Source organism: Salmo trutta, chromosome 10 (assembly GCF_901001165.1).
Source record: "Salmo trutta chromosome 10, fSalTru1.1, whole genome shotgun sequence".
NCBI lineage: Eukaryota > Metazoa > Chordata > Actinopteri > Salmoniformes > Salmonidae > Salmo > Salmo trutta.
In genome coordinates, this window is record NC_042966.1 from 21,899,275 (window position 1) to 22,043,453 (window position 144,179).

At 43.2% G+C, this 144,179-nt stretch overlaps 6 protein-coding genes across 10 annotated transcripts; 3 read left to right on the top strand and 3 right to left on the bottom strand.

The window, feature by feature from the left end:
- Positions 1 to 16,456: 16,456 nt before the first annotated feature.
- Positions 16,457 to 71,698, bottom strand: rhbdf1b (rhomboid 5 homolog 1b (Drosophila)). Of its 4 annotated transcripts, none has more exons than XM_029764900.1 (17): positions 71,349 to 71,698; positions 41,694 to 41,846; positions 40,721 to 40,860; positions 31,642 to 31,879; positions 30,968 to 31,174; positions 29,435 to 29,557; positions 29,077 to 29,246; positions 28,526 to 28,783; positions 27,857 to 27,968; positions 27,620 to 27,694; positions 25,603 to 25,764; positions 25,393 to 25,493; positions 25,126 to 25,284; positions 20,902 to 21,078; positions 18,659 to 18,812; positions 18,184 to 18,407; positions 16,457 to 17,879 (listed from the first exon to the last, which is right to left on the bottom strand). In XM_029764900.1, the coding sequence occupies exons 2-17, from the start codon at positions 41,808 to 41,810 to the stop codon at positions 17,684 to 17,686; spliced, it is 2,613 nt and encodes an 870-aa protein (XP_029620760.1). In that variant the 5' UTR covers positions 41,811 to 41,846; positions 71,349 to 71,698; the 3' UTR covers positions 16,457 to 17,683. The 4 variants fall into 4 exon arrangements, with proteins under 4 accessions (XP_029620760.1, XP_029620761.1, XP_029620763.1 ...); XM_029764901.1 differs by lacking the exon at positions 71,349 to 71,698 and adding an exon at positions 61,730 to 61,833; XM_029764903.1 differs by lacking the exons at positions 40,721 to 40,860; positions 71,349 to 71,698 and having other exon boundaries at positions 41,694 to 41,802.
- Positions 71,699 to 97,113: 25,415 nt separating this feature from the next.
- On the top strand, positions 97,114 to 98,615 carry hbae4 (hemoglobin alpha embryonic-4). The gene is made up of 3 exons (XM_029764904.1): positions 97,114 to 97,474; positions 97,875 to 98,079; positions 98,375 to 98,615. The coding sequence occupies exons 1-3, from the start codon at positions 97,383 to 97,385 to the stop codon at positions 98,501 to 98,503; spliced, it is 426 nt and encodes a 141-aa protein (XP_029620764.1). The 5' UTR covers positions 97,114 to 97,382; the 3' UTR covers positions 98,504 to 98,615.
- A 2,080-nt stretch (positions 98,616 to 100,695) lies between these two features.
- LOC115201350 (hemoglobin subunit beta-2-like) lies at positions 100,696 to 101,524 on the top strand. The gene is made up of 3 exons (XM_029764905.1): positions 100,696 to 100,852; positions 100,981 to 101,203; positions 101,305 to 101,524. Exons 1-3 carry the CDS (start codon positions 100,761 to 100,763, stop codon positions 101,431 to 101,433), a joined length of 444 nt encoding a protein of 147 aa, XP_029620765.1. The 5' UTR covers positions 100,696 to 100,760; the 3' UTR covers positions 101,434 to 101,524.
- A 2,363-nt stretch (positions 101,525 to 103,887) lies between these two features.
- hbae5 (hemoglobin, alpha embryonic 5) lies at positions 103,888 to 104,921 on the top strand. The gene is made up of 3 exons (XM_029764906.1): positions 103,888 to 104,054; positions 104,337 to 104,544; positions 104,688 to 104,921. The coding sequence occupies exons 1-3, from the start codon at positions 103,960 to 103,962 to the stop codon at positions 104,814 to 104,816; spliced, it is 432 nt and encodes a 143-aa protein (XP_029620766.1). The 5' UTR covers positions 103,888 to 103,959; the 3' UTR covers positions 104,817 to 104,921.
- Positions 104,922 to 107,291: 2,370 nt separating this feature from the next.
- On the bottom strand, positions 107,292 to 113,350 carry aqp8a.2 (aquaporin 8a, tandem duplicate 2). The gene is made up of 5 exons (XM_029764910.1): positions 112,953 to 113,350; positions 112,516 to 112,642; positions 111,995 to 112,209; positions 111,590 to 111,724; positions 107,292 to 107,853 (listed from the first exon to the last, which is right to left on the bottom strand). Exons 1-5 carry the CDS (start codon positions 113,210 to 113,212, stop codon positions 107,811 to 107,813), a joined length of 780 nt encoding a protein of 259 aa, XP_029620770.1. The 5' UTR covers positions 113,213 to 113,350; the 3' UTR covers positions 107,292 to 107,810.
- A 69-nt stretch (positions 113,351 to 113,419) lies between these two features.
- Positions 113,420 to 121,006, bottom strand: aqp8a.1 (aquaporin 8a, tandem duplicate 1). 2 transcript variants are annotated; one of them, XM_029764908.1, is made up of 5 exons: positions 120,619 to 121,006; positions 120,281 to 120,407; positions 117,512 to 117,726; positions 114,413 to 114,547; positions 113,420 to 114,193 (listed from the first exon to the last, which is right to left on the bottom strand). In XM_029764908.1, the coding sequence occupies exons 1-5, from the start codon at positions 120,894 to 120,896 to the stop codon at positions 114,151 to 114,153; spliced, it is 798 nt and encodes a 265-aa protein (XP_029620768.1). In that variant the 5' UTR covers positions 120,897 to 121,006; the 3' UTR covers positions 113,420 to 114,150. The 2 variants fall into 2 exon arrangements, with proteins under 2 accessions (XP_029620768.1, XP_029620767.1); XM_029764907.1 differs by having other exon boundaries at positions 120,281 to 120,422.
- Positions 121,007 to 144,179: the final 23,173 nt, after the last annotated feature.

A 144,179-nucleotide genomic window follows, 5' to 3' on the forward strand; every position in this document is an offset into this window, starting at 1 on the left:
AATGTTCTCCACCAACAAGAAGGGTGTGAACAGACATGGTGCGTACGCGAGCGCAGGATTTTTCCCAATACTGGAAGGGGAGCCAAAATGAAAAATTACCCTTGATCTATAGGACTCGAAAAGGACTTTATTCTGGTTCAGTATCAAACACTCCTGTGCTAGTCCAGTCTTTTTGTCAATCTCACAGTGAGTGTCCCTGAGTTTACGCTGACAAAAAGAAAAAGCAATGTGTGTGTGTGTGTGTGTGTGTGTGTGTGTGTGTGTGTGTGTGTGTGTGTGTGTGTGTGTGTGTGTGTGTGTGTGTGTGTGTGTGTGTGTGTGTGTGTGTGTGTGTGTGTGTGTGTGTGTGTGTGTGTGTGTGTGTGTGTGTGTGTGTGTGTGTGTGTGTGTGTGTGTGTGTGTGTGTGTGTGTGTGTCTCTCGTTCTCTCTTCCTAGTCCCACTCTTGTATCTCTCTGCCATTTGGAACCACACATTCTCCCATTCAGGCGAAGAGAAGAGAAGAGAAGAAAGAGAAAATGAGATCGAAAGAGAGGAGAGACAAGTGTTTTCTCCCTAATGCCAGACCTGGGCCAGACCCTGGCCAACTCTGCTGTCATAGTGAGCTTATTATGCTAGACCACAAACACTGCCAATCAACCCAGGCAAACAGAGGAGAGGAGAGTGGGAGGGAGGAGAGATGAGAGCGGAGGAGGGAGGTTAAGTGCATGTAGTCTGTGGCTATGTGGGGAATCAATGCTACCTTACTGAAGTGTGTGAGAGGATCCTGCTGAGCGGGCATAACTGCGTTTGTGTGTGTGTCCAGTTTGCCCAGTAGAGACAACGAGATACATAGATTTTCAGTGCAGACATGTACTATTGATTTGGTCCCTTTCTGTGTATCAGTGATTTGGTCCAGTGCACATGGGGGTGAGAGGTGTGAATTCATTAGCGGTGGTAATTACAGGATCCCTCTCTACAGTAATAATGTGTCATTAAACCCCCTCAGCCTCCCACATTGCCAATTAAGATCAGAGGGGGAGAGGTTAAATACCAACCCACAACCTACAAACTGTGTGTGTGTATTCGTGCATGTGTGTGGTGTGTGTGCTGTGTGCTGTGTGCCTGCATGTGCGTGCGTGTGGTGTGTGGTGTGTGTGTGTGTTTGTATGTGTTTGTGTCATTGAAGACTCCTCAGAGGAGGAAGGGGAGGACAATCCTCCTCAGGGAATTTCATTTTTTATTTAAATAGTGAAACATAAAAAAGTGATCATAAAACTATACTAAGTATAATCACGTCACCAAATAATTGATTAAAACAAATTGTTTTGCGATGGTCTACAGTAGCCTCAACAGCACTCTGTAGGTTAGCACCATGGTGTAGCTGGAGGACAGCTAGTTTCTGAGTACATTGACTTCAATACAAAACCTAGGAGGCTCGTGGTTCTCACCCCCTTCCATAGAAATCAAATCAAATCCAATCAAATGTTATTTGTCACATACACATGGTTAGCAGATGTTAATGCGAGCGTAGCGAAATGCTTGTGCTTCTAGTTCCGACAGTGCAGTAATATCTAACAAGTAATATAACAATTCCCCAACAACTACCTAATACACACAAATCTAAAGAGGTGAATGAGAATATGCACATGTAAGTATATGGATGAGAGATGGTCGAGCGGTATAGGCAAGGTGCAATAGATGGTATAAAATACAGTATACACAGGTGATATGAGTAATATAAGATATGTAAACATTATTAAAGTGGCATTATTTAGAGTGTATTGTATAAAGTGACTAGTGATCCACTTATTAAAGTGGCCAGTGATTGGGTCTCGATGTTGGCAGCAGCCTCTCTGAGTTAGTGATTGCTGTTTAGCAGTCTGATGGCCTTGAGATAGAAGCTGTTTTTCAGTCTCTCGGTCCCAGCTTTGATGCACCTGTTCTGACCTCGCCTTCTGGATGATAGCGGGGTGAACAGGCAGTGGCTCAGGTGGTTGATGTCCTAGACTTACACAACATCCAGAGGATGTCCTCCAACCTATCAGAGCTCTTGCAGCATGAACTGACATGTTGTCCACCCAATCAGAGAATGAATCCAGTACTGAAAGCATCATCTACAACTAGCCAGCACTGCAGTGCATAAAATATGGGGAGTAGTTGACTCAAAGAGAGAGAAAGACAATAGTTGAACAGTTTTTAACAAATTAATTTGTTCCGAAATGAAGGAGAAGCAAGAGAGAGAGTTATATTTTGCTGCATTTTTATTTAACTAGCGAATGCAGCTAGCTAGTTTAGCAAATGCAGCTAGCTAGTTTAGCCTAGTCAAACACCGGGCTTAAACAGAGAGGGATGCTATGTTAGCTAGCTGACTATGGCTATCCAACACTGGAACTCTTCCAAGTCAAGGTAAGCTTTTGGTTTAATTCATTTATTTCCTCTGGGTCCCGCCGGAGTAACTGCTAAAGTGCTTGCTGCTGACTGTATACTGTACTGCACGATTGTAGCGGGTTTACTAACACATTAGTTCTAGTAGCTATGATGACTATGACGTTAATATGGTGACAACGATGTAGGCTGTGTGTAGTGGCTAGCGGTTATGATATGAAGGTTTGGCTTGGAAAGTTTGTGTTCACCTGGTCACAGAAAGCTGATGAGTTTTGCACTGAAGTCCACATGCAAAGGAAAAGGTGAGAGGAGAGCGCATAGATGCGAGAAGGAATACAACAATCAAAGGGATCATGCTGTTTGTATGTGGCTGCTATGAAAGTGAACTGTGTTTGCATATGATCAGGGGTGTATTAATTCTGTTGAAAAACTTTTCTTAAACGAAAGCAAACGGAACGAAACGGGGATAAACATACCTGAATTTGTGCAATAGAAATGTTAATTTGTAACTGTTGGACTAATGATTACACCCTAGATCAGCTAGATGCAGGCAAGAGTGTGCAAGGCGGTATTGAATGTGTCAATGTCTGTCACCTTGATTACTCAGAATGTCTCTCGACCTGTGCACCTATGTTGTAAACTTTCATTCATAGGCTAGGTTGTAGCAACCTCATGATGGGTACAGGGAAAATTAGAGAAGCCTAAACCTATCGATGATACTTTGAGCTGGGTGACTGGGATATCATCCAATATGCTGTAATAGAAGTAAGACCATGCTCATAAAAAAAATACAAAATCTTCATCCCTCATCTTAAACGGTACCGACCATCACTGGTGTGTGTGTCCCCCAACTAAAATATCCCAAAGTCAGGGCTGAGTTTGAATAGACATTTGATCTCTCATTCGGGGTTATGTCACAATGACAAATGTCAAGCTTTAATTTGATGAAAAGCTGAAATGAAATAGACAATAAACTTTACAAAAATGGTCACATTATGATCCATGAGATGCATACAGTATATGACCTATAGCATTTAAATGATTTATGAGAGGGTAGTGGATACAAAAAGACTACTGGTGTCATCTGGAAATGTTATTGGATCATAAAAGTTCACACTTGTGATTTGCGTTTATATCCATATTTCTATTTTTGACACTGTGCTCTTTATTTTACTTTGGATGAATAAACATAGGATAATGTTAGTGACTGAAAATCCAACATCAAATGATGAATATTCAAAAGGCCTCAGACAAAGGACTTCATTTTCAGAATATGAAGTATATGTTCCTTTTACATAGATTGAAGGACATCTCCCAGTAGCTACCGCTTTGTCTAGCAAACCGAACGGATAGACACAACCTCCTTTTAAATCCACATGATATACACTGAGTGTACAGAACATTGAATTCGTGCCAATACTTGACATTGTTGGACATAAAAGTGTGTGTGTGCTTCTGTGCCTTCATGCGTGTGAGTGATCACTGTGTGTGTGTGTGTGTGTGTGTGTGTGTGTGTGTGTGTGTGTGTGTGTGTGTGTGTGTGTGTGTGTGTGTGTGTGTGTGTGTGTGTGTGTGTGTGTGGTGTGTGTGTGTGTGTGTGTGTGTGACTACCAGTAAAACAAGAAGAGATGCCAAACACACAAGGTGGTCTTCCAAAGACCCTTACAGCCCTGAGAGACAAAGAACAAACAAAGAGAGGGATACAAGAGAGGAGAGAAAAGAAAGACCCTTACAGCCCTGAGAGACAAAGAACAAACAAAGAGAGGGATACAAGAGAGGAGAGAAAAGAAAGACCCTTACAGCCCTGAGAGACAAAGAACAAACAAAGAGAGGGATACAAGAGAGGAGAGAAAAGAAAGACCCTTACAGCCCTGAGAGACAAAGAACAAACAAAGAGAGGGATACAAGAGAGGAGAGAAAAGAAAGACCCTTACAGCCCTGAGAGACAAAGAACAAACAAAGAGAGGGATACAAGAGAGGAGAGAAAAGAAAGACCCTTACAGCCCTGAGAGACAAAGAACAAACAAAGAGAGGGATACAAGAGAGGAGAGAAAAGAAAGACCCTTACAGCCCTGAGAGACAAAGAACAAACAAAGAGAGGGATACAAGAGAGGAGAGAAAAGAAAGACCCTTACAGCCCTGAGAGACAAAGAACAAACAAAGAGAGGGATACAAGAGAGGAGAGAAAAGAAAGACCCTTACAGCCCTGAGAGACAAAGAACAAACAAAGAGAGGGATACAAGAGAGGAGAGAAAAGAAAGACCCTTACAGCCCTGAGAGACAAAGAACAAACAAAGAGAGGGATACAAGAGAGGAGAGAAAAGAAAGACCCTTACAGCCCTGAGAGACAAAGAACAAACAAAGAGAGGGATACAAGAGAGGAGAGAAAAGAAAGACCCTTACAGCCCTGAGAGACAAAGAACAAACAAAGAGAGGGATACAAGAGAGGAGAGAAAAGAAAGACCCTTACAGCCCTGAGAGACAAAGAACAAACAAAGAGAGGGATACAAGAGAGGAGAGAAAAGAAAGACCCTTACAGCCCTGAGAGACAAAGAACAAACAAAGAGAGGGATACAAGAGAGGAGAGAAAAGAAAGACCCTTACAGCCCTGAGAGACAAAGAACAAACAAAGAGAGGGATACAAGAGAGGATAGAAAAGAAAGACCCTTACAGCCCTGAGAGACAAAGAACAAACAAAGAGAGGGATACAAGAGAGGAGAGAAAAGAAAGGCTACAGGGATGAAAAGAGAGAAAGGTCATGTCAGTGAGCCTTGAATCTGACTTCCAGTAAACATGTCAAATCAAATCTAATTGTATTAGTCGCATACACATATTTTTCAGATGTTGTCACAGGTGCAGCGAAATGCTTTTTATTTCTAGCTCCAACAGTGCAATAATGCCTAACAATACAAAACAATGCACACAAATCCCACAAATTTAAAGAAAGAAATTAAGAAATATCAGAACAAAGCAATGTCAGAGTCCACATGTGTGTATATATGTATGTGTGTTGAGGGTTTGGGTTACCAGATGACCCCACAGTGTGTGCCAGAGGAGAGCAGGACACTGGTGATAATGTATTTCTGATTGTGTTGAATTAGTACTGAGAGAAAGGGGGAACCATTGAGAAAAGGAAGAGTCAGTTTCCTCTCTTCCTTCTGTTTACTGTCCTTTTCCCTCCTTCTCACCCTCTCAGTGCTGTGAGTACACACCAGGGGAGAACGACTGCCCCCTCTCATTTAGGCCACGGAAGTTCAAGGCCGACAACAGTACTGCAGGCATTGTTAGCAGAAAAAAGGATCCCTCATGATAGTGAATGGAAAAATGACAGTCTTTGTGTAAATAAAACATTTTTTAGAAGACAATCATGGTACCAATAATTTATTCTAATACACCAGATGTATGTCCTTGAACTGATAAAAACAAATTGCACACAGAAGAAGTTATAAGGATAATTTAGTTGCTAATGGCAGCTTGCAGTACCCAGTTGGCATTCAACTTGAGTTCCTCAATGAGAGGGGGCAGCACTGAGCTAGCCTGCAACATCACTTTCTGGATTAGCTCAAACTGCGCATGTTATGTCTCCATGAGACGCCATCTTAACTGACTTCATTTGGTTTCAATGCAATATTGAGTCTTCGCATAGGAATGAATGGTGTCATGTGATCGATGGCTTTGTCCATTCATACATACAATCATTGGTACACACAGGCCCCTCCCCCACCTTCAACCCCACACACACAAACTTTTACTGATTACCTCACAAAAGTCAAGCTTCTCTGAGTGGTTTAAAGTGGAACTGACAGCATTTTAACTACTTTGCAGACAAAAAGACAATCCTAATATCAATCAAAAATATCAAATCTCCAGTTTATGCTTCAAAACCAACTTCATAAGAGGTTTCAGATTCAGAGATTCAGATTCAGAGATGTAGATTAAGAAAATGTTAAGTCTTGAAACATGACCCGCCAAACCGCGCTTCTTAACACTCGCCCGCTTAACCTGGAAGCCAGCTGCACCAATATGTCTGAGGATACACCATTCACCTGACGACAGAGGTCAGCCTATAGGCGCCCGGCCCACCATAAGGAGTCACTAGAGCGAGATGAGCCAAGAAAAGCCCCTCTGGCCAAACCCTCCACTAACCTGGACGACGCTGGGCCAATTGTGCGTCGCCCTATAGGACTTCCGATCACGGCCAGTTGTGATACAGCCGGGGAACAAACCAGGGTCTGTAGTGATGCCTCTAGCACTGGGATCCAGTGCCTTAGACCGCTGCGCCACTTGGTAGTGCCTGGCTTCGGTGGCTACAGCTAGAGATGCAGTTGTCATTTGGTTACCTAGCAGGAAATGTGAATAGCTGAGGCAACACCATTCACCTGACGACCAAGGTCAGCTTGCAGGCGCCCGGTCTCAACGTCAACAGTGAAGAGGCGACTCCAGGATGCTGGCCTTCTAGGCAGAGTTCAGTGTCTGTGTTCTTTTGTCCATCTTAATCTTTTTTTTATTGGCCAGTCTGAGATATGTATTTTTCTTTGCAACTCTGCCTAGAAGGCCAGCATCCCGGAGTCGCCTCTTCACTGTTGACGTTGAGACTGGTGTTTTGCGGGTACTATTTAATGAAGCTGCTACTTGAGGACTTGTGAGGCGTCCGTTTCTCAAACTAGACACTCTAATGAACTTGTCCTCTTGCTTAGTTGTGCACTGGGGACTCCCACTCCTCTTTCTATTTTGGTTAGAGCCAGTTTGCGCTGTTCTGTGAAGGGAGTAGTACACAGCATGGTACGAGATCTTCAGTTTATTGGCAGTTTCTCACATGAAATAGCATTCATTTCTCAGAACAAGAATAGACTGACGAGTTTCAGAAGATAGTTCTTTGTTTTTAGCCATTTTGAGCTTGTAATCGAACCCACAAATGCTGATGCTCTAGATACTCAACTAGTCTAAAGAAGGCCAGTTTTATTGCTTCTTTAATCAGAACAACAGTTTTCAGCTGTGCTGACATAATTGCAAAAGGGTTTTCTATTGATCAATTAGCCTTTTAAAATTATAAACTTGGATTAGCTAACACAACGTGCCATTGGAACACAGGAGTGATGGTTACTGATAATGGGCCTCTGTATGCCTATGTATTGTATATTCCATAAAAAATCTGCCGTTTCCAGCTACAATAGTCATTTACAACATTAACAATGTTTCTGATCTTATGTTATTTTAATGGACAAAAAATGTGCTTCTCTTTCATAAACAAGGACATTTCTAAGTGACCCCAAACATTTGAACGGTAGTGTATGTCAGATACTTTAAAAAATGCATGATGAAGGTAATTGAGGTGCTATTGGAGTTTGCTATTTTTGAACTATTCCATTGGTTCCATTGCACTGGGCAGAACTAACCAAGCACAGCTTAAGTATCTGAAAGTATTTTTCCGTTATGCATTTGACCCAGGTTTGGTAGATATATAATGACTATTAGGTGGTGTTTGTGTGTTTGGTCTGATAATGCATGACTAGGGAAATATTATCCTAGCTAGCGTTGCCACCATCCTTCAACTCGGACAGGGTTTGTGACATCACCAAGGCAAGCTCAGGCTTGCTCAGCCAGCCCTCCCAAGGTCTGAGGCATGAGGAGACACACACACACACACACACACACACACACACACACACACACACACACACACACACACACACACACACACACACACACACACACACACACACACACACACACACACACACACACACACACACACACACACACCTCTAATCACAGACAGACCCAGTCGGTGCCCTGCGACAAAATTACAACTTGCTTGATTTGGATGGAGTGTGGCTCTTCAGACAAAGCAATCATTTATTGCCTCCATCAGCTACTAAAGAGGCCTAAACTCTCCAACCAGCCTGACTGACCTCCAAAACCCCACCAAGGATTCACTTCTAACCCCTTTGTCTCAACTCCCCCACACAACTCAACATTATACTGTATTCACGTTTCCCATTCATGCCATTAGCACACTGAGTCAGTACACTAGTGGTGAGAGAGAGAGTGAGAGAGAGAGAGTGAGAGAGTGAGTGAGTGAGTGAGTGAGTGAGTGAGTGAGTGAGTGAGTGAGTGAGTGAGTGAGTGAGAGAGAGAGTGAGAGTGAGAGAGAGAGAGAGAGAGAGAGAGAGAGAGAGAGAGAGAGAGAGAGAGAGAGAGAGAGTAGTGTGCATTTCCTTGGTTACGTTAGAATGTGCATTCACTTCAGACAAAGAAATCTGTTGGCAGATTTGTAAAGATAGGAAAGGTTGTCTGAGGCCTGATGCATGGCAGAACTGCATTTCTTCCTACAACAGTCCTAGTTCATTTACTCAGTACTAAAACCAGTTGTTTCCCCAATGGCTATAATACTGAAACTAAGTACCAGAATTGGAAGAACATTGCACCATACATAGCAATTTATTCATCCATTGTCTCTTTCAAATTTAACACTGCACAGTTGCAGTCCAACAGCTTTCCTGTCCATTCAAGAGTGCAATTTCTGCACAGTCAGCACATAAAATCAAAAGCCGCACCATCCTATCCCAATCCGTCCCGGTCCTCCATTTTACATCCACCAGACACAACAAGCGTGGTCTGGATGTTTACTATGGGGCCCTATACATCCGACACAGACATCCACCACCCCTTTACAGCTCACAATGTGTTGGCCCAGTGAATGAAGCTGCCAGGAGCCCACAGCGGCCTGGGCTATAGCTGGGTAGAGGGTCTCCCCAGGCGGCCATTGTGATGGTAAGTGAGGCCTGAATGGAATGGGACGAGCAGGACACATATAAAACAGAGGCAAGATAAAGGGTAAGAGAAGAGCGGGAGAGAGGGAGGTGAGACAACAAACAACCACCTCAGAGATAGATCGGATTGGACGGATAGAACACAGAGTTCCCCTGACCTAATAACAAGGGTTCTGTTCTTGTGGTTTTAGGGGTTAGAGAAGTGATCTTGGTTGGGTGGCAGGTAGCCTAGCAGTTAGAGAGTTGGGCCAGTCATTGAACTGGTTCAAATACCTGAGCTAACAAGGTGAACAATCTGTCCATGTGGCCTTGAGCAAGACCCTGCAAAACAACACATTTCACTGGACCCCATCCGGTGTACGTGACATAAAAAAAACATCTTGAGGTAAATACAGGTTTATTGATTGATTTTATTTGCCAGTTAAAAAAACATGTTTTTAAAATGTATTTACAGTTTTAAAAACATGACAGGTATATCACAAAAATAGTAAGACTTATTTCCATTGTGGTCCCTATTACAATGTTTTGGACGGTTTGTGTAAAAAAAGTGTCAGAAAGAGTGTGCCTGCTCTTTTAGCTGTACTGAAAGGACAAAGACAGTGAGACAAAGACAATAAACACAGAGCTTGTCAAGGTATCAGGAAGTAAAGGGTTAAAACCTGCTCTATAATCCTCAACCGTTAAGGTACCAAACACATGTCCTTTTCTTAACCCATTTCGTGACTAAATAACAGCGTAGGTTTCAAGTATCATGCTAGCTAGTCTTGGACGTTAGCCTGAGAGAAGTTACTGGAGAGACGGTTAGGACGAAAGTAATACAACGTAAACTGCCGATCTTAATCAAATGTAAAATTGTTTAAGCACAGGTCTCTAGTTCATATTGCCTTTATAATGTTAGCTAAATATCAACAAGGGACTGAATGTTTGAAAATAATACATGACATCATTAGAATTATGCCTTAATCAACTGACTTGATGGATCAGCTTCTGACATAAGCTTTTAATCGACAGGTTAGTGGTTAAAAACATACATCTTTATGACAGTGGAGGCTTCTCTGAGGAGGAAGGGGAGGACGATCCTCCTCAGTGAATTTCATACAAATTAAAACATTTAAAAAGTTAGCCTTTTTAGATAAAACTATACTAAATATAATCACGTCACCAAATAGTTTATTATAACACACTATTTTGCAAAGAAGGTCTACAGTAGCCTCAACAGCACTCTGTAGGGTAGCACCATGGTGTAGCCGGAGGACAGCTGGCTTCCGTCCTCTGGGTACGTTGACTTCAATACAAAACTTAGTTCTCACTAGGTTCTCACCATCGTTCTCACCCACTTCCGTAGATTTACACAGTAATTATGACAACTTCCGGAGGACATCCTCCAACCTATCAGAGCTCTTGCAGCATGAACTGACATGTTGTCCACCCAATCAAAGGATCAGAGAATTAATCTAGTACAGAAAGCATAAACTAAACTACAGCTAGCTAGTAATGCAGTGCAGAAAATGTGGTGAGTAGTTGACTCAAAGGGAGAGAAAGAAAATAGTTAAACAGTTTTTAACAAATTAATTTCTTCCTAAATGAAGAAGACATGAAAGAGAAATAGAGAGAGAGATTTTTTTAACATTTTCTTTCACTTTCAGTGATGGGGACTGGCTGATCCTGGCTCTCACACATTCAATATAGTGATGTAGGGTGATTTTCCACAGGTCAAAAGATTTTGAGAGAAATAATAATAATATGAGCATTCATCCAAATCTACAGCAGCTTTCCCGCGTGTGTGCACCCGTTCGTGCGTGTGTCTGCGTGCCTGCATACATTTGAATGCATGCGTTTGTGTGTTTGTTCTGTTCCCAGTGCTGAGTCAGAAGGTGACAATATATTAAGCCTGACCAGAGATACGGACCGCTCCTCAGTCCAGGCAGGTCTCTACTTGCCCGGTTCACTGATGGTTTTACACAGGACACATAATATAACAATTGGCTGCCTGCTTCTTCACAACTATTGACCCATCACACAGTACAGTCAGTGGAACACAGCCCAAGTGGACAAGACGTTCTAGTTCTTTAGAACAGGAGCTCAAGTGGACATTCCATTCTGGAGTGACGGATGGAAATATTTCTACTTCCTCTACCTCTTTCAACAGAGATTTGCTGAATCACCTGTGTGTTTGAAATGATGCGAATATATTAGTACACTAATTCCCTCTCCTCTCCTCGCCTCTGCTCTCATCTTTTGAAAATAAACTATTAGAGACATAAGGTCCACTGTACTCTCTGACCTTACCCATAATGCATCTGTCCTATAAAGGGCACACAAATCCCTCTCTCTGTGTGTGATTAGAAACAGAGGACCAGAGAGGGGCTTAGGGGATCAGGGCCAGGGCCGGGGGGGGGGGGGGGCTGCTGTAGGGCTGCTGGGGGACACAGGGACTTGGCAGGAGGGGTTCTGGAGCTGACAGGTGAGGGGTGAAGGAAAGAAGGGGGACAGCAGGACGTTTTTTGAATGTGCACCCTTTTAAGAGCAGATGCAGATTCTCAGTACACACACTCTCCTCTCCATGTGTCTCCTCTCTGCCAGAGGGAAGGGGGACAGTCAGCCACACAAGAACAACAAACCGAGAAAAGAGAACCAGTGTGGATACGCTTAGCTCAGTGTTGTCTTCGTGCATAAACTCCCTCCTCTCTCTCTTCCAGGGGGAAGTGGGCCAGTCAGTCACAGCCCAGGTGGCAGATAGGCCAAGTGTGATTCAGGCTATTATTATTCACAATAATACTGTGTCATTGGAGGGGGTGGAGGTGGGCTCAGACAGGTGCACTGTGGACCCTTTCCCACCCCCCTCACCTGGGCTAAGAGCCTGGGGGCCTGGTGTGTGTGTGTGTCTCTGTGTGTGTGTGTTGCTCCAGGCACAATGAAGAGAGAGAGCCTGTCAGTGACCACCTGCTGAGCAGCTGTCAGGGTCCAGTTTCAGGGTCGGCTTTCCAGCCAGGGAGGCAGTAGCACACCCACCTACCTGCCTGCCTGCCTGCCTGCCTGCCCATATATCCATCTATCTATTTATTTATCAATCCATCCATTTATCCATCCCTTCATCCATCCATGTCTTTTCACGCCTGCTACGGTAGGTTAGTTTAACCCTAACCTTAAACTGAACCGACAAGGTTCTTATACCATGAAGCAACAAAAATGAAAATATATGTTGTTCTTGAAGAAAAGCTAAACAGTTCAGATCAATTTGTTTCTTCCACCACTAAATGGTGGGCAAATATCATCATGAATCAATCTAATGTTATTTCCAGAATAATGTCACTGCATGTTTAATTCTCAGTTGATCACCTGCATTCTTACAGTATGCCACAAAGATCACATCAGGTAAAGTTCAGTTCGGAACGTTGACATGGTTAAAGGGGGATACTGTTGAAATTCAGTTTTATCTCCTAAATTGTAGCAATTTGACTAAATTATCATGTAGACTTGATTGTTGAATTTTTGTGAAGTAGTCCTGATCGCGTCAATTTCCCAATAACCTTAATTAATCAACAGTATAGCCTTTCTAGTATAACAAGAATTTACTGGGCAGTGAGCACCAGTGGGTGGAGAGACTAGCCGGTGTGACAAACAAGGAAAAACATTTCTGTTTGCAGTAAATGTTGTCCGCAGGTTATTTAACTGATTACTGTTTCTATTCATTCAGCAGGTAAAAGTTCCATTTAGAACATTGACATGGTTAGAAAGAGATACAGTTCAAATTCCCTTTTATAAGAGATAAAATATTTACTTCATTAGTCTATAGGGGACGCAAATGTATTTTCAACCCTCCGATATGCACACACACTTACACACAAACAATACGTTAGAGAGGCTGGAGCAGTTTCAATTGGAGCAATTTAACGAAATTAACTACCCATACAATGGTTCGCTAAGTCCCAACAACTTGAGTCCAAATTGAGTCCAAAGTCCCTAACATTTGAGTCAGTCCTATAGAGTCCCAAGTCCCTCGTGTTTGAGTCAGTCCTATAGAGTCCAAAGTCCCTAACGTTTGAGTCAGTCCTATAGAGTCCCAAATCCCTCATGTTTGAGTCAGAGTCCTATAGAGTCCCAAGTCCCTCATGTTTGAGTCAGAGTCCTATAGAGTCCCAAGTCCCTCGTGTTTGAGTCAGAGTCCTATAGAGTCCCAAGTCCCTCGTGTTTGAGTCAGAGTCCTAGAGTCCCAAGTCCCTCGTGTTTGAGTCAGAGTCCTATAGAGTCCCAAGTCCCTCGTGTTTGAGTCAGAGTCCTATAGAGTCCCAAGTCCCTCGTGTTTGAGTCAGTCCTATAGAGTCCAAAGTCCCTAACGTTTGAGTCAGTCCTATAGAGTCCCAAGTCCCTCGTGTTTGAGTCAGAGTCCTATAGAGTCCCAAGTCCCTAGTGTTTGAGTCAGTCCTATAGAGTCCAAAGTCCCTAACGTTTGAGTCAGTCCTATAGAGTCCCAAGTCCCTCATGTTTGAGTCAGAGTCCTATAGAGTCCCAAGTCCCTCATGTTTGAGTCAGAGTCCTATAGAGTCCCAAGTCCCTCGTGTTTGAGTCAGAGTCCTATAGAGTCCCAAGTCCCTCGTTTTTGAGTCAGAGTCCTATAGAGTCCCAAGTCCCTCGTGCTTGAGTCAGAGTCCTATAGAGTCCCAAGTCCCTCGTGTTTGAGTCAGAGTCCTATAGAGTCCCAAGTCCCTCGTGTTTGAGTCAGAGTCCTATAGAGTCCCAAGTCCCTCGTGTTTGAGTCAGAGTCCTATAGAGTCCCAAGTCCCTCGTGTTTGAGTCAGAGTCCTATAGAGTCCCAAGTCCCTCGTGTTTGAGTCAGAGTCCTATAGAGTCCCAAGTCCCTCGTGTTTGAGTCAGAGTCCTATAGAGTCCCAAGTCCCTCGTGTTTGAGTCAGAGTCCTATAGAGTCCCAAGTCCCTCGTGTTTGAGTCAGAGTCCTATAGAGTCCCAAGTCCCTCATGTTTGAGTCAGAGTCCTATAGAGTCTCAAGTCCCTCGTGTTTGAGTCAGAGTCCTATAGAGTCCCAAGTCCCTCGTGTTTGAGTCAGAGTCCTATAGAGTCCCAAGTCCCTCGTGTTTGAATCAGAGTCCTATAGAGTCCCAAGTCCCTCGTGTTTGAGTCAGAGTCCTATAGAGTCCCAAGTCCCTCATGTTTGAGTCAGAGTCCTATAGAGTCCCAAGTCCCTCATGTTTGAGTCAGAGTCCTATAGAGTCCCAAGTCCCTCATGTTTGAGTCAGAGTCCTATAGAGTCCCAAGTCCCTCGTGTTTGAGTCAGAGTCCTAGAGTCCCAAGTCCCTCGTGTTTGAGTCAGAGTCCTATAGAGTCCCAAGTCCCTCGTGTTTGAGTCAGAGTCCTATAGAGTCCCAAGTCCCTCGTGTTTGAGTCAGAGTCCTATAGAGTCCCAAGTCCTTCGTGTTTGAGTCAGAGTCCTATAGGGTCCCAAGTCCCTCGTGTTTGAGTCAGAGTCCTATAGAGTCCCAAGTCGAGTCGTGAGTCCCTTGATAGGCTAAAAGCTGCAGTCCAGCAATCTTTGAAGTTCCATTTAATAATGTAGAAAGCTAGCTGACTTACGGTGCTGAACATTAGTAGGGCTAGCTAGCTAATACTGTAGCTACTGCAGTGAGTTCAGCAAGGGAGAAAGATTTTGTGACAACATCAGTACTGGTAAAGTCTGAGTTCTGGACTCAAGTACTACAACACTGCATTGTTCTGATGTAAGACAACGGCTTAGGATTGGAAAGACTGACATAACATTTCCACTATGGTTATTCTATGGAAGGCGTGGTTAATAATGTAGGCTGCAGGTAGTCTAGTGGTTATAGTGTTGGACTAGTAACCGAAATGGTTGCAAGATCAAATCCCCGAGCTGACAAGGTACAAATCTGTTGTTCTGCCCCTGAACAAGGCAGTTAACCCACTGTTCCTAGGCCGTCATTGAAAATAATATTTTTTTCTTAATGACTTGCCTAGTTAAATAAAATATAAAAAATTCAAGTGGGTATGTATTGTAAAAGGTGACCAATGTCCAAATAAGACACAGACAGAGAAAATGAATAAAACATTTACTTAACTAGAGTGGATAGAGTGAGAGAGAGAAAGAGGTAAAAAGGCCAGACAGCATGTCCTTCTCTTTGATCCATATGACCCAGTGCAGTTTGCTAATCAGACAGAGGTCATCTAGTCGGCTGATGTGGAGAGGGAAAGGAAGGGGTATTGCCCACTTAAAATCAAATTAGCATCTCCATAGGGCCATGGATGGAGGAGATGGTGGGGAGGATAAGACGGGAAGAGAGATGCTGGGTGAGTTTAACAGCACTGTGTGCCCGCCTCGGCTGTTCAGCTGTCTTAGAGAGGGAACGGGAGAAAAACAGAGAGAGTGAGAGAGACGTTTTGAGGGGGAGAGGTATATGATAGAAAATACATACAGTTGAGAGGAGAAAGTGAGCCTAAACTAGTCCCATCTAAAAAGGCTGGAGGGTTGAAAGTAATATGGCATTCAATCTACAGAGAAGCATCTGTAAGGTGAGATTCATGGAATAGCTCCTAAACATACTACGTAGCTATTATACCTTGGCTGCAAATAAGGGTTTGTCATATTCAGCTTTCCATCGACAGGAGGCTTGAGTGGAGTCGACACACTGATTAACTTTGAATTACAGACTCAGTGTGTGTGTGTGTGTGTGTAAGGGCTGGTGACTCAAGGAGAGGGGGGTGGAAGAGAGAATTAGTAAACGACAAAAGAGAGAGGACTCGAAGTGCACCATAAATTACAGACTGTGTGTGTGTGTGTGTGTGTGTGTGTATGCGTGGGAAGAGGCTGACAAACTCAAGGAGAGGCAGAGAGAATTAGTCAGCGACAAAAGAAATGTCTTGAAGTGCACCATTAAGAGTTGTGTGGGATAAACATATCACATTTAAATCATGAGGCCAGAGCCATGGAACAACATAGGTCTGTAGTCGACATTGGGCTACAAATCCCCTAGCAGAGACAATGTGGATAACACAGAGTACTAGAAATGTTTCTATGCACACAATGTGTGCATTATATATATATATATATATATATATATATATATATATCTCTTACTTTAAGAGCCATTCAGACTACGTTTGTTTAAGGGTATATGACGACATCAGACATGCATCTTGTGTACGTTACATGTTCCTGATGGCAGCCATTTACTCAAAGCAACTCTACCATCTACTGGGGGAAACGTGCATGTGCAACAAGGCATTTTCAGATCCCTCACGCACACACATTCACACAACAGAAATAAACTGGACACACAGACAGAAAGCGTCAGTTTGTGTTGCTGTATTGGCAGGTACAGATAAGCAGGTAGCTAAAACGCTACCCTCCAAACACTCCCCACCACTTAGACAGCAGTATACATGTTAACCTACAAATTTTTTGGCGAGTGTAATATAGGGCACACATGACACACCATTCCCTATATAGTTCACTGTATAGAGCGGTGGTTCCCCAAGGGGGGGTGAGGGGTCGGCAGCCCCACCCCCCCAAAAAACACTATTTGTAATAGTAGAATGCAAAAGGTGCATTTTCTATATTGTTTAGTGCATCATCAGTTCCTCTTGTCATGTCAGTCATGACATACCTTAGAAAGATATTTATAGCTTGTCAAAATGTCCAGATCAACTAGCCCATGTCAGCTAATGTTTTTTAGCTAGGTTTTTTAGCCCATACATTTTGTTGTAATGTTTGAGTCACTCAAATATCACATGAATACACATTAGGCTTGGCAAAATGTCTAGAATTGCAGGAAATAAGCTTTAAACGTCTCTGCCAACAAGAGGGGTGTGAACAGTTTGTGTCATAAACAATGCTTGTGCCATTGTGAGATGTTCTCCAACGCTGGAAGGCGGCCTGAGTGAAATTGTTTGGGAACCTCTGGTATAGAGAATAGTGTGCCATTTGAGACAGACCTAGATATGGCAGTAATAACCAAGGCACCAAAGGCAGTCATCCTACAGTACTACAGTAATCCCTTTTCTTCCCTGTGAGATAGTTCCCTGTCTGAGGTCATCCAATAAACCAATAAAACTTTTAGTCAGCTTTATGACGTGTGTAGAAAAATACAAAACAAAATCCCTCCACAGCTGTATGTGGTCTGACAGCCACAAAGTGGCGCTGTTGTGTCTGTTTTTAATAAGAGCAGCGGCAAGGCAACAGTCACATTTAACCCCCTTCTCCCCCCCTTTCTCTCTTTAAGTCTTTATGCTTTGAAAGTGACAGGTCACTCGCTAGCAATGTCCATATAAACAAAACCGAATGGAGACAGATCAACAGTTATTAAGATCAACAGTTATTTTTCCAAGATTGGCAATCTTCACGTCCAATATCCTGAATGTTACACCAAACATGGCCGCCGGTCTGGTCCATGCCGTGAAGTTGCTTAGAGTCTTGTTCACCAGCCGACCCTTTTGTCCTGCTATCCTGGCGCGTGAGGCTATAGTTCTTTGAGATTGTCCATTCTAGTCATTGCAATTGTGCAGTCAAAGGCCTGGTCAGTGGAGGTGGGCGTTGAGGTCGTACTTGTCACAGAACTTGTCAGTGAGGGGAATACAGGTGAGGTACTCACACCACTCACACTTGACCGGGTGGATGTAGAACAGTACAGCCAGCCCTGAGAAGAGACCCAGGAACACCAACAGGAAAACACAGATCTGGACACGCTTACGGTACATGTCCGAACGGCCAAAACTGGAAATAATATGGAGAATAAGATCATAAAATCAATATTAGTGTTTTACGTATTAAAGGGTATAGCATAACCTTGAGGCCATATTTAATTTCAATGTAATAATAAAATATATACAAATATTACCCAAAGTAACTTAAAGTTACAGTAAAATCTAATATATTCAGGTATGAGGCCTCAAACCCAGAACCAACTGAGCCATTTAGATCTGAGACACATTATTATTATTTTTTAAGTAGTTCAAAGCGCTTTACATTACATGCACAAAAAATCCCCCAAATATTACTAAATCAAACCAGCTCTCACCTGATGTATGGCAGAAAGGCGAAGGAGAGGAAGAGTCCAGAGATGAATCCGGAGATGTGGGCGAAGTTGTCTATCCAGGGCAGCAGGCCAAAGGAGAAGAGAAAGACGACGACACACAGCAGCTTGGTGAAAGCCCTCCACGGACGCTCCAGGATCTGCCAGCTCTGGAACAGCTCAACAAACAGACAGGCCAGGATACCAAACTGAGAGCCAGCTGGACCCACCTGGGGAGGAAGGGAGAGAGGGAGCAGGAGAACAGAACGAGAGAGACACACACATTGTGTCATATTGGTAGGTAAATACTTGGCCTCCTGCCACCTAAGGGACAGCCAGTGGAATGACAATAAAACAAAATCAATTACATTTGAGGTTCTTGTTGATTATGGCTGCATAGAATCATAAACAAACAAATATCCCATAATTATACCAGTGATATCACTAGACCTATATGATCAGTGTATCTACAGTACTGTACCTCTGCTCTGTAGGGTAGGAAGATGGCGCTGGCCAGGTTGCCAGTGATGCCAGAGACGATGTAGATGATAGAGATCCTCAGCCAGCCGGCCAGCTTCTCTAAGTCCCTCAGGATGGTCATCTGGAAGAGCACCGACACCAGGCAGTGCAGGATCCTACAGGGATACATATGAGCAAATAAACAAAGATATGGAGTCTCAGCAGGTTACAAACTACATTATTTTCTGGCTCCAGCAGATACATTTTCACACCACAGACACTGAGACATACAACATGAGACAGGATGTTGGTGCCAGAGAGGATGGTGCGTTACCGCCACCAACAGCACGGGTGGTGAAATTACATTTAAATTCCATGTACCAGCTACCTAGCCTAGCTAGTCTGTACTAACTAGCTGCACAAGCAACAGTGGTTAACAGAGCTAGTTCGTCGACTGGTATGTGTGAAGTACACTAACGCCCTGGAACAAAGCTGACTCGCGAAACACAAGACAAACAAACGTCTACAGGTTGCGCATTCACATAACATTTGAGATGCAAAAATACGATTTTCTGCCCAAATATAGTAGCTTCCTAATTTATTCATGATGTTTGACACATCATGCAGGACATTGTGCAGGACAAAGTTGAAACATATTGAACACAACTTGTCTAATACCAATTCATATTTTACATATATACAGTACCAGTCAAAAGTTTGGACACACCTATTCATTCAAGGGTTTTTCTTTATTTTTACTATTTTCTACATTGTAGAATAATAGTGAAGACATCAAAGCTATGAAATAACACACATGGAATCATGAAGTAACCAAACAAGTGTTAAACAAATCAATATATACTTTATATTTGAGATTCTTCAAAGTAGCCACCCTTTGCCTTGATGACAGCTTTGCACACTCTTGCAATTCTCTCAACCAGCTTCACCTGGAATGCTTTTCCAACAGTCTTGAAGGAGTTCCCACATATGCTGAGCACTTGTTGGCTGCTTTTCCTTCACTCAGCGGTCCAACTCATCCCAAACCATCTCAATTGGGTTGAGGTCAGGTGATTGTTGAGGCCAGGTCATCTGATGCAGCACTCCATCACTCTCCTTCTTGGTCAAATAGCCCTTACACAGCCTGGAGGTGTGTTGGGTTATTGTCCTGTTGAAAAACAAACGACAGTCCCACTAAGCACAAACCAGATGGGATGGCATATCGCTGCAGAATGCTGTGGTAGCCATGCTAGTTAAGTGTGCCTTGAATTTTAAATAAATCACTAACAGTGTCACCAGCAAAGCACCCCCACACCATCACACCTCCTCCTCCATGTTTCATGGTGGGAACCACACATGCGGAGATCATCCGTTCACCTACTCTGCGTCTCACAAAGACACAGCGGTTGGAACCAAAAATCTCTAATTTGGATTCATCAGACCAAAGGACAGATTTCCACCGGTCTAATGTCCATTGCTAATTTTTCTTGCCCCAAGCAAGTCTCTTCTTCTTATTGGTGTCCTTTAGTAGTGGTTTCTTTGCAGCAATTCGACCATGAAGGCCTGATTCACACAGTCTCCTCTGAACAGTTGATGTTGAGATGTGTCAGTGAATCATTTATTTGGGCTGCAATTTCTGAGGCTGGTAACTAATGAACTTATCCTCTGCAGCAGAGGTAACTCTGTGTCTTCCTTTCCTGTGGCGGTCCTCATGAGAACCTGTTTCATCCTAGCACTTGAAGAAACTTTCAAAGTTCTTGAAATGTTCCGTATTGTCTGACCTTCATGTCTTAAAGTAATGATGGACTGTCGTTTCTCTTTGCTTATTTGAGCTGTTCTTGCCATAATATGGACTTGGTCTTTTACCAAATAGGGCTATCTTCTGTATACCACCCTTACCTTGTCACAACATTCCAGGTGACTACCTCATGAAGCTGGTTGAGAGAATGCCAAGAGTGTGCAAATCTGTCATTGGTCAGTCTAAAATGACTTTTTCATTCTGTAATGGAAATGAATGTATTTCCTGTTACCAAGTCATTTACGGTTTCTATGCCTTTACTTTTCCATGTGGACCAATTTATCGGTGAATTCTGAAAAGCTACCCAAGGATTGTACCATAGGGTTGTGTTTTTAGGGAGTGATATTGGTTCTTCTAGAATACGTTTAATTTTCTTCCATAGTGTTCTAGTTTTCTTAACTATGAAGTTGTTCATGTTCTTAGCTTAATCCTTTAAAAATGAATATTCTTTACAGAGAAACACTACTCACCCAGCATGGAGGAATAGAGAGAGCCAGAGTCTGTAGAACTGGTCTGGGATCTCAGGGTTGAGGAAAGGAAGCAGGCCACACACATCATCCATACAGGCCACCTGGGAGCAGAGAGTAGCGTCCTCGTGGAAGTAGCCCTTCATAAAGTCACAGTACTCTCTGGACGTGATCTCGCACCTGAATAGTGAACACACAAGACAAGCCATTACAACATCAACTACCTATATCTGTGAAGACTGAGGGAACTGAACAGCACAAAGTACAGGCTCCTCAGCAACACACTTTCAAAACATAGTTCATTGTTTCGATAAGTCATATAGCAGGGATCGTGAACTAGATTTTTTCTTGAGCGGATGCTCAGAAGGCCAGAACATAATTACAAATAATTTATAGACCGCAAATTGACCACAAGAAGCCCGAACAGATGACTAAAACATAATCACTATACAATCACATATACAGCTCTGGAAAAAATGATCATCACAGTGGGTGGAGACCTGGAGAGGTCTACAAGCCACAGTGTCTCCACCCACTGTGAAATCTGGTGGAGGATCGGTGGTGATCTGTGGGTTCTTCAGCCAGGCTGGAATCGGACAGATTTGTCTTTGTGAAGGACGCATGAATCAAGCCACATACAATGTTGTCCTGGAAGAAAACTTGCTTCCTTCTGCTCTGACAATGTTCCCCAACTCTGAGGATTGGTTTTTCCAGCAGGACAATGCTCCATGCCACACAGTCAGGTCAATCAAGGTGTGGATGGAGGACCTCCAGATCAAGACCCTGTCATGGCCAGCCCAATCTCCAGACCTGAACCCCATTAAAAACCTCTGGAATGTGATTACAGTTTTTCTTAATTTCTAAAACACTAAAACCCATTGGCTGAACAAAGTTCTCAGTTGCCTGGACTCATTTAGCTAATTATGCAGTCTGTTGTCAATACCTTAAACCATTTCACATGGTAAAACACAATTTGCAGATCTCACTTAGACTTTTCAGCAAAACTCTAAACACATTCTCATTCTCAAAACACATTCTGCACTCTAATGCACATGTCATCCACACTGGTAAACACAAGTGGCAACAATCAAATACAAATAGAGAAAACATGTCATTGATTGAACACAACCACTCAAAATTGATTTAACCTGTTTCAAATGATGCGACACAACCAATATAAGCCATTTCAGAGAGCAAACAGGTTTTTGAAGGTGGGAAGGAGAAAGTCTGAGAATGGATAGAAGAAACAATGTGAGAGGACGAGTGCGTATGCGAGGTGGGCGACGAGGAGGAAGAGGAGGAGGGCAAGAAAGAGGAAGAGGATGACAAAGAGAAAGACAAAGAGTGGAAATATCTGATGAAATTCGAGCAACAGTTATAGACCATGTTCTTGTCCATGGACTGACAATGAGGGAAGCAGGACTTAGAGTGCAATGCAATTTGAGCTGATTTTCTGTGTCCACCATAGTAAGGACATTCAGAGAAGAGAACAGGTACAGTATACTACTGTATACTGTAACTGCAAATTTACTGTACTACACTATATGCAGCTGTTTCAATAGACATTTGTAAAGTTAATCACTGTATGTATTGTACTGCATGAATATGTTTTGTAACTGCACAACTACTTTTTGTAGAATTGCAAGGCTGCCACATGCAGGTGGAAGGACAGCTATATTCACTCGGGAGCAAGAGGCCGTTATAGTTGGCATGGTCCTTCAAGATAATGCAATACGACTCAGAGAAATCCAGGAACGAGTGATACAAGACAACACACACTTCCAGGGAATCGACAGTGTGAGCATTTCCACAATTGACCGTGTCCTCCATCGTAACAGGATGCGAATGAAACAAGTATACAGAGTACCTTTTGAGCGCAACTCACCAAGGGTGAAAGAACTGCGAGCTCAGTATGTGCAAGTAAGTGTACATTCAGAAACATTTACTGTAATCCAGATTGTCTACAGTACTAACACATACTATGTGAATGACATTACTCTTCAGTACATACAATGTATATGAATCAGAAGTGCATACAGTAGTCCTAATTGTACTCTACAGTATAGCACTGTCTCTGTACGACTTACAAAATCCTACATACAGTATATTGCATTTCTACACAGACAATATTTGACTTGGAATCCTTGGACAGACCCCATGAGTTCATCTTTGTCAATGAAGCAGGCATCAATCTAACAAAGAGAAGGAGAGGCCGAAACATGATTGGACAGCGGGCCATTGTTGAAGTCCCTGGTCAACGAGGTGGCAATGTCACAATCTGTGCTGCTATCAGCAACCATGGTGTTCTACATCACCATGTTACACTCGGGCCATATAACACCCAGCACCTTCTAACATTTATTGCCAATCTAAGAGAGATTTTATTTGAGCAGCAGGTTCAAGAGCAGCAGGGTCAAGAGCTAAATGAGAATCCCATTCCCACCTATGTGATAGTGTGGGACAATGTCAGTTTCCACCGAGCTGCTCAGGTAAGGGAATGGTTTAACATCAATGGGCAGTTTATGAACTTGTACCTCCCTCCATAGTCACCTTTCCTGAATCCGATTGAGGAGTTTTTCTCCTCTTGGAGATGGAAAGTGTATGATAGACAACCCTACACCAGAGTAAATCTGCTGCAAGCCATGGATTTAGCCTGTGGTGATATAGGTGAGGAATCATGTCAGGGCTGGATACGGCACACAAGAGGCTTCTTCCCCCGTTGCCTCAGGAGGGACAATATTGCTTGTGATGTCGACGAAGTGCTCTGGCCTGACCCAGCCCAAAGACAAGAAGAAGCACATTGATCACATGTTTACTCCTTTGATTTTTGTCCCTTTTAGTATTGTATACTGTAGTACAGTGCATTGTAGGCTGTATACTGTAAAATGGACAAATTGTATGGCCCTGAACATTGTGCTTTCCATTTATTACAGTTTTTTCCAATTGCTAACACACTAAAATGACTTGCACAGAGCAATTATTTAAACTGACAAACAGAGCGCAAAACCTCTTCTCAAGTCTCCAAAAGTCTAAACACATTTTCTGCTTTACACACATTTTGCAATTCAAAATGGCACTTTTTAAATGCACTGCACACGGTTCTCTGCATAAGACACAACAATCTGACATAAAGTCACGTTTGCCATTTCAAAACACTGCCATTCAAAATGACACTACATGAGCTAATTGGCCAATACATGTGCCACCTGGCCAAACACCTCAATGGTTAATTGTTACCACTTCAATCAGGAAGTAAGCACTATGAAAAGACCACAGGTGAGCACCTTTTGTTTTACAACAACAATGGAAGCTGTTGCAGAGAGAGGAAGAGGAAGAGGGAGGGTGAGAATGAGAGGGGGAGGAAGAGTGAGAGGTAGGGGTAGAGCTGGTAGAGGAGTTTATGGCCAAAGAAGACAACAACTTTCAAATGAAATCAGAGCCATGTAAATAGTGCTTGAAGATGAGGTTTTGTGTTTAATGTTTTCAGGAAATGGAACAAGGTTTCTGAAATTGTGTTTTAGCAATTGAGAAAAACTGTAAGAGGAAGATGGATGGTCACAAGCCATCAAACAAAGCCGAGCTGCTTGAATTTTTGCGTCAGGAGTGGCATAAAGTCACCCAACATCAATGTGAAAGACTGGTGGAGAGCATGCCAAGACGCATGAAAGCTGTGATTGAAAATCAGGGTTATTCCACCAAATATTGATTTCTGAACTCTTCCTAAGTTAAAACATTAGTATTGTGTTGTTTAAAAATGAACATGAACTTATTTTCTTTGCATTATTCAAGATCTGACAACACTGCATCTTTTTGGTTATTTTGACCAGTTGTCATTTTCTGCAAATAAATGCTCTAAATGACAATATTTTTATTTGGAATTTGGGAGAAATATTGTCATTAGTTTATAGAATAAAACAATTTTTTTCATTTTACCCAAACACATACGTATAAACAGTAAAACCAGAGAAACTGATCATTTTCCAGTGGACTCTTAATTTTTTCCAGAGCTGTATCTTTATATTATGGGTGACAATACTTTGGAATAGATTTCCAAAATTTTAAACACTTGGAGCTGATTTTCCAATCTTTTTCCAGTATTTTATGTCCAACAATAATTGTAAAAAAAAAGATATTTTTTTAATCAGAAAAATTGAGGGGCCAGTTGAGGAACCTCATATAGTATTCACCACTACCGTGCAGTTTGTGGAGGGTACTGTCTGTCCTCACCTCCCTTTGGTCCCAATGCAGCATGGCCGTCCGGTGATGGCACAGTCTACGTGGGGGAGGTTAGTGTGGTTGCCTGGGTTGTACCTGGTACACACTGGCCACTTGGTGATGTCATCAGGCCACTCATGAGGCGACACAGAGGCTGGCTCCAGGCATATTCTGAAAAGAGAGGAACAGAGGAAAGAACATGTAACGTATAGAGGGAAGAGGAGATAAAGAAGAAGAGAGGGAGATGGATGAAGAGGAGAGAGAGAAGCAGTTTATTACCTGGGGTCCTGGTGGCAGACTGAGCCGTGCTGACGGACCTTCCCCTCCAGGAGAGGAGCACTGGGGTGATGAGGCCACTTCACCCACACTGCTAGAGTAGACTGGAGAGGGAGAACAGGGGGGAGAGAGAGACAGGGGTTAACTGCTACAGACTTTAGGATATTAAACATAAAATGAGTGTAACAGTAGTGGAACACCAGGATGACTCACAGAGCACTCCTCCTGTGAGGTCTGGAGACAGCCGGAGCGGTCGTTCCTCACACAGCAGGCTGAGTCCCGCTCTCTTCCTCTCTTCTCCTGGATCAGGTCATGGACCTGCTGGTCCTGGCGCATGCAGGGGGAGAACTTAGCCCCCAGGTGGATCAGCGCCTCCTGCAGGTCAGGGGGAGGGTGTGCAGTCAGAACACAGACAAGGGGCTCTATTTTCGGCTGGCACTACGGCAGCGCAAGCGCCAAACGCACATTCGTTTTGACATTACAGCATGTAAAAACAGGTACTGTGGCTTTTTTGCACCACATGCGCCAGGTTCAGCAATTTACCTGTCTCATATCAATTTACCTGTCTCATATCAATTTACCTTTCTAATATCAATTTACCTGTCTAATATCAATTTACCTATCTAATATCAATTTACCTGTCTAATATCAATTTACCTGTCTAATATCAATTTACCTGTCTAATATCAATTTACCTATCTAATATCAATTTACCTGTCTAATATCAATTTACCTGTCTAATATCAATTTACCTGTCTAATATCAATTTACCTATCTAATATCAATTTACCTGTCTAATATCAATTTACCTATCTAATATCAATTTACCTGTCTAATATCAATTTACCTGTCTCATATCAATTTACCTGTCTAATATCAATTTACCTGTCTAATATCAATTTACCTATCTAATATCAATTTACCTGTCTCATATCAATTTACCTGTCTAATATCAATTTACCTTTCTAATATCAATTTACCTGTCTAATATCAATTTACCTATCTAATATCAATTTACCTGTCTAATATCAATTTACCTATCTAATATCAGCTAGCTTGCGCTGAGGTAGGAATATTTGTGTTGTGTCCTTGAAAACAAGCGCAAAAGCAGGGGTTGGAATCAGTTTAGGGAACAGAACTGGAAACCGGAAAATAACAACATTTTTCAAGGAACAGAATCAGAACCGGGAACAAAAGGGATCTATACTTTTCCGGGAAACAGAACCATTATTTTAAAAGCATGGGAACCGGTTAATAACATTATTTAACGTTGCAGGCATTTATTTTTTTTGTCCCACAAAAAGCGCAACAAAGCAGCTATGCAAAGCCCTCCCTCTGTCTCTCAGAAACTTCTTCCAGTGTCTGCCTGCCAGCAGAAAATCTTTGTCAGAGTGTGTGTGTGTCTAGGCTACCTGCCCCTCCCCTCTGAAGCATAGGCTACTGTAGCCTACTGACGTTACATGATTCTGGTGCCGGTCTGCACACACAAGCTTGTTAGGTCCAACATTAAGCCATTTCTCTGAAGATCAAAGACATTCAAAGTTCCTCCATAGAAGCTGCACCTCCGTAGGTACAACTCTGTGGGCCTAATTCCAATAATGCATGTCAAAACAAGATCCCCAGCGCTTCAAGCCAAGTGTCCTTCTCCACCCTCTCTTGCTCTCTCCCCACCCGTAAAACTTTAGTCGCATCTCGTGCCCTACACTTTTCTTTCCATCACACATGTAACTATAGACTGCCTGCTCCACAGCAAGCTGCTCTATCCACACAGATTGGTGAAGTAAATCTGGTCAGAACAGTGGAACAAACCCCCAGAAAATAATGCTTCTGTTCTGAATGAAACATAGAAATATATATTTTGGGTCCAACCCCTGCAGTGCATATCGAGAGATTTATGACCAACGAAAAGCAGGTATTAGCGGTAACGCGGTTGGTAATGGCATGGATTTTGTGAGCGGAAGCGCAACCTATCCAGCCGTGACACAGCCGTGACACCCTTATGCTCATGGAACAAGAACGGAGATGTGATTTTTGTATTAATAAACATCTTAATCACCAGAGTTTTATTAAAAGATTAAGTTTGGGAGCAGCATAACAGAGAGTTATGCTACCAGCGCTATGACTTACCATCGTGTAAGCTTTGTTGAAATACAACACAGCGTCTCATCGCTGACATGTAGGGTTAAATGATCAAATGAAGTCCGTTAGCCTAAAAAAAAGTTACACTTACAGAATTTGGTCCCACCCAGAAGTTCTCTTGTTGCACAAACTTGACATTTTCATAAACACCTTTATTTCGCAATACCTAAAGGGAGACAGGGGAAAAGCCAAAGGGTTTACAAAGTGAAACGCAAAGACATAACATACTGACGCAATGAATCTCTCATCACATTATAGAAACGATTATACAACCATCCCTGTAACATCCATAACGCAAACTACATTATATAACGGTCACTGTACTGACCGAGTCGACGGTCTCGTGCTGGGAGAAGCCCACAGGGGCGATGCCGTAGAGACAAACAGTCAGGATGGTAATTAACAGGTGGACAAATGTGATCCAGTAGGTAAAGAAAGGCCTGCACACACACACACACACACAAACACACACAGAGAGAGACACAGACACACACACAATATCAATACGGTATATCACATAGTACAGTAGCTTGCCTCTTCTGTTAGGAAAAACTATCTCAGTATGTCAGTGTGAGCTTCACACTGACAACAGCTGCATCCACTAGGATAGGAGTTAGTAATGTATGACAACAACTGTGTAAACCATTGTTTCCCACATGGTGTGCTGGGACTCGACCATCTGTTACTGAGTCACACAGTCCTGGTTTGTTTATTAATCTAGAGGCCAGGTCAGTCACAGAAATAAGGTGCTTTCTATTATCCGTGATGACTCATACTGTATCTTATCTGGGGCAAACTCAGACACAGCTCCGACCTCCACTACAGCTGTGACTGGGCTCTTCTCCTGTAGTGTGATAAAATCTTAGACATGTTTTATGTTACAGTGCGACTATGTGACCATGCCACAGTTGAAGTCAAATGCATAGCTGTGTAGCAAATTCAGAATTCCACATTGAAATGAAAGAATGGGAAAATCCTCATTGACAATAAAGTGTACCTGTGGTCGTCCATGTCCTCTATCTGTTGCTGGACAAAGCTGTCGATGCGTTTGCGGTAGGTTCTGTTAGTGAGCCGTCCCACCATGCCTAGGCCGTAGGGCCTCTTCTCCCTGGCAAAGAGCTTCTTGACGGGCACTGTGATCCGCTGGCCTCGCCGCTGCCCGCACACACTCACCACCTCCTGGCGCAGACGCACCTTGGGCTGGACCTGAGACAGTCCAGGTTCTTTACCCTTACGCCAGCCCCGCTCTAGGGGCCTGTGGAGTGTAGGGAGCGAGAGAGAGAGAGAGAGAGAGAGAGAGAGAGAGAGAGAGAGAGAGTGTGAGTAGCGGAGGAATGGGAGATAGAGAGAGAGAGAGGGAGAGAGAGAGAGGGAGACAGAAAGAGAGAGAGAGAGAGAGAGGGTCAGAAGAGGGTGTGTGTTAAGTGAGACTGGCTACAGTAGCAGCAACAACTTGCGTGTGTGATGTCTGTGTGATGTCTGTGTGTGATGTCTGTGTGTGATGTCTGTGTGTGATGTCTGTGTGTGATGTCTGTGTGTTCCACTCACAGCATCAGGTGACTCCTCTCCAGTTCGTTCTTGTCCAAGGCACCACCTGTGAGGTCACTCTCATCCGCTGCTGTGTTAGACTCCTCCTCTTTAATGGCGGCCTCAGACGGAGAATCAAACACATCGTCTGCATAGGTAGACAGCTCCTCATCTCCTCTCCTCAGACCATCCTGCATGGAGGAGGAGAAGGAGGAGGAGGAGAAGGGATGAAGAGGGACAGGAGGAACTGTGTGCTATCTGTGCGTGAATGTGTGATGGGATGTGTGTGTGTGTGTGTGTGTGTGTGTGTGTGTGTGTGTGTGTGTGTGTGTGTGTGTGTGTGTGTGTGTGTGTGTGTGTGTGTGTGTGTGTTACTCACTCTAGCAAAGAAGGAGGTGTCCAGCTCGTCAGGGAAGTCCACTGTGTCGTCCTCCAGGAAACTCACTGGCATGAAGCTCCGCCTGCGACACCGCCGGGCAGCGCCCTCCCTCACCGTACGGCCCTGACACACACCATCATCATCATCATCACTGTCATCATCATCATCACGTTGTCATCATCGTCATCATCATCACCGTCGTTGTAACCGCTAATAAATAATCTCTGTTGCACATTCATTGCATGATATTACATTACTGTTGTGTGTGACAACGAGACCATGACGGGTCAATTCCATTTCAATTCCGTCAGTTCAGGAAGTGAATTAAATTTCAAATAGAAATGGAACTGACCCCAACCCGGGATCAGAAAGACATCGGGTAAACAGCATCCCCAAAGCCCCAGACCAGTGTCCTCTCTGGCTCCTGACAGCCATCTGTGGCCAGTGGCCATGACGATTATGATGCTTTGACCTCTCGAGGCAGGATTAGCCTCGAGAGGTCAAATGTTTGCAGCGTTCAATGTTTCACTTCCAGAATACACAGTATTCTACTGGCTAACAGAACAGGCACACAGCTGAGCATTCTGACTGGAGGACGGGACTGACAGCAGAGTTATCCTAATGCCAGCTGTTAATGTATGTGTCCCAAATGGCACCCTATTCCCTATTTAGTGCACTACTTTTGACCAGGGGCCTGGTCAAAAGTACTGCACTAAATAGGGAACGGGTGCCATTTGGGATGCAAACATTGTCTCCCTCCCCAGCCTAGTCATCTACCTATGTGCCCCCCACCACCCTGCCTGACACCACACGACAGGAGAGAGGAACAGCCTCTGTACTGTACTGTTACACCAAAGCCTAATCCTACAAGACAAGCTGGAGCTCAACTTTTACATAACACCGACATTGGTAATCGTCCTATACGATATAAACATACACATACTCTGTGTGTTTGTGTTTGTGTGTCCATAAGCAGGCTACAGTAAACTGGGGTTGTGTGATTAAGTCTCGATGCATGCCCTTTTTCCACCTCAATAACCATTTGGGGGTAAAGAGATCAATGCCTAGACCAAACAATGCAATCCAGTAGGGTTTTGCTGTGTTTAGCTGCGTTTTATTGTGCCACCATTAACAAAGACCACAGAGCAGAAACTGTTCAGTGACCAGAGTCATATCAGACAGACAGCATCCCAGAGATACTGAGACTACAGAGACTAAGGTGTTTGCATACTTGGCTTGAGATAGTAAATATGAGTCAAGGTGACTCCCAGTGATGCATTTAGTTAGATCAAAGCAGTGTCTGTTACTAGAACTGTTCTATCTCAGCTGCTGGAATATCAGGGATGATTCATCAACAGTGGTAAACATCAGAAACACATCTGCTCCCTGCACACAGACACACACACACAGACACACAGACACACACACACACACACACACACACACACACACACACACACACACACACACACACACACACACACACACACACACTCTGATCCTCATGTCTGACGATGTCTGTGCGACACACACCTTAACCAGCGCTGCGGCAGCCTTGAAGCTCATGACGGCGACCGACTCTCGCTTGCGTCGCCGCGGTAACCTGTTGAGTGCGGAGCGCGAGCTGGAAAAGGAGCAGAGAGAGGCGGCACCAGGGGTGATGGGGGTCTGGGGTACGCTGTAACCATCTACCTCCTCCACCATGCGGAATGCACGGCCCCGTGCCAGGGGGTCCACAATCTACACACACAGAGGCAGACGCTGTAATGTCCCATGGGATTGTAAACACCACGGAGCCAAGTATATCCTTTTAGGTTATTTGGTGGTGAACTCACTTGAATAGTCACAACAATAGGGCTCTGCTAAGAGGCTACATGACAGGTCAAGTTCACGGTCATATCAATACACAGGTTACCATAGTGATGGACCTCTAATAGTTGCATTACTCCATGTATTAATACGCTCATCAGCTTACGTCACAAAAACAAACACCCCAAACAAGCAAAATATCAATTCTGATATCTATTTTGAATTGTATTGAATAACGTCATTGTTCCCAAGGGAGAGACATAGGATTGATATTGGGTAAAGAAACACAACACATGACATATGCACATATGTATGGCAAGAGACAGAGAAAGAGAAAAGAGAGAGATATAAAGAGAGTCTATGAATGTATAGTATGTCTGTGGGCGGCTCTGCCCTACCCGCTGCATGGCATAGGGGTGGTGGGGGTGGTGGTGATGGTGGTGTGGGGGGAGGTAGAGGGGTGGCGGGGTCTCAGTGCTGGTCAGAGACAGGTTGTCCTGGCTGGACAGCTCCATCTCCCTCATCACCTGGGCCTTGAGGCGGCCGTAACGCAGGTTGCAGTGCTGCAGGCTCTTCCTCCTCCATCGCTGGGTGCTGTCGTTTTCCTTACTGACCCCGAACCAGTCTGCCGTGCCCCTGAGGGGACAGAGACAGAGATTAGGTCAGGGTGAACCTCAGTTCATTAATGTACTTGGTAGTAATAGTTGGTAGAAAAAGTTCCAATTTAATTCAAAGAGAAATGGCACGAAACAAACACTCCGTCTACGAGGCCGTATTCGGGTTGAGTGTGGGCTCTTTTCTTTGCAGAGAGTTCACAGAAAAGACAGAAACAGATTACAATAACATAGATTAAACAGCCCAGGCAATGCAGTGGGTTTGTAGTTTATTTGTATATGGAGTGTGGCCATTTGATGTCACCATGTGAGTGTGTTCCCCTACACCCCTCTCCTCAGCTCCACCATTTCAAACCCCAGTGTAAAGCCTGAGATATTTGGAGCGACTGACCGGGCCAGGGCATTAGTGTTGTGCGTCACCACTCAGTCAAACAATGACAGAGCACAGCAGGATTACATCACTTCCACTCACACAAAGTGGAAGTCAACTCCAGTTGCAAAATAGGTGCCTCACAGTACCAATGACATGCCACTCACACAAAAACATGCTCAGACACACACAATACAGCCCCAATGCATGCACACACACGCATGTACGCAAGCACACACACACACACACACATACATGCACATACACATCAAACCCAGTGACAAAAAGGACCTGGGAGAATAAAGTCTACAGATAAGCCCTCTTTCCTCTTTTAGTGGATATATGCATTAGTAGTGTCTGTATTAGTGTGAGTGTCTGTATTAGTAGTGTCTGTATTAGTGTGAGTGTCTGTATTAGTAGTGTCTGTATTAGTAGTGTCTGTATTAGTGTGACTGTCTGTTTTAGTGTGAGTGTCTGTATTAGTATTAGTGTGTGTATGTGTTTGTGCGTGTGTGAGTGTATGCATTAGTATTAGTGTGAGTGTGTTTGTGTGTGTGAGTGTATGCATTAGTATTAGTGTGTGTGTGTGTGTGTGTGTGTGTGTGTGTGTGTGTGTGTGTGTGTGTGTGTGTGTGTGTGTGTGTGTGTGTGTGTGTGTGTGTGTGCGTGTGTGAGTGTGTGTGTGTGTGTGCGTGTGTGAGTGTATGCATTAGTATTAGTATGTGTGTGCATTACACTGCATGTGTATGTCTTCCCCTAGTGACCCTCTGTATATGTAGGAGTGTCTCAGAGTGTGTAAATCAGGAGAAGAAGTGTCTGTGAAGGATGCGGGTCAGAGGGTAGAGGAGTGTTTACAGTAGAGGACATTCAGTAATAACACAGTCTCCATCATTAGAGAGAAACCAGCCAGCTGGGGAAGCCTTTTAAGGCTGCGCACCGCACCGTCAGGGGAGAGAGGGAGGGAGATTCCTCCCAGGAGGGAGTAATGTTTTAAGAGGGGTCACAGGTTTAGGTTGGGAGCAATGTTCCCTCAAAGTCTTTTAGGCACTGAGCAAATGTCAGGTCTGCTGAGCGCAAACTTGAACATTGTGAAAATTCTGTGCAACTTCCGGCGCGCGTTTACTGTGAACGCTGAGGCTGTACCCGCTTTAAATTACAATTGAACAGTGGTCAAGTAGGCTACTGTGGCTGTTTGATCATAATGTAGGACTGCCAGAGTGGCGTACCATCAAAAACACAATGGAGAAAATGCATCCCATAACATTTTAACATGGAAATAGCTGTTATATCATTCAGCCTACAGTAGCAGCCAATGTGTGGTGTTCAATGTAGGCCTACATGCAGAGCATGACATTAACCTGTTTATCCCACTTGTCCTTCAGACAAGGAATTGACTGAAAATGTTGTTGTGTTGTTTGATGCAAGAAACCACTCTACAAAATAAAATGCATCATTATTGGCTAGCTATTGGCTACTTAGCTTATTCAATCCTGTCTCAAAATACAACACTGCCACTTTAAGACAAAAAAACTCTTTACTATTCAAAGATGGCTAGAAATGCACACATTTTGTGCTCTTGTAGGAAGCAACCACTCCCCCATTGCTGACTACAAATGATCTATAACTGGGCTAATAACTCAGTAACTAGCAAAGGATATGAACAAATGTGCACACGTGGCTACATTCAGCTCTCGCTTTGATCTAAAACAATCTACTCATGACTGCTCATGCTGTAAAAACAGTCCAGTTCAAAGTGAATGGCACAGATCCAAATACGGTAATGGTCGATTTGCATATAGGCCTACTGCAGCTTTGATTGGTTATGGCGCACTGGTCTGTGTAGAGTACAGGCCTGAGTCCTGCCTGTCAATGCAATAGAATCCTACTCCGATGCGTTCTGCCTAAAAAAAAAATCTCTTGCATAGTTAGTATTGTATACTAAGTCTTGCATAGTTAGTTTTGTTTCGGTATCTTGCATTGAAAGTGGCTAATATTGTGTTGATTCGATCACAATTCCCACAGTAAAGAGAAACATTGATAGTGTTTAACTAAAGGAGAAAACTGTAGAAAGTTGAGTGAAGTTCAATCTCTTACTTCTCTGCGCAGGCTGATTTTTCTTCTGCGTGGCAGTCCCTCTAAGCTGCACGGCAGTCCCGTGCACATGCGCAGCTTAGAGGGAATGGTGGTTGAGAGGGTTTAGGAGGGTTGGGGGAGGGGGGTAGACTGAGTGGTGGTGATTGACAGAGAGAGGCTCTCAGGGTATCAGGATATGTAAACACCACAGAAGAAGAAAACATAGTGACACATGCAGTCCATCTTTACAGTTAAACACACTCTGTGAGATGAGGTTCTGGGAAGACTCATTTACTCTGTAGAAGGTTGTTTCTAGGAAAATAAACACCTTGATTCACTAGGCTACAAACCTAGTGTGTGCGTGTGTGTGTATGCACCAGGGTTTCCGTTAGGAAAATGTGGCGCCGGTCAGTTGACCGGGCAAACATTTTTATTTACCGGACATTTGAGAAATCTGCCAGACCTTGGGTGTGTAACCTGATTAGGGCGTCCACCCACGGTGCTCAGAATGACAGACATTTAGATGATAGTAATTCATATTAACAGAACATGTAAGTCCAGGATGCAACAATGTGAGGTGCTTCTTACCGAATTCTGATGTGCACTTTCAAGATGTTAGTATAACTGTCCACATTTACTTTTCCTCAGTCAACAAGATGTGTTACGAACAGAAAAGTCACTAGCCTATGTCAATCTACTATCCCCCATAGATGATTTTTTTTACCTATTCTATTGGTCAACTTGTCAAGGAATAGCCTATTCCAAACAGTCTGGGACAGTTGTGGGACATAGATCCCAAATTTATACAACCAGTAGCCCTAGGCTACATAACACAATTAAGCAATGAGTCTGATGCAACAGATCAGAATGTTCAGCTTAAAATGTTGATAAACTATTATTTCTTCATAGCAATGCGCACAAGGCAGTAGGCTACGTGTGAATGTTCATTCCATAAGGGAACACTGTTATCAAAAGGGCGCTGCACATGCAAGTGGTTTCATGTGACCAAGATGAAAATATCCATTAGAAATGTATGAAGAGAGGAGATCTAATATGCTACTTTGAAGCAAGGTAAGACATGCCTCATAAGATCTATTAAAATGTTCAGGTTTCAAACAATTACGTTTTCAAAATGCATAGCCTACTGCCTCCAGCTCATTGGTGTGTGACGCGCTGATGAAGCCTAACTTCAGTTGCCGTTTGGAGTCCTGCAGCAGCAGCTCTTGCACTGTCTAACAGATTTCCTGCTCAAATGCTCTGTATCTGTATGCTGTATGGTGTGATACACTAGATATACAAAAGTATGTGGACACCCCTTCAAATTAGTGGATTAGGCTATTTCAGCCACACCCGTTGCTGACAGGTGTATAAAATCGAGCATACAGCCATGCAATCTCCATAGCTAAACATTGACAGTAGAACGGCCCATACTAAAGAGCTCAGTGACTTTCAACGTGGCACCGTCAAAGCCAGAGCTTCCATGGTCAACTGTAAGTGTTGTTATTGTGAAGTGGAAACATCTAGGAGCAACAATGCCTCAACCACAAAGTGGTAGACCACACAAGCTCACAGAACGGGATAGCCGAGTTCTGAAGCACGTAGCACGTAAAAATCGCTTGTCCTTGAACACTCACTACCAAGTTCCAAACTGCCTCTGGAAGCAACGTCAGCACAAGAACTGTTCGTCGGGAGCTTCATAAAATGGGCATCCATGGCCGAGCAGCCACACACAAGCCTAAGATCACCATGTGCAACACAGGAGGTTGGTGGCACCTTAATTGGGGAGGACAGGCTCGTGGTAATGGCTGGAGCGGAATAGGTGGAATGGTATCAATTACATCAAACACATGATTTCCAGGTGTTTGATGCCATTCCATTTGCTCCGTTATGGACATTATTATGAGCCGTCCTCCCCTCAGCAGCCTCCACTGATGCGGCAATGCCAAGCGTCGGCTGGAGTGGTGTAAAGCTTGCTGCCAATGGTCTCTGGAGCAGTGGAAACGCATTTTCTGGAGTGATGAATCACGCTTCACCATCTGGCAAGCCGACGGAGGAATCTGGGTTTGGCGGATGCCAGGAGAACACTACCTGCCCGAATGCATAGTCACCTGTAAAGTTTGGTGTACAATGAATATTGGTCTGGGACAGTTTTTCATGAGGGGCTAGGCCCTTTAGTTCCAGTGAAGGGAAACTTTAACGCTACAGCATACAATGACATTCTAAACAATTCTGTGCTTCCAACTTTGTGGCAACAGTTTGGGGAAGGCCCTTTTGTTTCAGCATGACAATGCCCCTGTGCACAAAGCGAGGTCCATAAGGAAATGGTTTGTCGAGATCGGCGTGGAAGAACTTGACTGGCCTGTACAGAGCCCTGACCTCAACCCCATCAAACACCTTTGGAATGAATCGGAACACCAACTGTGAGCCAGGCCTAATCACCAAACACCAGTACCCGACCTCACTAATGCTCATGGCTAAATGGAAGCAAGTCCCTGCAGCAACATCTAGTGGAAAGCCTTCCTAGAAGAGTGGAGGCTGTTATAGCAGCAAAGGGGGGACCAACTCCATATTAATGGCCATGATTTTGGAAGGAGGTGTTCAGGTGTCCACATACTTTTGGCCATGTAGTGTAAATAAGATACATAACAAATATGATACATAATAAATAAGATACATAACAAATATGATACATAATAAATAAGATACATAACAAATTTGTGCCTTCACACGCACAAATTTAATTCCACCAAATTATGCAAATCTACCAATAGACCAGTCAAATGTATTTACATCAACTGGTATTTCCATAAATGAATAGGCTAAAAGGAATTATTTCGCAATGGGATTTTTTCTTCTTCCCCCTGACAATTGGCCGGCGGCAATTTTACTTAACGGCTTTTCTATTTTTTATATGCCAAAAGCTGGCTATTACCGGCTAACGGAAACGCTGATGTGCACACTTGCGTGTCTGCATTTGAATGTGTGTGATTGTGTGCGGATGTGTGTGCGTGTCACAGTCACACCCAAACTAAATAACACAACAACTGGTTCATGAGTACACCAGTCTGCCAAGCGACAACGATTGAAAGTACATCACCCTACATCAATAGGCTTTTTGATATCCTAAAGGTAGGGTTGGTGCACACAGTGTACTATTTTATTCACAATCATTATCTACCTCTGATTGGGAAGCTTAGCTGACTATTCACACACAAAGCAATAAATCTGCCACTCAAAGAAAGACAAAGATGCCAACAGAAAGTAGTGCCCTATAAGGATAGCCGATGCTACCACTTTCTCCAATCATTCTGAGACCGGCAGAGATCCTAACAGCTATTGCCAGTGGAGCCAGAAGCATACAGACAAAGGTCATGTGTAGTTTGGGGAGACATTTAGTGAGGGTGGAACATCCTTATTTATTTCACACTGATCCGTGCATGTTCTATTTTCCTTGTTCTATTACATTTGAGTCACTTTGGAGCACCTAACATTCTAGAAACAAGCATCCCTCAACTATGAAAAATCTAAAGATAAACGGTTCCTTTGTAAAATACTGTCAGTGATCCCTGCAAAGCTGGAAATCCTCTCCTCTAATCTCCCCTCCCCTCGACCGCTCTTCTTTCCTTCCTCTCCCTCCCTCCCCCCTCTCGCTCCCTCTCTTCTTTCCTGTTCCCCGACTCCTTCCCTCCCTCCTGTTTCCCACGTTCCTCTAACCAGTCTCACACTGTCTTACCTGTCCAGCACATCCCTTTCTCCCGCTGTCCCCCTCCTGTGTCTCCCCTCTCCAACACACTAACGCACCTCTCCCAGTTCTTCCCTCTAGTCCTCCTGTCCAGGCATTCCCATGTTGCCCCCCCAAATCCTCTTACCTGTCCAGTCCATCCCAGTCCCAGGAAGCAGGTAGGGTCATGCCTCTGGCTCACACAGAGCTACAGCAGCCTGGAGCCACAACCACATAATGTCCTGGTCTCAGCCCTAACCCCTGTCCAACGTCTGACCCCACGTCCCCCTCTGGTTCACAGCTGGTGAGAATAATTGAAGGTCAGTTGAGGCTGAGAGCTGCTATACATCCACTGGGTGCTGATGTGAAATGTACTTCCATTCAGTAGTATGTTCTTCCCAGAGAGGGGGCCAATCAAACGGCCTGGCAAAGTTGATGTTCCTCAGGCCAGATGATCACACTAGGAGAACGTGTCGTCTAGAAGCTGGCTGACCTCCAGTGGAACTCCGATATATTTGTCTTTCTCCTGCAGCACTGTGATCCGTCTACTGTGCTTGGAAATAGAATCCAACAGACTTTTAATTCAACAGAAGATTTGCTCTCTGAACTTGAGACAAACTTGGCGCAGTGTGATATTCTAGTCTGTATCTATTACAGGGATTTGCTCTCTTCAGTTCCATAACCTCCAGGCTATGATCTGTGATGCGTCTACTGTGCTTGGAAGTATTGAGTATCCAGTTTTCCTCAAAACGGTCTTCTCTCTCCAGGACACCTCTTAATTCAACAGAAGATTGTCTCTCTGAACTTGAGGTTGTGAAATCTTTCCGCCTGTATCTCCATGAATCCTCTCTCTCTAGCTGCCTGATCCTCAGTGGGAATGGACAACGGATCTACATATCTGCTCACTGTGAATCTCTGTTCCCACCTCCCTAACACACTTAGTTCTACATGCCTCTCCCTCTTTTTTATTGACCTCTCTCCCTCTCTCTCTCAGCCCTCTCTTTCTATTAACCCCTCCTCTTTCTCTCTCTCTTTCTCTCCCCCCCGTTTGGGGAGTTTGTGTAAATTGGCCAACGCTCCCACTAACATACCAGCACTTCCCAGGAAGAGAGAGATTAGAAGGAGAGAAAAAACAAGGTAGGTTGTACATATCAGGCGGTGGAGGGAGTGTGTGGAACCTGTCTCAACAAGAGAGAGAGAGAGAGGACGAGAGAGACAGAGGGAGAGAGAGAGACAGAGAGAGAGAGATCGAGAGAGAGAGAGAGAAAGAGGGAGAGAGAGAGAACAGGAGAGGGAGAGAGAGAGAGAACGGAAGAGAGAGGGAGAGAGAGAGAGGGAGAGAGAGGAAGCGAGAGGGAGAGAGTGAGGAAGAGAGAGAGGGGGGTGGAGAGAGAGAAAGAATGCACACAAGGTTGACGCTGCAAAGTCATGAACCCCTTGCATGATCATGAGGAAACTACCTTAGGGTGAGGCATGAAAAAGGCTAACTAATGCCTTTCGCTCAGCAGGCTAACACAGTCTTGTGACACACTGCTAACACGGGGGTTCAAACTCAGTCAGTCACATACTGTATCATCATGTCTATGAATAACTCCATAGGTGTGACAATAGCTGTCAATAGAAAGTTAGCATTGCTGACATTCCTGTCCCTCTCACAGGCCTTAGCCTGCCAGTACAAGTGCCCACTCACTGTGCTACTGTCATGCTATTGATAGAGTCCTACTGGAGCCAACCGGACCACACACACACACCGTGGTTCCACCTTTTCGCATGTGAAGGTTCAGGTAGGCCTTTGAAGGGGTAGCCTTTGGTGTTGGTCCACTGTCACACAATGAGCTGAACACACAAACCAGCTACATGGCTCTCCGATGGCTTCACAGCGGCCTTGATGTGGGAGGCCAGGTAGCTACTCTTTATGAGTCATTGTGTGTGTGTGAGTGTGTGTGAGTGTGTGTATAAGGGTTGGTGGGTGGAACGTGTGAATGCATCCTCTATGCGTCATGGAACATAGTCAAAAACATGAAAACATAACACACAGCAGATATGGTCCCTGTGTGTTGCTCTGACGATTCATCCTTAAACACATGATTTGGTGAGCGAATTGCTGGAAGTTTGCGTTATATCTTCAGGGGATTCTTACATTGTTGTACTGACACATTATCTTAATCTTTTCCTTCTCTCTCTTCCCTTGTTCCTTCTTTCATCCTCTCTCTTCATATCCCTCCTCATCCCCTCCCCTCCTCTCTCACTCTTACTTGATGATTTGTTTGGGGATGGACGAGCGGCGGCGGGTGACCAGTTTGGGGACACAGGAGCGCCTGCGCAGCACAGACACCCGTCGGGGGCCCCTCTGGCCCTTAGGAGGCACCGTGTTGACCCGCTTGAAATGCACCCTCTTCTCACTACACACACACACACACACCAGACCGAGGAAAGCCGGTGGAGGCAGGTAGGCCGATGGGGAAGGAGAAGGAAGAGACACCAAGAGAAAGGAGAGAGTGGGAAATAAAGGACAGGAGTAAAAAGAGAAATGAAAAGAGTATAAGTTCAGATCAGCTGGAAAAGAGTAAGAGTCAGTTAGTAAAAGTTAGTGTTATTTAGAAAAGCTTTTCAGGGAATGCAGAAGCAAGGAGAGTGGAAGGTGTGGTGTGTGATACACGTGTGTGTGTGTGTGTGTGTGTGTGTGTGTGTGGTCTCACCTCTTGATGGTCTCTGTGATGGAGGGCTGGCGCTGCAAGGGGGGTTGGAGATAGTTGCTGGGGTCAAAGGTTGCGATGCCTGATTGTATGTTCTCGCCAGGCATGCTCTCACTGCGCGGGAACCCCTGCCTCTTCACTGGCTGCGACACACACCAGACAACAACAAGACATTGCACCTCAACAGCTGAGTGGACTTACTGTAGCTGGTCTCTAGTGTACGCTTGTATTGAGTCTGTATTGAACCTGTGTGTAGGCCAGATTACAGCAACTGTACATGTATGTATGAATGTGTGTGGGGTGTGTGTTCTACCTGTATAAGTGTGTGTGTTGAATGTCTATCCAGTTGCATTGTATCTGGTGTGTGTGTGTGTGTGTGTGTGTGTGTGTGTGTGTGTGTGTGTGTGTGTGTGTGTGTGTGTGTGTGTGTGTGCGTGCATAAGTGTGGTTTGGTTTTACTTTCCTTGTGGGGACCTGAGGATAGTAAAACAAGGAAAACATTTTACTGGTCCCCACAAGGAAAAAGGCTTTTTTAGGCTTAGGTTTTGGGTTACAATTAGGGTTAGGAGTTAGGGTTAGGGGTTAGGGTTAGGAGTTAGGGGTTAGGAGTTAGGGGTTAGGGTTAGGGGTTAGGAGTTAGGGTTAGGGTTAGGAGTTAGGGTTAGGGGTTAGGGTTATGAGTTAAGGTTAGGAGTTAGGGTTAGGGGTTAGGGTTAGGAGTTAGGGTTATGAGTGAGAGTTAGGGGTTAGGGTTAGGGGTTAGGGTTCGGTTTAGTTTTAGGGTTTTGGGGTTAAGGTTAGGGTTTGGTTATGGGTTAGGTTTAGGGTAAAGTAGGGGTTAGGAAAAATAGGATTTTGAATGGGAATCAATTGTTTGGTCCCCACAAGGATAGTAAAACAAACGTGTGTGTGTGTGTGTGTGAGTGTGTGAGCGTGTGAGCGAGCGAGAGAGCGAGAGAGAGATGTGTCATCATACCTGTATGAATGTTGAGGGCTCATCCAGGGACAGCTGTGGGGGGATGTCCACTCTGAGCCATGGAGGTTTCTTCCTCTGCAGACTGCTGCTCTCCTGGGGCTGGCCCGACTCAGCCATGCTCTCTACCGCCCCCTACCGCACTACTTCTGCCAGCTGGAGACAAGGAGAGATGTGAGACAGAAGTTCAGAACACACACACACACATTGCAGCCGTATTACAGATAAGCCCAGTGATCTGACTCAGAGCACAGAGCATGAAGCAGCTTTATTGAGTACTTTCCATTATTGGGAAGTTGGCTGATCCTAATGCTGGTGATGATGCCAGTCTAACACAAACAGACAACGTGCCCTCCAAACTGGACACGCCCTGCGCTGTGTCCACTGTCTGTCTGCCCATCTGGACACAGCCTTCCCTGTGTCCACTGTCTGTCTGCCCATCTGGACACAGCCTGCCCTGTGTCCACTGTCTGTCTGCCCATCTGGACACAGCCTTCCCTGTGTCCACAGTCTGTCTGCCCATCTGGACACAGCCTTCCCTGTGTCCACTGTCTGTCTGCCCATCTGGACACAGCCTTCCCTGTGTCCACAGTCTGTCTGCCCATCTGGACACAGCCTTCCCTGTGTCCACTGTCTGTCTGCCCATCTGGACACAGCCTTCCCTGTGTCCACTGTCTGTCTGCCCACCTGGACACAGCCTTCCCTGTGTCCACTGTCTGTCTGCCCATCTGGACACAGCCTTCCCTGTGTCCACAGTCTGTCTGCCCATCTGGACACAGCCTTCCCTGTGTCCACTGTCTGTCTGCCCATCTGGACACAGCCTTCCCTGTGTCCACGGTCTGTCTGCCCATCTGGACACAGCCTTCCCTGTGTCCACGGTCTGTCTGCCCATCTGGACACAGCCTTCCCTGTGTCCACTGTCTGTCTGCCCACCTGGACACAGCCTTCCCTGTGTTCACGGTCTGTCTGCCCACCTGGACACAGCCTGCCCTGTGTCCACTGTCTGTCTGCCCATCTGGATACAGCCTGCCCTGTGTCCACTGTCTGTCTGCCCATCCTAACCCTAACCCTCAGATTTAGTCTGCTCTGTCGGGGCTCTCTCTATGTATATTCACTGTCTCTCTTCCATTCTTCGTAGTCATATATCTTTGTGTGGGGTATGCTGTCGCTGTACCACAACATCAAAATCAAATCAAATGTTATTGGTCACATACACATATTTAGCAGATGTTATTGCGGGTGTAGCGAAATGCTTATAGCAAAGCAGACCTATGATTTCCATGACTTTTCCATGTTTTTTAAGACTTTGTACTACTATATTCTCCCACAAGGGGGCGTTGATTGCCTCAAAAACCTCTCCTCATCCAACCCCACTCAATGTTGTACTGTATTTTTTTATTTATAAAAAATAAGGCAAGTCAGTTAAGAACAAATTCTTATTTACCATGACAGCCTACCCCGACACAACCCTAACCCGGACGACGCTGTGCGCCACCCTATGGGACTCCCAATCATGGCCGGTTGTGATACAGCCTGGAATCGAACCAAGGTCTGTAGTGACACCTCTAGCACTGAGATGCAGTGCCTTAGACCGCTGCGCCACTCAGGAGCCCCGAGTATTTACACAAAGTCTTTGAACTCAGCCACCCCTGAGGATGTTCTCACACACACACACACACACACACACACACACACACACACACACACACACACACACACACACACACACACACACACACACACACACACACACACACACACACACACACACACTCGCAACCGTCAGCACCGGAACCACTGCATCAAAGGAACAGCCTGGCTCAATCCAAGTAAACTTAGGGGCTCCACACATACACACATATACTACTACTGAATCCTGTGGATAGAAGAATCACAGAGAGTTGTTGATTGGTATCCTATACACATACAGTAGCACACCCACTGAGTCAAACCTAAACCCACACTGTCTCCAGACAAGCAGGGCTTCCTCACTGAAGCAGTTGACTAATAGATTGTTTGCCATGTGTCAAGAGCTAAGATATGATCTTTGATGTTAGCAAACTTGTATCCACATAATCCTTCATCCACTCAGCACGGTGTTCTTGGCTGATCAACAGGAAGCCGTAAGGCATTGAGGCTGTCCTATGTCTGTGTGGTGACAATGTGGGGTCTAACTATGATCTGGAAAAGAAGTCCTCGAGCCAGCCAATGTTAAATAAGAGTTAAACATGAGATGATCGTGAAAAGGACATCTGAATGCAGCATCTGTAAGACTGAACAGACAACCACCATTTAAGGAGATATCACATGTGAATGGTTTTGAGGTTCATTTTGAAATATTTCTCAGAAGGGAAATTACAGTCGTTGGTCTTGCCATGAAATCATTTTATAGAACAATCGTCTATTATATCATCATTGATTCTTGAGGCTTGAGACTCACTGAAGCCAAGTCCAACAAGCTGTGTGCTATTCAATACCAGCAGCGACACACTAGCCAGCCAGGCAGTCAGAGTGGGTGTGTTTCCAAACCCATGGGAATGGAGTTTACGGTAAGAATTCAGAAAAAAGCAGCACATAAAATGTGGAGTTATCCCTCGGCTGGCTGTGTTCTGAAGGTCATTCTGTGGTTGGTTCTAGAACCCTGTGTGCTCCTTCAGAGTCTTTCAGAGACAGAGAGAGTAAACATACTCCTACAAATAGCATCTCACCAGAACAATATGACCCTATCCTATGGCTACACACACACACACACACACACACACACACACACACACACACACACACACACACACACACACACACACACACACACTCACACACACACACACACACACACACACACATGCACACAAACTGCGGTTAAGGCCTAAGTCAGAAGTTAGCAGTAAAATGAAAATAACGAAAGCAGTAAAATGAGAATAACGAAAGCACTCCCTTTTTCTCCCATCCCCTTTTGACACAAAACAGCATTCAACACACATACACATTGTTTTCTATTCCATGATCCCTCTATCCCTTTTTCACCCTGTCAGTTTTGTCCATCTGTGAGTGTGTGTGTGTGTGTGTGTGTGTGTGTGTGTGTGTGTGTGTGTGTGTGTGTGTGTGTGTGTGTGTGTGTGTGTGTGTGTGTGTGAGTGTGTGTGTGTGACAAGCAGATTAAGGTCCAAAGGACAGGCTTTAATCCTGCAGTAGACCACATGATAATATGCCTCCTCCTGTCTGTCAGCCTAGAAGGAGATCAGGACATGGATTGGACGGGTGATGTCATAAACATAAAGAATCTCCAGGAAGTCACCCTGCACCAGGAGTCAAAAGGAACTGAATGGAAATGAGTTTTCAATGAATGAAACTGAATGAATGTGTTTGAATGGATTTGCTCTTGTGTTATGCAATTGGTGTTGATTTCACTACTTAAAAAATAATATCATTTTATTTACAATGACGGCCTACAAAATACTGTAAACTACAGTATATGGATGGATTTGGAGAAACAGCTGGATCTTTTCTTACAGTTACACTGCCCAATATCAACTACTTAGGCCTGTTTTGCATTCAGGGACATTTCTTCCAGACACATCTTGCTGAAATTAAACAGAATGTCACATTGCGTAAAAGAGCTGTCCAAACATTGTCCTCTCCTACCCTGTTTGCTGTGCTCATGGAAAGAGCTTTGCACCGGACAGTACTGGGGTTGAACTGAACTCAAGTTACTCCTCATTGTCTCTGTTTCAAAAGCCTTGCACTTTCCAAACAAATCTTTCTCCTCTCTCTCTCTCTTTCTCACTCTTTCTCTCTCTCTTTATCTCTCTCTCTCCCCATCTTTCCTTCCTTTTCTCTCCATCTTTTTTTCTACCTCTCTCATTTCAACCTTCCTTGCTCGAGTACAGAAATGCCAAGCTGTATTTTTTGACATTATAATTGACACTTCCTTCACCGACTGCGTTTCCCTGCGTCTCAAAATAGCATTTTTTTTTTAAATGGGAAACAATCACTCGATTTAGAACTCAGGATAAGGTCAGTGTAACCTTACAGAGCCCAATACCACCTCTTCTCATTTCAGCTTGACAGAGTATTGTAGAGGAACTCTGCATTTTATGCTTTATGCACCATGGACAAAGCAATGGGCCTGATATCATCTCAGTTCAAACAGTGATGATATTTATTCACTTGTGTCATGTAAATGGACTCGTGTGTTATGAATCTTTGGCTGAAATCAATATTTGATGTGTTGGAAAAATCGAACCCCAGCGAACCCGCCATCTGCTCTTAGATAAGTCCTAGTTATGTCCCATCCCCCCCCCCCGTGACATCATCAGAGGTCTGTGTAGTAGTGGGTTTTGATCTGTGCCAGATGTTACAGTCATATCTCCTTGTGTGTTTGTTCTCCAGCGATGGATGACCTCATTTTGTTGCTTCCTTTCTGTGAGTGGTGCTATGTTGTGTTTGTGTTGTGTTTGTTGTGTTGTATCCCTCTTCCGGTGCCTTAGCCTCGCTTTGTTTGACTACAACACACGATCAGACCAGCTGCAAAAAACACATCTACCTAATAACAGTGAGTATAACAGAGAAAACAGCCACAGAATGCACAATAAAAGTATGACCTACAGCAGGGACGGGCTGCTTTGATGGGGGTGGGGGTCACAAAGAAACGGAACTCATTATGAGGGGCAGCAGTGGCTTGTGGGTCTGCGTACCCACAACCATACACCCCCCCCCCCCCCCCAAACAAAACACCACACTACCTTGGGAGCAAAACATTTTAGCGCCCCCCCATGTGCCAGCGAAAATCATTTTAAAGTTCATCTCCTGCAATTCTGCACATTTTGCCATGGGGCGTAGAGAAAATATTGCCATTTTAAAGCAAGTTTGCTGCAATTCTACACATTTTGCCATGGGGCGAAGGCAAATGTTCGTCATTTTTAATATGATAACTGATGATCAATGGACCCCGCCCCGTTTGGTCATTCGACCATGCTAACTACAAGTTTAGATAGCTGGCCGCTAGACTAACTTACCAATAAATAAATAAAATAGCTGACATGCGCTAATTGAGTGACTGTTGATACTAGAGGTCGACCGATTATGATTTTTCAACGCCGATACCGACACAGTCGGTGAAGGAAGTGTCAATTATAATGGAAGGAAGTGTCAATTATAATGTCAAAAAATACAGCTTGGCATTTCTATACTCGAGCAAGGAAGGTTGAAATGAGAGAGGAAGGAAAGATGGGGAGAGAGAGAGATAAAGAGAGAGAAAGAGAGAGAGAAAGAGTGAGAAAGAGAGAGAGAGAGAGAGAGAGAGAGAGAGAGGAGAAAGATTTGTTGGTGGTTGGAGATATCCCTCCAGTGGTGTGGGGGCTGTGCTTTGGCAAAGTGGGTGGGGTTATATCCTGCCTGTTTGGCCCTGTCCGGGGGTTTCATCGGATGGGGCCATAGTGTCTCCTGACCCCTCCTGTCTCAGCCTCCAGTATTTATGCTGCAGTAGTTTATGTGTCGGGGGGCTAGGGTCAGTCTGTTACATCTGGCGTATTTCTCTTGTCTTATCCGGTGTCCTGTGTGAATTTATATATGCTCTCTCTAATTCTCTCTTTCTTTCTTTCTCTCTCTCAGAGGACCTGAGCCCTAAGACCATGCCTCAGGACTACCTGGCATGATGACTCCTTGCTGTCTCCAGTCCACCTGGCCGTGCTGCAGCTCCAGTTTCAACTGTTCTGCCTGCGGCTATGGAACCCTGACCTGTTCACCGGACGTGCTACCTGTCCCAGACATGCTGTCCCAGACCTGCTGGAACCCTGACCTGTTCACCGGATGCGCTACCTGTCCCAGACCTGCTGTTTTCAACTCTCTAGAGACAGCAGGAGCGGTAGAGATACTCTCAAAGATCGGCTATGAAAAAGCCAACTGACACTTACTCTTGAGTTTCTGACTTGTTGCACCCTCGACAACTACTATGATTATTATTATTTGACCATGCTGGTCATTTATGAACATTTTAACATCTTGGCCATGTGCTGTTATAATCTCCACCCGGCACAGCCAGAAGAGGACTGGACACCCCTCATAGCCTGGTTCCTCTCTAGGTTTCTTCCTAGGTTTTGGCCTTTCTAGGGAGTTTTTCCTAGCCACCGTGTTTCTACACCTGCATTGCTTGCTGTTTGGGGTTTTAGGCTGGGTTTCTGTACAGCACTTTGAGATATCAGCTGATGTAAGAAGGGCTTTATAAATACATTTGATTTGATACCGATTATTGGAGGAACAAAAAAAGCCGATACCGATTAATCAGACGATTTATTTACCATTTATTTGTAATAATGACAATTACAACAATACTGAATGAACACTTATTTTAACTTAATATAATATATCAATAAAATCAATTTAGCCTCAAATAAATAATGAAACATGTTCAATTTGGTTTAAATACTGCAAAACCAAAGTGTTGGAGAAGAAAGTAAAAGTGCAATATGTGCCATGTAAAAAAGCTAACGTTTAAGTGCCTTGATCAGAACATGGGAACATATGAAAGCTGGTGGTTCCTTTTAACATGAGTCTTCAATATTCCCAGGTAAGAAGTTCTAGGTTGTAGTTATTATAGGAATTATAGGACTATTTCTCTCTATACAATTTGTATTTCATATACCTTTGACTATTGGATGTTCTTATAGGCACTTTAGTATTGCCAGTGTAACAGTATAGCTTCCGTCCCTCTCCTCGCTCCTACCTGGGCTCGAACCAGGAACACATTGACAACAGCCACCCTCAAAGCAGCGTTACCCATGCAGAGCAAGGGGAACAACCACTCCCAAGTCTCAGAGCGAGTGAGGTTTGAAACGCTATTAGCGCGCACCCGCTAACTAGCTAGCCATTTCACATCGGTTACACCAGCCTACTCTTGGGAGTTGACAGGCTTGAAGTCATAAACAGCACAATGCATTGCGAAGAGCTGCTGGCAAAACGCACGAAAGTGCTGTATGAATGAATGCTTACGAGCCTGCTGCTGCCTACCACTGCTCAGTCAGACTGCTCTATCAAATCATAGACTTAATTATAATATAATAAACACACAGAAATACGAGCCTTTGGTCATTAATATGGTCGAATCCGGAAACTATCATCTCGAAAACAAAATGTTTTTTTCTTTCAGTGAAATACGGAACCGGTCCATATTTTATCTAACGGGTGGCATCCCTAAGTCTAAATATTCCTGTTACATTGCACAACCTTCAATGGTATGTCACAATTCCGGAAAATTCTGGCAAATTAGTTCGCAACGAGCCAGGCAATGAACGCAAGAGCAGTGACACAATTTCATGTTAGCAGGCAATATTAACTAAATATGCAGGTTTAAAAATATATACTTGTGTATTGATTTTAAAGAAAGGCATTGATGTTTATGGTTAGGTACATTGGTGCAACGACAGTGCTTTTTTCGCAAATGCGCTTGTTAAATCATCACCGTTTATCGAAGTAGGCTGTGATTCGATGAGAAATTAACAGGCACCGCATCGATTATATGCAACGCAGGACACGTTAGATAAACTAGTAATATCATCAACCATGTGTAGTTAACTAGTGATTATGTTAAGATTGATAGTTTTTTATAAGATAAGTTTAATGCTAGCTAGCAACTTACCTTGGCTTCTTGCTGCCCTCGCGTAACAGGTAGTCAGCCTGCCATGCAGGCTCCTCATGGAGTGCAATGTAAGTGTCACGTCCTGACCAGTATAAGGGTTATTTGTTATTGTAGTTTGGTCAGGACGTGGCAGAGGGTATTTGTTTATGTGGTTCGGGGTGGTGGTTTATTTAGTAGGGTGTTTGATTGATTATTTCCGGGTTTTTGGGTACTGTTCTATGTTAGTGTATTTCTATGTTTTGTTTATTGGGGTTGGACTCTCAATTGGAGGCAGGTGTTTTCTCGTTGCCTCTGATTGAGAGTCCTATATATGGGTATGTGTTTGGTTTAGTGTTTGTGGGAGATTGTTCCATGTATAGCTTATGGCCTTACAGGACTGTTTATTCGTTGTTGTGTTTCTTTTGGTGTACGTGTTTATTTTGGGTTTTCCTTCTTTCCTTAATAAAAGAAGATGAGTACACATATACCTGCTGCGTTTTGGTCTCAATCCGACGACAACCGTTACAGAATCTCCCACCAAATAAGGACCAAGCAGCGGAGGAAGGAGCAACGGAGGGACGATCGTGAGAAGTGGACGTGGGATGAGATTATGGCCGGAGAAGGTCCATGGAGGAAGTGGAGTGAAGACCGGGAACGCTACAGGGGAACACGACTGGCGTTTAAGCCCGAGAGGCAGCCCCCCCAAAAAAAATTGGGGGGGCACACGGGTAGTTTGGCTGGGCGAGGATGGAACCCCAGGCCAACTCCCCGTACCTTTTTTGGGCAGAGACTAACTGGACAGGTCCCGTGTTTTGGGGTGATGGGTGCTGTGGCGAGGCCGGGTATTTTCAGGCCGGTACGCGCAGTACCAGCGCCCCGCATTTGCCAGGGGGAAGTGGGCATCCAGCCAGTAAGAGCGATGCTAGTTCTGCGCTCGAGACCGCCAGTACGCCTCTACGGTCCAGTGCGTCAACCCAGTCCGACTCGGCCTGTTCCCGCTCCCCGCACTAGCCCTGAGGTGCGTGTTCCCAGGCTGATACCTCCAGTACCAGCACCACGCATCAGGCTTCCAGTGCATCAACCCAGTCCGACTCGGCCTGTTCCCGCACCCCGCACTAGCCCTGAGGTGCGTGTCCCCAGACTGGCACATCCAGTACCAGTACCACGCATCAGGCTTCCAGTGCGTTAGCCCAGCCTCGAGAGTTCGGCAATAGTGTGCAGTCCAGAGTATCCGGCAACAGTGTGCAGTCCAGAGTATCCGGCATCAGTATGCAGTCCAGAGTATCCGGCACCAGTGTGCAGTCCAGAGTATCCGGCACCAGTGTGCAGTCCAGAGTATCCGGCACCAGTGTGCAGCCCAGAGTATCCGGCACCAGTGTGCAGTCCAGAGTATCCGGCAACAGTGTCTAGTCCGGAACCGAGGGAGACTGCCTGCGACCCGGAACCGAGGGAGTCTGCCTGCGACCCGGAACCGAGGGAGTCTGCCTGCGACCCGGAACCGAGGGAGTCTGCCTGCGACCCGGAACCGAGGGAATCTGCTTGTGACCCAGAACCGAAGGGGTCTGCCTGCGACCTGGAACCGAAGGGGTCTGCCTGCGACCCGGAACCGGGTGAGTCTGCCTATGACCCGGAACCAAGGGAGTCTATCAGCAACCCGGATCTGAGTAAGTCTGTTGACGATCCGGAACTAAATATGAGTAACTGTGTATCAAATGAGTCTGCCTACAGTGTGGAACGGAAGAGGTCTGCCTTCGAACCGGAACGAGGGTAGTCTGCCTATGTTCCGAAACTGATCAAGTCTGTCTGCATTCTGGAGGACAGTAGGCCGGAGCCAGAACCACCTCCTGTATAGGTGGGTTGGGGAGGGGGGGGGTGTAGCACATGTGCCGTCGGTGACGGCAGCCACCCTCCCTTCCCTCCCTTTAGTTTAGGGGGATTTGTTTGGGGGGGGGGTTTGTTGTTTATTTATGAGTTGCATCCGGCGTCTGCACCTTTAGGGGGGGTACTGTCACGTCCTGACCAGTATAAGGGTTATTTGTTATTGTAGTTTGGTCAGGACATGGCAGAGGGTATTTGTTTTATGTGGTTCGGGGTGGTGGTTTAATTAGTAGGGTGTTTGATTTATTATTTCCGGGTTTTTGGGTACTGTTCTATGTTAGTGTATTTCTATGTTCTGTCTAGTCTTTTGTATTTCTATGTTTTGTTTATTGGGGTTGGACTCTCAATTGGAGGCAGGTGTTTTCTCGTTGCCTCTGATTGAGAGTCCTATATATGGGTATGTGTTAGGTTTAGTGTTTGTTCCATGTATAGTTTATGGCCTTTACAGGACTGTTCGTCGTTGTGTTTCTTTTGGTGTACGTGTTTATTTTGGGTTTCCCTTCTTTCCTTAATAAAAGAAGATGAGTACACATATACCCGCTGCGTTTTGGTCTCAATCTGACGACAACCGTTACAGTAAGGCAGGTGGTTAGAGCGTTGGACTAGTAACCAGAAGGTTGCAAAACGAATCCCTGAATCCCCCCTAAACAAGGCAGTTAACCCCCATTCCTAGGCCGTCTTAAACTGACTTGCCTAGTTAAATAAAGGTGTAAAAAATATATATATATACCCTGCTCAAAAAAATAAAGGGAACACTTAAACAACACAATGTAAATCCAAGTCAATCACACTTCTGTGAAATCAAACTGTCCACTTAGGAAGCAACACTGATTGACAGTAAATTTCACATGCTCTTGTGCAAATGGAATAGACAACAGGTGGAAATTATAGGCAATTAGCAAGACACCCCCAATAAAGGAGTGGTTCGGCAGGTGGTGACCACAGACCACTTCTCAGTTCTTATGCTTCCTGGCTGATGTTTTGGTCACTTTTGAATGCTGGCGGTGCTTTCACTCTAGTGGTAGCATGATACGGAGTCTACAACCCACACAAGTGGCTCAGGTAGTGCAGCTCATCCAGGATGGCACATCAATGCGAGCTGTGGCAAGAAGGTTTGCTGTGTCTGTCAGCGTAGTGTCCAGAGCATGGAGGCGCTACCAGGAGACAGGCCAGTACATCAGGAGACGTGGAGGAGGCCGTAGGAGGGCAACAACCCAGCAGCAGGACCGCTACCTCCGCCTTTGTGCAAGGAGGAGCAGGAGGAGCACTGCCAGAGCCCTGCAAAATGACCTCCAGCAGGCCACAAATGTGCATGTGTCTGCTCAAATGGTCAGAAACAGACTCCATGAGGGTGGTATGAGGGCCCGACGTCCACAGGTGGGGGTTGTGCTTACAGCCCATCACCGTGCAGGACGTTTGGCATTTGCCAGAGAACACCAAGATTGGCAAATTCGCCACTGGCGCCCTGTGCTCTTCACAGATGAAGCAGGTTCACACTGAGCACATGCGACAGACGTGACAGAGTCTGGAGACGCCGTGGAGAACGTTCTGCTGCCTGCAACATCCTCCAGCATGACCGGTTTGGCGGTGGGTCAGTCATGGTGTGGGGTGGCATTTCTTTGGGAGACCACACAGCCCTCCATGTGCTCGCCAGAGGTAGCCTGACTGCCATTGGGTACCGAGATGAGATCCTCAGACCCCTTGTGAGACCATATGCTGGTGCGGTTGGCCCTGGGTTCCTCCTAATGCAAGACAATGCTAGACCTCATGTGGCTGGAGTGTGTCAGCAGTTCCTGCAAGAGGAAGGCATTGATGCTATGGACTGGCCCGACCGTTCCCCAGACCTGAATCCAATTGAGCACATCTGGGACAACATGTCTCGCTCCATCCACCAACGCCACGTTGCACCACAGACTGTCCAGGAGGTGGCGGATGCTTTAGTCCAGGTCTGGGAGGAGATCCCTCAGGAGACCATCCGCCACCTCATCAGGAGCATGCCCAGGCATTGTAGGGAGGTCATACAGGCACGTGGAGGCCACACACACTACTGAGCCTCATTTTGACTTGTTTTAAGGACATTACAACAAAGTTGGATCAGCCTGTAGTGTGGTTTTCCACTTTAATTTTGAGTGTGACTCCAAATCCAGACCTCCATGGGTTGATAAATTGGATTTCTGTTGATTATTTTTGTGTGATTTTGTTATCAGCACATTCAACTATGTAAAGAAAAAAGTATTTAATAAGATTATTTCATTCATTCAGATCTAGGATGTGTTATTTTAGTGTTCCCTTTATTTTTTTGAGCAGTATATATATATATATATATATATAAAAAATATAGTTATGAAAACATGAAATCGGCCCTAATTAATCGGCCATTCCGATCAATCGGTCGACCTCTAGTTGATACACAACCAAATTTCGAAATTGCACCTTGTGTATTCTATTATTCTAACTCTCAACAGGAAGTTGAGACCCTGACTTTATTGGTCCGCGGGCCTCCAAAACGGGGGCCGCGGGACGCATGTGGCCAGTTGCCCATCCCTGACCTACAGTAAAGAAGAGGGTGCACTCATTGGCACAGAAAGTCGATTGTATTTGTAGTTCATCTCCTTATCATACTGGAAAGAGAACTTATGTATTTTTTTAAGAAGTTCAAACAATAGGTCACATTTTAGTTTGACTCCACTAAGGTTTACCCACATTTTGGACTAAATGTTCCATAAACCACCCACACCGTCATCATCCCCAGCAGCAAAACCAAGCCAAAATATGATCTGATAAAGAGAAAATACAGTAATCTTTTTTGTATTCCAACTCATTCTACTATTGACATATGTCACCAAGTTTAATCTGGTGTTACGGTTCCATTCTATTTACCTCAATCCTCAGACCCAGTGGTCAACCAGGAAACAGGGGGAAGAATAAGCTTTTGACTAAAGACTTCCTCTCTTTTTTCATAAAGCCCAATCCTGACGTAAATGTATATGCATAACTGGAATTTAAAACCAAATCCCATGCACATCAATACAAGATTTATGAGAACGGCTGTTGTGTGCGTTCCTCAAGTTAAGATCCGGTCTATAATGCATTATGTATCGCTAGGGAAGTAGAGGCAGAATCACAAACCACCACCAAGCTAGCACAGACCATTCTCAACATTTATTTGACCAGGGTAAGTTAACCATACCAGAAGTCCTGTGGTAGTGGTGCCCTTGATAGTCATGGCGCACCGCCTGGTTGGCTCGACACTCTGTGGTGCACATGCTCGGAAATACCTCACATTCCTCCTGAGAGACCAGGCCGTTCCACCCCATTTCATCCCACTCAGTTCTGTTTCTGGTGGGGTAAACCGTGATGGTGTAGCATGGCTGTACAGCTACAGAACCAAAACCGCTCTGCCAGCCTGATTCAGCTACGAGGCTTTTGGGAAACTCACCATTAGGCCTTTATTATCTGTTTTTTCATGAGCCATAGCCATGAAAATGCAGGCTGAGCAAAAGACCAGCTGTTTTCACAATAAGAGTTCTCAGTAGTCCAATGGAGAATATTCACACGCATAAATTAAGCCCTCAAACAGCAACAGTTTCAGTCATTCATTGTCCTGGGCTGGTTCAATACTGTATGTAAAAATCACACAAGTGTAAAGGCTTGCTATGCTGAATCCCCTGAATTCTACAAACCGAAACGGTCTCACTAGTTACAAGGTTGGATCTTTCAAGACCATTTACAGTGAATGCGGGTTTTCCTTCGATCCTAAAAAAGTGCACACCAGGCATTTCTATACAGTAGTAAACACTCTATTTGTATTCAGTACTGCAGGAGGATTCCAGCCCAGCTGGAGCTCTGAATGTCACTCTGACAGCATGTGTAAGAGGTTGGTTATCAGCCAAGCTCCCAGTCCCTCAGGAGATTGCCAAGCCGTGAAAAAGAAGGAGAGGAGAGAACATGAACAGGAGGAGAAGACATACAAAGAGGGGGGGTGGAGAAAAACACATGACATATTGAAGAAGAAGAAAAGAGAGAAGAAAGAGAGAAGCGCTGTGGTAATTCTACTGGGACCCACCATCCCTCCCTCCTGACCCCTCGGACTCCCTGGCCATGGGTCTCTTCCCCTGGATAACTCACAGACCTGAGTGGGTCTATCTATCCGTTTACATAGTTTCCATTGCATAGTTTCCATTCCATTGCATAGTTTCCATTGCTGTAGACTTCCAGTCATTGCCAGAATATCGCAGTATCCCCTTAACTCAGTTTCTGAGTTAGAAGTCTGGTGTTAATAATGATGCTAATGACACTAAAGAAAGAAAAGCCCACACAAGGCACTGCTTTATTCCTGCACTGACATAATTATGTCAGGTCTGCTTCTAAATAGAACGTATTGACATTAGAGGTCGACCGATTAATCAGAATGGGCGATTAATTAGGGCCGATTTCAAGTTTTCATAACAATCGGAAATTGGTATTTTTGGATGCCGATTTGGCCGATTTTTTTTTTTTTTTTTTAGACCTTTATTTAACTAGGCAAGTCAGTTAAGAACACATTCTTATTTCCACCTGCTTTACATTGCACTCCACGAGAAGCCTGCCTGTTACGCGAATGCAGCAAGAAGCCAAGGTAAGTTGCTAGCTAGCATTAAACTTATCTTATAAAAAACAATCAATCAATCATAATCACTAGTTAACTACACACGGTTGATGATATTACTAGTTTATCTAGCCTGTCCTGCGTTGCATATAATCGCTTAGGTACACGTTGCTCCAACCATAAACATCCATGCCTTTCTTAAAATAAATACACAAGTATATATTTTTAAACCTGCATATTTAGTTAATATTGCCTGCTAACATGAATTTCTTTTAACTAGGGAAAATGTGTCACTTCTCTTGCAAACAGAGTCAGGGTATATGCAGCAGTTTGGGCCGCCGGGCTCGTTGCAAACTGTGAAGACTATTTCTTCCTAACAAAGACAGCCGACTTCGCCAAACGGGGGATGATTTAACAAAAGCGCATTTGCGAAAAAAGCACAATCGTTGCACAACTGTACCTAACCATAAACATCAATGCCTTTCTTGAAATCAAAATATATTTTTAAACCTGCATATTTAGCTAAAAGAAATCCAGGTTAGCAGGCAATATTAACTAGGTGAAATTGTGTCATTTTGCGTTCATTGCACGCAGAGTCAGGGTATATGCAACAGTTTGGGCCACCTGGCTCGTTGCAAACTAATTTGCCTGAATTTTACGTAATTATGACATAACATTGAAGGTTGTGCAATGTAACAGGAATATTTAGACTTAGGGATGCCACCCGTTAGATAAAATACGGAACGGTTCCGTATTTCACTGAAAGGAAAAACGTTTTGTTTTCGAGATGATAGTTTCCGGATTCGACCATATTAATGACCAAAGGCTCGTATTTCTGTGTGTTATTATGTTATAATTAAGTCTATGATTTGATAGAGCAGTCAGACTGAGCGATGGTAGGCAGCAGCAAGCGCATAAGCATTCATTCATACAGCACTTTCGTGTGTTTTGCCAGCAGCTCTTCGCTGTGCTTCAAGCATTGTGCTGTTTATGACTTCAAGCCTATCAACTCCCAAGATTAGACTGGTGTAACCGATGTGAAATGGATAACAAGTTAGCGGGTGCGCGCTAATAGCGTTTCAAACCTCACTCACTCTGAGACTTGGAGTAGTTGTTCCCCTTGCTCTGCATGGGTAACACTGCTTCGAGGGTGACTGTTGTCGATGTGTTCCTGGTTCGAGCCCAGGTAGGAGCGAGGAGAGGGACGGAAGCTATACTGTTACACTGGCAATACTAAAGCGCCTATAAGAACATCCAATAGTCAAAGGTATATGAAATACAAATCGTATAGAGAGAAATAGTCCTATAATTCCTATAATAACTACAGCCTAAAACTTCTTACCTGGGAATACTGAAGACTCATGTTAAAAGGAACCACCAGCTTTCATATGTTCTCATGTTCTGAACAAGGAACTTAAACGTTAGCTTTCTTACATGGCACATATTGCACTTTTACTTTCTTCTCCAACACTTTGTTTTTGCATTATTTAAACCAAATTGAACATGTTTCATTATTTATTTGAGGCTAAATTGATTTTATTGATGTATTATATTAAGTTAAAATAAGTGTTCATTCAGTATTGTTGTAATTGTCATTATTACAAATACATTTTTTTGTAATCGGCCGATTAATCGGCATCGGCATTTTCGGTCCTCCAATAATCGGTATCGGCATTGAAAAATCATAAACGGTCAACCTCTAATTGACATAACATTCACTAAATTTGCATACCTTTGAAATATAAATGACTGTTCTAAGTTTATGAAGATATCTCGGAAATTATGTAAACAAAAATTCTATAGGGAAAACTCACTGCAGTTCCAACATTTCCAATATCTTATCACAACATATTTGACTGACAGGAAACCCTGAAATAAAAAGTTACAATTCTTCCCAATATCATACCAAGTTACTTTAAAAGCCTGGGCAGAAGGCACAGCAGAAGGCATAGCCTAGTTCCCGTCTGTCAGTTTGTCATTTTTAAACAGTGAGTTGATGACAGAGACCCAGAATGAGAGGGAAAGAGTGGCCAGACCTACCACAAAGCGGTCCCTCAGGGGAGAGGAGAGAACACAGACACAGTTAGGAGTCTGAGGGTTGGTCTCTCCTCCAACTGGCACTGAACAAACTGCCTGGGGAAATAAACACTATTACGCTGTCACCACTACCCACTCCAGTCATACGGCAGACTAAGAGCTCAAATGCATGGCACACTTTTCCATATAGTGCACTACCGTGATGTGGCTTCACATATCACAGTCTCAAGCCAACAGACCTATCACCTGACAACAAAATGTCATCCAATACCATAAAGACTGTGTGGAACGAGCTCAGAATGGAATGGGAGTCGGTATTCCAATTCTGTTTCATTCCATTCCGGAATGGAACTCTGAGAGCTGTTAGCATATCAGAAACACACCAGAGGTAACGGCCCATAGTGTCCATTAGCAAAGAGTGAATTATGAAGCATTAGCTACAGTTTCATAGGGGTACACATCCACTGAGAGCACTGTCTCTAAGCTGCTATAAGCTTCATGGAGCCCACTGACTAATGACGGTGTGAATCAATTCTAATCCTACATTACGTTGGTTCGCTATAATGCAGCAGGTAGGATCCACCTGTAACTCACCTGACAGAGACGCAACTCCACAGACCTTTTACCACTTTATGACATGGTGTAATATGTGTAATATGACATGGTTCAAATGGACTCTGGCTGCTGCCTGGTCTACCTTCTACACTCACGTTTCACAGTAAATGACAGTTATGAATCTGCTCCCATCCTCCAGTTAACACTGTTGTTTTTGATACTGATACCCAGTGGCTAGTGCTTGACTAATATGCAGTGAGACCGGAGGAGACTTGGCGGCCCAACACACATTTCAGATTACATGCAGTTGCAGATTTATGAGTTCAATGAATCTATCACTAACTAATACATCTATTAATAAACTCATAAAAGCCCAACACAGACATTCACCAGGCCATTCCAATGTCACTTCATTTTTCGCTGAAAAATGTGCCCCATGTGCTATGGATATTTAGCCTGTACACTGTCATTGTGTCAAAGGCACCAACGACTTTCTGATGTCTGCTGGGAATGTGATAGATAACAGATCTTTAGATGACACAGTCCCATAGTTAATAACAGAGACCGAAAGAGGGAGAAAGAGAGAGAGAGAGAGAGAGAGAGAGAGAGAGAGAGAGAGAGAGAGAGAGAGAGAGAGAGAGAGAGAGAGAGAGAGTCAATCTCTTTATGGAAGACTCCTTTGTCTCAGCTAGCTGGTGGAAGTGAAGACCATTGTCACAGTCAATGTGTGGCCTTTAGTCTGCTCTGATGAATAGAGCTCCTTATGGACCATCCACATGCTGTGACTTAGACATAACAGCTTCCTCTGTTGGCTCGCACTGGATAAAAACAGCTAATGGTAATTGCGCACAGATGCTGCATTGGAGAAAAGAGGGTGGAGAGGGAGAAAAATTACACTGAAAAGAATATTTAAAGAGGGGAATGAAGAATGTCATAATTGTGGCTGCTTTGAAATGGAGCATTCAGTCTGGAGTCACCATGAATAACTTTGGCCTTTGTGACAGCACTGACATCATCCATGTTAATTGACATCAATGAAAGATGTGACTAGACTTTGGTGAAGCATTTTCCATTCAACCACTCAAGTTTGGTGAGACTTTTATGGGGGATTCTAGCCTCCATTACACACCTACATTTACATGTATTTTCTCTCTGCAAAATCTACATCTTAGCCAAAATATAACCCTATCGCCAACCTACAGCAATCTCCCTAAATGATCTATCTATCTATCTATCTATCTATCTATCTATCTATCTATCTATCTATCTACTCTGCCCATCCCACTGCTGTTGCCCCCAGCCTCCATAGCAGTAGATCCCAGATCATCACTGAGGATCGTCTCAGATCACATCCAGATCTTCATGGAGTATCATCTCAGATCACATCCCAGATCATCATCATGGAGGATCATCTCAGATCACATCCCAGATCATCATGAAGTATCATCTCAGATCACATCCCAGATCATCATGGAGTATCATCTCAGATCACATCCCAGATCATCATGGAGTATCATCTCAGATCACATCCCAGATCATCATCATGGAGGATCATCTCAGATCACATCCCAGATCATCATGGAGTATCATCTCAGATCACATCCCAGATCATCATGGAGTATCATCTCAGATCACATCCCAGATCATCATGGAGTATCATCTCAGATCACATCCCAGATCATCATCATGGAGGATCATCTCAGATCACATCCCAGATCATCATCATGGAGTATCATCTCAGATCACATCCCAGATCATGATCATGGAGGATCATCTCAGATCACATCCCAGATCATGATCATGGAGGATCATCTCAGATCACATCCCAGATCATGATCATGGAGGATCATCTCAGATCACATCCCAGATCATGATCATGGAGGATCATCTCAGATCACATCCCAGATCATCATCATGGAGTATCATCTCAGATCACATCCAAGATCATCATGGAGGATCATTTCAGATCACATCCCAGATCATCATGGAGGATCATCTCAGATCACATCCCAGATCATGATCATGGAGGATCATCTCAGATCACATCCCAGATCATCATCATGGAGTATCATCTCAGATCACATCCCAGATCATCATGGAGGATCATTTCAGATCACATCCCAGATCATCATGGAGGATCATTTCAGATCACATCCCAGATCATCATGGAGGATCATTTCAGATCACATCCCAGATCATCATGGAGGATCATTTCAGATCACATCCCAGATCACATCTTGGTCATGTCATTCTGTGGGAAGCCCAAACAAACAGCAACCACCACAAATGGTTTTACAGCAACAATCCCAGTAAATGCCAGTGCTGTCATATTCCTATCATCTGATGGAAAAGCCAATAGCCCTTCACAGAGGGAAGAGTGTAAGAAGTTCATACCTCTGGGTGTAATGGCTAAGGTGTTGGACTGACAGTTGCGGAGAGTTGCAAAGTCCCGGCCGGGTTACCAATTCACTGAAATATCCTAGCAACACTTTCCTTGAACCTTCTAATATCAAGTCTACTACATAATGGTGTTATGATAATGTCAACATAAAGTCTTAGCAGCAGGGATGGGGTCGACTCCATTTCAAATCATTCCCCCCAAAAAATTCTGAATAGGAAAAATTATCTTTAAAATGTGTGCTTTTTCAATCTCCGGAATTGACAGGATTAAAATGGAACTGACCCTAACCAGTATCGTCACATGGAGCCAGGTGAGATGATAATACAGGTGAGGACACAGTAGACTGATACTGACTTACTACTACTACTACTGAAAGGTCCCTGGTTCGAATCCCGGGGCAGACAAGGTGAAAAATCTATTGCTGTGCCCTTGAGCAAGGCACTTAACCCCAATTGCTCCCTGTCCGTGTCTTAGGGGAAGTTGGAATATGCAAAAAAACTCATTTCTATGGACAAATATAAGCACCGCCCAAATTACTACTGGCTACCACTAATGCTGCACAACAGCATCAGCCTTGATATAAACATGATAAATACTATCACTGATTTGATTTACTGCCTACTGTGCCTAGCAGAAAACATGCCCAGACACGCTTCCCATGCCTGCTGTGTGTGTGTGTAGGGGGGTTGAAGTTGATGCTGGAATTAGAAAAGGGGACACACCAATATGTAACAAACAGGAAGCAAACAGAGCAAGGAAAAGGTTAGATGGATATTTACTCTCTCTCTCCCGCCCTATCTCTTTCTTTCTCCATCACGCTATCTCTCTCACTCTGTAGGACAATAAACAACATGTGAGCATGTTTCACTACCAAGCCACACCCTTCCTAATGCGTTAACACTATGCATAACTGATTCCAAAGTACTGCATAACTCTGATTCCAAACTACTCCCACATACAGTACTTACCTCAGAGTAACACGATATCATCCACAGACTGTTGCTAAACACCGGACCAACACCTTGCTGCTGTAAAGAGGAATTCGGAAGCTGCTGTGTCATTCACTGGAATTTCCCTCGAGGGAACCATTGGATTTCATGCCCTTCAATCTGTTGGTGCATGCAGGATTTGCCCTAGTCCAGTGTAAGACCAGTGTAAGACCATCTGTTGTCAACTAATCATGTTGACAACAGAAACAGCATGGGTTTGGGATGTCTCAAACCCCCAGCACTCTATCGACCAGCTTTTATAGAGGAACATCATTGTAATAAGCAATGTAATCATACGTAATACACCGTGTAACACCATATGTAATACACCATGTAACACCATATGTAATACACCGTGTAACACCATATGTAATACACCATGTAACACCATATGTAATACACCGTGTAACACCATATGTAATACACCATGTAACACCATATGTAATACACCGTGTAACACCATATGTAATACACTATGTAACACCATATGTAATACACCGTGTAACACCATATGTAATACACCATGTAACACCATATGTAATACACCATGTAAAACCATATGTAATACACCATGTAACACCATATGTAATACACCATGTAACACCATATGTAATACACCGTGTAACACCATATGTAATACACCGTGTAACACCATATGTAATACACCATGTAACACCATATGTAATACACCATGTAACACCATATGTAATACACCATGTAACACCATATGTAATACACCGTGTAACACCATATGTAATACACCATGTAACACCATATGTAATACACCGTGTAACACCATATGTAATACACCATGTAACACCATATGTAATACACCGTGTAACACCATATGTAATACACCATGTATGCACTCTTAATGAGTGTGACCAAATTATTCAGATGGTTCGATGAGTCAGTCTATGGAAGGACCATAATGACGTCCACTAATAACTACTTTTACAGAGAAGCCTTTAGTCATCAGATGTCACTTCCTCTCAGACAGGAAACCAAAACAAACACTTGAGGTTATGGGTCAGTTTTTCTCTCCATGGGATCCTATCATCCTTCTGCAAGATGGATAAGAGGAAATTGACCCTGTCTTTAAACGCTTACTCTCTCTCACATGTTGGGAGAATGGGGTAAATTCTGTATAGAATTTTGGGATTGTTGTTTGTTATAACACAGGGCACAATTGAAAAAGAGACCCTGGTATCATTTGGGATTCTCTGCATAAATAAAGGTTAAATAAATAAAAATGCAACAAATATTCTAAGGGATTGCCTAATGCCTGCCTCAAATATATCACCAGCCAGATACTCACATATACAGGTGGGAAAATTAGAATGTTCCAAGTTATTGATGCTCCTGTACTGGTCACATGTCTCGGCTGTAGCCAGGGAAAAATCGATAGCACAAAAATGGATTGGAGGGGGAGGATAGAGAGAGAGAGAGAGAGAGAGAGAGAGAGAGAGACAGAGAGAGAGAGAGAGAGAGAGAGAGAGAGAGAGAGAGTGAGAGAGAGAGAGAGACAGAGAGAGAGAGAGAGAGAGAGAGAGAGAGAGAGAGAGAGAGAGAGAGAGACAGAGCGAGAGAGAGAGACAGAGAGAGAGAGAGAGAGAGACAGAGCGAGAGAGAGAAGACAGAGAGAGAGAGACAGAGAGAGAGAGACAGAGAGAGAGAGACAGAGAGAGAGAGACAGAGAGAGAGAGAGAGAGAGAGAGACAGAGCGAGAGAGAGACAGAAAGAGAGAGACAGAGAGAGAGAGAGAGACAGAGAGAGAGAAACAGAGAGAGAGAGAGAGAGAGAGAGAGAGAGAGAGACAGAGAGAGAGAGAGAGAGAGAGAGACAGAGCGAGAGAGCGACAGAGAGAGAGAGACAGAGAGAGAGAGAGAGAGACAGAGAGAGAGAGCGAGAGAGAGAGAGACAGAGCGAGAGAGAGACAGAAAGAGAGAGACAGAGAGAGAGAGAGAAACTCATCAACCTTTGGTCTGAAGAGTTTAGCACTGGAGTTCAACAAAAATCTGAAAGATGTTGACGTCATCATTCTGCAGGAGACATGGTGTAAGGCTGACGTTGTCACACACTGTCCCACAGGCTACAGAGAGGTCATTGTGCCATCACAGAAACACAGCTCTGTCAATAGAGGCAGAGACTCTGGAGGATTGATCATTTGGTACAAATCCGAACTACAAAATCTAATTGATCCCCTCAAAATTGGCAAATACCACATTTGGTTAAAACTAAAAAAAGAACTTGTACTGACAGGAAAAGATGTGTTCCTTTGCGCAATATATATCCCCCCCTCAGAATCCCCATATTACTCAGAGGAGATCTTCCCCACCCTCGAGGAAGAGACGTGCCATTTCCAGGCCCAGGGAAATGTGCTCATCTGTGGGGACACAAATGCGCGCACAGGAACACTACCTGATCTAACGAGCACACGAGGGGACAGCTTTATTACAGGCCATACTGTTTCTAACTATCTTAATCTCCCCCATAGAAACAACAGTGACAGCACCGTCAACAAAAACGGAAGGGATCTTTTGCAGCTCTGTAGAAGCCTGGGTCTGTACTTTGTCAATGGTAGGTTACGGGGGGACTCTTTGGGGAGATTCACCTACTGCTCACCTCTTGGCCACAGTACAGTAGACTATATGATCACAGACATGGACCCTTTCTCTCTCAGCTCATTCACTGTCAAGCCACTAACACCTCTGTCTGATCACAGCCAAATTACGTTGTTCCTCAAAAGAACAGACCTGGAAACAACCACACATTCACAGCCCAGTAAGCTGTACAACATCAGAAATTCATACAGATGGGCCCAAAACAGCACAGAAGAATACCAGAAAGCAACCTGGAACCAAAATATCCAAACACTCTTAGATAACTTTCTGGATACCACATTCACTCACAGTAAAGAAGGCATCAATCTAGCAGTACGAAACATCAACTATATATTCAGGCAAACGGCAAAAGAAGCACAATTGAAATTGATAAAAAACAAAACTAAAAAAATCACAGATGACAACTGGTTTGATGCAGATTGTAAAATTATAAGGAAAAAACTTAGAACACTATCCAACCAAAAGCACAGAGACCCAAATAATGGTGAATTACGCCTTCATTACTGTGAGACTTTAAAACTCTATAAACGTACACTCAGAACCAAAAAAGCACAGTACAACAGCAAGCAGCTGACACTAATTGAGGAGTCCATAAACACAAACAACTTTTGGCAAAATTGGATAAAACTAAAAAAATCTAAACAAGAGGAATTAGCAATACAAAATGGTGACATATGGACAACCCATTTCAAAACACTCTACAACACCGTTCAAATTGACACAAACGCAGAACAACGCCAAATCCATGAGAAGTTGAATGGATTAGAAAAAGCTATAAAGGACAATCAAAACCCATTGGACTCCCCAATTACTGACCAGGAGCTCTATAAGAAACTTCAGGCTCTCAAATTTAAAAAAGCCTGCGGACCTGATGGCATCCTAAATGAAATGCTCAAACTCACTAGTGCAAAATTTCAATTGGCTATATTAAAATTGTTTAATTTGATCCTGAGTGTAGGTTATTTCCCTGACATCTGGAATCAAGGACTCATAACCCCAATCTTTAAGAATGGAGACAAATTTGACCCTAACAATTACAGAGGCATTTGTGTGAACAGTAACCTGGGGAAGGTTTTCTGTAGTATCATCAATGTAAGAGTTCTAAACTTCCTTAATAAGCACAATGTCTTGAGTAAAAGCCAAATTGGATTTATACCAAAACATCGCACAACTGATCATATTTACACCTTACACACCCTGATAGATAAACATGTCCACCAAAATAATACCAAAATATACACTTGCTTTATCGACTTCCAAAAAGCATTTGATTCTATTTGGCATACAGGACTGTTCTACAAAGTTATTGAAAGTGGTGTAGGGGGTAAAACATATGACATAATTAAATCAATGTATACTGGCAATACGTGCAGCATTAAAATTGGTAAGAAAAGGACAGAATTCTTTAACCAGGGGCGGGGCCTTCGTCAGGGTTGCAATCTGAGCCCTGCACTCTTCAATATTTACATTAACGAATTGGCCACTATTCTAGAAAAATCCTCAGCCCCTGGTGTTAGTCTCCACAATTCAGAAGTTAAATGCCTACTCTTCGCAGATGACCTATGCCTGCTGTCACCCACAGCACCTGGCCTACAGCAGAGCCTGGACCTGCTAGAGCAGTACTGCCAGACCTGGGCCCTGGCAGTAAACCCCAAAAAGACTAAAATAATGATTTTCCAGAGAAGATCCAGATCTCAGGGAATTAGACCAAAGTTCTCAATTGGTACAAAATATATAGAGTACTGTACACACTACAATTACTTAGGTTTAAAAATAAGCTCAACTGGACACCTTAATGAGGCAGTGAATGAACTGAGAGAGAAAGCACGCAGGGCATTCTACGCCATTAAAAAGCAAATTCAAATTGAAATACCTATTAAAATTTGGCTAAAACTAATTGAATATGTCATTGAACCAATTGCACTTTATGGCAGCGAGGTGTGGGGTCCACTTGCAAAACAAGATTTCATCAAATGGGACAAACACCCCATTGAAACCCTACATGCAGAGTTCTGTAAGATTCTCCTACGTGTCCAGAGGAAAACTACAAACAATGCATGCAGGGCAGAATTAGGCCAATATCCACTAATAATAAAAACTCAAAAAAGAGCAATTAAGTTTTGGAAACATCTAAAATACAGTGACCCCCTCTCATATCATTACCAAGCCCTGCAATGCCAAGAGCTGAGCAAAGAAAAGAGTCCCCTCATCCAGCTGGTCCTGGGGCTGAGTTCACAAACCTGTTCTACTAACACACTGAAGCCTCAGGACCAGAACATCCAATCAATCAGAATAAACCAAATTACAACACAGTCAAAACAAAACTACATTGCTTATTGGGAAACACAAGCACAAACACAAAGCAAAATGCAGTGCTATCTGGCCCTAAATCGACAGTACACTATGGCTAAATATTTGACCATGGTTACTGATCAAAACCTTAGAAAAACCTTGACAAAGTACAGGCTCAGTGAGCACAGCCTTGCCATTGAGAAGGGTAGACACAGGAAAACCTGGCTCCCTGTAGAGGAAAGGCTGTGCAACCACTGCACAACAGCAGAACCTGAGACGGAGCTGCATTTCCTGACAAAATGTCAAAAATAAAAAAACAATTAGAGAGTGTCATTTCCCCAAATTTGAAATCCTTATTCAAGGTTTTAAAGACCTCTCTGATGAGGATAGGCTACCCATCCTGTTGGGGGAGGACGCAGAGAGCTGTGGGTTGGCAGCGCACTACATTGCTGCCTGCCATAAGTTGAGGGACAGTGTCTGACAGACCAATAAACCTGCACATGTCCTCAACTGTATGATTATTGTTATTGTTGAATGTATGGTTATATTGACCGTTGGTTATTGTTGTTACTGTTGTCCCGTTGACAATTTTTGATTCTCATTTTTATTTATTTTTTATATTGTAAATATCCAAAGTAAGCTTTGGCAATATGTACATTGTTACGTCATGCCAATAAAGCGAATTGAATTGAATTGAGAGAGAGAGAGAGAGAGAGAGAGAGAGAGAGAGAGAGAGAGAGAGAGAGAGAGAGAGAGAGAGAGAAAGCATTCTACCTGTTTCTTTCATTTCAACACTCGGCTCTGGACCCTGGCTACAGTATGAACAAAACTTCCCTGGTGACTGGCTCCCACAGTGGCTGCTATCTAGAACCTAAAAGGGTTCTTCGGCTGTCCCCATTGGATAACTTTTTTGGTACCAGGTAGAACCATTTTGGGTTCCATGTTAAACCCTCTGTGTAAAGGGTTCTACATGGAACAAAAAAGGGTTCTACCTGGAACCCAAAAGGGTTATCCTATGGGGACAGCCAAAAAATACTTTTGGAACCCTTTTTTCTAAGAATGTAGAGTTGGCATGATACAGTCTGAAGTGTAATGAGCAGATTTAGTTTGGTCTTGTGTTGTTTATCTCATAACTCAGTCAGCCACAGTGTGATCTAATCTCAATTGATGATGTAATAAAATGGAGATTACGAAATGGTAGATTGCAGAAAAGAGGATTATCGGTAATAGTATTGGTGCTCTTTCCCAAATCATAATCCAATGGTCCCTACATCCAAAACTCCCTATCAGACATTCAGTGAGAAGGAATAGAGAATGACAGTAAAGGTAGAGGATATGGAAATCATGTTGCCCTTTCCTGCCTCACAAGACTCAAAATAAATACATGAGATCATAGTTGACTTCCCTCAGGCAAGTCTGGGGATCCCACCCCAATTACCTGTGTGTGTGTGTGTGTGTGTGTGTGTGTGTGTGTGTGTGTGTGTGTGTGTGTGTGTGTGTGTGTGTGTGTGTGTGTGTGTGTGTGTGTGAGTGTGTGTGTGTGTGTGAGTGTGTGTGAGTGTGTGTGAGTGTGTGTGTATGTGTGAGTGTGTGTGTGTGTGTGTGTGTGTGTGTGTGTGTGTGTGTGTGTGTGTGTGTGTGTGTGTGTGTGTGTGTGTGTGTGTGTGTGTGTGTGTGTGCGTGTGCGTGTGCGTGTGTTTGACAGCGATGGGGCAGTAGACAGACAGAAACCTGTCTCAATGTTGCATGAGGAAATGTCATGCATGTGCTTTGAAACAGAAAGCAAATAGGCCTACACATTGTACACTCTTAGAATTAGTGGTGACTCGAGGAACCCTGGAGAACCTCAAGGAACGCCTGGAGTTCCTCAAGGAACCATTGCTAGTCAATGGTTCATATTTGCACCTTTGACAAGTTGAGGGGTTCTTGGAGGAACCTTTAATGTTTCAATGTAGCAAAGGGTTTCTGGAGGAACCTTGGACTGGAGGTGTGGGGTCAGGGCTTTCAGATAGATTTTTTTATGCCACCTGTGGGCGTAAATGTCATTCCAGTTCATCTGTTTTGTTGTATTGTCATCACATACTAAGGTTGAACACTAACAGTTTTGTAGCTTCAATGAGGCTTATAGAGGTGTATGACATGCAAATTCGTGAAGCATTCCTTATTTTTACCCCCTCACAGCTCCAGCTCTTAGACGATGACCCAAACTGGTAAAAAATGTCAAAACGGAAAAGACCAGACAAACAACAGACCAACAACAGACCAGACCAGAAGACCTGTACTGTTTGTCCATTTTGAGACGCCGTAGCCAGTATACACTTCCTCAAAATAGTCCGAATTAATCTACGATAACTCAAGAAATTTGTCATTAACTTTGATGTTTTTGCAGAGGAGATCTTAGTGACTCAATTTTACAGCTAACTAAGATGTTTGGTGCAGTGTTTCGCAATGAAGAAATGTGCATGAAAACGAGTCGTCTCTTGTTGAAAGACAACAAAGACTTTACTGAAAAATCCCTACTGTTGACCTATCACAGATGAAGGGGTGTGGCCTCAAGAAAAAAAATGTATGCACGAACAACCGAAAAAAAACCTTACCAAAGTCCAAAACTAACAAAATGTTGTAATATATGCACAAACTCTTCCGAACGGTTTTGGCTGGTACTCCCCTGGTCTGGTTCCCTCTCACAGAACCAGACCAGAACCATTCATCACCACACAAGAAGAGGAGGAAGAACCAAAACTCTAAACCTACGCTTAAAGCAGGCGACAGGGGAGTACCATCAGCACCAGACCACCAGAAGAGGCGTGGAGAAGGGACCAAACACCAGACCTTCACTCGAAGCGAGCAGGCCACAGGGAAATTCACAGGGAAATTCCACCATTGACCTGCAAGTCTAGGGCTCCCTTGTGTGTCTGCTTGCTCCTCAGGTTGTCCTTCCTGCCCTCAATAGATGCCAACCCAGCCCCCGTTCCTGGTTCTTGATTCCCAATTCCTGTTTTTCCTGTTTCTTCCCAGGTCCCCAGTCCCAGCACCAAAACCAGCACCAACCACTGGTTTCCAGCCCTGGTACCAGCACGATTTCCAACCCGGCCCCAGCACCAACCCCTGGTTTCCAGCCCTGGTACCAGCACGATTTCCAACCCGGCCCCAGCACCAACCCCTGGTTTCCAGCCCTGGTACCAGCACGATTTCCAACCCGGCCCCAGCACCAACCCCTGGTTTCCAGCCCTGGTACCAGCACGATTTCCAACCCGGCCCCAACACCAACCCCTGGTTTCCAGCCCTGGTACCAGCACGATTTCCAACCCGGCCCCAACACCAACCCCTGGTTTCCAGCCCTGGTACCAGCACGATTTCCAACCCGGCCCCAGCACCAACCCCTGGTTTCCAGCCCTGGTACCAGCACGATTTCCAACCCGGCCCCAACACCAACCCCTGGTTTCCAGCCCTGGTACCAGCACGATTTCCAACCCGGCCCCAACACCAACCCCTGGTTTCCAGCCCTGGTACCAGCACGATATCCAACCCGGGCCCAGCACCAACCCCTGGTTTCCAGCCCTGGTACCAGCACGATTTCCAACCCGGCCCCAGCACCAACCCCTGGTTTCCAGCCCTGGTACCAGCACGATTTCCAACCCGGCCCCAGCACCAACCCCTGGTTTCCAGCCCTGGTACCAGCACGATTTCCAACCCGGCCCCAGCACCAACCCCTGGTTTCCAGCCCTGGTACCAGCACGATTTCCAACCTGGCCCCAGCACCAACCCCTGGTTTCCAGCCCTGGTACCAGCACGATTTCCAACCCGGCCCCAACACCAACCACTGGTTTCCAGCCCTGGTACCAGCACGATTTCCAACCCGGCCCCAGCACCAACCCAGGTTTTCCTGGTCCCAGCCCCAACAGCAGCACCAACCCTGGACACAGCACCGACCAACCACAACTACCACCTCCATCCAGCAACTGACAGCCCAGACCCCCCCACAGCTTCTCCTCCCCAACACGAAGACACAAACACACCGGCAACCACTCCACCAGAACAACCATGACTGACTGACTAACTCATTGATGGACTGATTATTGATACCTGTTAATTCACTGAATATATTTGTTTTTTTTTCTTGTTGTTGTTTATTTTGATCTGTTTAGCTTAAGTTGGTTTGATTACTTATTGTTTGAATTGTTTATTGTTTCGAATTTTAACCAAATTGATTTGACATTTTTACTTATAATGTATTTTGAAAAACTGCACTGATAAGTGAAATTAAATAAATCTTTACACAGGAGTTCCTCAAAGACCCGTTTCAGAGGCGTTTTGAAATATAAAGGTCCCCCCTGTATGGCGATTTTTGCAACCCCCAAAGGGTCTTCCAGCCCTGGCTCCTTTACTTCTAAGCGTGTATGCTACAGCATCACGGATGCAATACTATCGGCTTGTCACCGTGGGCTGTACAGTCGAAATCATGTTTTGAAAAATTGAAGTGTGTTGGTTTGAGGCCAAATGCAATCCTCTCTCATTATTCAAATCCTATTTTCCCTCGAATAGTCTACACAATGTGCATCATATCATAGATTTGGCATCTCCAGTAGAAAACTCTAAATGTTAAGTTTGTAATTCTCTGCACTTTTTTTAACAGTAGCCTACCAAAGCATGCATGGTCTCATAATTGCCAGAACACCTACCTTACTGAAAATGCTCCGGTCCTCAACAGTTTGCTCCACCTTGTTGGTCGCACTCGGATGAACAATATACCGTGTAAATCAAGTCACTTCATGACTCAATCATGCAACTGACATATACAATATAACCTCTTTTAAAACTGTATCCGAAAGGGGGGATTCTGTCACTCTCACAAACCGTGTCCTCTTCGTTGCTTTAACAGAGACACTCTCCCACCGCTGGCTCTCACGAGTCGGCTCTGCTAATTCCGCGGGGAATTTCAGTCCGTCCGTACAGTTTCACTCCCGGGAACCGGCAACGGACACGCGAGGTTGAATGTGCTGTGCTGGAGAGAAACCGAGAGTTGTCAAACGTCACCGCCAACCGGTGTGCCCGCGCTATAGCAGGCGCGCGTGCGTCTTCTTTACGCGTGAGTATGAAATAGAATACACCGTTCTACCATAGAGAGCCAGCCATATGTGGTTAATGTAGTCGTGAGAGCATGTTATATTTGTCCTTATCCTTTAAAAACTCATTGCAGCCCTTCACTTCTGATGGGCCACGGATACCTCCAGATACTAGATATTCTAACCAGTGAAGCCAAGAATAACACCACAGAACCCCTCCTGGCAAAACCCAATCCAGGTGGGCTCTCTTCTCCCTCCTACAGAGCCTGCGGGCTGGGTGTCCATAGGTTTTCTGTTCTGTCTAACGGTCCTCCTTTATATCTGGGTTACTATTTCTGTCAAATCAAAAAATCTAAAATCAAATCAAATGTATTGCTCACATACACGTGTTAAGTAGATGTTATTGCGGGTGTAGCGAAATGCTTGTGCTTCTAGCTCCAACAGTGCAGTAATATCTAACAGTTTCACAACATATACCCAAAATACACTTAAATCTATGTAAGGAATGGATTAAGAATAAATACATATATGTCAGAGCGGCATTGGACTAAGATACAGTGCCATAGTATAGAATACAGTATATACATATGAGATGGGTGATGCAATATTTACACACAATTAAAGTGACTAAGATACCGTAGTGTAGAGTACAGTTTATACATATGAGATGAGTAATGCATGATATGGAGGCATTATTAAAGTGGCTATGTCACGAATTTCAAGGTAGCAGGAAACGGGTGAGTCAGGCGCAGGAGACTAGAGGTCCGTAGAATATATGTTTAATAAAGTCCAGAGTGAATACAGCGACTACGCAGGGTGCAAACCACAAACAGGAGGGAGAACAGCTCCAAACTCCAAAATACACGGGGCGCAGCCCGGCAACCCTAAAGCCTATCAAAATAGTCACGTACACAAACACATAGAAAAATAATCCAGCCCACTACCATCGACGTAACACAAAACAATCCCGCACAAATCCCAAACAAAAAACGGACAAACTAAATACCCCCCCACTAATTACAAACAAGGAACAGGTGCGTAGTAAACAGACATAACCAACAGACACATGAAACATGGATCGGTGGCAGCTAGTAGGCCGGCGACGATGACCGCCGAGCGCCGCCCGACCGAGGAGTAGCGCCACCTTCTGTGGACGTTGTGACAGTAACCCCCTGACGCACGGCTCCCGCAGCGTGCCGACGCCGGCCTCGGGGACGACCCGGAGGACGAGGAGCAGGGCGATCTGGGCGGAGGCTGTGGAATCTCTGCAACAGGGCTGGATCCAGAATGTCCCCCACCGGGACCCAGCACCTCTCCTCCGGACCGTACCCCTCCCAGTCCACGAGGTACTGCAGGCCCCCTACCCGGCGTCGGGAGTCCAAGATGGACCGGACTGTGTACGCCGGGGCCCCCCCGATGTCCAGGGGGGACGGAGGGACCTCCCGCACCTCAGCGTCCTGTAGCGGACCAGCTACTACCGGCCTGAGGAGAGACACATGAAACGAGGGGTTAATACGATAATATGAAGGAAATTGTAACCTATAACACACCTCGTTTATTCTCCTCAGGACTTTGAACGGCCCCACAAATCGCGGACCAAGCTTCCGGCAGGGCAGGCGGAAGGACAGGTTCCGGATCAAGAGCCAGACTCTGTGCCCCGGTTTGTACACGGGGGCCTCACTGCGGCGGCGGTCAGTGCTCTCCTTGTGCCGTCCTACAGCTCGTTTAAGGCACTCCTGGACGGCACTCCAGGTCTCCTTCGAGCTCTGAACCCATTCCTCCACCGCAGGAGCTTCTGTCTGGCTCTGATGCCAAGGCACCAGGACCGGCTGGTATCCTAATACCACCTGGAAGGGCGACAGGTTAGTAGAGGAATGACGCAGAGAGTTCTGCGCCATCTCGGCCCATGGCACAAACTTCGCCCACTCCCCTGGCCGGTCCTGGCAATAGGACTGCAGAAACCTGCCCACATCCTGGTTAATACGTTCCACCTGCCCATTACTCTCGGGGGGAAAACCCGAAGTCAAACTGACCGAGACCCCCAGCCTCTCCATAAACGCCCTCCACTCCCTGGACGTGAACTGGGGACCCCGATCAGAGACGATGTCCTCGGGCACCCCGTAGTGCCGGAAGACATGCGTAAACAGGGCCTCCGCGGTCTGTAGGGCCGTAGGAAGACCGGGCAAAGGGATCAGATGGCAGGACTTAGAGAACCAATCCACAACGACCAGGATCGTGGTGTTCCCCTGACAACGCGGGAGATCCGTAAGGGAATCCACCGACAGGTGGGACCACGGTCGCTGTGGAACAGGGAGGGGCTGTAGTTTCCCTCGCGGCAGGTGCCTAGGAGCCTTACACCGGGCGCACACCGAACACGAAGAGACATAGTGCCTGACATCCTTAACCAAAGTGGGCCACCAGTACTTCCCTCTCAGGGCCCGCATTGTCCGTTCCACACCAGGATGACCCGAGGAGGGTAGAGTGTGCGACCACCGGATCAAACGATCGCGAACACTGAGCAGGACGTACTTCCGACCAACGGGACACTGAGTTGGAATAGGTTCTGACAGCCCCGCTCGCTCGATGTCCGCATCCACCTCCCAAACCACTGGGGATGGGAGTAGGATCGATGGTCCGCTCCTCAGTGTCGTGGAGACGCGATAGTGCGTCGGCATTCCGGTTCCGGGAAACTGGAATGTACGACAAGGTGAATTGGAACCTCGTAAAAACATGGCCCACCTGGCTTGACGAGGGTTAAGTCTCCTCGCTGCCCGGATGTACTCCAGGTTACGGTGATCAGTCCAGATGAGGAAAGGGCGACGTGCCCCCTCAAGCCAATGTCTCCACACCTTCAGGGCCTCGACCACAGCTAACAACTCCCAGTCCCACACATCATAGTTGCGCTCTGCCGGACTCAGCTTCTTAAAAAAGAACGCACACGGGCGAAGCTTCGGAGGCGCGCCCAAGCGCTGCAACAGCACCGCTCCTACCCCAGCTTCGGACGCGTCCACCTCCACTATGAATGACAAAGAGGGGTCCGGATGAGCCAGCACAGGGGCGTCGGTAAACAGAGCCTTCAGACGACTAAAGGCTCCGTCCGCCTCTGCCGACCACTGCAGCCGCACCGGCCCCCCCTTCATCGGTGAGGTAATGGGAGCCGCTACCTGACCAAAGCCCCGGATAAACCTCCGGTAGTAATTGGCAAACCCCAAGAACCGCTGCACCTCCTTCACCGTGGTTGGAGTCGGCCAATTACGCACGGCTGTAACGCAGTCACATTCCACCTATACCCCATTGGTGGAAATGCGATATCCCAGAAAAGAGACAGCTCATTTGAAGAACTCACATTTCTCAGCCTTGACGTACAGGTCATGCTCCAGCAGCCGCCCAAGCACTTTACGCACCAGAGACACATGCTCGGCGCGTGTGGCGGAGTAGATCAAAATGTCATTGATGTATACCACCACACCCTGACCAAGCAGGTCTCTAAGAACCTCATCTACAAAGGATTGGAAGACGGCGGGAGCATTCTTTAACCCATACGGCATGACGAGGTACTCATAAGTCTACCAACCTTGCCAGCAGCAGTGGCGATTTTAGCATGTAAATCTTGGTGGGGAAAAAATATATATTACAAGTTTGATGCATGCCAGCAGTCCCAACATCTTACCACTGCTACATCTGGCTATCAGCGAGCCATGTCTGGCAGCGAAACAGTTTATTCAGCCTCATTTACTGCCTTTAAAAAAACATAGCTGATATGGCTGACTTGCTTAAACGAACGTGGTTTCTATTGACAATTGAGATGTACAAACTTTTTTTAATATATATATTTTTTGCAAAGATCGTGGGGCTCAAATCAGGTGGGGCTCTGCCCCCTCCTGCCCTGAATGACGGGCCGCCACTGGTCAGCAAGCATGTCAGCTAAGATTGTTAGACAAGCTTAAGAAAGAAAGAAAGAAAGAAAGAAAGAAAGAAAGAAAGAAAAAGAAAGAAAGAAAGAAAGAAAGAAAGAAAGAACAGGAGAGAGGCAAAGCAGGGACTTGATCCAATTAAAAAAATCTGTTTGTGTCTCGGGAAAACAAACATCTGCTTGTTAAGAATAACATCTGTTTTAATGTCTCTACAAGCCTGCCAGGTGCATTGAGTGCATGACTGCTTTTGGAGCAGGTGTCAGAGAATGTTTCTGAGAGAGAAAACATGGATATGGCATGGAGATAGGGAAAATTATAAACATCAGCCAGACACCGCCTCCAAATGCTCTGTAGCATGATACCATCCTGGCTGCATGGTAACACAAATATTGTATCTTAAAGAGTGGCCGTGTCCAGTATAAATATTTTAATTCTTCACTGTACAAATACTTCAAGAGCCTCTCCAACCATTTCCTTTAACATCCGCTGACAGGGTGATACAGTCATAGTGAATACAGCACAGACTCATTTCTAGAGAAATGTAAATCACATTGAGCCTCTCATGCAATTTGCTCTGACGTCTACTGAGACTGTGGGACAGTCAAAGAAAATAATAGCTTTAAAGTAAAATACATCTCATAACAGGTTGTTATACTATTACCCTATGAAGACAGGCCCAACCAATCATCAGGTTGACCTTGCGAACTCTGTCAGAACCTAAATATAAAGAACCAGGGAGACTTCCAACAAATGATTTAAACCTCTTTACATCCTAGCATCTATACCCCCAGGACTGCTGAGTGTGTGTGTGTGTGTGTGTGTGTGTGTGTATTCTACTTCCTCCCTGCAGACCTGTTTTGGGATGCCTGATGTTCGGTAACACACCGCTGTGCGACCGCTTCAAAGCTCCCTTCCTCCTGCCGGAGCTCTGAGGCTCTGAGCAGGAAACAGCTCTGGCAGCCCTTCATAGAACACAGGGTCAGAGAGCTGGGGAACTGGGGTTGCTGCAGTGTGGCTACACACATACACCACCACCAACCACTACAAATATACACTGAACAAAAAGTATAAACGCAACATGTAAAGTGTTGGTCCCATGTTTCATGAGCTGAAATATAAGATCCAAGACATTTTACAGATGCACAAAAAGCTTATTTCTCTCAACTTTTGTGCACAAATTTGTTTCCATCCGTGTTAGTGAGCATTTCTCCTTTGCCAAGAAAATCCATCCACCTGACAGGTGTGACATACCAAGAAGAAGATTAAACAGCATGATCATTACACTGGTGCACCTTGTGCTGGGGACAATAAAAGGCCATTCTAAAATGTGCAGTTTTGACCATTTTTTAAGGTGTCTGTGACCAACAGATACATATTTGTATTCCTGTCATGTGAAATCCATATATTAGGGCCTAATGAATTTATTTCAATTGACTGATTTCCTCATATTAACTGTAACTCAGTCAAATCAATGTAATTATTGCATGTTGCGTTTGTATTGTTGTTCAGTATACATACAACTGCACACACAGATACTGTATACACAAACACAGACATACCATAATTAACCAGAGCCCTCCGATGTCTGTGGAGTATGTCCTGTCATCATACAGTAGATTTACTGGGAACCTCTGCTGCTCAGATAATTGGCCAGAACAGAGAGAGAACTCTAGTTTCTGATGGTTTATGGCTCTATGGTGGTTGGAGGGCCACGTCTGTGAAGTACGAGACAGAGCCACTTGGACAGGCCAGTCAGTCCCAGTGGAGCGCAGCTGAACTGGAATAACAAAGACCCACAGAGGTCAGAGAGGGAGCAGAGGGGAGAATTCTCATGCTTTATGGTACCTGTTTCTCAGCCGTTGTCATTGTGTGTGACCCACACACACACATGCCAGGGGGTGGCTGGTCTGGTCTTTTGAATAGTGTATGGTCTTGTCATCACAAGCAGCCACATTCACGGCCTAACTGTCTACTGTCAGACCCATAAAATACTGGGGCCAGTGGTGACAGAAGGGACGAGATGAAACCAACCAGAAGTCCATGCAAGGGACTACCATAATGTATTCTACAAGTCAGCTTTTACACAGTCACATCCATTTATTATTAGATCATTTCAAATACGTTATGGCCTAATGCTAGCCTACAATATGTCCTTATTATAAAGTGCAGCTTCAGATGTTAATGAAAAGCCTATGTAAGAGATATTATGGCTGCAGGGTAGATAGTAGCTAGGGTCTGAGAGACTTACCAGGCTACATTAAAACCTAACAGAGCAACTACCTTCTCAGCAGAATCCCGCCCTGACTTTTTTATTGAGGAAAAATGTACTTGCTACAACTGTGATTTGTGGTTGTCTTACCGAGGTATCTTAAGATGAATGCCCTAACTGTAAGTCGCTCTGGATCAGAGTGTCTGCTAAATGACTAAAATGTAAATGTATTACCCAGAGTCAATAATCCTCAAGGGACACCACCTCGTTTAGTTATTTTTAAAACTTTTTTCCCCTCTCTTCTCTTTCTCTTTTCATCTCTCCATTTCTCTCTCCCTCAACTTCTCTTTCTTTCTTTCTTTCTTAATTTGTTTCTCTCCTTCTTTCTTTCTTTCTTTCTTTCTCACTCTCTCACTCTCTCACTCACTCTTTTTCTCTCTCTCTGTATAGACACATTAACTGAGGAAAGAGAGGGATAGTGAGATAGAATGCCAGACAGAGAGAGTGTGTGTGTGTGTGAGAGAGAGAGAGAGAGAGAGAGAGAGAGAGAGAGAGAGAGCGAGCAAATTTAACCGTGTAATAGCTTTTATAAGGCATGCAGGCCTTTCCCCTCCCTTTTAATTGTTTTGTAGCCTGTGTGAGCCCTAAACTACGTGCAGGAAATTCAGAAAGCCACTTCCCTTTTGAATAAGCTGAATACAATGCACAACCAGAACAAATGAGCTTTCAGACCAATCTATGTTGGTCAGGATGGAGTGAAGGCTTACAGGATATAGTGGAGGAAAACACATTGAGATATTTTTTCTTTGTAAATTAGAGGAGTATAATTCTTCCATTCTAAAAGTTACCGTACAGAGATACGTTTGCTATAGCTTTCTAGACACTTCTCCTCAGTGGTCCTCCTCAGTATAACAGCTAAAAACTAAAGTGTTAATCCATTAAGAAAGGGGTGGACCAAACCATCAAGTATTCCTGTTATTTGTTTCAACTAAAATCCTGTTATTTGTTTCAACTAAAATCCTGTTATTTGTTTCAACTAAAATCCTGTTATTTGTTTCAACTAAAATCCTGTTATTTGTTTCAACTAAAATCCTGTTATTTGTTTCAACTAAAATCCTGTTATTTGTTTCAACTAAAATCCTGTTATTTGTTTCAACTAAAATCCTGTTATTTGTTTCAACTAAATTCCTGTTATTTGTTTCAACTAAAATCCTGTTATTTGTTTCAACTAAAATCCTGTTATTTGTTTCAACTAAAATCCTGTTATTTGTTTCAACTAAATTCCTGTTATTTGTTTCAACTAAAATCCTGTTATTTGTTTCAACTAAAATCCTGTTATTTGTTTCAACTAAAATCCTGTTATTTGTTTCAACTAAAATCCTGTTATTTGTTTCAACTAAAATCCTGTTATTTGTTTCAACTAAAATCCTGTTATTTGTTTCAACTAAAATCCTGTTATTTGTTTCAACTAAATTCCTGTTATTTGTTTCAACTAAAATCCTGTTATTTGTTTCAACTAAATTCCTGTTATTTGTTTCAACTAAAATCCTGTTATTTGTTTCAACTAAATTCCTGTTATTTGTTTGTGGGTCCCACTTTGCTCTCGAGATCCCAAGGCGTTAACAAGGCATTCTGCCTTATTCCAAGGGTTCTCAGCTATAAGCACTGCTTACCAGTGGGACGATGTGAACTACATTCCCGACGCTCTGTTTTAACGTTTGGAAACTTTAATAATCATCGCTTGTGATACGGTTTTCAAAACATATGGAACTATGTTTCATATCAGTGAGAAATAATCTTTCAAATAAAGATGTACACTTACTGTAGCAGGTCAGATCCATACGGCTGTGTACCTCCAGCCGATGAACTACACTTCCGCTACACTTCCTCCCAAGTTACGCTTACACACAGGTGTTAGTAGTTAATAGATAGTTAATTACCACAGGTGGTCATCTCTGTCTTCCGTCTGTCTTTTGTAAACAAGCACTGTAACATGGAGATTTGGCACTGTGGGAACACGAACCCTAACCCTATCATTTAACCTTGAGTTCATTTTAGGGTATTTTTCGTTGATATGAAAGATACGTTCCCAAAAACTTACCGCAAGCGATGCATGTGAAGCGTTGGGGCTCTTAACAAAACTCCCCCGGCCATACGATACCTTCATGAATAGACGCTGAAGGTACTTAGCGTCTATGAATGGGCTAGGTCCCACCTATCTTAACGTTTAAAGTCTATTTTTAGCTTTCAAAGTGGGTTGTGTGGGTTTGTGTTTTCGATGCATGACTAGCACATTTAGTCGCACATGGGTGGACCGTGAGATGAGTCATCACCTGACAGATACTGAGGTCGCCAGTTGACACAGAAAACTAGGTATCACCTCACCTCTCACTAAAGGAGAGACCAGGCAGGGAACGCAGTTACAGAGAGAGATAATTACAGAGTGGGAGAGAGGAGAGAAGGGGGAGAGGAGAGAAAACAAGATAAAGAGAGAGAGAAGGCGAGAGAAGGAGAGAGACAGGAGAGAGAGAAGGGGAGAGAGAGAGAGAGAGAGAGAGAAGGCGAGAGAAGGAGAGAGACAGGAGGGAGAGAGAAGGAGAGAGAGAGAGTGAGCGAGGAGAGAGAGAGAGAGAATGCATTCCACCTGTTTCTTACATTTCAACACACGGCTCTAGCCCATGGCTACAGTATGAACAGACCCAACCCATCCAACAGCAACACAATAGTGAGATAGTGATCTTGATTAGGGGAAAGGCTGGCTGTTGTTCAGTCCTCCTCCTTCTCCTCCTCCTTCACACTCCCTCTATGATGCAGGAAGAGCTAAGAGAATGCATAGCACGCTCTCACCACTGATTTTGTGTGTGTGCGTGTGTGTCTCTGTGTGTGTGTGTGTGTGTGTGTGTGTGTGTGTGTGTGTGTGTGTGTGTGTGTGTGTGTGTGATCTCACACATAGCAAAATCAATGGTGTACATTTAACTCTGAAAAAGTTAAATGTACATTATTTTCAATTAACTTATGAGTCCCACTGTACTGGTGTTAAAATAACACTTTTGAAAGTGTTAACTATATAACTCTGTTTTCCTGTTAAAGTGTTCAAAGGAACTTGATAGTGGTGTTTGCATAGCTCTACTGTAGAGTATTACGCAACACCTACAGTGTAAAACATAACACTCAATTTAAATTCAACTGGACTCATTTTTCTTAGTGCTGATGCTGTTACACTTTCTCAGTGTAGTAAATGAACACCTGTAATGTTACAGTAAATATTTTTGGGGGTGTTGTTTTAACACTGTATGGTGTAAAGCATAATTTGCATATTTCCAAGGGTACCTTTTCTTTTTGAGTAAATTGTAGAGTTAACACCCATGACTGTTAGTGACAGAGACATCGTTGTTGAATTCTTTCCTTTTAAAGACCTGTGGCTTTCATCAAGTGAGTTCCTAGGCAAATGTTATCAATAAAAATTGAACTCTGACAATACGTTCCATATATCATAAGGCCTGACATATTGGCCCAGTTGATGTCCTAGTTTTACCCTAACACAGCGGTGTTAGGAAACTCATAGTTTGCAGGCCACATCAGGCTTGCAAGTCACATTATACTGGCTTGCAAAATGATGTGTAATTCCTATTGGAATCCAGCCAAAATTAGGATATCCAACCGTCGGAATTTGTATTCAACTGCAACCTGCATTCAGAATGACTGTCAGGGTTAGGAAACTTGATTTAAAAAAAACTACCTAAACCATTTAAACCGGAACAACCATTTCAGTAACGGGTGCAACAAGTCTAACTAACTGATTGGATTAGTTAAGAATGTTATTTATCTTTGTGTAGCATAAGATTAATCACTCAATCAATGTACACAGATATTAAAAACAAAGAAGATTCAACCTGCAGTAGAACATGCTGGGAAATATGATAATGATGGGTGTGGTTTTGATGGAACCGTTTTATTCTCCACAGTGTAAAACAGTAACTCTGGTTGCGAACACCAACTGGTTATTTTACACCACTGACTGTTAATTTCACTCTTACAGAGTGAATTTCACTCCTGAATCAACACTAGAAATGTTACACTGAAATATCACCAATTTGCTGTGCACACTGATTGTTCTGTGTCCGGCTGCATGACAGAGGTCAGAGTTAATCTCCTATGGATCAGTCACCAACATCCTTCCTGTCTGCTTCTCATTCTGAAAATCTTCACAGATGTCCCATCATGCCCTCTTTCTTTTCTCTGATATTCCACTTGCTGTTTTGTGTTTGCTATAGCCCCTTGGGAGAGTTAGTTTGTTTTTACAACAGAGAGCCATCTCCATTCCTGTAATAAGTCTTATTTACCTGCAACTCTTATGATTAAATTAGACAGATAGAATTATGTAGACAGAGGAGAGAGGACAATTCTTATACACCAGCGATATGCCGAGCAGAGGTCTGTCAAGGACTTGGAAGTCTTAACACAATGGTGTCACCTGTTGGACACTCATTGTAACTGCACGTTGTTATTGCATCCCAAATCGCACCCTATTCACTAAAAAGTGTGCTTATTTTAATGCCTTTAATAAGGCAGCAAAGCTAGACCTTGACCTGAAAGGTACAACAGAAACCTCCATCAGCAGGGAAATATATTGAGACTTTTTTCTCATGAAAGTGCAGTTTTTTAACAACAATATCATGTTGCAGGACTCATCTCATGGCTGTCCTCTTTCTCCATGCAAGTTGATGGGTCAAGTGGGCTCATGACTGTATCCATCCTGGCGGGTCTACGAGCTCCAGGCAGGAGCAGGCAGACTCCGCTGTAGGTGCTGCTGTAGGTGACTGCAACTAAAACAGTGTGGATAAAAATGCTATGACAGAGTGTTAGATGAAAACACAGTATTAAACATTAGGATTAGATAATACAATTATACAATGAAATAAAAAGGTTGTAGATTGGGCTAAAATAACATTAGCTAACTTTATGAGGCCTAAAATCATGGTTGAATTACAACAATTGAAGCATGCATTTTAAAACATCTAGAAGCTACTGTATGCATCTGTCTTTATGTGTTTCCCAGAGTTCATTTAGACAGTCTCTGTTCAGTAGTTGAGATGTGATGAGAAAACAGTGAAGTGAGAGTCTGCGTGAAGGACATCTGCATCATCTGTATAACTCATCTCTGTATTTCATTTATTTATTTAATCAGGGATCTGTCTGAATTATCTTCCACTAGCTGTGAAACACAAAATACACTGTGAATGTAGGTTTGACATGAAGTCTGGGGTTGGCTTTCAGTACATGGAAAGTACTCTGGAGAGTGGAGTGTTGGTGGGTGGGGTCTGATTAAACACAGACAGGGCCAGGCTCAGCTGGGCATTGGTTGGCATGAAATGATGATAGACAGCCAATGTGGAGGGGCTAGATGCAGTGCTAAAGACAAAACTAGCTTATTATGGAATTCTCATTTTGACCAGGAACAACAGCTCATCCAACTTGGAAGGGATTTCTTAATTAACTCAATGTTACAGGAAAATATGGATTTTTGTCAAGCGATTTGATCTCTATTTTCATGGATATGGATACTGTGCTTTCAGACTGAGGAAACATTTAAACAGATGACAAACCAGAAACATGTACATATTCTGTCTAATAGCATTGGATATTTAGTCATTATTTTGTTGTTTTTTAGTTGCTATTTAGTCAGGATTATGTAATTATTTTGTAATGACCTTTTAATTTCATTTAGAAGTCAATATTGAGTAAATAGAAACATAACAGTATGTTATTGTTTCATCTGGCTCATCCCATGCTCTGTAGTTAGGGTAGCAGAGAGATCCCTCTTTCTGCCAACTCATGCTTCTGCCTGCAAACACAGAATATGTAGAAGTTGCCCTAACCACTGATCTACGATCAGATAAGGTTTAAACTTCCTAGGGGTTAGGGTTAGAATTGGAGTTAGGGGTAATCTGATCCTAGATCTGTGTTCAGGGACTTCAACCTACTCCTACACAGTGCGTCACAGCGCCCTGGCCCCCTGCCCCGCCCTGAACAGAGCCCCAGTCTGGTGCTGCTGATAGGGGCAGCTGTAGGCCTTTATCAGCCCCCTCCCTCCCTTTCTGAGAAACCTGGGCTGACTTCTCCCATACCTGGGCCATGCCCACTGGAGTTCCAACCATAGATATACAGGCAAATGTAAAATAGGTACATCTGGTTTTAACAAAAAGTGTGTGGTTCTATAGTAAATAAAGCAATAAATACACACATAAATGTATCTAAGAGCAGCTTATTTGTTGTTTTCTCCATTTATGTCAGTATAAGAGCTAACCCTGGGCTGCTGTTGTACCCATACGTATGATGTACATGTATAGCCTATGTATAGCCTACTGTACACTACTGTAGAAGAAAGACTATGATCCTACAAGAAGTTGCAAGCTCTCTTGGATGTTGGTTTTATTGTTATATGTTTTGTTGGGACCCTTGAATTGGACTTATGCAGATGTTAAACATTTTGTGGAACATGAAACATGGGCAGGGGAAATATCTTAACCACTAGATGGCGCATTGTTGATCCAGAAGATAAGCAAACCTTTACCACAACCTGGCTCTGGTTGAAGACCTATATAGAGACACATAGTAAGGCTCATATATGGGTTATTCTACAAAAGTGGTGACAATACAGGGTTGAAAAAAATTGCTAATTTTATCCTATTTCTCGCAAATCAGATAGAGATATTTACTACTCACACAGTTTGTTTGTATTGCATATATGACATTTTGTCCTGAATTCCTTACCATCCCACTAAATTTGTCACTACTGAAACATAGTGTAAAAGTTGCAATAAAGGGAGAACCATGCACAGTAGTGATAATTTTGATTAACCTTCTATTACAGATTTATCTAACATTTAATTAGCATGCAACATTTATGTGTTGATTTTATTAGTCTGAAGCGTATTGATTGATTTAATTACTTATGAATCAAATGAATTATGTTGTTAGATGTTTAATTGCCACTTTTCCTATCTTCATTGTAGCAAATATTAGGTGTTTTAGTAGTGACATTGTTTTGGTTGTGACCTGGCGTATACATTCTGAACTTAATTGCTTACTTAATTAATACCATATCGAATGAGGCATGTGATTGACATATTCATGACGATCAATAAAATACACAATTCTTTCTGTCTGTGTCTTTCTGCCTTTTCACTGCTGCCCTGTGTTCTTGGTCTTGCGTACCTCTTCTCCCTTTCAGATAAATATTTTACCACCGTTCTAACTGCTCCTAACATGACATGAGGTGGTAGGATGTTGTCATGGAAACCTGGTTCAGGTTGGTGAGTTGTGTATAATGAAAAGAAATCTGGGCTATCTCTGAATACAAATGTGTGCCCTGTTTTACTCCCAAAATGCTAATTTTATTGTATTTTTCTCTGACTGTCTGCTGTACTTTTCAGCATGTTGGCGCCTTATGGATGTCCCTTTCCTTCAACAACTACAAATAATCCAAAATAGAAATAATGATCTACGTGATTAATGTGATGTTCATTTCAGATGTTTTTTTCAAGAAATGTAAAAAAATACAGTGGTATAACAATCATGTGTCAATCATAGAGATAGATAGAGGACTCTTGATGGATATAACCCTTTTTAGTATAGACATTGTAATTGAGGCCTTCCACCATTTTAAAGTAGTCATCTGGGTGGGGAATCCTATGGGTTAAAGATTATAGTTTAGTACAGTACAGTACAGTCAATTTGAGTATAGTTCAGTAAGTACAGTACAGTAGAGCACAGTACAGTAAAGTACAGTACATTATAGATGTCTATGTTTGGACCAAATAGACGTCAACGTTTGTGCTCTTGGAGGGTTGAAGCCCCCTGCTGGCTATGCATCTCAATACTCTACACTTTTTCCTGAAGTGTGCACTTGTCAACTACCCACAACAACGGAGCCGAAGGAGATGGCAGCATCGCGACTAGCTCTTAGGAAACTTTGCATATTTTTTTTAATGTACTATTTCATACATTATTAACTCAGGAAATGTTTTGTGTCTTTACATACAGCCGGGAGGAACTATTGGATATTAGAGTGGCGGTAACTCACCAGAAATTCCAGCATTACGACCAGGAATACGACTTCCTTGGAGCAGATCCTTTGTTCACTCTCCCCAGAGCAATTGAACTTATTCCAGAGGCTGACCCAAAACATTGCCGGCTGAGGAGAGGCACTCGAGGCGGCCTGCTGGTTCGATTTAGAAGGAGCGCACACCACCCACCGCTTCCGAGTATATTACTCGCTAATGTTCAGTCTTTTGATAACAAAGTTGATGAGCTTAGCGTAAGGATTTCTTTCCAGAGAGACATCGGGGCCTGTAACACACTTTGTTTCACAGAAACATGGCTCTCTCAGGATACTCTGTTGGTAAAACCAGCAGGATTCTCAGTACATCGCGCAGACAGGAATAAATATCTCTCCGGGAAGCAGAAGGGCGGAGGGGTGTGTTTCATGATTAACAACTCATGGTGGAATTCTAGTAACATACAGGAACTCAAGTCCTTTTGTTCACCCGACCTTGAATACCTCACAATAAAATGCCGACCATATTATCTCCCAAGAGAATTCTCCTCCATCATTGCCATGGCCGTTTACATCCCCTCTCAAGCTGATACCACGACGGGCCTCAAAGAACTTCACTGGACTTTATGCAAATTGGAAACCACATCCTGTGACTGCATTTATTGTAACTGGGGAATTTAATTAAGAAAATCTGAGGATTAGGCTGTTGAAGTTCTATCAACATATCGACTGTACTACTCGCGCTACTAGGACTCTCAGCCATTGCTATTCAAACTACCGGAATGCTTACAAGGCCCTCCCCCGCCCTCCTTTTGGCAAATCTGACCACGACTCCATCTTGCTCAAATCAATTCAAATCAAATCAAATGTTATTGGTCACATACACATGGTTAGCAGATGTTAATGCGAGTGTAGCGAAATGCTTGTGCTTCTAGTTCCGACTGTGCAGTAATATCTAACAAGTTATCTAACAATTTCACAACAACTACGTTATACACACAAGTGTAAAGGAATTAATAAGAATATGTACATATAAATATATGGATGCGCGATGGCCGAACGGCATAGGCAAGATGCAGTAGATGGTATAGAGTACAGTATATACATATGAGATGAGTAATGTAGGGTATGCAAACATTATGTAAAGTGGCATTGTTTAAAGTGATTAGTGATACATTTATTACATCCAATATTTAATTATTAAAGTGGCTAGAGATTTGAGTCAGTATGTTGGCAGTAGCCACTCAATGTTAGTGATGGCTGTTTAACAGTCTGATGGCCTTGAGATAGAAGCGGTTTTTCAGTCTCTCTGTCCCAGCTTTGATGCACCTGTACTGACCTCGCATTCTGGATGATAGCGGGGTGAACAGGCAGTGGCTAGGGGGGTTGTTGTCCTTGATGATCTTTTTGGTCTTCCTGTGACATCGGGTAGTGTAGGTTTCCTGGAGGGCAGGTAGTTTGCCCCCGGTGATGCGTTGTGCAGACCTCACTACCCTCTGCAGAGCCTTTCGGTTGTGGGCGGAGCAGTTGCCGTACCAGGCGGTGATACAGCCCGACAGGATGCTCTCGATTGTGCATCCTTTCCTATAGGTAGAAACTCAAACAGGAAGTACCCGTGCTAAGAACTATTCAACGCTGGTCTAACCAATCGAAATCCACGCTTCAGGATTGTTTTGATCACGTGGACTGGGATATGTTCCGGGTAGCTTGCGAAAATAATCTAGACGCATACACGGATACGGTGACTGAGTTTACAAGGAAGTGTATAGGAGATGTAGTACCCACTGTAACTATTAAAACCTACACTAACCAGAAACCGTGGATAGATGGTAGCATTCGCGCAAAACTGAAAGCGCAAACCAACGCATTTAACCACTGCAAGGTCTCTGGGAATATGGCAGAATATAAACAGTGTAGTTATTCACTCCGCAAGGCAAGCAAACAAGCTAAATGTCAGTATAGAGATAAAGTGGAGTCACAATTCAATGGCTCAGACATGACACGTATGTGGCAGGGTCTACAGACAATCCCGGAACACAAAAGGAAAACCAGCCACGTCGTTGAGACCGATGTCTTGCTTCCGGACAGGCTAAATACATTCTTCGACACGCTTTAAGGTTAACACAGTGCCACCGACGCGGCCCACTACCAAGGACTGTATGCTCTCCTTCTCCGTAGCCGACGTGAGTAAAACATTTAAACATTATAACCCTCGCAAGGCTGCCAGCCCAGACGGCATTCCTAACCACGTCCTCAGAGCATTCACAGACCAGCTTGCTGGTGTGTTTACGGGCATATTCAATCTCTCCCTATCCCAGTCTGCTGTCCCCACATGCTTCCAGATGGCCACCATTGTTCCTGTACCCAAGAAGGCAAAGGTAACTGAACTTAATGACTATCGCCCCGTAGCACTCACCTCTGTCATCATGAAGTGCTTTGAGAGACTAGTCAAGGATCATATCATCTCTACCTTACCTGCCACCCAAGACTTACTTCAATTTGCTTACTGCCCCAATAGATCCACAGACAATGCAATCGCCATCACTCTGCACACTGCCCTATCCCATCTGGACAAGAGGAATACCTATGTAAGAATGCTGTTTATTGACTATAGCTCAGCATTCAACACCATAGTACCTTCCAAGCTCATTAAGCTCGAGGCCCTGGGTCTGAACCCTGCCCTGTGCAACTGAGTCCTGAACTTCCATACGGGCCGCCCCAAAGTGGTGAAGGTAGGAAACATCACCTCCACTCCGCTGATCCTCAACACTGAGCCCCACAAGGGTTCGTGCTCCGCCCCCTCCTGTGCTCCCTGTTCATCCATGACTGCGTGGCCAAGCACGCCTCCAATGACACAACAGTAGTAGGCTTGATTACCAACGATGACGAGACAGCCTACAGTGCTCTGGGAGTGTGGTGCCTGGAAAACAACCTCTCACTCAACATCAGCAGAGGGTGCACCCCCCATCTACAGTGAGGGAAAAAGTTTTTGATCCCCTGCTGATTTTGTACGTTTGCCCACTGACAAAGAAATGATCAGTCTATAATTTTAATGGTAGGTTTATTTGAACAGTGAGAGACAATAACAACAAATAAATCCAGAAAAACGCATGTCAAAAATGTTATAAAATGATTTGCATTTTAATGAGGGAAATAAGTATTTGACTCCTCTGCAAAACATGACTTAGTACTTGGTGGCAAAACCCTTGTTGGCAATCACAGAGGTCAGACGTTTCTTGTAGTTGGCCACCAGGTTTGCACACATCTCAGGAGGGATTTTGTCCCACTCCTCTTTGCAGATCTTCTCCAAGTCATTAAGGTTTCGAGGCTAATATTTGGCAACTCGAACCTTCAGCTCCCTCCACAGATTTTCTATGGGATTAAGGTCTGGAGACTGGCTAGGCCACTCCAGGACCTTAATGTGCTTCTTCTTGAGCCACTTGTTGCCTTGGCCATGTGTCTTGGGTCCTTGTCATGCTGGAATACCCATCCAGACCCCTTTTCCTTGCCCTGGCTGAGGGAAGGAGGTCCTCACCCAAGATTTGACGGTACATGGCCCCGTCTGTCGTCCCTTTGATGCGGTGAAGTTGTCCTGTCCCCTTAGCAGAAAAACACCCCCAAAGCATAATGTTTCCACCTCCATATTTGATGGTGGGTATGGTGTTCTTGGGGTCATAGGCAGCATTCCTCCTCCTTCAAACACGGCGAGTGAGTTGATGCCAAAGAGCTCCATTTTGGTCTCATCTGACCACAACACTTTCACCCAGCTGTCCTCTGAATCATTCAGATGTTCATTGGCAAACTTCAGATGGGCATGTGTATGTGCTTTCTTGAGCAGGGGGACCTTGCGGGCGCTGCAGGATTTCAGTCCTTCACGGCGTAGTGTGTTACCAATTGTTTTCTTGGTGACTATGGTCCCAGCTGCCTTGAGATCATTGACAAGATCCTCCCGTGTAGTTCTGGGCTGATTCCTCACTATTCTCATGATCATTGCAACTCCACGAGGTGAGATCTTGCATGTAGCCCCAGGCCGAGGGAGATTGACAGTTCTTTTGTGTTTCTTCCATTTGCGAATAATCACACCAACTGTTGTCACCTTCTCACCAAGCTGCTTGGCGATGGTTTTGTAGCCCATTCCAGCCTTGTGTAGGTCTACAATCTTGTCCCTGACATCCTTGGAGAGCTCTTTGGTCTTGGCCATGGTGGAGAGTTTGGAATCTGATTGATTGATTGCTTCTGTGGACAGGTGTCTTTTATACAGGTAACAAGCTGAGATTAGGAGCACTCCCTTTAAGAGTGTGCTCCTAATCTCAGCTTGTTACCTGTATTAAAGACACCTGGGAGCCAGAAATCTTTCTGATTGAGAGGGGGTCAAATGCTTACTTCCCTCATTAAAATGCTAATAAATTTATAACATTTTTGACATGCGTTTTTCTGGATTTTTTTGTTGTTATTCTGTCTCTCACTGTTCAAATAAACCTACCATTCAAATTATAGACTGATCATTTCTTTGTCAGTGGGCAAACGTACAAAATCAGCAGGGGATCAAATACTTTTTTCCCTCACTGTACATTGACGGGACCACAGTGGAGAAGGTGGAAAGCTTAAAGTTCCTTAGCATACACATCACTGACAAACTGAAATGGACCACCCACACAGACAGTGTGGTGAAGAAGGTGCAACAGAGCCTCTTCAACCTCAGGAGGCTAAAGAAGAAAGATTTGGCATGTCACCTAAAACCCTCACAACCTTTGACAAAATGGCGCCGGAAGAAATGGCAGCAGTTTTACAGGCGCCCAACCAATTGTACTATTATGTGGGTTTTTTTGCGTTATTTGTAACTTATTTTGTACATGATGTTTCTGCAACTGTATCTTATGGCAAAAAAGAGCTTCTGGATATCAGGACAGCAATCACTCACCTCGGATTAGATGAAGATTTTTTCTTCAACAAGCAAGATGCACAAGACATTCTCCAAACACCCGACAGTGCCAACATCCCCGTTATTTGCAAGAGGAAGCGACGCAGGTACAGAGGACAAAGAGCCAGATGCCTGGTCAGGACCCAGAAAAGGCAGGTGGGAAAGCTGCCGTTATCGTCAATACTACTCGCCAACGTGCAATCATTGGACAATAAACTAGACGAGGTTTGATCACGAATATCCTACCAACGGGACATCAAAACCTGTAATATCCTGTGTTTCACGGAATCGTGGCTGAATGACGACATGGATATTCAGCTAGCGGGATATACGCTGCACCGGCAAGATAGAACAGCACACTCCGGTAAGATGAGGGGGGGCGGTCTGTGTATATTTGTAAACAACAGCTGGTGCACGAAATCTAAGGAAGTCTCTAGATTTTGCTCGCCTGAAGAAGAGTATATTGTGATTAATTGCAGGCCACACTACTTGCCTAGAGAGTTTTCAGCTATACTTTTTGTGGCTGTTAATTTACCACCACAGATAGTTGCTGGCACTAAGACCGCACTCAGTCAGCTGTATAAGGAAATAAGCAAACAGGAAACCACTCACCCAGAGGCGGCGCTCCTAGTGGCGGGAGACTTTAATGCAGGGAAAATTAAATCAGTTCTATCAAATTTCTATCAACATGTTAAATGTGCAACCAGAGGGAAAAAAATCTAGATCACCTGTACTCCACACACAGAGATGCGTACAAAGCTCTCCCTCACTCTCCATTTGGTAAATCCGACCACAACTCTATCCTCCTGATTCCTGCTTACAAGCTAAAATTAAAGCAGGAAGCACCAGTTACTCGGTCTATAAAAAAGGGGTCAGATGAGGCAGACTGTTTTGCAATCACAGACTGGAACATGTTCCGGGATTCTTCCGATGGCATTGAGGAATAGACAACATCAGTCACTGGCTTTATCAATAAGTGCATCAAAGACGTCGTCCCCACAGTGAGCGTACGTACCCCAAACAGAAGCCATGGATTACAGGCAACATTCACACTGAGATAAAAGGTAGAGCTGAAGGTGCGGGACTCTAACCTGGAAGCTTATAAGAAATCCTGCTATGCCCTGCGACGAACCATGAAACAGGCAAAGCATCAATACAGGGCTAAGATTGAATCACACTACACCGGCTCCGACGCTCATATTATGTGGCAGGGCTTGCAAACTATTACAGACTACAAAGGGAACCACAGGCGAGAGCTGCCCAGTGACACGAGCCAACCAGACGAGCTAAATCACTTCTATGCTCGCTTCGAGGCAAGCAACACTGAAGCATGCATGAGAGCATCAGCTGTTCCAGACGACTGTGTGATCATGCTCTCCGTAGCCAACATGAGTAAGACCTTTTAACAGGTTAACATACACAAGCCTGCGGGGCCAGACGGATTACCAGGACATGTGCTCCAGGCATGTGCTGACCAACTGGCAGGTGTCTTCACTGACATTTTCAACATGTCCCTGATCGAGTCCGTAATACCAACATGTTTCAAGCAGACCACCATAGTCCCTGTGCCCAAGAATACAAAGGCAACCTGCCTAAATGACTTCAGACCCGTAGCACTCACGTCCGTAGCCATGAAGTGCTTTGAAAGGTTAGTAATGGCTCACATCAACACCATTATCCCAGAAACCCTAGACCCACTCCAATTTGCATACCGCCCAAACAGATCCACAGGTGATGCAATCTCTATTGCACTCCACACTGCTCTTTCCCACCTGGACAAAGAACACTTAAGTGAGAATGCTATTCATTGACTACAGCTCAGCGTTCAACACCATAGTACCCTCAAAGCTCATCACTTAGCTAAGAATCCTGGGACTAAACACCTCCCTCTGCAACTGGATCCTAGACTTCCTGACGGGCCGCCCCCAGGTGGTGAGGGTAGGTAGCAACACATCTGCCACGCTGATCCTCAACACTGGAGCTCCCCAGGGGTGCGTGCTCAGTCCCCTCCTGTACTCCCTTTTCACCCTCGACTGCATGGCCAGGCACGACTCCAACACCATCATTAAGTTTGCAGACGACACAACAGTGGTAGGCCTGATCACCGTCAACAACGAGACAGCCTATAGGGAGGAGGTCAGAGACTTGGCCGGGTGGTGCCAAAATAACAACCTATTCCTCAACGTAACCAAGACTAAGAAGATGATTGTGGACTACAGGAAAAGGAGGACCGATTCCTGTAGCCTATTCCCCCTCAGGAGACTGAAAAGATTTGGCATGGGTCCTGAGATCCTCAAATGGTTTTACAGCTGCAACATCGAGAGCATCCTGACTGGTTGCATCACTGCCTGGTATTGCAATTGCTCGGCCTCTGACCGCAAGGCACTACAGAAGGTAGTGCGTAGGACCCAGTACATCACTGGGGCTAAGCCTGCCTGCCATCCAGGACCTCTACACCAGGCGGTGTCAGAGGAAGGCCCTTTAAAATTGTCAAAGACCCCAGCCACCCCAGTCATAGACTGTTCGCTCTACTACCGCATGGCAAGCGGTACCGGAGTGCCAAGTCTAGGACAAAAAGGCTCCTCAACAGTTTTTACCCCCAAGCCATAAGACTCCTGATCAGGTAATCAAATTGCTACCCGGACAATTTGCATTGTGTGCCCCTCAACACCTCTTTTTACGCTGCTGCTACTCTCTGTTTATCATATATGCATAGTCACTTTAACTATACATTCATGTACATACTACCTCAATTGGGCCGACCAACCAGTGCTCCCACACATTGGCTCACCGGGCTATCTGCATTGTGTCCCACCCACCACCCGCCAACCCCCTTTTTTACGCTACTGCTACTCTCTGTTCATCATATATGCATAGAGTCACTTTAACCATATCTACATGTATATACTACCTCAATCAGCCTGACTAACCGGTGTCTGTATGTAGCCTCGCTACTTTTATAACCCCGCTACTGTATATAGCCTGTCTTTTAACTGTTGTTTTATTTCTTTATCTACCTATTGTTCACCTAATACCTTTTTTTGCACTATTGGTTACAGCCTGTAAGTAAGCTTTTCACTGTAAGGTTGACACCTGTTGTATTTGGCGCACGTGACAAATCAACTTTGATTTGATTTGAGATGCACAATTGAAAGCTCGACAGTCCACTGCCTGTTCACCCTCCTATCATCCAGAAGGTGAGGTCAGTACAGGTTCATCAAAGCTCATTTTTCAACCACTCCACAAATTTCAAGCTATACTTTTGGCAAGTCGGTTAGGACATCTACTTTGTGCATGACACAAGTAATTTTTCCAACAATTGTTTACATATAGATTATTTCACTTATAATTCACCTTATGACAATTCCAGTGGGTCAGAAGTTTACATACATGTCATGGCTTTAGAAGCTTCTGATAGGCTAATTGACATAATTTGGGACAATTGGAGGTGTACCTGTGGATGTATTTCAAGACCTAGCTTCAAACTCAGTGCCTCTTTGCTTGACATCATGGGAAAATCCAAAGAAATCAGCCAAGACCTCAGAAAACAATTGTAGACCTCCACAAGTCTGGTTCATCCTTGGGAGCAATTTTCAAATGCCTGAAGGTACCACGTTCATCTATACAAACAATAGTACGTAAGAATAAACACCATGGGATCACACAGCCGTCATACCGCTCAGGAAGGAGATGCTTTCTGTCTCCTAGAGATGAACGTACTTTGGTGCGAAAGGTGCAAATCAATCCCAGAACAACAGCAAAGGACCTTGTGAAGATGCTGGAGGAAACAGGTACAAAAGTATCTATAGCCACAGTAAAACAAGTCCTATATCGACATAACCTGACAGGCCGCTCAGCAAGGAAGAAGCCACTGCTCAAAAACCGGCATAAAAAAAGCCAGACCACGGTTTGAAACTGCACATCGAGACAAAGATCGTTCTTTTTGGAGAAATGTCCTCTGGTCTGATGAAACAAAAATAGAACTGTTTGGCCATAATGACCATCGTTATGTTTGGAGGAAAAAAAGGGGATGCTTGCAAGCCGAAGAACACCATCCCAACCGTGAAGCACGGGGGTGGCAGCATCATGTTGTGGGGGTGCTTTGCTGCAGGAGGGACTGGTACACTTCACAAAATAGATGGCATCATGAGGCAGGAAAATTATGTGAATATATTGTAGCAACATCTCAAGACATCAGTCAGGAAGTTAAAGTTTGGTTGCAAATGGATCTTCCAAATGGACAATGACCCCAAGTATACTTTGAAAGTTGTGGCAAAACGGCTTAAGGACAACAAAGTCAAGGTATTGCAGTGGCCATCACAAAGCCCTGACCTCAATCCCATAGAAAAATTGTGGGCAGAACTAAAAACGTGTGTGTGAGCAAGGAGGCCTACAAACCTGACTCAGTTACACCAGCTCTGTCAGGAGGAATGGGCCAAAATTCACCCAACTTATTGTGGGAAGCTTGTGGAAGGCTACCTGAAACATTTGACCCAAGTTAAACAATTTAAAGGCAATGCTACCAAATACTAATTGAGTGTATGTAAACTTCTGACCCACTGGGAATTTGATGAAGGAAATAAAAGCTGAAATAAATCACTCTATACTATTATTCTGACATTTCACATTCTTAAAATAAAGTGGTGATCCTAACTGACCTAAGACATTTTTACTAGGATTAAAATGTCAGGAATTGTGAAAAACTGAGATTAAATGTATTTGGCTAAGGTGTATGTAAACTTCCGACTTCAACTGTATATACTGTACTCTATACTATTCTACTGTATCTTAGTCCGTTCCGCTCTGACATTGCTTGTCGATATGACTAAAATGTAAAATGTAAAAATTGTCTTAATTCATTCATACTTAGATTTGTGTTTATTGGGTATATGTTGTTTAATTTGTTAGATATTACTTGTTAGATATTACTGCACTGTCGGAGCTAGAAGCACAAGCATTTCGCTACACCCGCAATAACATCTTCTAATCACGTGTATGTGACCAATAAAATTGGATTTGATTTAACATGGTGGTCCTCTTGTAGATCAGTTGGTAGTTCATGGTGCTTGCAACTTTAAAATGAAGATAGCCTCGATGGCGCTGCCTGTGCTGTCACAGACGTCATAATGGCATAGATACAAAGGTGAGACCTCTATAAATGTTTATGGTGTCAATTGTTTAGGTTGTGACCATTTCGGTTTGGACAATAGCTAGCATATGGCTGGATAGTTTTAATTTGGACAGATGTACATCACAGCAAACATATATATTTTAGTCCCAAAACCATACTTTACGTATTTTATGAAATATTAGATGTTCGGTAATGACACTTCTTAAAAATATATGAAGCTTTACCAACTTGCTCACTCATTTTTTTTCCAAAATGATTGCAGACAGACTACTCGCCATGTGGCCATGCTGGAGAGGGGTGCAATCCCATCACCTGGTGATATTTGTAGGGGTGTGGTTTAAGGCACACATTCATTCTACAGTCAGTTAAAGTCTGTGTTTAGGTAGTGACATCAAAAGTTGGGACAGCATTTTTCAGAGAAAGATGTTTAAAAATAAACAAAACACAAATAAGATCAGTATCTTTCAATGGGGTAATAGAATAACTCAATATGTTCTATTGAAATAATAGTGTTAAAAAAAATAAAAATCATGAATTGTTTTATTTTCAAACATGAATTTTAAGAGTCGCTGTGGGGCAGCCACTTGTGAATAGAAATAGGTGTATAAACAATGACTTTGTACTATGTTAATTTAACAATACGTTTGTTATTGCCTTGGAATTAATTAGAACATATCATGATGAAAACAAAATCTCCATTCGGACACTTTTAGATTTTTTTGGGGGGGGGGGGGGGGGACAGCAATTACACCACTTCTGTAGATTCACTCATATACATGAATATGTTTACAATATGTGTCAGTTGCCTGGCCCTGGCTGGTATGTATAGATTACGATAAAGGGAGCAGAGATTAGGTCAAAAATCAGTAACCACAGCAAGGAATTTCTAAGGGGTAGGGTAACTTCGTGACACACCAACTGCAACATACAACATCACACATTCACCCAAACCACTGTATTCGGTGCATTTTAAGTCCATTTTATTACAATGCATTAGGCTTAATGCCTTACATTTTACTTCATTATATTATTATTTTCTTATGTTTTTTTATGGTCAAGTTAACAGTGTGTGTGTTTCAAAAGAGGCCCCCAGTAGACCACATGACGCATATCAGAAGATGTTGGGTCTTCTGCGCAACTTGCCCACCCTCAAGTGGTTATCTCTCCTCAGCATTCAGAAGGAAAACAACCCGAAGCAAGGAGTAGGCCTACCGCAAACGACCGCCGCAAATTACCATTTAGTTGACCTCATTTAGACAATTGTTGTAAATACTGCCAGAAAACGTGATTTGCTTGCATTTTGACGGGTTATAGTGGTGCAAAAAATGGTTGACTAACACCTTTACGCAGACCTGTGCCTTGCGCCTGTCCAGACGTTCAACTTCTACGCATAGCACCAGCGCAACGGGTTACAATATGCTCACAGACCACGAAAAGGAGCTGATCGCTAAAATTTGGGACAAAATGATTCCCGTGGCTTCCGACATCGGAGCTGAATGTCTTCTAAGGTAGGCCTAGGTTAATTGTAAATAACATACAAGCAACACACACATCTGAACATAACTTCCTTTCTGATAAGATGCCACTTTCGATATGGTAGGCTAAAAGGTGTTAAAACTAAGACATTTCGTTGGCAAAAACTGTTTTTGCTTCTGCTATTGGAAAATGTATTTGTGAAAGGTGTCATGTATTTGAATGAAAACAAAACGTATATGTTTTTTGTGTTGTTACATTTTTGTTTATTATATGGTTAGCCTGTTACAATAATTTAGCAATTAAATTGGGTTCATGGTCTATTTACCCAAACTTGGTGGTAATGGAGGCAACAACAGAGGTCTCTCTTGGACCTGTTGTCAGTCACAAATATAATGCCCACTTGCAGACCTATACTTTATCACTGTATCACAGGATGATGACGACTTTTCCCGGGACGAAAACATACTTCGCCCACCTGGACATCAGACCCCGGTCCACGCACCTGCGTTCCCACGGGAAGAAGATAGTTCTCGCGATAGCTGAGTGTTCCAAAGACATCAGCTCGATGATGGTCACCCTGGCACCGCTCCAAACACTGCATGCCTACAAACTGAGAATAGACCCCTGCAACTTCAAGGTGCTTTCCCTATTTCTCTTGATGAACTGTTCGATCAGATATTAGTCCTAGTACATCCCTATCCCTACTAATATCATCTGCTGGAACACACTCATTGTGTCCTAATAATCTTTACTCCTTGAATTGTGCACTCATTCACTACTCCCCACAAATTGGTGTTGGCATAGACTGGGAGTTTCCACCATATTTCTTGTACCAATAATTTCATTTCTAATCTATGAAGGGAACTTAACAAATGCACTTGTGGTTTATTTTATGATTTTTTTCCTTTGTGTTTTGTTTATTTCTCTCATAGCTTCTTTGTCACTGTATCCTCGTGACTTTGGCCGCTCACATGGGTGATGAGTTCGATCCTGTCGCGCACGCAGCCATGGACAAGTACCTCTCGGCCTTCGCAGCCGTCCTTGCAGAGAAATACAGATAAGGAGCATCATAGCCCCATCATAGAAATCAAATGTTGCTGTGCCGTTAACTTATTATAGAGTATTTTATTTGTGTGTTTTTCTTTTGTAATAAAACCTGACAGAAACACCTGAGTGCTTGTGTCGTTAACTCTCTGTAATAAGGAAGAAATCGTTACATGTTCAGCTGTATTAAGTTCTGTCGGTTAGTTGTGACAGAGTTCCCTTTGGGTATAGACATGTGTCAACTAAACCATTTGCTGTGGACCATACATCCCAAGTACATCCCAAGCAGTGGCGACCCGTCATATCTTTTGGGGGGGGCTGGCCTGTTTTACATGTTATTTTGGCATTAATACGTGTCATATATCAGTTTGCAAACAATGTAAAAAATATATATTATTTAATAAAGCCGCATACAAACATGGTCTTGAGTAAGGCAGCTCCAAAAGGCAGGTGTTTCAGCCTAACTCAGTGCTTTCTGTGGTGGTGGTGTTACGCGGAGTGGAACAGGGGAACCCAAGAGCAGACTCAGACGAGGAGACTGGGATGAAGTAACCAAGGTATTTATTGAAACACGGGGAGATGGAGTGCAGGCCAGGGGAAGCTCAGATGGGTTGCAGGAAACCAGGTGCGGAGGCTGAGGCTGGAGCGAGAGGGGTTGGGACAGGGTAAGCAGGTCCGGAGGGGAATCCAAGGGAGTAGTAGAGACAGGGATGATGAGACAGGGACCAGAGTCAGAGCAGGCAGAACTGTAGCGGAGAGGAAAACAGAGTCAGGCAAGGAAAACAGGCACAACAGGACAACAGGATCTGAATAGTAACAAAACGGCCAGAAACGTAGACTGACTGAACAGAGATTACGATCTGGCACCGTGTAAGTGTCAGGGCTGAGTATTTGTAGTGGTCTTGATTATGGAACAGGTTGCAACTGGTGGGGATCTGCTCTGACTCCAGCACACCTGTCTTCGCCCACACAATCACACAAACACAGAGAGAGAGGGGGAGAGGGAGAGAGTACTGGGGAAGTGGTGGAAGGTCAAGGAGACACAGGATGAGCAGTAGAGGGCGTTGCAGGAGCAGATGTGACAGGTGGGGCAAGCCAGCAGAAAATACGGAGCGTTGCGCTGTGATTGGCTCAGTTTTCTGTCACTCATGGGGACACTACATCACCACCAAGTCTAAGGGTAGAGCTCGACAATTCAAGCCCCTCGGGTGCTGCGATAGAGTTACATTAGAAGTGCACATCTAAGAAGGCTCAAGTCATTGGCCACAGATACAATTATGTGAAATCACCTTATATCTACAGTAGTTTTGATTGGACTGATCATGTCAACATCATACTTTCAAAATCTTAGCTAGCAGTCATCATGAATCATCATCATGAATAAAGTCAACAATCTACTGGCAAATCCTTTTTAATCCTTGTCATATGAAGAGAAATAATGAAGAGAAATTAAAGATAAAACGTATCAGTACTCATCGGCCATTCAACATAAACATTACACAACAAGTTGGAAATCGCAAGTTCAACAATGAGAGATTTGGAAGGAATCAGTGGCTAACTGCAAGCACTGCTATTCAGTGGAATGGCTGTGTGGTCCCAAGTCTAAGATTAAGGGCCTCTTTTCCTAGTTTAAAATTATAAACATTAAACATTGGCCATGCTGTCAATGAAGCATGATTTGTCATTTAAAAATCATGTTAACCACTATTATTAAACACGGAATGAGTCCATGCAGCCTATTATGTGACTTCTTATGCACATTTTTACTCCTGAACTTATTTAGGCTTGCCATAACCAAGGGGTTGAATACTTATTGACTCAATACATTTTAGCTTTTATTTTTGTATTATTTAAAAAAATGTTCTACAAACAAAATTACACTTTGACATTATGCGGTAGTGTAGGGAGATCAGTGACACAACATCTCAATGTAATCAGGCTGTAACACAACAACAAAAGTGAAAAAAGCAAAAGGGTGTGAATACTTTCTGAAGGCACTGTAAGTATAGGCTATAACCTGAGAGTCTCAGAATCTATATTTGGTTTCCTCAAATGTTTTTTTGCTGTTTCACGGAAATCCACCTAAAGGAGGACCTATTCGACAATGTTAAACTATGTCTTATCTAAAGCGTGATGGGTTATCTCCAACCAATCATATTACATTTTGCGTTTTGGGGGCGGAGTGCACAAATACCATAAAACTAAAGATTTTTCCGAAATGTTTTCATGATTCCTATTCTCACTAGAAACTAAGCTAAATCTTCACGAGCAAACATGGTTGAGTGGACAGATGAAGAGCGCGCGGCCATCTCCAACATCTTCTCCAAACTAGACTATGACGAAATTGGCCAAAAGTCCCTGTCAAGGTAAGACAAGAAACTTTGGTTTACTTTAATTTTGATTGTTAGTCCCCCTAATTTTCATCTTCTTCGTCATTTTCTGTTGTTGTTCAGCGTCACACTGTTCTCTCCGCTCCTCTCTCCGCTCCCCTCAGGTGTCTGATCGTGTACCCCTGGACCCAGAGGTATTTCGGGGGCTTCGGCAACCTGTATAACGCAGAGGCCATCATGAACAACCCTCTGATTGCTAAGCACGGCACCACGGTGCTGCGCGGTCTGGACAGAGCTCTGAAGAACATGGACGACATCAAGAACACATACGCCGAGCTGAGCGTTCTGCACTCTGAGAAACTGCACGTAGATCCCGACAACTTTAAGGTAAGATAGGCGACAAAATAACATTGAAGTCCACTCGATCAAGCTACCCCCAAATACATTCTAAACATATCACTTTTGCTGTGGTTTGTTCTCTTTCACAGCTGTTGTCTGACTGTCTGACCATCGTCATCGCTGGGAAGATGGGCAACGCATTCACACCCGAATATCAGGCATCCTTCCAGAAGTTCTTGTCAGTGGTGGTGTCTGCTCTGGGCAGGCAGTACCACTAGAGTCAGTCTCCATATAGCTGACCGAGGAGACAGCCTGAGTGCTCATGTGTTTCACTCCTCAATGAAGAAATTAAATAAGCATATAAGCATCTGTTTGTTGATCATGTGTGTTTATTTTACGCGTGCGTAATTGTATCCATACAAGCCTAGACAAATTGCACTTTAAGGATAGCTAATATAATAACACATTTAAAGGTTTCAATGGTTATTTCATATATAGATGTTCGATCTACACATTATAAAAATTCAATAATACATTAGACAACATGAACAAGTTAGCGAATGGATGCATATTGCCAACAAGCCTACAGAGTCGGCCAGGCTGAATTGTATTGTTGCTGGCTGTAAAACACGTGGCAAATATTAACATGACTAATTATGCATAAAACATACAAAAACAAAACTGTGAAGTGATACACCTCTATGTATAGACTGAGAAGAAAAAGAATGGTTATAAAACACACATCGCTGCTTCATGGATGGAATGGGCAATTTCAACGATTATTTTTTACTGTTTAAAGAAATAAATTATTGTCGTTTAAGTTTTAACAGTTAATATTCATTTGTCAAAAGTATTTACTTTACATTTTCTTTAGTTTACTGTAGCTGTTGTCATATTGATATCCGTCATGCAAAACAGTATAATTCCAGAAACTTTTAATCCCCTGTTAAGGTTGTTTTTCGTTTCGTTAGATACAATTGACCTCCACTTGTAGGTTACATTTAGAAAAAGCTAGTTTGTTTGGTGCAGGAAACGACCCCATATATATATATATATTTTAAGTTTTGCATATTGGCCAAAGTTTTTTATTTTCTACTGTATATAAAGGGCTGAGTTTCGAGATTCCTACACCAGATCCATACATGATTAAACGTTAGCAGGTAGCCTACATGACGTGACCACAGCCAGTGGTGTAAAGTACTTAAGTAAAAATACTTTAAAGTACTACTTAAGTAGTTGTCAGGGTATCTGTACTTTACCTTGCTATTTATATTTTTGCCACCTTTTACTTCACTACATTCTTCTTACTCCATACATTTTCCCTGACACCCAAAAGTAGTCGTTACATTTTGACAGGAAAATGGTCCAATTCACACACTTATCAAGACCACATCCCTGGTCATCCCTACTGCCACTGATCTGGCAGACTCACTAAACACAAATGCTTCGTTTGTAAATGATGTCTGAGTGTTGGAGTGAGCCCCTGGCTATCCACCAATAAATAAAAAAGGAAGATCATGCGGCCTGGTTTGGCTAATATAAGGAATTTGAAATGGTTTATACTTTTACTTTTGATACTTATGTACATTTTAGCAATTATATTTAATGTTGATACCTAATTACATTTAAAACCAAATACTTGTAGACTTTTACTCAAGTAGTATTTTACTGGGTGACTTTCACTTTTACTTGAGTCATTTTCTATTAAGGTATCTTTACTTTACTCAAGTATGACAATTGAGTACTTTTTCCACCACTGCCCACAGCAACCTGTTCCATGCAGGCCCCTGCAGCAGCTGGTCGGCCTCTCCAGCTGTGACCTATGTGCGGGTTTAGAAGATAAGAACGGCAACACCTAGCGTTATCTATAAACACATACAGTAGGCACACACATGATCTGAGAAAGTCTATGAGTGAAAGGCGAATATATGCGTTTTACATTTATTTCATGAAGGCATCCCAATAAAATGTATAACCATATGTCTCTCCACTGTGGCTATACTGTTCCCAAGCAGATTATTCCTCATCACACAGGCAGGTGTAGGAGAAGACAGCTCATACATACATACATAAGATTCCCTCAGTATCACGATATCAAGCACTTCATTCCAGAAATCATTATATTCGTTGAGAACCTATCGAATGTTGGTCTTCATTCAGTTTTTTCCCGATCTGTTAATATCCAGTCACCACTCCTCTGTTAGCAACTCAAATCAATTATAAAACGGTCACTTTCTATCATCTTGATTGTGCAACATTTTTAGAGAGTAGAAATTGGTGCAAAGTATTATCTATTTTCATAAGAACAGATCAATTGTCATACTTAAGTTATTGTCAAAAAGCAAGCAGCAGTACGTCTTCATCATCGTTTGATTGTGTGAGATATATTATTGCATTATAACAGATCATATGGGTTACATAGTAAGATATCAAAATCCTTATTCTATGAAATGTTTCTAGGCTATATTTAGCCCTAATAGATATGGCGGCAACGCCTTGCAATGAACTTGGTTACTCCTACACGCCTATGTCAAACGCATTGGGATTTTCTGCGTTACCATGTATAGCCCAAAGCGATAAGACAAGACAACACCCTAAATTCACAGAACTGATGCTCCATCTCACTCCATCACTTTACTCAATTATCTCATCATAGCCAATAGAAAACGAGTAGAGGTGGGGTTTGGTGACATGTGTGTCTTGGGCCATAAAACAGGTGTCAGGATCCGTCTAACTTCAGACCCTTCTAAAGCTTCATTCATCCTCTGAATATCTTGTTTGGTACAGCAGAACCTCTTGCCAAAATGAGCCTGTCAGCTAAGGAAAAAGTCATCGTCAAGGACTTCTTTGCGAAAGTCTCCAGCAGGTCCGACGAGATCGGCGCCGAGGCTCTCGCGAGGTAAAGATGAACATACTTTATCGTCAGTTTGGCTACAACGGGGTGGAGTCTATCTAAAATTATTCGATTTATGGAAATTGTATTAGACATTATTAGACAACTGTAATAGAATATGATCTAACAGGCCTATATGAATTTCTAATAATACAAACCAGTTCCAGAAACTGACTGCATAATTGATCATTCAATGCATCCTTTATCAGAAACAAAATGGTATTGATATGTTCGACAGAGCAATTACCACGTACCCTAACCAATCCTTTATCTCCTTCCTCCATGCAGGTTGATCGTGGTGTACCCCCAGACCAAGTCTTACTTCGCCCACTGGAAGGACCTGAGCCCCAACGGCGCTCCCGTCAGGAAGCACGGCATCACGGTCATGGGTGGCTTGTACGAGGCGGTGAGCAAGATCGATGACCTGACCGTTGGTCTTCTGACCCTGAGCGAGCTGCACGCCTTCGTGCTTAGAGTTGACCCCGTCAACTTCAAGGTAATTTTCACGAACTATAGCCAATGTAACCATATGCTCTATATGGGCCATGTATTAGCCTACCTACTACGTTTGCAGAAGGTGTCATTGCACTTTTCTCAGCATAATCAAACTGACTCTTTGCTCTGTTTGTCCCTCCTCAGATTCTGTCCCACTGCATCATGGTGGTCTTGTCCATGCTGTTCGCGGAGGAGTTCACCCCTCAGATCCATGTTGCCGTGGACAAGTTCCTCGCCCTGGTGGCCCTGGCTCTGGCCGAGAAGTACCGCTAAATGACCAATCAGCACCAACACGCCAGCACTCACACCTGATGTGGTCCTCAGTGTGGAAATAAAAGGTCTTTACTGAGAAATAAAAAGTGCAATCAATGAAATCAATGAAAGTTTCTATGGTCTTTCTTCGTACTTTTGTAAAAAAAAAAAGGATGCTGGTGAGTTAGCTAGCGGTAAGAGGATGAGATTGTCGACAATAAGAGATAAAAAGAAATTGGAGTCAAAAACTCTAAAGCAAATACAACTACTTTCATTAAAAAAGCAAAAAAGTCTTATGAATGACACTATTAAATTACAATACAACTTATTCCAATAAATTGAAATGATCGCAAATTGACTTATAATCAATATTAATACCTATGCTATACTAATAACAAAAAATCGATTGGTAGTGCATGCTGGATGCTTTTCGAATGCTCAAAGAGCTTTACGTAATAATTTATAGAGGACATTAATTTATACCTCATTCACTAGGACTGTAGTAGACCAACGTGACTTGTAAAACGATTCCGTTGTAGACACCTTTTGTGCTAGGCCTACATGAATAGGTCCAACAGCCGCAACCTCCCAGTTCCTCAACTATAGGCCTACTAAGAAGATGTCAGGAAATATTTCTGCGAAAGAAGTGTGTAATTCCAAGCAAACGAATTAAAGCTCATGTGAAATTGTAATGGAGTCACATCAACAATAACAGAAACGAGCAAATACACTGAGATACATTAAATGTAATGAAAATTACCTCAATAAAGAGTATTTCTGAATGATTAAAATAGATTTAGCATAGACTTCTGTATTTCATATGAGTGGAAACCTTCAGATTAAAATATATATATTTTTTTGTAATAATGATTAAAAAAAAGTATTTAGATAAAAATAATAGATGACAAACATGTCATTTTTTATACATGTAATATTTTTGATTTATCACATTGGTTGCCTTACAATAGAATAATGAAATTAAAACCTGTCTGTTTTTGTAGTAGGCTATTCTTATCAACATTTGGAAGGGTAACTGTACGTTTACTGTACTTACTGTATGGGTCATACTGAGATAGAACATCAACGTATAGCCGTTTTGAACTAAACACAAGGGGTTGCTATATTGTATTAAACAATTTACTATATGTATTTAAATATGTATTTTGTATTATTATATATGATTATTTATAATCATATATTGCTACCCAAGACTTCTGGTCGTTCATTCTATCGGTTCGCTTGCCAGAAACGTGACCCAGTCATTCAGTCTTTTTTGTTCTGTATCTATGGAGGCGACCCAGTCATTCAGTCTTTTTTGTTCTGTATCTATGGAGGCGACCCAGTCGTTCGTTCTAAATGTTCCATTGCCATACTGGCTGGCAACGTTCTTATATCGAAGAGACAGACAGCAAGGGCGCGACATAGAAGCCAATATTCAAGGAATACTACTTTTCTAATTTGTTCCAGCTGCAGCACAAATAGGAAAAGGCCGGGTCGCTCAGAAATGGATTTAGGCAGCATTTTTATAATTGCCATAACGTATGCCTATAGGCCTACGCGTCATACCTGTAATATTCGTTCATTTTATGTATAGCTAAAGTAGCATTTAGCTTGAGGTCAGAAATGTAGTCAAAAATGTAAAAGATCCAATCAGTTTTCGCCGATATAAATTGACCTCTCTTTTAATGACGCATTATAGGCCTAGTACAGTATGGGGCTTACTTAGCATTCATCACCACCAATGTACACCCAAATAAAGCATGTAAATATGCTTACTTACATATTTGATTGCGTATATGATTTGCTTTATGAAAAATATCGCGATATTTTCGTTATTTCGTTATTTCTCAATTTTTATTTGCTTCGAAGTAGGTCTACCAAGAGGCACACTTTTGAATAGAGTTCATTTTCATATAGTTTAATTTCCTGATAGACCTAAAGCTATTCATCATGAAACAATTTAGGTATATTCTTACTTAGACTTTTCTTAGCTTGTCAAACCTTCTCATCAAACAACATCAACAAAGTCAAAAGAAACCAACAAGTTATTTTAAACGTGTCGTTTTTGATGCTGTTGCGACTGGACAGAGACATCTCTCCAGCCAATCCTAGTTGAGAGAATGGAGGGAAGGGGCTTTTCGTGGTACGGCCTGCCCAGAGCGGACACGACCACGGACAATAACTTCTGGAAATATGCCTGATACTCTGGGAGGATGGGAAGTTGTTGCCCATCCTCCCAGCGACTACCACGGTCAGAACATCAGCCAGCAGCTAGAGGACAGAACACATATATAGGCGAAAACTGATTGGATCTTTTACATGTTTGACTACATTTCTGACCTCAAGCTAAATGCTACTTTAGCTATACATAAAATGAACGAATATTACAGGTATGACGCGTAGGCCTGTAGGCATACGTTATGGCAATTATAAAAATGCTGCCTAAATCCATTTCTGAGCGACCCGGCCTTTTCCTATTTGTGCTGCAGTTGGAACAAATCAGAAAAGTAGTATTCTTTGAATATTGGCTTCTATGTCAATATACCAGGCGCCAGGTAAAGTTTGACGTGCGGTGCTGCTATTTCAGCACCTACACAGCGGACAGCGCTGGTTTTGTGTTGTTGCCGGAGACCAATACATCCAGAAATACAAAATGAAACAACAAATGGACCAGTTGGATCGTGCCCAACGGGGGGCGCATTTGCAGCACGGTAAGTCAGCTTGCAGTTGCAATCATCTTTAGAGGACATACACATCTTTATCTTTTAATTTAAAGGAAAAGCACGAAAGCAAACTAGAATCAGAGAGTGCAATAAGAGTTATATTGGTACAATATGACATCTCCTACTATCTGCTGACATTTACAAAGCAGATTCATAGTCTTTCAAATTAAACAGAAATTCCAGTCTAAATTCACGTTTCTTAGAAAAAAAGCTTTATAATATGACAAAAAGTAGTACGTAGTTGGTGAAATGTTTTCCACAGTGACTTGCATAGGACATGTACAGTAGGATGTCACTTCATGATGATTCGTGTCTTCTCATCTCCAAGCACAAGTCTGGAAAAGAAAAGGGCTTCTTTTAGTCAAAATCACAACAGAAACTAGACACTGATAAAGATATCACACTAGCAACATAAGGTATTGTGGGGGCCGACCAGGATGCCAAGACAACGACCAAGATCGACGACGACCCCATCCTCACATATTTTTGCTTAATATGATTAGCCTGCCTAATATGATTAGCCTGCTTAATATGAATAGCCTGCCTAATATGAATAGCCTGCCTAATATGAATAGCCTGCCTAATATGAATAGCCTGCTTAATATGATTAGCCTGCCTAATATGATTAGCCTGCCTAATATGAATAGCCTGCCTAATATGATTAGCCTGCCTAATATGATTAGCCTGCCTAATATGATTAGCCTGCCTAATATGAATAGCCTGCCTAATATGATTAGCCTGCCTAATATGAATAGCCTGCCTAATATGATTAGCCTGCCTAATATGATTAGCCTGCTTAATATGATTAGCCTGCCTAATATGATTAGCCTGCCTAATATGATTAGCCTGCCTAATATGATTAGCCTGCCTAATATGATTACCCTGCTTAATATGATTAGCCTGCCTAATATGATTAGCCTGCCTAATATGATTAGCCTGCTTAATATGATTAGCCTGCCTAATATGATTAGCCTGCCTAATATGATTAGCCTGCCTAATATGAATAGCCTGCCTAATATGATTAGCCTGCCTAATATGAATAGCCTGCCTAATATGATTAGCCTGCCTAATATGATTAGCCTGCTTAATATGATTTGCCTGCCTAATATGATTAGCCTGCCTAATATGATTAGCCTGCCTAATATGATTAGCCTGCTTAATATGATTAGCCTGCCTAATATGATTAGCCTGCTTAATATGATTAGCCTGCCTAATATGATTAGCCTGCCTAATATGATTACCCTGCTTAATATGATTAGCCTGCCTAATATGATTAGCCTGCCTAATATGATTAGCCTGCTTAATATGATTAGCCTGCCTAATATGATTAGCCTGCCTAATATGATTAGCCTGCCTAATATGATTAGCCTGCTTAATATGATTAGCCTGCCTAATATGAATAGCCTGCCTAATATGATTAGCCTGCCTAATATGATTAGCCTGCCTAATATGAATAGCCTGCCTAATTGCTGACACATAACTTAAAACCGTCTAATGTACAAAAGTGTTTTCCATAAATCCCATTGACACAGATGTCAGGACAGAATTCTGGGCCTCAGGAACTGACAATCCAACCTTGAACATGCTAAAATGCTCAACACCACTCTCTGTTCCGGACAACATGACAAAGTAGCAGAAGTCTAACTGTTGTTAGACAGTTCAACTTAAAGTTGTATCAGTGTCATATCTACAATGTCTTCAGAAAGTATTCATACCCCTTGACTTATTCCACATTTTGTTGTGTTACTGTCACGTCCTGACCCTAGTAAGATGTCATTTTCTATAGTAGTGTAGGGCAGGGCGTGACAGGGGGTGTTTTTGGTTTATCTATGTTTTCTATTTCTATGTTTAGGTTCTAGTTTGTCTATTTCTATGTTGGGATTGTTTGGGGTTGATCTCTAATTGGAGGCAGCTGATCCTCATTGCCTCTGATTAGAGATCATATTTAAGTAGGGGTTTTTCTCATTGTTGTTTGTGGGTTATTGTACTTTTGTGAGTGTGTTTGTTCCTCCTGCGTCACGGTTTGTTGTTTTTGTATTTTCAAGTTATTTATGTATTGCATTAAGTTTCACGTTTAAATAAATATGTGGAACTACGAAAACGCTGCATCTTGGTCCGCTCCTTCAAACAGCCGTGACAGTTACATCCTGCCTGACTTTAAAATGGATTACATTTATATTGTTTCTCTCACCCATCTACACACAATACCCCACAATGATATAGTGAAAAAGTGTTTTTAGACATTTTTGCAAATTTATTGAAATCTGAATGCAGAAATAACTCATTTACATAAGTAGTCACACCCATGAGTCAATACTTTGTAGAAGCACCTTTGGCAGTGATTACAGCTGTGAGTCTTTCTGTGTAAGTCTATAAGAGATTTGCACACCTGGATTGTACAATATTTGCACATAGTTATTTTTAAAATTCTTCAAGCTCTGTCAAGTTGTTGTTGATCATTGCTAGACAGCCATTTTCAAGTCTTGCCACAGATTTACAAGCCAATTTAAGTCAAAACTGTAATCAGGCCACTCAAGAACATCCAGTGTCATCTTGATAAGCAACTCCAGTGTATATTTGGCCTTGTGTTACAACTCTTCAATCTCTGTCAAGTTGGTTGTTGGTCATTGCTAGACAGCAGACTTAACCAGGTTTTCCTCTAGGATTTTGCCTGTGCTTAGCTCTATCCCGTTTATTTTTATTTAAAAAAAAACCCTCCCTAGTCCTAGTCGATGACAAGCATACCCATAACATGTGGCAGCCACCACCATGCTTGAAAATATGAAGAGTGGTACTCAGTGATGTGTTGTGTTGGATTTACACCAAACATAACACTTTGTATTCAGGACATAAAGTTCATTTATTTGGCAAATTATTGGCAGTTTTACATTCGTGTCTGATTGCAAACAAGACACACGTTTTGGATTTTTTTAAATTCTGTACATGCTTCCTTCTTTTCACTCTGTAATTTTGGTTAGTATTGTGGAGTAACTACAATGTTGTTGAACCATCCTCAGTTTTCTCCTATCAGAGCCATTAAACTCTGTAACTGTTTTATAGTCATCATTGGCCTCATGGTGAAATCCCTGAGTGGTTTCCTTCCTCTCCAGCAAATGAGTTAGAAAGGACGCCTATATCTTTGTAGTGACTAGGTGTATTAATACACCATCCAAAGTGTAATTAATAACTTCACCATGCTCAAAGGGATGTTCAATATCTTATTATATATTGATTTTTAATTACTCATGTACCAATAGATGCCCTTTGCAGGCATTAGAAAACATCCCTGGTGTTTGTGGTTGAATCTGTGTTTGAAATTCACTGCTCGATTGAGGGACCTTACAGGTAATTGTACTGTATGTGTGGGGTACAGAGATGAGGTAGTCATTAAAAAATCGTGTTAAACACTATTATTGCACAAAGAGGGAGTCCATGCAACTTATTATGTGACTTGTTAAGCAAACGTGTACTCCTAAACTTATTTAGGCTTGCCATAACAAAGGTGTGGCACGAGACATTTCAGCTTTTCATGTTGAATTAATTTGTAAGAATGTGTCAAAACATAATTCCACTTTGACATTATGGGGTATTGTGTGTAGGCCAGTAGTATAAAATCTCAATTTAATCCATTTTAAATTCAGGGTGTTTCACAACAAAATGTGGAAAAGTCAAGGGGTGTGAATACTTTCGGAAGGCACTGATTTTTATTAATTCAGAATGATTATATAGTCTTGAGACTCAGAAGCATATTTTGCCTTTTGGCCATTTGCGTTTTAGCCATGCTCTTTAGCCACCATGCTAATGGCCTTGGTCTTTTAGCCCCTGGTTCTACTAGCCTATGCAGTTTTACATAACCACCTGTATCCAGAAAGTTCTGTATTCAACCTTTTACCTTTAAAAAGTCAACTTGCTACTACAAAATTTGATCTTCAGTATGCAGGATATCAAGTACATTGTAGAAGGATGTATATATTTTTGTAAATGTAAATGTATGGAATTTGAATACAGAAAAAAAACACATTACAGGTTTGAACATATTTTATGTGATGGCCTATCTTCTGTATCTCTCACCTCACTAGTCCTGCTGCCAGTAGACCTCCTGCGATAGGCCCAACCCAGTAAACCCAATGGTAGGTCCAGTAGTTGGCCATTATCGCTGGCCCCAGAGCCCTGGCTGGGTTCAGACAGGTCCCAGACACATCCCCCCTGCACCAGCACACAGACAGGTTAAGTGCTTAAGTACTAATATCTAGGATAACAGTCCACGTCAACTTTAGAGCAATCAGAGATGCTGTTTGGTAAAGGGGATATTATCTGGCACATGATACAAACTTGGCAATGTGAGTGAAACTGACTATTGGTGAATTCTGAGCATGTGGGTATTGCAATAGTCTAGAATTCTTAGGGCAGGCTTAAAAATGTAATATTGTATTCTTAAATATTGTACAATTCAATAAATATCTTCTCTCAACTCACCCTGCCAGAATGTTGATGATGACAGTACAGCCTACCAGGAAAGGCACCATCGGGCTTTTGCTCTTTGCATTGACCGCCCCTAGCAATACTACCATGGAAACCAGGCACGTCATGGCGATCTCTCCAAATATGGCTCCCGCCAGCTGGTCCTCTGATTGGAGGATAGTAAACGCCGCTCCGGTGGCGTTGGCGTAGTTCTCCTTTGATGTCATCATCTGAGGGACAGTATACATCAGTCAACTGCTGACCTGCATATTGCAGGAGGTAAGCACAGCAGTACACCACTTCACATTAGTGACAAATGTATTCATAAAAGCGCTAGGCCTATACAAATAATTGATTGATTGATTTTCTTAACTTTATAAGAATGCCTTTCCCTGACTTTGTCCCCAGGCTCAATGAGAGCCGGCTGGTGGAAGAGATGAACCTTTCCACTATAGAATTATAAGCTGTTCCCCAATTGTACCACTGTACCTGTTCATTAGAGGTTACCGCAGGTGAACATTAATAACTCAGCTGACCTTTGACATGGCAGCTCCCAGCACCCCTCCTAATAACTGGCTGATAAGGTATGGGATGACCATGAACAGTTTCATGCCGCCACACAGGTAGATGGCAATGGTGAAGGGAGGGTTGAAATGGGATCCACTGCATGAAGAGAAGGATCTAGTCAGCTGCATTAAACATAAAAGCCTACACACTGATTTCATTATTCAAATTCAGTTGTATAAAATGATTTCCTTCTATAACAAACTATTTTTCATACATATATTTTTTTCAGAGAATTTTTATTCCAAAATACATTTTATTCCAATTTATATCTTGAGAAAATAAGAAATAGTTATCTGCACAGTAGACCATTAGCTTGCTGCAAGCAAAGCTTTAAGTTGCATGAAAAAGCCAGGTGAGGTAAGATCACACAGTTAAGATCAACCAGAGCAGTACAGGTGAGTCCTACCTGATCTGATCCATGCATGCCACCATGACAGCCACAGCCAGGCCATGGACCAGCGCCGGCTGCACCCTGCCTGCAGACTCAACGTTCTCGATGACTGACACACACCCGATGAAGACGAAGAACATGGTTCCCACTACCTCTGCCAGGCAGGGTTGGATGATGCGCTCAAACATGTTGGGAGGCCGAACCGGGGGAGGCTTCTTGGTGCCACTCATCAGAGTCGAGTGTCCCTCATCCAGCTCCATTTTCTCAACTCCCATTGTGTCTGTCTGGATCTCAAGAGTAAATCTGACTGTCCGTCTGACTGCCTAGTTGAAGTGTCTGAGATGCAAGTGAGCGACTTATGATAGTGTCTTGACAATTTATAATCACTGGCGGTCTATATTGATATTGCCTCTTTGTTTGACCCACTGACCATAAACCTTGTCAGGGTAATTTATAGACATATTTTAATCTGCTCCTTGACCCCATTCTGACAGAGGCTGTTCATACCAGTTCAACAAAGGACTTCTTAGCCTGAAGTGTGCCCAACAGCTTTACAAGACAGCATGAGGGGGAGGCAACGTCATATTCATGCCTTGCAAATCGATAAGGGTAAACTTCAGTTGCTAAGTTGGCTGAGGCTACCAGAGGTTAGAAGTGTCTCGGTAAAGGTCACTATGTCACAATCTGAAAGTTAAATGGGAGGACATTGACAAGGTCACCTACTCACAATGCTTTCTATATTGACATATTTTACATTTGAGACACTGTCATAGACAGGGATGCATTTATTGTCAATAAATGATATATATATGCATGCAAGTTGAAGTGTGGTTTGACCAAATTTGGTCAGTGAGTTCAATGCCTCTGTTGAGTTCTGGAAGTTATTACACCACCTATCATGTAATAAAATAGTCATAAACTATTCATGTTTTCCATTTAAGAACTTTGAACCAAACATATCAACAATGATTGATGGACTGAATGGCCAGAAGTGATCATAGGTTTGAATGTAATGTATTTATGCAAACAGTTTTTGTTTTATAGTTCACTACAGTTCAATACAATATGATGTGTATGACAAGATGTGAACTGCAAAGGTTCTGCAAGCTATAGAGGGCAATACAATACTTGGGAAGACAATGACATTGTTTTTGAAAAAACAGCATGGCAAAGACGTTGTCAAAAAGGCTCCCATTGCTCCGAGGCGGCAAATTTACTTCAGAACAAGACGAGTTTTCTGGTCTCCCAACAACAACCTGTGTACAAAAATCGGAATGAAATAATAGTAAACAATACATGAATTACAATGCGATGAAGAAATATTCTCCTAGTGACTGTATACAGTATGACTATAACATGCTGAAACCGTATGGAAATGCAGTGCCATTTTAGTGCCTATTTTAGACAATAATCTATGGCCTAAGGGTAATACAATCTATAAATGGGTAATGAAAGCTGGGCGTGCTGTATCCTACCTGACCAAGCTGCCAGTGATAAGGGCCCCTGCCATCGGTCCCACCCAGTAGATCCAGTGGTACTCCCAGTAGTTAGCTACCACTGCAGGGCCAAACGCCCGCGCTGGGTTCATACACCCTCCAGATACTGACCCTCTGAAAGACCAATGGGACAAACACATCTGGTTACTATATTGATAGAACAATGCATTACATCAGATCAATTCATGTATTAATAGAATGAATCATTATCAGGCAGGCAGTGATGTCAGTGTCAATGCCGTCTTTGTTTCTGCTGTGACATTTCTTGTTGTCGTCGATAACAACAAATAGCACAGCAGAAATAGTGTTGAAACTGTTCTGCTGCGAACACTTGTCATTTCAAAACACCATTCATCACAAAACCATTTGATGTTGCAAATTATTTGAATGGTTACTTCATTGTCAAAGTGGGCAAACTTAGGCAGGAATAGCCATAAACGAACAGTGAGCCATCGTACTCATGTATCAAAAAACAAATAATGAAAGAAAAGCATTGCAGGTTAGAATTCTGTAAAGTTAGTGTGGGAGAGGAGGACAAATTATTGTTGTCGATTAATAATGACAAACCTCCTGGCATTGCCAACAGATGGAAAGCTACTGAGGATGGTAGCTGACTCTATAGCCTCTCTGTCACGACTCCTACCGAAGGTAGCTCCCCTTCCTGCTCGGGTGGTGCTCGGCGGTCGTCGTCACCGGCCTACTAGCTGCCACTGATTCCTTTTTTCGCCTTTCTGTTTATTGGTTGCACCTGTTTTGTGTTGGGCTGATTAGCTGGGTTATTTTAGCCAGTAGGCCCGCCTGCTCTGTGTGCGGGATTGTTTGTGTGTTGCATCTGTGCACGCTCGTGTCAGGTGTTTCGGTCGTGGGTTTTCTCCGGACTGTTTCAGTCCCCAGTGTTTGGGGCATTTATTTTGTGTGCGCCCTGTGTCTTAGTGGGGTGGCTTATGTTCGCCGTTTGTGCAATAAAGCACTACCCTGTACTCTCTGCTTCCTGCGCCTGACTTCGCACCCACTACATCCAGAGCCTTACACTCTCCCATCTGTCATATCTTTAATCTGAACCTAGAGGAAAGTCTTTGTCCTCAGGTCTGGAGTGAAGCCAAAGTCTTTCCGCTACCCAATAGTGGTAAACCAGCCTTTACTGGTTCTAACAGCATACCTATCAGCTTGCTATCAGCTCTTAGCAAACAGTTGGAAAAAAAAGGTGTTTGACCAAATACAGATACTACTTCTCTGTAAACTATTTAACAACATAATTTCAGCATGCTTATAGAGAAGGTTGACTCAACATGTACTGCACTGACACAAATGACTGATGATTGGTTGAAATAAATTGATAATAACAACATTGTGGGACCTGTACTGTTAGCTTTCAGTGCAGCCTTTGATATTATTGACCATAACCTGTTGTTGAGAAAACTTGTGTGCTGTGGCTTTTTCAAATCTGCCATATCGTGGATTCAGAGCTCTCTATCTAATAGGGTTTTATTTAATGGAAGCTTCTCTAATGTCAAACATGTCCCGCGTGGCTCAGTTGGTAGAGCATGGTGTTTGCAACGCCAGGGTTGTGGGTTTGATTCCCACGGGGGACCAGTACGGAGAAAAAAATGTATGAAATGTATGCATTCACTACTGTAAGTCGCTCTGGATAAGAGCATCTGCTAAATGACTAAAAATGTAAAGTGTGGCGTTGTCACGTCCTGACCATAGTAAGAGGTTATTTTCTATGGTAGAGTAGGTCAGGGTGTGACAGGGGGTGTTTTGTATTTCTATGTTTAAGTTGTAGTTTTTCTATTTCTATGTTGTTGTTTTTTGGGTTGATCTCCAATTGGAGGCAGCTGGTCCTCGTTGTCTCTAATTGGAGATCATATTTAAGTAGGGGTTTTTCTTCCTGGGTTTTTGTGGGTTATTATGGTTGTGAGTAGTGTTTGTTCTCCTCTGCGTCACGTTATTTATTTTTTTGTCTATTCAGTTATTTTTATGTATTGCATGAGTTTCACAGAGTAAATAAAATGTGGAACTATCAACACGCTGCGCTTTGGTCTGCTCCTTTCAACAGCCGTGACAGGTGTACTGCTGGGCAGTGCTCTAGGCCCTCTACTCTTTTCTATTTTAACCAATGACCTGCCACTGACATTGAATAAAGCATGTGTCCATGTATGCTGATAATTCCACCATATACGCATCAGCAACCAAATCTAATGAAGTCACTGAAACCCTTAACAAAGAGTTGCAGTCTGTTTTGGAATGTGGCCCGTAATAAACTGGTCCTCAACATCTCTGAAATCTCTAAGAGCATTGTATTTGTTACAAATCATTCCCTAAGTTCTTAACCAGTTCTTGTCCAGTCATATGTTCAAGTGCTGCAAAGAAAGACCTAGTTAAGCTGCAGCTGGCCCAAAACAGAGCAGCACGTCTTGCTCTTCATTGTAACCAGAGGGCTAATATTAATACTATAGATGCCAGTCTGTCTTGGCTAAGAGTTGAGGAGAGACTGACTGCGTCACTTTTTGATTTTATAAGAAACATTAATGTGTTGGAAATTCCAAATAGTTTGCATAGTCAACTTACACACAGCACTGACACACACACTTACCCCACCAGACATGCCACCAGGGATATTTTCACAGTCCCCAGGTCCAGAAATAATTCAAGGAAACGCACAGTATTATACAGAGCCATGAGTGCATGGAACTCCCTTCCATCATATATAGCGCAAGTGAACAGCAAACCTGGTTTCATAAAACAAATAAAGCAACACCTCTCCTCCATGTGACCTACTAGTTGTGTGAATGTACTGACATGTATGTGGAACTGATAGATGCACACAAACACGCTACATGTTAATGCTTTTAAATGTATGCAAATTGTAAAGTCTTTTGTCTGTAATGTCTTTATCGTTATATGTCGGATCCCAGTAAGACTAGCTGTCACCATTGGCGTCAGCTAACGGTGATCCTATTAAATCTAAATCTAAACCGTCTATCATGACAATGCATTACATAGGCCTCAAGTGTTTCCAAACCATCTGTATCTATTGACATTCATTGGTCTCCATAGATTTTCCTCAGCCCTTACCCAGCCAGTATGTTAGCAGTCACAGTGAGCCCGATGCAGAGTGGGGCCAGTGGGGTACGGGTCCTGCCGTTGACAGCCCCCATACAGACCACCAGGGACAGGAAGAGGGTCATGACTATCTCTGCTACGGTGGCACTGCCGATAGCTCCGCTGGTTTTAACCACGTTGAACACTCCCCCTGCTGCACTGGCATAGCTGATGATGGAGGATGCTGCCTGAGGAATATCACAACATCTGTACGATTAGATTGGGATTACATTGGGTTATATTGCCTTTTATTAAACACAATCTGAAAGTCTTTTGTTTCTTCATAGATCCGAATGCTTTTGAAAAATGATTAGGTCTATTTTAATATCCAAGCTGAACGAAGATGTACATCATTCACATGTTTTATTCCAAGAAAACAGCATATGGAGACTGTTTCTCAAACAAGTTTGTTTGCTATCGTTCGAATCAGAGTTTGATTATTTGCTACATTGTGTTTTGGTCATTTGGTCCAGTTGGTTTCACATTGCCAAATGTCGAACAAACTAAAATGAGTAGGCTATACAAAACTATGTGTGATGCAAGTCATTTCTTTATTTGATTTTATACCCTTGTCAGCAACGGGTGTGGCTGAAATAGCCAAATCCACTAATTTGAAGGGGTGTCCACATACTTTTGGCCAGTGTATCAACCCAATGGGCACAGATGTCAATTCAACGTCTATTCCACGTTGGTTCAAAGTAATTTCAGCCAAATGATGTGGAAACAACTTTGAGTCAACCAGTGTGTCCCAGTGGGAAGTTATGATATTGCATGCATGCTTACAGTCAAACAACCAATAGCTTACTGCACACCTCTGGTTCTTTTCCTGTGTTTGGTCCTGACTGCATTTTCACTTTCAGCAAACTGCACCAAAGTACCAATGGAATCGGGACCGAGACTATACTTTTATGAGAACCACAGTGCGTTCCAACTCGGCACACCACATCATTTTAATGTGGATAATTGGGTAATATTTGGTTGAGTCTGTCACGTCCTGACCAGTGAGAAGGGTCACTTTGCCTTAGTAGAATGGTCAGGGCGTGGCGGGGGGGTTGTTTTGTGTGTTTTGGGGTTGGTTTGTTTCTAGAGGAATTTGTTCTAGTTTTCTGTTTCTATGTTTCATTTTCCATGTGTGGCCGAGTATGGTTTCCAATCAGAGTCAGGTGTCTTTCGTTGTCTCTTATTGGAAGCCATACTTAGGCAGCCTGTTTTTCTTTGGGTTTTGTGGGTGTTTATTTTCCCGTTTAGTTGCTGTACCTGACGGAACTGTTGGTCGTTTGGTTATTTTGTTTAAGTGTTCTCATATAATAAATTAAGAATGAGCACTATCCACGCTGCGCCTTGGTCTAATCCTTTCGACGCCTGTGACAGAGTCGTTGATCAATGAGATTCCAACCTATATTCACCCACTCAAAAAGACAGCCACAAGTTAGTTAGCACTATGCATTCAACCATCTAAAAGCTGTGTTACAGCCTGAATTAAAAATTGATTAAATTGATTTTTTTCAAATGTATCGAAAATTAAATACAGAAATATCTCAGGAACATTCAATGTCTTGGTCAGCAACTCCAGTGTAGATTTGGCCTTGTGTTTTAGGTTATTGTCCTGCTGAAAGGGGAATTTGTCTCCCAGTGTCTCTTGGAAAGCAGACTGAACCAGATTTTCCTCCTTGTGCTTAGCTCTATTCCATTTTATCCTAAAAAAAACACCCTAGTCCTTGCCAATGACAAGCACACCCATAACAGGATGCAGCCAACACCATGCTTGAAAATATGAACAGTTGGACTCAGTGATGTGTTGTGTTGAATTTGCCCCAAATATAAAGCTTTGTTTTCAGGATATATTTCTTTGACACATTTTTTTGCAGTTTTATTTTTGTGCCTGATTGCAAAAATGATGCTTGTTTTGGAATATTTTTATTGTGTACAGGCTTTCTTCTTTTCCCTCTGTCATTTAGATTAGCATTGTGGAGTAATTACAATGTTGTTGATCCATCCTCAGTTTTTTCAAGAAGTGTGAGTACTTTCTGAAGGCACTGTACTGTATTACAAAGGTAATATTTACATTTTAGTCATTTAGCAGACACTCTTATCCAGAGCAATTACAGTCGTGAATGCATACATTTCATAATTTTTTTTTTTCTGTACTGGTCCCCCGTGGGAATTGAACCCACAACGCTGGCGTTGCAAACAACATGCTCTACCAACTGAGCCACACGGGATCAACATTGAACTGTGGTTGACAACACAACCAAATATCAACATTATAAGGAGATGTATCTATTGCTTGGATAGTTCCTTCTGTGCCACTGACTCAGTCTGGCTTTAATTCCAGTTTGTCTACAAATGAATAACTGATATGATGGATTCATGTCTCCATCGCAACCAAAAATCCAGAGAACAGAACAAAATCAAATCAAAATTTCATTGCACTTTAAATAAAGTTTAATTTGATTTATTCCTATTCTTTAACTTAGATTTTTGATGGAGACGTGAATCCTGAAATCAACAGTTTACCTTGATTACTTTTTTCAAAATCAATGTATTTTCCACATAGATTCCGTGTCACAATGCATTGACAAATTGCGTTGAAACAACATTGATTCAACCAGTTTGTGCCCGGTGGGTTACTTGGTGCACACCCGAGTACGGTTAGTGTTCCCACCTGTCCAATCTAACCAAATTTAGGGGTTAATCGCTCCAGAGTTCGAAAAAAAAAACTTGATGTGAAAGCCCCCTTACCTTTGCCAAGCCAGCCCCAATCATTCCCCCCACCATCTGGGAAAGTATATATGGCCCCAGTAGGATTACGTCCAGTCCTCCACTGATGCACACACTCACAGACACAGCTGGGTTGAAGTGGCCACCACTGTATTCAGAAAGACTTAGGAGGTGTAAAATCACATTGCAAAAATGTAAAACATTGATAAAAGACAATCATATACGTGTTACAGCTGTAAATCTCAAGTCACGTGAACAAAATTCTATTTTAGGCCAAAGATGAAATCATTCATAAAAACATCCTAATACTTTCTGACCTTAGAGGAGGGAGATGTTAACAGGTGTCAGCACGTCCTCACCTGATCTCTCCCAGCACAGCAATAACAATCACCAGCGCCAGCCCATGAGCCAGAGCAGGCTGGATGCTCCCCGCAACGCCGGCATTCTCAATAACAGACCCGCATCCCACGAAGATGAAAAGGGCGCATCCCACCACCTCAGCCAAGCACGGTTGGATATATCTCTCAAAGGTGGTAACTATCTTTCTGGAGTTGAAAACCTCTGAACCTGGCCCTGACTCCACAGTGTCAGTCCCAGCCACGGTGAAGAGCTCTGTCTTTGACTCTTTCACAGACATGTTGCTCAGCTGACTCCTGCTGCTCTCTGTGTGTCACTTACACCTGCTCTGTTAAGTGGTCAGCCAGAGCATGATACATGCCCTGATAAAAGTGCAGACAGGAGAGGCAGGACTGTCTTACAGGGGTGGTCTCAGGGTATGTATGGGAGTATTCATATCGCCACCTCCCCTTATTGTGGTGGCATGTTTTGGCACACATCCCCATTTCTGGGTATAGTAATAGCCGTAGTGTTAGTGGTTATTGTAGTGGATGAAGCATTGATGATGGAAAGACGAGGATTAGCTTATCAGGGTAACACCGCGGTAATAAATCTTGTTCATAATTATCCTAGTATGTAGGCATAGCTGCTAAAGAACAGTATAAAGTGTGTTGAATTGTCCTACTTGCCTACTTAAAGGGGCAATCTGTTGTTGCTACATCTATTTTGGACGTATAAATTAATAATATGTACCCATCGATTTTTGAAGACTATAACTTCAACTAACCTCATGAGCTTAGTTCAACTGTCGTACCCCATCAGAACCCAACATACAAGCCTGTTTTACTCCAATGTTTGTAAACAAAGTAAATCTTAACATACACTATATAGCCTGAAAACATGGTTAAAACTATAATGTTGATATAATGGCTGGTCAGTCCTTGCATCCATAGCTCTGTCTATGAGTGGTTCTTCAGGCCCATCCCTTAGCTTTTTACCAAAACAGAGGCAGGGAATCCTCTTTGTCATTATTTCAATTAAGGACTCTAGCTTTAATAACTTTAAATAGGCCTAATAGAGCTTAATAAGCAAAAGTTATGTTGTAAGTATTCAAGGCCATTTAATATGTTCTCAGCAGCACTATCTACAGTGCCTTCAGAAAGTATTCACACCCCTTGACTTTATCCATATCTTGTTGTGTTACAGCCTGAATTTAAAATGCATTCAATTAAGATTTTTTTGTCACTGGGCTACACACAATACCCCATAATGTCAAAGTGGAATTTGTTTAACATGTTTACAAATTAATTTAAAATGAAAAGCTGAAATGTCTTGAGTCAAAAGGTATTCAACCCTTTGTTATGGGTTTAAAAAAAAGCAGAGATTGAGTATCCCTTTAAGCATGGTTATTAGTATCCATTTAAACATTTAATCATAAGGTGAATGCACCAATTTGTAAGTCGCTCTGGATAAGAGCGTCTGCTAAATGACTTAAATGTAATGTAATGTAAATGTATATGGTGAAGTTATTAATTACACTTTGGATGGCGTATCAATACACCCAGTCACTACAAAGATACAGGCGTCCTTACTAACTCAGTTACTGGAGAGGAAGGAAACTGCTCAGGGATTTCACCATGAGTTCAATGGTGACTTTAAAACAGTTACAGAGTTTAATGGCTGTGAGGAAGGATCAACAACATTGTAGTTACTCCACATTACTAACTTAATTGACAGAGTGAAAAGAAGGACAGCTGTACAGAATAAAAATATTCCAAAACATGTATCCTTTTTGCAACAAGGCACTAAAGTAATACTGCTGTAACGTTCGTCAAAAGGAGTCGACCAAGGTGCAGCGTGGAATATGTGCATCTTGTGATTTATTTACTCTTAACACGATAAAAAGTAATGAACAAAGAAAATACAACCGTTACGTTCTGTAGGCACACAAAGCAATACAAAAATAAGATCCCACAAATACAGGTGGGAAAAAAGCTGCCTAAGTATGGTTCCTAATCAGAGACAACGATAGACAGCTGCCTCTGGTTAGGAACCATACTCGGCACCAACACAAAGAAATACAAAACATAGAATGCCCACCCCACACCCTGACCTAACCACATAGAGAAACAAACCCTCTCTCTCAGGTCAGGGCGTGACAACTGCAAACCCTTTTTACAAAGCAATTCAGTTTTTGTCCTGAATACAAAGTGTTATGTTTGGGGCAAATCCAATATAACACATTACTTAGTGCCACTCTACATTTTTTCAAGCATAATAGTGGCTGCATCAGGTTATGGGTTCAGCGGAAATTTTAGCATGTAAATCTTGGTGGGGCAAACTCCCCAAAGCCACTACACAACACAACACAACACAACACTAAACAAGACAAGAATTGCACTATAATAGTGACAAACGGTGCCCACAAACTGTTAGGGCCTACATAAAGCTGTCCCAACAGCAGTCCCAACATCTTACCACTGCTACACCTGACTATCAGCGGAGCCTTGTCTGGCAGTGAAACAGTTAATTCAGCCTCATTTACTGCCTTTAAAAAAACATAGCTGATATGGCTGACTTGCTTAAACAAATGTGGTTTCTAATGACAATTGAGATGTACAAACTATGGCATAAGGGGATGACGAGCGGATAAGAGGCAATCCGATTAAGACGTTAATGAGCGAGCTAGGACGGACATTGTCAATATAACTATTTGTTTTGCACTTTGAAATGTACAGCGACAGAATTCAGAACATGGGCCGTACTTACAGTATTCTCCCTGTACACCAAGTCAGAACCATAGGATAAATAAAGGGGGCATATAAGCAGACAATGAAACTCTTACAATATTCGATGATAGCGTTTCTCTAAAACAGGCTATAGGCTACATGTGTACCACCAAGTCAAAACAGTAGGCTAAATTATGAGGGAAAAGAGACCAAATTATTAGGGTGAGGCACATGGGCTACTAACAGCTTACTACACAACATACACTTAGTATTACTTTCTTAGCTACAGTATACATATCTCCCTGGCATATTACATAATTTATGCAGCAGCATAAAATAGATTTTGGACTCACCTTGTTGTGCTGTGCTCACTTGAACAGGACGGTGGCATAGCAGTCCTTTATTTATTTAACTAGGCAAGTAAGTTAAGAACAAATTATTATTTACAATGATGGACTACCCCAGACAACGCTGGGCCAATTGCGCACCGCCCTATGGGACTCTCCCAATCACAGCCAAATGTGACACAGCCTGGATTCAAACCAGGGATGGTAGTAATACCTCGTGCACTGAGATGCAGTGCCTTAGACCACTGCACCACTTGGCTGGCATTCTGGCATTCTCTGGATTTATGGTGCTTTCAAGACAACTGGGAATTCTGAAAAAAACAAGGTCAATTCATGAAGACGTCAGTGATCTTCAAGTCTGAGCTATAGAATGTAGCATGAATTGTCGACTTGCAATTCCGAGTTGGATGACCTTTCAAAACGTATTTTCCTAGTCGGAGCTTGTTTTTTCCCGAGTTCCCAGTTGTCTTGAACCCACTGAAGAGTGAGCTTTCCCAGTTCAGAGTTTCCAGTTGTTTTGACCGCGGCAGAAGTCATGCTGGATTTACAGCAAGGCCAATGCTGAATGTTTATCATTTTAAGTTTGTAAAAGAGACCCTTAATCCCAGACTTGGACCAAACACCCCCTCCACTGAATAGCAGGCTAGTGATTGCTTTACAATGCTTGCAGTTAGCCACTGATTACTTCCAAACCACTCATTGTTCAATTTACAATTTCCAACTTGTTGTGTAATGTTTATGTCCAATAGCTAATGAGCCCCGATATGTTTAATATATCATTTATCTTGATTATTTCTCTTCATATGACAAGGATTGAAAGGATTTGCCAGTAGATTGTCGACTTGATTCACGATGATGACTGCTAGCTTGATCAGTCCAATCAAAGCTACTGTAGATATAACGTGATTTGACGTAATTGTATCTGTAGCCAATGACCTTGCACCTTCATGGATGGGCACTTCTAATATAACTCTATGGCAGTACCCAAGGGGCTTGAATTGTTGAGCTCTACCTGTAGATTTTGCGTTGACGTAGTGTCCCCATGAGTGACAGGACACTGAGCCAATCACGGCACAACTAGAGAACATTACCAAAACCCCTACGCTTTGTATTTTCTGCTGGCTGCCCCACCACCACAGAAAGCACTGAGCTAGGCTGAAATACCTGCATTTTGGAGCTGTCTTACTCAAGAAAACAAAAAAGGGACCAAGTGTGTATGCGGCTTTATTAACTCAATATTTTTTTTCCTGTACATTGTTTGCAAACTGATATGTGACACGTATTAATGCCAAAATAATTTTAGCTAAACAGGTGGGGCTCAAAACAGGTGGGGCTCTGCAATCTGAAAACAGTCTGCTTTCCACCAAACACTGGCAGGTTAATTCATCTTTCAGCAAGACAATAACCTAAAACACAAGGCCAAATTTACACTGAAGTTCCTTACCAAGAAGACATTGAAGGAGTGGCCGAGTTACAGTTTTGACTTAAATTGACTTGAAAATCTATGGCAGGACCTGAAAATCGTTGTCTAACAACGATGAACAACCAATTTGACAGAGCTTGAAGAATTTGAAAAAGAATGATGGGCAAATGAGACTTAGCCAGAAAAACTCACAGCTGAGTGCTTCTACAAAGTATTGACTCACTATTGTTTTCACTATATATTTTACCTCTTTGGGATGTCATTTGAAAACATAATGTTAAATTTCACTGCTATGCGGATGACACACAGCTGTACATTTCAATGAAACATGGTGAAGCCCCAAAATTGCCCTCGCTAGAAGCCTGTGTCTCAGACATAAGGAAGTGGATGGCTGCAAACTTTCTACTTTTAAACTCGGACAAAACAGAGATGCTTGTTCTAGGTCCCAAGAAACAAAGAGATCTTCTGTTGAATCTGACAATTAATCTGGATGGTTGTACAGTCGTCTCAAATAAAACTGTGAAGGACCTCGGCGTTACTTTGGACCCTGATCTCTCTAATGAAGAACATATCAAGACTGTTTCAAGGACAGCTTTTTTCCATCTACGTAACATTGCAAAAATCAGAAACTTTCTGTCCAAAAATGACGCAGAAAAATTCATCCATGCCTTTGTTACTTCTAGGTTGGACTACTGCAATTCTCTACTTTCCGGCTACCCGGATAAAGCACTAAATAAACTTCAGTTAGTGCTAAATACGGCTGCTAGAATCCTGACTAGAACCAAAATATTTGATCATATTACTCCAGTGCTAGCCTCCCTACACTGGCTTCCTGTTAAGGCAAGGGCTGATTTCAAGGTTTTACTGCTAACCTACAAAGCATTACAAGGGCTTGCTCCTACCTATCTTTCCGATTTGGTCCTGCCGTACATACCTACACGTACGCTACGGTCACAAGACGCAGGCCTCCTAATTGTTCCTAGAATTTCTAAGCAAACAGCTGGAGGCAGGGCTTTCTCCTATAGAGCTCAATTTTTAAGGAATAGTTTGCCTACCCATGTGAGAGACGCAGACTCAGTCTCAACCTTTAAGTCTTTACTGAAGACACATCTCTTCAGTAGGTCCTATGATTAAGTGTAGTCTGGCCCAGGGGTGTGAAGGTGAACGGAAAGGCTGGAGCAACGAACCGCCCTTGCTGTCTCTGCCTGGCCGGTTTCCCCTCTTTCCACTAGGATTCTCTGCCTCTACCCATATTACAGGGGCTGAGTCACTGGCTTACTGGTGTTCTTCCATGCCATCCCTGGGAGGGGTGCGTCACTTGAGTGGGTTGAGTCACTGACGTGGTCTTCCTGTCTGGGTTGGCGTCCCCCCCCCTTGGGTTGTGCCGTGGCGGAGATCTTTGTGGGCTATACTCGGCCTTGTCCCGGGATGGTATGTTGGTGGTTGGAGATATCCCTCCAGTGGTGTGGGGGCTGTGCTTTGGCAAAGTGGGTGGGGTTATATCCTACCTGTTTGGCCCTGTCCGGGGGTTTCATCGGATGGGGCCACAGTGTCTCCTAACCCCTCCTGTCTCAGCCTCCAGTATTTATGCTGCAGTAGTTTATGTGTCGGGGGGCTAGGGTCAGTCTGTCACATCTGGAGTATTTCTCTTGTCTTTTCCGGTGTCTTGTGTGAATTTAAATATACTCTCTCTAATTCTCTCTTTCTCTCTTTCTTTCTTTCTTTCTTTCGGAGGACCTGAGCCCTAGGACCATGCCTCAGGACTACCTGGCTTGATGACTCCTTGCTGTCCCCAGTTCACCTGGCCGTGGTGCTGCTCCAGTTCCAACTGTTCTGCCTGCAGCTATGGAACCCTGACCTGTTCACCGGACGTGCTACCTGTCCCAGACCTGCTGTCCCAGACCTGCTGGAACCCTGACCTGTTCACCGGACGTGCTACCTGTCCCAGACCTGCTGTTTTCAACTCTCTAGCAGGAGCAGTAGAGATACTCTCAAAGATCGGCTATGAAAAAGCCAACTGACACTTACTCTGTGTTACTGACTTGTTGCACCCTCGACAACTACTATGGTTATTATTATTTGACCATGCTGGTCAGTTATGAACATTTGAACACCTTGGCCATGTGCTGTTATAATCTCCACCCGGCACAACCAGAAGAGGACTGACCACCCCTCATAGCCTGGTTCCTCTCTAGGTTTCTTCCTAGGTTTTGTCCTTTCTAGGGAGTTTTTCCTAGCCACCGTGCTTCTACACCTGCATTGCTTGCTGTTTGGGGTTTTAGGCTGGGTTTCTGTACAGCACTTTGAGATATCAGCTGATGTAAGAAGGGCTATATAAATACATTTGATTTGATTTGATTTATGTAAATTAAATATTTCTGTATTTTGTTTTCAATAAATTTGCAAACATTTCTAAAAACATATTTTCAATTTGTTGTTATGGGGTATTGTGTGCAGATAGGTGGAAAAATATATATCTAATCCATTTTTAATTTAGGCTGTACCACAAGGAAATGTGAAACAAGTCAAGGGCTACAAATACTTTCTGAAGGCACTGTATACAAAGTACACTGAGTGTACAAACACCTGCTCTTTCCATGACATATACTGACCAGGTGAATCCAGGTGAAAGCTTGTAATGGAAATTATATGATTAAAGGTTTGACTAAATGATTTCACTCAGAAACCATATAACCTGTTGAAATGTATTAGCAATTATAAGGCTATAATAATATGTTAAAAACTATAATCCAATACTGTGTGTGAGTAGACTGTTTAAGACTAAGACACTGTTACTACTTCAAAATGAGCAGGGCACAGTTGATAAGACGACCTTGGGAAAGGAACAGGAGAAGAGGCCTCCCTAAGTTAGGGAGAGAAACAACGGCCTGAGAACGGCTTAGCTGGCAGGAGATTAGAAGACAGGTTGCAAGGTTTGATAATGAATGTATGTGTACTGTGGAAAAATACAGCCGCCTAAAGCGGGGTGGAGTTCTCTACTGATGTAAGTTCATTTGTATGACGAAATGTGTAATATAAAAGGCTGTGTGCATTGTATGGATTTTAGAGCTCTCGTAAATAAACGTTCTGACCATTGTTAGCTGGGCCTCAGTCTGTTTCTTTCAACCGGAACCTTACACCTTCTGGTATACAAACTGAGTAGTTAAATTGAAGTTCGGTTTAAGAACATTGATAACTTAATTCCCGTAACAAAGCTATGATCCATTAGTTAAATCCACTTCAATCAGTGTAGATGAAGGGGAGGAGACAGGTTAACAAAATGTTTAAGCCTTGAGACAATTGAGACATGGATGTGTGACATTCACAGGGTGAATGGGCAAGACAAAATATTTAAGTGCCTTTGAACGGGGTTTAGTTGTAGGTGCCAGGAGTACCGGTTTGTGTCAAGAACTGCAACGCTGCTGTGTTTTTCACGCTCAACAGTTTCCTGTGTGTATCAAGAATGGTCCACCACCCAAAGGACATCCAGCCAACTTGACACAATTGTGGGAAGCAATGGAGTCAACATGGGCCAGCATCCCTGTGGAATGCTTTCAATACCTTGTAGAGTCCATGCCCCGACTAATTGAGGCTGTTCTGAGGGGAAAATGGAGAGCAACTCAATATTAGGAAGGTGTTCACTCAGTGTATATACGTACAACCTTGTTTTATAAAGAGTTATTTAATCTTGTCCAAAGAACCAAAAGGTTTTATATAGAACCCCAAATAACATTTTTTTCGAAGTGTACAGCTCATTTTCTATATTAACACGTTCGGCCTCAGATTTTCACTTTATCACATAAAGTCGAGCGGTTGCTGATGAGTTATTAGCAATTGCGGGGGGCGGGTGAACAAACAGCTGACCCGCGCACCACAAGTGTGCATGCCTGCATGTGTCTCTTCACAGTCCACGTTGCACCGTGTAGAATAGCGGACCCAGAGTAGCCAAGGGAGATGATAGGTGGGAATGAGGAGGACCCGTGGTGGTAGAAAAATAGTACTTGACTTAATGCAGATGAATTTTAGGAAACATTATAGTTGTATTTTATCTTGATTATTGTCCAGTCATATGGTCAAGTGTTGCAAAGAAGGACCTAGTTAAGCTGCAGAGAAACATTAATGTGTTGGATAATCAAAAGTGTTTGCGTAGTCAACTTACACAGCACTGACACACACACTTACCCCACCAGACATGCCACCAGAGGTCTTTTCACAGTCCGCAGGTCCAGCACAAATCCAAGGACATTTACAGTATTATACAGAGTGATGATTGCCTGGAACTCCCTTCCATCTCATATAGCGCAAGTGAACAGTAAACCTGGTTTCAAAAAACAAATAAAGAAACACCTCACGGCACAACGCCTCTCCCCCATGTGACCTACTTTTTGGGTGTATGTACTGACATGTATGTGTAACTGATAGATGCAAACACACACGAATAGTACATGTTAATGTTTTTAAATGTATGTACACTAAATGTTTGTCCATTAAAATAACATCAAGTTGATCAGAAATACAGTGTAGACATTGTTAATGTTGTAAATGACTATTGTAGCTGGAAACGGCTGATTTTTAATGGAATATCTACATAGGCGTACAGAGGCCCATTATCAGCAACCATCACTCCTGTGTTCCAATGGCACGTTGTGTTAGCTAATCCAAGTTTATCATTTTAAAAGGCTAATTGATCATTAGAAAACCCTTTTGCAATTATGTTAGCACAGCTGAAAACTGTTGTTCTGATTAAAGAAGCAATAAAACAGGCCTTCTTTAGACTAGTTGATTATCTGGAGCATCAGCATTTGAAAGAGATGTTGCTGATCAAGTAATATATTTTTGCTCCCAAAGATGTAGGGCTCTTATAAATAAAGCATTTGGTCCCATATTCCTAGCATACAATGAATGAATACATCAAGCTTGTAACTCTATAAACTTTTTGGATGCATTTGCAGTTCGTTTTGGTTGTGTTTCAGAGTTCAAAAATCATACTCCCATGCTAACCTCCGCTGTTATTGGTAAATGTGAGAGGTTAGCATGTCTAGGGGATATGATCTTTGACCTCTGTAACTTTCTTACTAGTTCTCTCTTCACAATTCTTTCATGAATATCCATAATCATGTTAGCATCCACATTAATGTAGAAGTGTTTAGAAACATATTATATTATTATTTATAAAAAAAGTGACAAAAAAATGACACAATACATGATTTACCATTTATATTGTGCACAAAATAAGATGAAAAACAACCAAAACTAACTGCAAATGCATCCAGGTTTGTAGAGTCACAAGCTTGTAGTCTTTGTGTGATAGGAATATGGGACCAAATACTGAACTTTAACTACTTTATTTATAAGAATCTTCAGGGGTGTCAATAATTTTGACCCCTACCTTTTTGAGGAAAATAATTATAACTTGTTAAACAAAATCTCTTTCTCTGAGCAATTATATTAGTATAAAGTAATTTCCCAATATTGTGAGCATTCAATAAAGCTCAATATTTGAATTATTTTATGCAGTGATTATTGCTCATCTCTATGAAGGGTGTAAAAACATTCAAACCCCACTGTATGTCACCCTAATTTCTATTTATTTACAAGTCATTTGGAAAATGTTCTATAATTTGTCGGTTGAGTACATTGGGAGGGGAAAAAAAGTAATTTAATCAATTTTTGGGGTTAAAGTTTAAGGCAGTAAAATGTGAAGACTGTGCAAGGGGTAGACTAACTAGACACTGTATTTGTGTTATAAACATCTCTCTTCTAACATCACTATGTCTTCAGTGCTCTAGTGCTGCTATCTGTATCTCTACCACGCTGTATACAAGGTCATATTGGGTTAATGTTTCTCTGTAAAACACAGGATCTGACCAGAAGGACATAGGGATCTCAGAGGGTGACTCAAACTATTCAATGTGTCATCCATGTGGAAATTGACTTTCATGGTATCTAATGCACAGTCTGTTGACCATAGTTAATGAAATGGAGGTCAGGTTTTCAAAAACAAATATTAACAGCTTTTTTCAACCTCTATATACCTGCATTGTGGTGTCATTGGTACTGTTGTATCACCTGCAAGGACTTGAAATTAGTTTGCTCTGATTGAAAATGCCCCCCCCCCTATTTCTTTCAGACTAGAATACTTGTTACATGCTAATGTATCTTTTTCTATTGCAAATCCAGCAATTTCCTAATTGAATCAAATAAATCTTTACGTGCATTCGATGTATTCACTTTTCATTTCTATTCATAAGAAAATAGCGGTATTGGCAATACAGGATGGCGCCGAAAGAGATGGTCGCCTCGCTTCGAGTCCTTAGGAAACTATGCAGTATTTGTTTTTTTATGTATTATTTCTTACATTGTTACCCCAGGAAATCTTAAGTGTTATTACATACAGCCGGAAATAACTATTTGATATAAGAGCGACGTCAACTTACCAACATTACGACCAGGAATACGACTTTCCCGAAGCGGATCCACTGTTCGGACCTCCACCCAGGACAATGGATCTAATCCCAGAGGCCGACCCAAAACAACGTTGCCGCAGAAGAGGTAGTCGGAGTGACCTCCTGGTCAGACTTCGAAGGTTTGCCCACCACCCACTGCTTCCGAGTATATTACTCGTCAATATCCAGTCCCTAGACAACAAGGTGGACGAAATTAGGGCAAGGGTTGCCTTCCAGAGAGACATCAGAGATTGTAACATTCTCTTTTTCACAGAAACATGGCTCTCTCGGGATATGTTGTCGGAGTCGGTACAACCACCGGGTTTCTTCATGCGTCGCGCCGACAGAACAAGAACTCAAGTCCTTCTGTTCACCTGACCTAGAATTCCTTACAATCAAATGCCATCCATATTATCTCCCAAGAGAATTCTCGTCAGTTATTATCACAGCTGTGTATATCCCCCCTCAAGCAGATACCACGACGGCCCTCAAGGAACTTCACTGAACTATAAGTAAACTGGCAACCATATGTCCTGAGGCTGCATTCTTTTAACAAAGCAAATTTGTGAACAAGGCTACCTAAATTCTATCAGCATATTGATTGCAGCACTCGCGCGGGCAATACACTGGACCACTGCTACTCAAACTTTCGCGATGTATACAAGGCTCTCCCCCGCCCTCCCTTCGGCAAATCCGACCACGACTTCATTTTTCTCCTACAGTTCTATAGACAGAAACTCAAACAGGATGTACCCGTGACTAGAACCATTCAACGCTGGTCTGACCAATTGGAATCCACGCTTTAAGATTGTTTTGATTACGTGGATTGGGAAATAATCCGGGCAGCCTCAGAGAATAACATCGATTTATACGCTGACTCTGTGAGTGAGTTTATAAGGAAGTGCATTGGAGGTGTTGTACCCACTGTGACTATAAAACCTACCCTAACCAGAAACCTTGGATAGATGACTTAAAGCGCAAACCACCGCATTTAACCATGGAAAGATGACTGGGAATATGGCCGAATATAAACTGTAGTTATTCCCTCCGCAAGACAATCAAATAAGTGAAATGTTGCAATTCAATGGCTCAGACACAAGACATATTTGGCAGGGTCTACAGGCAATTACGGACTACAAAAAGAAAACCAGCCACGTCACGGACACCGACGTCTTGCTTCCAGACAACTAAACACCTTCTTTGCCCACTTTGAGGATAATACAGTGCCACCGACGAGGCTACGAAGCCCTGCAGGCCCCCCCTCTCCTTCTCCGTGGCTGACGTGAGTAAAACATTTAAACTTGTTAACCCTCGCAAGGCTGCTGGTCCAGACGGCATCCCTAGCCGCGTCCTCAGAGCACGCACAGACCAGCTGGCTGGTGTGTTTACAGACATATTCAACGGCTTCCTATCCCAGTCTGCTGTCCCCACATGCTTCAAGCCACCATTGTTCCTGTACCCAGGAAGGCAAACATAACTGAACTAAATGACTATCACCCCGTAGCACTCACTTCTGTCATCATGAACTGCTTTGATAGACTAGTCAAGGATCATTTACATTTTTACATTTTAGTCATTTAGCAGACGCTCTTATCCAGAGCAACTTACAGTAGTGAATGCATACATTTCATACATTTTTTTTTTTTTTCCTGTGCTGGCCCCCCCGTGGGAATCGAACCCACAACCCTGGTGTTGCAAACACCATGCTCTACCAACTGAGCTACAGGGAAGGCTATCATATCACCTCTACCTTACCTGCCACCCTAGACCCACTTCAGTTTGCATACCGCTGCAACAGGTCCACAGACGATGCAATCGCCATCACACTGCACACTGCCCTATCCCATCTGGACAAGAGGAATACCTATGTATGAATGCTGTTCATTGACTACAGATCAACATTCAACACCATAGTAACCTCCAAGCTCATCATTAAGCTTGAGGCCCTGTGTCTCAACCCTGCCCTGTGCAATTGGGTCCTGGACTTTCTAACGGGCCACCCCCAGGTGGTGAAGGTAGGAAACAACATCTCCACTTCGCTGATCCTCAACACTGGGGCCCCACAAGGGTGCATGGTCAGACCCCTTGTGTACTCCTTGTTCACCCATGACTGCGTGGCCATGCATGCCTCCAACTCAATCTTAAAGTTTGCAGATTACACAACAGTAGTGGGCTTGATTACCAACAATGACGAGACAGCCTACAGGGAGCAGGTGAGGGCACTCGGAGTGTGGTGTCAGGAAAATAACCTCTCACTCAATGTCAACAAAACAAAAGAGATGATCGTGGACTTCAGAAAACAGCAGAGGGAGCACCCCCCTATCCACATCGACGGGACAGTAGTGGAGAAGGTGGAAAGTTTTAAGTTCCTTGGCATACACATCACAGACAAACTGAAATGGTTCCCCCACACAGACAGCGCCTCTTCAACCTCAGGAGGCTGAAGAAATTTAGCTTGTCACCTAAAACCCTGACAAACTTTTACAGATGCACAATTGAGAGCATCCTTCCAGGATGTATCACTGCCTGGTACGGCAACTGCATCACCCTCAACTGCAGGGCTCGCCAGAGGGTGGTGCAGTCTGCCAAATGCATCACTGGTGGCAAACTACCTGCCCTCCAGGACACCTACAGCACCCAATGTCACAAGAAGGCCAAAAAGATCATCAAGGACAACAACCACCCGAGCCACTGCCTGTTCACCCCGCTACCATCCAGAAGGCGAGGTCAGTACAGGTGCATCAAAACTGGGACCGAAAGACTGAAAAACAGCTTCTATCTCACAGCAATCACTAAGTCAGAGAGGCTGCTGCCTACATACAGACTCAAATCATTCGCCACTTTAATAAATGGATCAGAAGTCACTTTAAATAATGCCCCTTAAATAATGTTTGCATATCTTTCATTACTAATCTCATATGTATATACTGTATCTTATACCCTCTATTGCATCTTGCCTATGCCGCTCGGCCATCGCTCATCCATATATTTATATGTACATATTCTTATTCCATCCCTTTAGATTTGTGTGCATTAGGTAGTTGTTGGGGAATTGGTAGATTACTTGTTAGATGTTACTGCACTGTCGGAAATAGAAGCACAAGCATTTCGCTACACTCGCATTAACACTCGCATTAACACATGTGTATGTGACCAATAACATTTGATTTGATTTGATTTCTAAATTCTTAATACATAGAAACACTTTTTAGTTCACAACACAATGGCACATTAAAAACTTGACCGGTTTCTGGCTTTTACTTTTCTCCGACATCCAGCAAACCTACTCAATGCTGTCTGAAGGTACATTAGAAACAGGCCGTGCCATCTCAGACAAATGGATTCAATGAAATGAAGGCTAGGGATTTCTTCCTTTCCAATGTCTTATTATTCATATCACACTTCCAGCACAAACTTCCCTTTCCTTTCACAAAAACATGCTGGGAGACAGTGGGTGCACTTATGAGATGCAAAGGAAACACACTAAGTAGAATTCTGCTGATGCCAGAAGTTTCCAACACCAGATTGATCCAGATTGTTTCACCTCTAGTACTTATGGAGGGGACACTTCACACAATAAAATAATGGAGTCACGCTTCCATTCCACTTTCACTCAGACTAAAACTGAAACTGCCGATTTAAACAGTGTAGAGTTGCATTTGGGAAGCAAAATTACACACAGTCAGCAAGATTTAATGCATTAAACAAGATAGTGTCTAATGCCTGAGATAAGTATGACACGATAGTGCCTCAAGGTCTCTTCTCACTATCAACCATAGTCTAGGGCCCCTGGCCTAATCACCAGTAATGGAACTAACCTTGAGAGAGCAGCCCTTTGAATAAGTGTTATCTTTGGGATTATCTTGGCAATGGATCACTAATTCCATAGGCTTTTATCCATGGAGAGAGATATAGAACCTCCCTGTAACAGTATCCTTGAAAAGGAGAGGCCTGCCCTGCCTTGCAGACAGTAGCTAGTAGAATACACAGCCAGTGTTGTTGTCTGGCCAGGGCCAGGTTTCCCAAAAGCATCGTAAGGCTAAATTCATCGTTAGAAGCTTCGTAGGAGCATCGTTTAATATCTGAGTGGTTTCCCAAAACTATCGTTATTAATGTTGCACTTGAAAACGCTCTTAATCTACCGCCTGCCTCAGACCACTCGTAATCTACCGCCTGCCTCAGACCACTCGTAATCTAACGTCTGCCTCAGACCCCTCGTAATCTAGCGCCTGCCTCAGACCACTCATAATCTACCGCCTGCCTCAGACCACTCGTAATCTACCGCCTGTCTCAGACCACTCGTAATCTACCGCCTGCCTCAGACCACTCGTAATCTACCGCCTGCCTCAGACCACTCGTAATCTACCGCCTGCCTCAGACCACTCGTAGTCTACCGCCTGCCTGAGACCACTCGTAATCTACCGCCTGCCTCAGACCACTCGTAATCTACCGCCTGCCTCAGACCACTCGTAATCTAACGCCTGCCTCAGACCACTCGTAATCTACCGCCTGCCTCAGACCACTCGTAATCTAGCGCCTGCCTCAGACCACTCATAATCTAACGCCTCAGACCATTCGTAATCTACCGCCTGCCTCAGACCACTCGTAATCTACCGCCTGCCTCAGACCACTCGTAATCTACCGCCTGCCTCAGACCACTCGTAATCTACCGCCTGCCTCAGACCACTCGTAATCTACCGCCTGCCTCAGACCACTTGTAGAACAGCAAAGTGTGTATAAACAAGCAATGTCTAAAAAAGATGCTTGAAATTAACTGAGATGAGTGCATTAAAATATAAACAGTAGGCTATAGGCCTATATTAATCATATTGAAATACATTTAATATTCAATCAATTGAGTTTTATTTTGCTACTTGTAGGCCACTGTCTAATTTGTCTCAATATATTTCATGATGTGTAGCCTTACATGTCCGCAATGATGTGCCAAATCTGTGATTCAGTGAATTTTTATTGGGTAACCATTAGAATAAGCCGCCTCAATATTTGCAGCCATAGGTGATAATATCTCTCCAGAAGCTGATCAGTATTGTGTAATAATTATAATGTTAAGGAAAGATTTGAATTGAGAACGCTGATCCGAGAGCAGAACTCCCTTTCTTTTGATCCTATCAGTACCGACATATTCTCTAACGACGCACTTAGCTACCTTTCTCTCTGCATGGTGTTTTGGGAAACGCATGTTACATCTTCGCCCATTGTAGGAAAGATACATTGTTGAAACACTCATAAGCCTAAATTCTATCTCTATCGGGAAACTGGGCGCTGGCCTGTTATCATTATGCGGGGCTGTAGTGTGAGGGGTGCTGCGTGGGAGTATGAATATAACTTTTAGCTATGTGCTAGGGGTGAGCCCAGCACGGAATGGTACAGAAGGTCTCCTTGGCTTCTCTGAGTGAACACATGACCAGAGATGACACACACTGCACAACAAGCAACGGTTGTGGCTCTAATAGTTTTAACTAGCTTCATGTTCCTACTGCCATGATCTCTGATCTGACAGAACATAATGATAGGTGAAAGAACAAGTTGGAAACCTATCCAGTCCTTTCAGTGCTGATGGAGAAAAGGTGACTAGGGCAGGAAGCAATTGAAGAGTTTTGAGACACAGCCAAGATAACATCTGGTCTAAGGATCAAAAGTCACCTAGAATGCCACATGTGGATTGTGGAATGGAACATAGCTTTGAATTGGAATGTCCATCCGTTCTACAAACTCTAATTCTATGGGGAGAAACAATGTTCATAGCTCTAATTCTAGAAAATATCTGCAAGGCTAAGCCTCTCTGTACTTCTTTCCAATTGGCATCTTTTGAATGGCAGTTTAGTTAGCATAGAGAGGCATCCAAGTTGCCGTACCCAGATAGTCCTGGCGTGTTTGAGTGTAACCGTATCCAGCAGTCTCCCCTTAACGTACCTTCAGCGCTGTGCCACTGGCTCAGGGTGAACAGACAGGACTGCTGGAATACTAATCATTTCCTCACTGTATTTAACTAACATTGAATCAGGAGAGTGTATGTATGATGCGGAAAGCAGACCTGTGGGAGTGTGTGAGTACAAGTATACAAAAGTAGTGCACTGGGCTTGTTCTTGTCCTGTATTAGCAGACCCTCGTCAACGAAAGAAATCACATCACCCCCCAACATTTTCCCATGGCTATGAAACCAGACAGCAACAGTATTCTACTATAAGTATTCAGTTGTGCACAAGTCCTATCATTTCATCTGTGTCCAACATCCATTATGTTGTGTGCCCTAAGCTGCCAACTGTTGCTAACATGACAAACTCAACCTCCTCTCCAAACTGATTGAGTGGTGAAAAGGCCAGCAACAGCCCCTCTATTGTAGAAACCGGACAGAGTATTAATTTAACCTCTCCAGCACGTTGCCATGGGGATCATTCTTAGGCTGGTGGCGGGGTGCAGCCTAACTGTTGTTCAGACTCTGGAGCAGCGGAAACGCGTTCTCTGGAGGGAGGAATTACGCTTCACCATCTGGCAGTCCGACGGACAAATGTGTGTTTGGCGGATGCCAGGAGAATGCTACCTGCCTCAATGCATAGTGCCAACTGTAAAGTTTGGTGGAGGAGGAATAATGGTCTGGGGCTGTTTTTCATGGTTCGGACTAGGCCCCTTAGTTCCAGTGAAGGGAAATCTTAACGATACAGTATACAATTACATTCTAGAGCCCTGACCTCAACCCCATTGGAATGAATTGGAACGCCGACTGAAAGCCAGGTCTAATTGCCCAACATCAGTACCCAACCTCACTAATGCTCTTGTGGCTGAATGGAAGCAAGTCCCGCAGGAATGATATTTTTTTTACACATATTTTATAAAATATGTATACAGTGCATTCGGAAAGAATTCAGACCCATTGACTTTTTTCACATTTTGTCTAAAAGTTTTTTTTTTTATTCTCTTCAATATACACACAATACCCCATAATGACGAAGTAAAACCTGATTTTTAGAATTTTTTGCCAATGTATTGAAAATAAAAAACAAAAATACCTTATTTACACAAGTATTCAGACCCTTTGCTATGAGACTCAAAATTGAGCTCAGGTGCATCCTGTTTCCATTGATCATCCTTGAGATGTTTCTACAACTTGATTGGAGTCCACCTGTGGTAAATTCAATTGATTGGACATGATTTGGAAAGGCACACACCTGTCTATATAAGGTCCCACAGTTGACAATGCATGTCAGAGCAAAAACCAAGCCATGAGGTCGAAGGAATTGTCTGTAGAGCTCAGAGACAGGATTGTGTCGAGGCACAGATCTGGAGAAGGGTACAAAAACATTTCTGCAGCATTGAAGGTCCCCAAGAACACAGTGGCCTCCTTCATTCTTAAATGGAAGAAGTTTGGAACCACCGTGACTCTTCCTAGAGCTGGCGGCCCAGCCAAACTGAGCAATCGGGAGAAGGGTCAGGGAGGTGACCGAAAATGGTCACTCTGACAGAGCTCTAGAGTTGCTCTGTGGAGATGGGAGAACCTTCCAGAAGGACATTTTACATGTACTTGTTAGCATTGCTATCCTTTGGATTACAGAGCATCAATGTGGTTCGAAAACAGCTTCACTTGTGTTCAGTGCCGATTTTACAACATAGTTCAACCCTCAGTTCGTTATTGAATGTGAGTATGATGCTTTCCAATTAATAGCAAAAACATTTTGCAGCAGTTACAAATATTGGTTACAAATATAAATTCCTAGACACAATGATTTGATGGCACAGACGTTATCTCAAAATGGTGTCAGTTTGTCACCGGACCACAGCATATGTAGTCTTTTTAAATATATTTTATCTCCAACATATATGACATTTCTGTGTGCATCACATGCATTTTTGCAGGAGTGTAGAAAATCCTATAGATCTTGAATTGCAATAATTTGTCTAAGGTTGTAGGTGCAAATATGAACATTCACATCTGTGACCTAATCGCTGCCTTCCTTGATCTGTTAACCCATTTTTTTCCTCCTTAGGTTCTGAGCTGATCAGGTAGATTAAATCAACCATTGATTTAACTTGGCAATTAACTTATTTGGCATTACAGCTTCTTTCAGTATTTTTTTTTTTCAATGCTAGATGCTTTAGGTTCATCCAGATTCTTTTGAAGCGATTTTAAGATTTCTTAGTTGTAAAACTTAAAGAATTTTGTCTTGGATAACCCACATTTTCTTGTAATTGATTGAATGACCGTAAAGAGCCATCATAGTACAAATGCTAAACATTTATGATGCCAATTTGGAACCAGTAGTTAAAGGTATTGTCATTAAATGCTGGCGGTAATTTGGGATCGTTACAAATAGGGGTGTCTGGCGATATGGGTTTAATCCATTTCATGAATTGATATACATTTTCTTGAATTGAAAATGTTGGCTTTTTTTCTTTAAAGCCAGGGACCCAAATTGGTGAATATATTTTAAATCATAAGGTATTCATGGCTTCAATACTCCAAGGATAGTCTACTGTCCATTGTTTGAGTGGCCCAGTAATACATTTTTATGAGTTAGTCCAAGACCTCCATCTTTATAAGGTAAGTGTAAAACATTCAATTTGACTCGAGGTCTTTCCATTAAAGAAGATGGAGAGTTGGACTTTTATTCTCTTAAAGAAGTTCGATGGAATTTAAACTGGTAAGGCTTGGAATATATACGCCAACCTTGGTAATATATTCATTTTGATCATATTGACCCTACTTAACATAGAAATAGGGAGATTTCTCAATTTCTGAACATTGGATTCAATCTTATCTATACTGAACCTAAATGTAACATGTAAAGTGTTGGTCCCATCTTTCATGAGCTGAAATAAAGATTCCAGAAATGTTCTATACTCACAAAAAGCTAATTTCTCTAAAATGTTGTGTATAAATTTGTTTACATCCCTGCTAGTGGGCATTTCTCCTTTGCCAAGATAATCCATCCACCTGACAGGTGTGGCATATTAAGAAGCATGATCCTTACACAGGTGCACCTTCTGCTGGGGACAATAAAAGACCACTCAAATGTGCAATTTTGTCATACAACACAATGGCCTGCATACTCCCCAGACATGTCACCCATTGAAGACTTTTGGGATGTTCTGGATCGACGTGTACGACAGCGTGTTCCCGACAATATCAAGCAACTTCGCACAGGCATTGAAGAGGAGTGGGACAACATTCCACGGGGCACAATCAACAGCCATAACTCTATGCGAAGGAGATTTTTTGCACTGCATGAGGCAAATGGTGGTCACACCAGAAATTGACTGGTTTTCTGATCCACGCCCCTACCTTTTTTAAGGTATCTGTAATAAAGTAGTGTGCTATCCATAGATTAGGGCCATATTTAAATTTCCTTATGAACTGTAACAATGTAAAATCTTTTGAATTGTTGCGTTTTAGATTTTTGTTCAGTGTAGTAAATGAGAGTAGTTGATTTTTTTATAGGCCTCTTCCAAATTGCTAGGTATTAATACACCCAGGTATTTTGTCTGTCAATTTCCACTGAAATCTACTATATAAGCTTGAAGAGTAATAACTGAAATAATAACCATTTCTAATTGTCTCCGAAGTCACTCTGAATCCTGATACAGCACTATAAACTATGTCCAGTTGCAGAAGAAATGACAATGTTCAGATAAATACAGTAAAACGTAATCTGGATACAATATCGCATGTTCTACACCAATCTCTATTCCCCGGTTTGAGCCATGAGTTACTATTTATTGAGGCTAGGGGTTCCGTGGCTAAAGCAAATAAATAACTGGACAAAGGGCATCGCTGTCTTGTCCCTCTTGATAACTTAAATGGTTCAAAGATTTGTCGATTTGTTCTTTATAGATAACTTTTTTTATGACTGTCACCAAATAAGTGACCGACCAGCTCGAAAGCAGTCTTATATAGAAAGATTTCTTTTTTTGTTGTTTTTACATTGGATAAAAGTAGAGACTCAGAGCTAAAAAATGCTACATCATACTTGATCGTTGTCACAGTAACCTGAACATTCTATTGTTGTCGTTATGAAAAGTATTAACACAAAAATTACAGGCTGCATGACATCAACAGCCTGGTGGTCCAAAATAGCGTAACTGATGTATTTTAACACCAATAAACCCACCTGTTTTAAAATAAATGTATTATGTCAATCTAGAAAACCAGGCAACTAAAAGCAACTTTCTAAACAGCGTTTTGGTTAGTTTCTAGCTTGTTAGCTGACTAGCCAGTTCAAATAATGACCATATCATATAGCTGACGTCTTCACTTTTGCTCATTTGTATTAATTGTTACAGGAAAATAAACTCACAACAAGAACATTATTTATCATAAGTTCATGGCGAGCCAATTACAGAAAATAGCTTGCGGTTGTTGTCACGTCCTGACCAGCAGAGGGCATATTGCTTAGTCTAGGTCAGGATGTGGCAGGTGGTTTGTGTTTGTTTAATGTTGATGATTGGGACTTCCAATTGAAGGCAGGTGTGTATAGTTGCCTTTGATTGGAAGTCCTATATAGGTGTGTGTGTTTGTCTTTGGGGTTGTGGGGAATTGTTTGTGTGCACTGCGTTGGTTTGAGCCTGCCACACTGTTGCCATTGTAAGTACTGTTTATTGTTTTTTTTGTTCAAGTGGATGCCTTACATGTTTCCTTTAATAAACATGAGTGTCCACAATCCCGCTGCGCCTTGGTCCTTCTCTCTTAAATACGACATATTCGCCGAAGAGTACGACATATTCTGTGACAGAATTCCCCACCAACACAGGACCAAGCAGCGGAAGAAGGCTGGTGAGGACTGGGAGACACGACGGGTAAGGGAGACCGAGAGGCACCCCCAAGATTTTTTTAGGGGGGGGCACAAGGGCTGTTTGACGGCGTCAGAGCTGCCCGCCAGTCAACCGTCGTCAGAGCTGCCCGCCAGTCAACCGTCGTCAGAGCTGCCCGCCAGTCAACCGTCGTCAGAGCTGCCCGCCAGTCAACCGTCGTCAGAGCTGCCCGCCAGTCAACCGTCGTCAGAGCTGCCCGCCAGTCAACCGTCGTCAGAGCTGCCCGCCAGTCAACCGTCGTCAGAGCTGCCCGCCAGTCAACCGTCGTCAGAGCTGCCCGCCAGTCAACCGTCGTCAGAGCTGCCCGCCAGTCAACCGTCGTCAGAGCTGCCCGCCAGTCAACCGTCGTCAGAGCTGCCCGCCAGTCAACAGTCGTCAGAGCTGCCCGCCAGTCAACAGTCGTCAGAGCTGCCCGCCAGTCAACAGTCGTCAGAGCTGCCCGCCAGTCAACAGTCGTCAGAGCTGCCCGCCAGTCAACAGTCGTCAGAGCTGCCCGCCAGTCAACAGTCGTCAGAGCTGCCCGCCAGTCAACAGTCGTCAGAGCTGCCCGCCAGTCAACAGTCGTCAGAGCTGCCCGCCAGTCAACAGTCGCCAGAGCTGCCCGCCAGTCAACAGTCGCCAGAGCTGCCCGCCAGTCAACAGTCGCCAGAGCTGCCCGCCAGTCAACAGTCGCCAGAGAGGTCCGACTGCGCTGAACTGCCGGAGTGGCCAGACTGCGCTGAACTGCCGGAGTGGCCAGACTGCGCTGAACTGCCGGCGTGGCCAGACTGCGCTGAACTGCCGGCGTGGCCAGACTGCGCTGAACTGCCGGCGTGGCCAGACTGCCCTGAACTGCCAGACCGTCCCGAGCTGCCAGACTGCCCCGAGCTGCCGGACTGCCCCGACTGCCCCGAGCTGCCGGACTGCCCCGACTGTCCCGAGCCGCCGGACTGCCCCGACTGCCTGGAACGGCCAGCACCTGAGCCACCTCCAGGATAGGTGGGTTGGGGAGGGAGGGTGTAGCACAGTGCCGTCGGTGACGGCAGCCACCCTCCCTTCCCTCCCTTTTTGTTTAGGGGGTATTGTTTGTTGGTTTTGTTGGGGTATTGGGGATTTTCTTGTGTTTTTCTTTTTTAGGTGCATCCCGGAGTCTGCACCTTGAGAGGGGGGTACTGTCACGTCCTGACCAGCAGAGGGCATATTGCTTAGTCTAGGTCAGGATGTGGCAGGTGGTTTGTTTGTTTAATGTTGATGATTGGGACTTCCAATTGAAGGCAGGTGTGTATAGTTGCCTTTGATTGGAAGTCCTATATAGGTGTGTGTGTGTTTGTCTTTGGGGTTGTGGGGAATTGTTTGTGTGCACTGCGTTGGTTTGAGCCTGCCACACTGTTACCATTGTAAGTACTGTTTATTGTTTTTTTTGTTCAAGTGGATGCCTTACATGTTTCCTTTAATAAACATGAGTGTCCACAATCCCGCTGCGCCTTGGTCCTTCTCTCTTAAATACGACATATTCGCCGAAGAGTACGACATATTCTGTGACAGTTGTGAGTGCTACAGAAGGTGTGAGTGCTACAGAAGGTGTAAATGGTACAGGGCAATGGTTACTTGCATAGTGGAGTCGTTTGTTTGAGTTTATTTTATTTTTACAGGGACAGTGCACATTAATCAACGTTTCAGTAAAAGTGCCGGTTTTAGCCAGCCGGCTGATTTTCAACCGCAGTCCCTGGGCAGGTTATTAAAAACAATTACAATATAGACAATCATAGAACAGTGAGCACATGCAGAGTAACATAGGACAAGCAAGACATAGAACAAAGAGCAACAAGACAAAAT

Bases quoted from the DNA above. Each gene is read 5' to 3' on its own strand.
- hbae5 (XM_029764906.1), top strand. From the start codon at position 103,960: ATGAGCCTGTCAGCTAAGGAAAAAGTCATCGTCAAGGACTTCTTTGCG. The intron at 104,055-104,336 runs GTAAAGATGAAC...TCCTCCATGCAG, and splicing joins GGCGCCGAGGCTCTCGCGAG to GTTGATCGTGGTGTACCCCC. The intron at 104,545-104,687 runs GTAATTTTCACG...GTCCCTCCTCAG, and splicing joins TTGACCCCGTCAACTTCAAG to ATTCTGTCCCACTGCATCAT.
- aqp8a.2 (XM_029764910.1), bottom strand. From the start codon at position 113,212: ATGGGAGTTGAGAAAATGGAGCTGGATGAGGGACACTCGACTCTGATG. The intron at 112,210-112,515 runs GTCAGCTGAGTT...ACTGTCCCTCAG, and splicing joins TGGGAGCTGCCATGTCAAAG to ATGATGACATCAAAGGAGAA. The intron at 111,725-111,994 runs GTGAGTTGAGAG...GTGCTGGTGCAG, and splicing joins ATCATCAACATTCTGGCAGG to GGGGGATGTGTCTGGGACCT.
- LOC115201350 (XM_029764905.1), top strand. From the start codon at position 100,761: ATGGTTGAGTGGACAGATGAAGAGCGCGCGGCCATCTCCAACATCTTC. The intron at 100,853-100,980 runs GTAAGACAAGAA...CGCTCCCCTCAG, and splicing joins GGCCAAAAGTCCCTGTCAAG to GTGTCTGATCGTGTACCCCT. The intron at 101,204-101,304 runs GTAAGATAGGCG...TCTCTTTCACAG, and splicing joins TAGATCCCGACAACTTTAAG to CTGTTGTCTGACTGTCTGAC.
- rhbdf1b (XM_029764900.1), bottom strand. From the start codon at position 41,810: ATGGCTGAGTCGGGCCAGCCCCAGGAGAGCAGCAGTCTGCAGAGGAAG. The intron at 25,765-27,619 runs GTAAGTGTAACT...CCTGACCTGCAG, and splicing joins TCTGGGTGGGACCAAATTCT to GAGGCGCTGATCCACCTGGG. The intron at 18,408-18,658 runs GTACAGTACTGT...CTTCCTCCCCAG, and splicing joins TCCTACCCTACAGAGCAGAG to GTGGGTCCAGCTGGCTCTCA.
- hbae4 (XM_029764904.1), top strand. From the start codon at position 97,383: ATGCTCACAGACCACGAAAAGGAGCTGATCGCTAAAATTTGGGACAAA. The intron at 97,475-97,874 runs GTAGGCCTAGGT...ACTGTATCACAG, and splicing joins GGAGCTGAATGTCTTCTAAG to GATGATGACGACTTTTCCCG. The intron at 98,080-98,374 runs GTGCTTTCCCTA...TTTCTCTCATAG, and splicing joins TAGACCCCTGCAACTTCAAG to CTTCTTTGTCACTGTATCCT.
- aqp8a.1 (XM_029764907.1), bottom strand. From the start codon at position 120,896: ATGTCTGTGAAAGAGTCAAAGACAGAGCTCTTCACCGTGGCTGGGACT. The intron at 120,423-120,618 runs GTGAGGACGTGC...ACACCTCCTAAG, and splicing joins GCTGTGCTGGGAGAGATCAG to TCTTTCTGAATACAGTGGTG. The intron at 117,727-120,280 runs GTAAGGGGGCTT...GATATTCCTCAG, and splicing joins TTGGGGCTGGCTTGGCAAAG to GCAGCATCCTCCATCATCAG.